At 42.3% G+C, this 112005-nt stretch overlaps 1 protein-coding gene across 1 annotated transcript; it reads right to left on the reverse strand.

Moving 5' to 3' along the window:
- Positions 1-51163: 51163 nt before the first annotated feature.
- On the reverse strand, positions 51164-108397 carry snx19b (sorting nexin 19b). Its single transcript, XM_049575479.1, is given in 15 exon segments — positions 51164-58853; positions 59940-60027; positions 61726-61910; positions 91218-91347; positions 99829-99988; positions 100080-100173; positions 100717-100841; positions 101077-101196; positions 101309-101409; positions 103277-103475; positions 104161-105399; positions 105551-105745; positions 105911-106193; positions 108320-108376; positions 108378-108397. Coding segments are annotated over 15 exon segments (3120 nt in total). The 3' UTR covers positions 51164-58729.
- Between the last annotated feature and the right edge of the window lie 3608 nt (positions 108398-112005).

Consider the following 112005-nt stretch of genomic DNA (forward strand, 5'->3'; position numbering starts at 1 on the left):
AACCCACTGAGAAAAAAAGGAATCCCTGTGAAAACACAGAGGAGCGTAGGCCTACGGCAAAAATGTTGGCTGATAATTAACAAGAAATGCAAAACAGCAACACCAAGGTATGATTTAGATCATTTAAAACTGCATGCTTACATACTAAACTAAGATGTTCTTTTCAACTGTGAAATGTCTTGTCCCAGTGAATACAGGAGTGAATGCAGGGATGACTACAGGGCAAACTGACAGGGATCAAAGGGAAACACACAGGTATATATACACAGAAAACTAATCACAAGAATGAGACACAGCTGGAGTAGGAAGACACAGGCAACAGGAGGGAAATGGAGATTGGCTAACAAGGGTGTGGTGAGAACACTAGGGTGGAGCAGACAAGACTAACACAGAACAGGTGTGAAGGGAAGACTCTGGGAACAGGGAAGGACTAACGAGACAGGTGTGACAGAAAACAGGCGGGAAGACACACAAAGACAGGAAGTAAAAGCAGACATGACACATGAATCTACAAAATAAAACAGGAAACAGATTAAACACAAATAGATAATATAGCATAGGCCTACATGTAACCATGATAACACATATGCACATCAGTGTGGGTATTTCCCGTGATTAAAAAGCTGTTAAAACTGCCATCATTGCATCTGACTCCGTGTACTTCGTCTGTTCAATAGAGTCACATACGCGACCTCCTCCTGTGTACTCTTGAGTCTTTCTAATTAAAAAGCTTATATCTCAACAGTTTTACCACAAAGTATGACTTTCTTGACCTTAAAATTTATGTTTTAAATTCATTAACGACATATTTGGATTTCATGTCACAACTCAAACGGGACCAAAAGATAATATTTCTCTCCTCACTGCCATTCATATTCCGATCTAAGGTCCCATGAGCTTCACCGGAAGGGGCGTGACTTCGGCACTCCATTAAAAAGTATGACAGTGATGCGACAGTATTAAGCCCTGAATCATTCCTGTACAAGACACCTTCTTTTCATCCTTTCCTGCTAATTATTATTCATAATGTGCCACCGATCTGCAGTCTAACAGCCTCCTAATGATGCTTACAATTAGTTTGTAGCCATCTTGCTACCTCTGTGAGTTCCCCAGCACAGACACACAGATTCAGCACTCCGTCTATATGCAATACTACGCAATACTATATGCAATACACAACAAAATCAGTCCCCAACATGTGCCTGTGGCTGCCTGGCTTGGAGCCATTCCCCCACACCTTGCAGCTGACGACTAACCACACCCACCTCCACACAGTTATTTCTCTATGAACTTTGTGAAACCAAAAAACAGAAATATAAACACTTCAGAAGCATTAAGGTGCTGCTGCATAAACTTCTGTCAATCACCAGAATTTGATTTCCCCATGTCGGTCCTGGTGATGCAGGATGACAAACGCCAAAACTGTCCAACCTATGAGTTACCTGTCAGTTGGTAGAACTTTGTTTACTCCTCTTGGTTTGTTTGCAAAAGTCAGTGCGAACAGGAACCGGCCCAAAACTAAAATGCAACAAGGTATAATTATTTCCCTCAGGTGTGACCAAATGAACCGAACAGGTGTGAAAGCACTCTTAAAGGGGATTTGTGTGGCAGACCCTACGCTGTAGCCTACACACGCGGCCGTTGCGTTGTGAGTATTTACACTTGTGCGTTGGTTGTCTGTGTCACTCTGCAGTTACACCTCCAAAACACTGGTCAGTGAAGGAGGTTTCTGTGAAGTGCTGTAAAGTTTAACCGATTCAAAACACACATCAAACACACATTAAACATGGCTTAATAGAGACAGTTTCAAACACAAGTACACAAATCAGCTTCACTATAACTCGCAGCATTCACAGACAAACACTTGTCTTTATCTGGACACATTTTCCCCACAAATACAACATGCTAATGTTATTAGCACAAGCCTATGGCATTTTACATTGTATAAATTAGCCTAGCAGCTAGCGGACTCTTCCTCTTCTCATATAAAACCAGGGACAACAGCAACATTTAACAAAGGTAACGTTACATAATTTGGCTCCATTACAACTCACAAGGTTCACTGACAAAACAACTGTCTTATACTAAACACCTTATTAGCACAAGCCTATGGAATTTTACATTGTATAAATTAGCCTAGCGACTAGCAGAGATTTCCTCTGCTCATATGAAGCCAGGATAAATCACACACAAGACTTAAAATGGTATTTTAGTGGAGGTTTTATTGTCTTATTGTCTTGTCGGCTATGGCATAGGCTCTACACTGACACCAGAGAGGAGCTGGAGATCAAACTGTCCATCTTCTGATTAGTGGACGACTCACTTTACCTCCTGTGCCACAGCTCCCTGTCCTACTTTATGATCTCAGAGAAGTTATTTTAGTATAAATTTTAATGTCAGAGGATACCAACATTTGTATCTGGGAAATTATTTTTTATTGGAATTTTTCTCCCCTCCTCAGCTCTACATTTATTTTTCTTACAACAGCTCTAACAGGCCGTTAAAGCACTTAAAAAACAATGTAGTGTTGTGTTGTATTTTCTCTGATTTACTACCCCCTCATGGCTGATAGTAATTGACACCAAAGACAAATGAATGGCTGTTGACTGATGGCTGCTGCAGTGTGATGTGATATATCCTGCAGATGCCGCCATTATTTTCTGTCTCAGGCTGAGCCAGGTTGGAGCTGCAGCTGTTCTGCATGTCACTGCGCTGAAACCTCAGGAAATGTCAGCTTTTCTCACCACACTGAGGCTGTTTACAGCACAACCAGAAGTGTATAACAACTTGTTGACATGTTGCAAACACTGAGCAACTTAAGTGGACAAATAGGAAAAGGAAAGAGGAAACAAAGTGTGTGTGTGTGTGTGTGTGTGTGTGTGTGTGTGAGAGTCTGAGAATGTGTCCAGGCATGCATGTGTATGACAATGTTTAACTTAGCACAGATAAGGCTGAACTGTTGACTCTGTTAGTGTATTGTATTTAGTGTATGCCAAAATATCTCATTTTTTACCCTCTGTCAGCTTTGAACTATTTTCCCTCGTGGTCCAAACCTTTTTTGGCACCCACGCCTCATACATCAAGAACAAAGCAATGTCTTTACATTGAAGAGCTCACAGTCAGAGCAGTCATATCTAACTATGCCCCAGGACAGACACTAATTAACGACTTGATATTTTGTTTTGGCTCTTTGAGTTACGTGCCTTTATTCTCTCTCAGTAGGATTCCTGAGGTATGCAACACAGCAAACGGAAGCGCATTTTTTGGAGATGACACAGTTTTTAGGGCTGTGTTTTAGCTCAGTAAGAGAGTCAACAGGCCTGGAGTAAACAAATCAATCCCAGCAACAACACTGTCTCCTTAAAAGTAAATGTACATGTTAATGTGCAACTGTGTGTATAACATAGTATCTGCAAAACATTCACCATCAACATAATGTATTTGGAGAGAGTTAGAGAAAGATTGGTGTCTTAATTGAGAAAATTTACTATGCAGGATTTTCTTTAAAAAAAAAAAAAAAAAGAGTATAGAGTAATCCTTGTGCATCACTAATGACACACTGGAAGTGCATGGTGGTGTAATCCGCAAAGACTCTGCCCTGGATTTTCATATTTTTTTATTTTGCTGTGTTCAGGACATTTCTGGGCACAGTGCGCAGATGCGGTCAGGACTTAATAAAAAGGTAGTAACCAGGTGCCAGACAACGAATTCAGGAGAAAGCTACGAAAAATCGAGGACACAGCCATAAAAATGCAAATATAGTGAGGTGAAATGTTGAAGTGTTTTTTGAAATGTTGTGTTTTGTAAAATGTTGTTTTCCAAATGTTGTAGTGTTTTCTGAAATGTTTGTTTTCTGAAAGGTTTTTGTGTTTTCCGAAATGTTGTCTTACAACATGTTCTAGTGTTTTCTGAAATGTTGTTGTGTTTTCTGAAAATGTTGTTTTCTGAAATGTTGTTGTGTTTTATAAGATGTTGTTTTCTGAAATGTTGTTGTGTTTTATAAGATGTTGTTTTCCAAAATGTTGTTGTGTTTTGTGAAATGTTTGTTTTCTGAAAGGTTGTTGTGTTTTGTAAAATGTTGTTTTCCAAAATGTTGTGTTTTGTGAAATGTTTGTTTTGTGAAATGTTGTGTTTCCTGAAATGTTTGTTTTCAGAAATGTTGTTCTGTTTTCTGAAATGTTGTCTTCCGACATGTTCTAGTGATTTCTGAAATGTTATTTTCTGAAATGCTGTGTTTCCTGATATACGGTTATGTTTTACAAAATGTTGTAGTGTTTTGTGAAATGTTGTTGTGTGTTGTAAAACGCTGTAGTGTTTCCCAAAATCATGTCATGTTATTTGAAGTGTTGATGGATTTTCTGAAATGGTGTGTTTCTCAAATATCGTAGTGTTTTGTGAAATGTAGTTATGTTTGACCCTCATGGCCCCAATAATAAAGAGAATGAATTTCCTGCATTACACAGGAAAACACATATGCAAATTTTTACTTACTTACTCTTACTTTGTTAACTACTGCTACTTCCTTAAATCAAAGTTCAGGGCTCAATAATAAGGATTGCCCAATTGCCCGGGGCAAGTAAAACTCAAGGTCGGGCATGTAAACTAACAACTCACTTGCCCGATCGAGCAAGTTGCTAAAAATAGTAAAAGTTAATAACTAATTGATAAAATAAATGTATTTTAAAACGTGCTTCTTCTGCTCTGATGCAGCGGTCTCTCTGCCTGAAGTCACAGGCACACGCTGTGTAACAATGTCCCGCCCACAGCCTCCATTGGTATTATTGTGCGCGACGCTTCATATAATAACATAACAATATACTATTTATGGTGTTATGTCATTGTGTCATTTCTGTCTCTACATGGTCACACGTTAACAATTCTCCTCTCCTCTCTGTATCGCGCACGGCGTAGTTCCACCACACACTCAGGTGAGCATGCTAGAGCGGCTCGGGCCGCATTTTCCTGACCAAACCTGACCCTGAGCCTGGTGCAGTTTGTCAGCTGACAAAGGTATTGTTATGGACAGTGTGTAAATAACCAACAGACTGCTGTTACGCACAGACAAACACGCTGACAGCACGGCACTCATGCTGAGCTTGTGTTGCATTCAGGCATTGTCACGTAAATAACAACTTCCAGCACTTAAATAGGTCATAGCACAAAACAGCAGCATGTCAAGTGACTTTTTAGTTTTATTATATTCAATAAAATAGTATGTTCCTAAATCTTGAGACACCTCATATGTAAGCTAGACAGACATTTCACCTGCTCATTACTGTGCACACATGTACTGTATGTACTTAGTCCTACAGAGCCCTTCTGGTGCCAGTAGATACATAGAAACATCCCAGCAGGCTGTGCTTTGCAAGCATACAAAAAAGTTTCACGCATATGAAAATTATTTTTCATGCGTGTGCTTCACCTCCGCTGCTACAACTCCATCCTAGGGGAAACACTGCTGTGTGCGTTTTGTGCAACAGGTGGATGTGGTAGTCTACTGGTAGAGTAGAGAGAGGGCTAAGTAGCATTGAAGTACAGTAGAGCAGGGCAGAGAGATGGAAGCAAAATATATTAAACCCAGTGTTAATGCAGCAGAACTGGAGAGAGGGGTGAAAAATAAATAGAGGTGTGCATGGCTCCTGTAAGGCGCAAAATTATAGACGGAGAACGATTGACAAATTTTTCACTTTAAGCCCTGACACTGTCATTTTTGTGTAGGAATTAAGCTACAATACATGACGTATGTTGTTTTAAGTAATAAATACAGTGTGAATAAAGATTACATAACATAAAAATAACTGCAGTCTTTGTTATTTGATAGCCGCTTAAATTAAACAATTTTTATAGGGCAAGTAAAAACTGACTTCGGGCAAGTAGATCTCTGACCAACTCGCCCGACCGGGCGAGTGAAAAAAAAACCTTAGCGTTGAACCCTGAAGTTGAACACTGGAAGAAGAATACCTGCACTGTACGTCTATTCCCTGGTGCAACATTTCACCCCCTGTACATTTTCATCAGTTACGTCATGGTAGTAAAAATGTAAAGGGGGTATTGTCTGACAAAGAACTACCTGGGGTTAAAACGTAAACCAAATAAAGCTCAGTGAAAGCAAGATGTGATGTTTAGTTTTCTTTTTCCTCTCTTCAGTATTGACTTAGTTAATTCCCTGCGCCCGAGATGAAGTTCTATGTGGAATGTGCAAACATTGGACGGCACAGACTCTGTAGGAACGACTACGCTGTTTCTCTCCAGTGTATCTCAGCACCATGGTAACCCACCATGGGGTGGATGACTGCAGCCCTGGCAGAGAACAGGGCTCAGTCCGCTGACAGATACTGTCTGGCTGAGGAGATGGGGGCTGCGGGGAAGTGAATTCGTGCAGGACATAACTGTTCACACGTATGCATGCGCTCACCTGCCCACTTACTCACAGCTTCCGATGGATAACAATCTGGTGCCTGGTGATGTCACGACAAAGGAAAATATTTTTCTGTGGTTTCAAGGTTTTTGCTCATCTTCCTCTCTTTGCCCACCACCTCCACCAGAACCACCAGACTGTTGTGCAATACATAGAGCAGACTGTGAAGTTCATTTCAGTTCATCGTGCTGGAGACTTTGAATATTTGTAACCACTTTCATGGTCTATTAATCTTCTTTAGTAGTTTTTGTGTTGCTGAGCAGCTGTTGAGCAACAACAAAATGGTTAAAGATCACTGTGAGAAACATTACACCTTTTCTGAGTCAACTCTACTCGTGTTTGGTCAGACACAAAAGGTTTATGTTGTGTTCACACCGGGCTCGTATAAACCTATTTGTGCAAGTGAATTACATGTAATGTAAATGTAAAGACGCAATTAAAAGCGAATTCCTGCCAGGCGGCCCAATGGACATGACCCGAATGGTGTGAATGAAGCCAATTAAGTGGTGCAAATGAAGCGAGTAATGCGATTTTGCGTCATATACTTATTCATGAGAGTTGAAAAATCTGTACTTCAGCAGCCGATTCGTGCCATGATAGCCAATCAACATTAAGATCCTTCTCCTCTGTTATGGTTAGGGAAACTTTTAGGTTTGGTTTAAAACTACTCCTTCAATAATAATGCTAGGGGCCCATTGTCATCATGGCTCCAATAACTATTTGGTTAAGGTTGGGAAATGATTTCTGTCTTGGTTCACATAAACCACCACTGACTGCTGGTAGTAAACAGGAAATGAATGGCAGCCTCCAGTGTCAACATTTTGTTAACCATCCACCCTGACGTTCTCCCTCTGCAGAATTTGTGGTTCTAACAACGTCACATTATTTCCTGCTTTGGTCCCGATATGCAGGACTCATGAGTCTTGTGGCTTTTCCACTTGAGCAGTGACATGTGTCATTATTGGGCGTATGCTAAAAAGACTGATCGTCAGGAGCACAGTGTGTTGTCGAGATGTGTTTAAGTTAAGTGTGAGAAAATCCACACATTGCTTCTGCTGGAGACCGTCCTTCTCCACAAAAGGAAAGAAGCCAACCAAGGGATATAAAGCTCTGGACAGTCTCTAAACTTAAATTAAATTACCCATGCGAGTGAGAAATAGGAAGGTAATATAAAAAATGATGGTAATATCTCAAAGAACAGTAACAAAAATGTCTGATGCAATAGCAAAGAAAGATATTGTTTTTATGGAATGTTAAAACTTACAACACACAAGTTAACACCACCCTTCCTGCTGTATTCAAAGATTTCTCAGCTTTATGTTCACGTCTCTGCAGAGCTTGGGTTTGGCTGTGTAGGTGAAAAAAACATCAAGATGGAGTCACATCTGGGTTCACGTGTTTTTAGCATGTAGCAAAAGCCTTTGTTTTCAACATCGCTGCATGGACGCAGATCTTTGTACATGAAGTAGATGACGGACTGTTATTTCCTTTGCTCTTTCACAGTTGGATGGTAGTTTTGTTGAGTTAATTGTGTCCAGTGTTGGTTCATTTTTCAGCGGAGTGGGTTTAGCGTTAGTTTGTCCGTCAACGACTAACGCTATCTCTGGATGTTGGTGTGTGAGGTGAGCCCTCGTGTTCGTAGTATTACCAGAGTATTTTATCTAAGTCCTTCTTTCCTTCTGTGTTAAAAAATCCAAAATAAGTCCAGACGTTTAATGTAAAAGCTAACAGTGCTTTTTCTTATTTCTTTCTCCAGTGCCTCCATCTTTGTTTTGATGAACTTCCTACCAAATGCCACTGACTGAGACCTCTGCTGACCTCATCAGGGAAAAAAAACATCAGCACCATCTAGTGGACCGAAAAAGCAACTGATTTTATTAATCTAGGACCAAAAGTTGGCATCCGTGTTTTGATACAATTTTACCACGCAAGATATTGCACTACCATGCTGTATCAATTTTTTTTCCCCAGATATGAACCATAAAAGCTGGAACATTCATTATTTTAGCAGCAGAAAGCTAAACCTTCTGTCTTCCATGTCATCACATCATGATCCTATATTACCTTACCTTACATGCCGTGTAAAAGTGGTATTTCGTTGGGATTACTCCTGAATATCCACGCAATGGCCACAGGAGACCATTGTTTGCATAATCCTGTATCTATAATAATAATAGTTATAATAGCCAGGACCTTCATTCTTTTCGCAACAGATTGCTAAGGATTCTCTCGTCCGACTTGTATGCTTATAATGATGTCATTATGCTAAGCTAACTGTGATGCAGAGCCATGCGAAAACATGCAGTGGCGCAAAGGAATGAATGATGAATCTATCACAATGTATTTGTACTCTGCTCATGTTTCTACATTTAAAAATCTTTTGGGTCGATATGTTGTGTTTTTATGTTTTAAAATCTGATGAAAAAACAGTTTTTTGTATTTTTTATGACAGAATTTCAATACTTTTATCAGTTATAATGGGTTACTGACTTGCATAACCTCTTAGATTAGGTTGTACAAGAAGAAGAAGAAGCAGAAGACTTTATTGTCATTGTGCATTGCACAATGAAATTACGTGTAGTACCCTCGGCAAGATAACAACACAATAAAAGGACAGATAGTTTATAAATATAATTATAAAAAGACGTCAGTAAACAATAAAGTGCGTGAGAGATATAGCAGCAGTATAAAAACTTAGATAAAAGAGGCAGCAGGCAGTGTAAAAACAGCAGCAAGGTGAGGTAAAGTGCAACGGTGCAGTTCAAAGTGCAAAGGTCAGTTCCTCAGTTTGGGGCTGGTGTGTATGTGAGTGCAGGGGGGTTGATGGAGGCCACAGCCCTTGGGAAAAAGCTGTTCCTCAGTCTATTTGTCCTTGCTTTGAGGGCCCTGTACCTCCGTCCTGAGGGCAGGGGAGAGAACAGTCTGTGACCCGGGTGGGTGGGACCTGTGGCAATGCTGCTGGCCTTCCTCTGGAGGCAGCCAGCGTACACCGAGTCCAGGTCTGGGAGAGGACTTCCCACAATCCTCTGGGCTGTTCTTACAACCCGGGCCAAGTCCTTTCTGTCTTGTGCCGTGCAGCTGCTGTACCAAACGGTCATGCCAAGACAGAGGATGCTCTCGATGGTGCTTCTGTAAAAGTTTGTCATTAGCCTGGAGGGGAGTCCGGCCTTCCTGAGCTTCCTCAGAAAGAAGAGTCTTTGCTGAGCCTTCTTTACTGAGTGTGTGGTGTGCAGGTGAGGTCAGCTGTGATGTGGATTCTCAGAAACTTGATGTTGTCCACACGCTCCACTACCTCCCCCTGTATGAGTAGTGGAGCGTGTGCTGTTCTTCTGGTCGTCCTGTAGTCTACAATGACCTCTTTTGTCTTGGCGGTGTTCAGGACCAGGTTGTTGTCTGAGCACCACCGGGCCAGGTGGTGGATCTCCTCTCTGTAGTGAGTCTCAGTATTGTCTGATATGAGGCCCACTACAGTGGTGTCGTCGGCAAATTTGTTGGCAAAGGTGTTGGAGGCATGGATGGGGGTGCAGTCGTGTGTGAAGATGGTGAAAAGGGCCGGGCTGAGCACACAGCTGTGGATCGGTTCCCCCTGTAGGCAAACTGGTGGCTGTCCAGGTCAGGGGGGAGACTGTCCTTGATGTGTTTCAGGATGAGCCTCTCAAAGCATTTCATCACAATGGGGGTCAACGCGACTGGGCGGTAATCATTGAGGCAGGTGACAGCTGACTTCTTAGGCACAGGTACAATGGTGGATGATTTGAGGCAGAAATTTTAGGGATATGAAACATTTGAAGATACTTTAAGAAATGACAGTAGGCAAAAATACCCATGTACAGTAGGTGCAAGCGGACCATCTCTGTCGCAGAGTTCAAAGGGTTAACCATTGCATCTTGTCATCAGCACGCTTATCAGTGCTGCTAATGAGCTTCACATAAATTATTCTTGCCAATCAAGGTCATGATACAAAGTATCTGAGAGTGAACAATCATGGCTGTGTCAGTGGCAGACTCCACGCAGGGTTACCTGAGTGCACATGAGGCAAACTGAATACATTAAACTGCTACAATAAGACCCAGCTGTGCCCCCTGGAGTTTACCTACAGGGTGAACCACTCTGGACGATAAGCTAACGGGGGCCTCAACATGTTTAGTCTGCTGCCTGCTCTGCACCAAGAGGTCCTGTTAGGTTTCATCCTTTACACACTGTGTCATTCCTGTGTTGTGTAACTGTCATGTAATGTGTCAGGGCCAGTTAACCAGGTCATACACACACTTACTAACTAAGCCTGAGGTATTTGATGTGTTTAAAAACTGGTCAGATGAACATACTCACATCACTGTAGGACAGAATATCATCTTGATTACTGGCTGATAGAAAAATCCACGAGTAGTATAAATCCTGAAAAACTGTTTTTAAAATTTTTTAATGTTACATAAGCTACAAGGATAGTTCGGCAGCCTGTCCAAGGCGTACCCCACCTCTTCCTAAATGTCAGCTATGATTGGCTCCAGCCCCCCCACCACCCTTAAGAGGACACACAATTGTAGAAAATGGATGGATGGACAACATACAAGGTTCTGTGGCTCCATTAACACTGTCTGAACACACTGTAAGACTTAAAGGTCCAGTCTGTAGGATTTAGGGGGATGCATCAGTAAAAATGGAATAAAATATTCACGTGTACTTGTATTGTAAGTCTTGAATGATCCGTGTACTTGTATTGTAAGTCTTGAATGATCCGTGTACTTGTATTGTGTATGTTCTGTTTCTTTTCTTTTTTCTTTTTTTCTATTTTACCTGATGTAATATCAACCTGCCAAGGGACTACAGATGGAAACTAGCCTACGGCTATAATCTGGCATATTTACATGTATATGTTCATCAATATGCACTGTCCCTTTTTAAATAAATAAATTGAAAATTGAAATTGAAATTGAAAACTAAGTTTTAAAATCATTGTGTATTTGTTACCTTAAAATGAGCCATTTGTACCTACATACAGAGCAGGTCCTTTTCCACGGAGTCCACCATGTTGTTTCTACAGTAGCCCTGAACAGACAAACCAAACAGTCGGTTGCAATCTGCAACTTCATCACTAGAAGCCAAAAATAAAAACATTACCATCTTTTAATGTCCTCACAGAGTATAGCACTGTAGTCCTATAATCAAAAATTAAAAAAAAAATTCAAGCCAACAAAATGAGCACTGTGATATACGGCACTACAGAAAAGCATATTTATCTTAAAATGACATCACTTTTTAAGCTGAAATCAAGATAAAAACCAAACTAGTCAGTGAAAATCACACATATCATGCAGCTTAGATCACCGTAAAAGAAAACTTTGCCATTTTTCAACTATAACTTTTATCTAGACAAAGTTAGGGCATAGCGTGACTTAAAATAACATTTTTTTGTCCGTTCCATTTCTTCCGTTGTTTTTCTGGTGTTGTTGAAAACACTAGTGTTATTAAACTTATATTGGTTTTTTTTCTGGTGTTGAAGTCAAACAGTGCGACCCATTCTCATTTCGAAGTCACTGAATATCAGTGCTTGGGCAGTAACTTACGGCGTCAGACACCGACGATAAAAGCCGTCCTTTCATGTCGGCATGATGCGCGGCAGGTTGCCATTACTGAGTAACAGCTGGACAACAACGTAAATTAAGAGGGCGAAGAATCCGAGAAGGGTGGGTAGGAGGGGTGACGGATGGCTCCAGCAATCACTGACTTTCACCTGGGAGGCTGGTGTTCGCTTCTCGTATGAATCTAAAGCCAAACCCTGTTCTTTCTTTCTAAACTTAACCACAATGTAGTTGTGAAATTCAAAAACGTGACAAACAACAAACGCTTTGTGTTTACTAGACCTTACTAAACGTTATTTAAAGTGTGCCTTACTGTATGTGCAGTAGCTTTTCTTTATTTTGGTGTCATTGCCTCAAAATTTTAATCGGGAAGGTAAAATTTAATGTTTATCATCAGCGTGGATATCTGAACAAATTAGGTTGCTTGTTTTTAACTGTGTGGAATTAGGAGGAAATGTGGAGTAAGTTAATCTTATTCTATTCTGGGGTTCATGATTTAACATCTGTCATGACTAAAACACAGAAAGAGATTTCTATTTTGGACTCCTCATCGCACTGCGGAGTCACAGAGGTGACAAAATGGAAGAACAGAGTTTGGCTGCACACTCCTCATGCCCTCAGATAGTCTGTTTATATTTGTAATGGGCCTAATGATGAAAATATATTACCGCATGTGGATGGTAAGTTTGAAATGAGCTCATGTTCTCGCTTTGAAATCTGAAAAACAAAGCACCACAAGCTTTTTTTTTTCTCTTTCTTTCTCGAGCTGACTTCACCCATCTGGCATGTTGTTGTTTTTAATAAGATGCACAACGTTCGAGCCCACCTTGACTCAACATATGACTAAAATCTTCTCGTCACCTGATACCCTATGAAACACTGTGTAAATGTTTTGCAGAGATCTTAACTGGAGGGCTAACATGTCCCTGGAGGAGACGATGTAACGCTGAAATTGTTACGTCACCAGGGACACATGAGCTCCATGTATTAGATTGACAGAAGGACAAGAATGTGTTAGAACACAATGTGCAGCTCTGTGTGTGTGTGTAATGTAAAACTGGCTATTACACATCAAACCACCAGACCATTAAAATTTAATTTCACCCCAGAAATCTTCAAGTCTAGGAGCTTTGCAACATCCGTTATCAGTTACATCATTCAGCTTATCTGCTGTCACATGTTACTCTGACGATCCACTGATGTTTTTCTGTTGCACATTATGGAACAAACATTTCTAAGACAATGATGGTCAAAAAAGAAAAATCTCACTGGCCCAAGAGGTAACAGGAACTGTAGCTCAACACCTTGTCCAGCCATGGACACATAATAACTGTCTGAAATGTTTCTTTAGGTGCACCATTATATTGCTTTTAGGCTCATGATGTCATAGTGTAAAGAATCCACATTGAACCAGAGTTGTAACACATTAGCCTCTCTTACAATTAACCATTGTGGAGCTAATTTTGGGGCCCAGCATGAGGATTGCAGAGTTTTTTCTCCACTTTTTATGCCTCTATGCCAGAGTTGAATCCCTGACGTGTATGTCATGTCATGCACGGGTTGACAAAGCACTGTTCCAAGTCAGTCGTTATGCTTTCTTACAAGGTGCACTTCATTAGAGGCTCATAATTGCAATTCAGTCAGACAGCTCATGTTTTAAATGTTTATTTCAGCAGCAGAACATTAGAGTCAGGCATCTAGACCCCGGCCTCATCGCTTCCCGCAGATATGTTTGCGTGAGATATTGGGCAGTGATGACTGCCAAGAGGAGAACACAGAGAGGAGTCCTCTGCACAAGGCCTCAGGACAACCCTCACACAATCCAGCTCAACCTAATTATAGCCAAAGAAAAAGATAACTACATCAACTATTGGATGTCTACCACAAAAACCCAAAACTAACTTCAGTGCTATTTGATTCTAAACAGACAGTACACGATGGCAAACTATCTGACCACTGTGATGGATCAGAAACTGAGAAAGACACTGACTTTGTACAGCCTGGACATGGAGACTGGCTGAAGACAGGTTGTGTCAGCTTTGTCCTCAGACAGATGGAGACAGAGCAACATTTCCTGCCACAGTGTATGAAGACATCTGAACGAAGCTCTTTACAAAACTTAAATGTAATCTCCAAGATTTTGATTCACTCTCTGACCAGACTAACATGTAAGATCTTGGAGAAAATACTGTCAGCACCATAGATGCAGCAAGATGTGTCAGTGAACATCACAGCCCAAGAGACAACACATAAGACGTGTCATGCCAGTACAGCTTATTGAATTTAATTGACTGAGTACTCCCCCCTTAGCCGGAGCCTACAGGTGGATGCTGGAGTGGAGGTGGGGTTGAAAGAGCGAGCAGCAGTACTGATGCAGGGCAGGAGCGGCATTGACAAGGCAAAGGGAAAGCTGGGAAGATTTTGCAGCTTAAATAGACTAAAATAGACCCAAACTGGGAGGTTGTGTTTTGTTAATGACATATGGAGAGTGACATATGACGTGTGTGTATGAATCAGTGCAGCTCGAGCTGACTGCCTGAACTAGCTTGCAGTGAGCAGGATCTTGTCAGTGTTTGCAGATGCTGAACCATTTAGAGTACAAATAGATGGACTTTTTATAATGGTGACGAGGTCATGTTGACAGGTCGAAGGTTAAAGTCACTTAATGTCTCTGTTGGGTCACCTGCTCACTTCTGCATGTCCAGTCACCCAGCTCAGTAGTTTTCCATTCATCCTAGTTTTCCTGCGCCTCAGTTTCAGTCACGCCGCCCTCATCAAGGCAACTCAGTTCACCTGTCTTTGCCATTCGTGCAGGACTCTCTCGCACTGTTTTCCGAACTGATTGACTCTGCCTGCTTCATCTGATTCCTGGTTAACGCACCAGCCCTCTGTCCGTGAGATCTGCGCCTGTGTCCTATTTGCCTGTGGCTGTTTGGCGTTACGATCGGATGACGACGCTACAGCGTGAGTGTTCCTGTCTGCTTACCTGTGGTTTCTTGCAGTCCAGAGACTTTCACCGTGTTGCCACACCTGCCATTTTGTGTGTATCCTGTGAGTGCTCACTTGCTAGCATCTCAATCATCTGCCTGTCCCCAACGTACCTTCTGCCTGTCCCCTTCAGGGTCGTTTGCTTCGACAGTGTGCTTACCTGGTTCTAGATCTTTACTGAACTGAAGTGTGTGTGTTTGGGCACACGTCACTGCTCACTCACTTGCATCTGGCCCAGTTCTACCTGCCAGACCAGCTGGGCTGCCAAAGACTTTGTGGAGAGACCTTGTTCGAGTGTTGAACTGTGCTGATTACCTGCCCTGCCCTGTACCTGCTCAGTCGTGGCATTAAGCATCATTACTAACTGTTCCTGGTTTCCTGTGTAATGCATCTGGGTCCCAACATGACCCGTTACATGTTGTGAACGTGTCAAGTTCAGTTGAAAAGAGCTTGCACGACAATGTTCAGATCACTTTGTAATCAATCACATGATGTCATGCAGAAGGAGAGGGAGAGAGAGCTGTCTAAATTAAGGCAGCTGTCTAAATACAAGTTAATGGCGTGGTCCATATCTCATCCACATGTTACTGAATAAGAAACATGAACCTTTTACACCACTCTCTATTAAAAACACATCACAAATCACACGTGCACACCCACTGTTCTCAGTATGTGTGTGCTATTAGGCACAAAATGACACCGAATTAACCAAATATTCACTTTGGGAAGGAGCCACAGTGTGAAGTATTTACATTACAATCAGCTCAGCTACATTTCATTCACACACCCTGATCAAATAAACAACCAATATTTCAATACCAATCACAGAAGAGAACACGGTGTTTGGACATGCAGTCTTTGTCCAAGGAAACACTGTGCAGTGAAAAACCTCCACCCACAACTAGAAACCTCTGAAATGTAGAACTGATGTTGACCTGTGAAAAAATACCAAAAAAAAGTAGCAATTCATTTAAAATCATCCGTCCCTGATATGCTGCGTGTGCAGCAGCTCTATTGATCACATTCACCCCTGCAAAAAACACTTTATTGCCATTAACTGGAAAGATATCCCAAAAACATTCAGCCTTGAAGGCTTCAAAAGGCTGTACGGGTCCGACCTTAACACACAACAAAGGTTTGGTTGTTTCAGTGGAACACGCCGGAGCTAACAGCAACAGTTGTTTCCTTTCACTCCAGCTCTTGTAAAAATGTCTTTTCACGCAGCCACAAGTCTCGGGGGATCGTGGGGACTAGAGCAGGTTGTTACTGGACACTGTCCATGCCTCTATCCCCGTACAGCTGTGAAAACCTGCAGCAGCCTCACATCTGGCAGCATCAGCCAGCCGCCGCTGCTGCGACGTCACCCGGTCTGAGGTCACTGCTGCTGTCACCAAGAGTCACCCACCACCCAGCTGTCAATCACAGTCCAGGTGCAGAGGGGAAGAAAAATGGGGGGAAATGTGTGTGAGTGTGTGCAATGTTAATTTTGACAGCTATTTTTAGATTTAGTCTGAGTTTTGAGATGAACATGTTTATCAGTTTTAGTCATTTTTAACCTAAATAGTTTTAGTCTATTTTTTTTATTATTATCTTTAAACAAATCCAGTCAGGCTAATTCATGTATCAGAAATTATAATCAAGGTGACAGGTTGAAATCAAATTTGACATTTTTTTCTACACCTACAAATAATTTCTGCACACTTATAAACTGTAATTTCTCCAGCAGTGTTTGACAGGTTTAAGGGCTGATTTACGAGTTTACATCATCATCATTTGAAAAGCACAACATCTCTCTATTAATGGTCTAAAAAACTTTGACACCACAAATAACTAATCTGAGACAACTAGAATGTGTACCCAGGTTCACTGTTAAATCTGATTTATCCACCTGACTGTTAAGGGGCAGAAAAATAACTTGATCAAACCCTGACTTCTGTCTTCACCTGCAACATGTTAGTCTGGAGGTTTAAACTCGTGTCCTCTCACAGAGTTGGTGATTTAAACTAAACTTTCATCTCTGTCAAAGAAAACTGATCTGAGTTCAGACTGTTTACTTACAGCACAGCTAAGTTACACACACAGATAACTGAACCTCCTGAGACTGAGTGGAGTCCTGCGGGGATCAGCTGTGAAGACCAGCGGCCGGTGGCTGCTTGCTCCGCTGCCATTCAGTGGCCAACAAGCGGAGCTAGCTGCTAACAGCCACCGCTGCAACTAACAACTCCACCATCCACAGTCAGACACACACGGCTGATTATTTCAGAGTTTAAAAAAACTCCCTACGCTGCAGAACCAATAGTAAATCCGCAGGGCGGTCCTTCGGTGGCTCGCTGAACTCTTGTGCTCGTAAACATAGTCCGACTGCGTTAAAAGTTTTAAATAAAGTCGCTGTAAGTCCTTCATTTCCACAATCTTGTGGACTGAGCACATGTTTGATAAAACGGAGTTTAATCTCTCGGCATCCATTTTCAAGCTCTCTGTGTGTTTGTGTCCTTGCAGACGAGAAAAGGAGGAGCGCACATTTCCGGGAGGGCGTGTCCTTTTCAAAAATGCAAGAGGTGTTGCTTTGTTGCCGGCCGTTTTCTCCGGTGTGTTAAACACACTTTAGAAAGGAGTATCCCCAGACTATCAGAAGGTGGAGATCTCTGATTGTCTGGTGGCAAGACTACCCATGCAGCATCTAAAGATATTTAGAAGCACAGCCGTTCTCAGATTTCAACGTCCGCTAGTCCACCATTATTATTTTTGTCACATTATGTCTCGTCTCAGTGAAAACGAAATTTCTTCTCAGTTTTTGTTATCAAAATCTATTTTTGCTCGCCATTGTCTCATTTTCATCCTGCAGAAAAGGTTGTTGATAACATTTTTTGGTCATAGTAGGTGGGTATATACGCGCACATAGTGATACTATAAAAATGACTTTTGTTAAGTTCCAGCCTGTGCTCATCAAAAAGCAAATACTCACCTGGATTAGCAGAAATGAATCCAGTTGTACTGACTGAAATGTTGCACTTGTATTTAGACTGCTTTCATAACAAATGATTGGTTCTCCACAGCCCTTACATCATTAACTGGACGACTAATGTGGGACAAGTGAAGGGAAAAAAACAGTGATGTATTCACAGTATGACAGATATTGAATATACATTTTTTGGGACTCTAAATATTACAATGACTGTGGCCAATTTATATTAAAAGATGAACTGGATTCAACTTCTAGTTCTACACCCCCGATTTTAAGTGTGTTTGAGTGAGTGTGTGCCATGTGTATACCATGTGTATGACTGAGCTGTGTGTGTGTGTGTGTGTGTGTGTGTGTGTGTGTGTGTGTGTGTGTGTGTGTGTGTGTGTCAGAGTGAGCGAGAAATGAGAGACGAGGAGAGAGAGAAAGAAATTTCCCCCCTAGGCCAGACCCACCACATTAGTTAGTAACCACACAGCATGTTGGCCAACACTAACAGCTGCAACGCCTCGATGAGTTTAATGCTCAGTTAGACACCATCATCCAACCACCACACCCAAAGCCAGAGCAGCCCAAAATCCCCCGTTTCTACCTCTCTCCCTACATCTCTCTCCATCTTGCTCTCATTCTCAATCCGCACGTTCCAGGTAACGCAACAAGGCACACATGGAGTGAGAGTGCTCGTCTTTTGCCGCATTGTCGCTTAGCGCCAACAGCGTCGCTCACTTTTACCCTGACAGGTCTGAGCTCTCAGGCTCTCCAAATATAGATGCAAACCTCACACTGCATTTGCACGCTTTTCTTTGCTTGAGTCAATTATGTCATAATGTTGTTTCCAATATGTTGGGAGCTGAGCGCAGGTCCTGTGCAAGAGCAGATGTTCTGCATTAGCAGCTCAGCTAGCTAGCACTCCCACTGGGTGGAAACACAGTGTTGTCGAAGTCTGCATAGTTGTGTGCTCTCTAAGAAGAGCAGTAAATTTGTTGTTCTTACATTACATTTGAAATATTTCCTGTATATGCCCCTGCTTTAATGCATGCTATTATGTAACTAAAGAGATGATACACTCAATCATATGGTAACCACAGTGTGATCACTGTAGCGTAAAGTGAACACAGTATAGCTTCAGGCTCATTATTATTGTCTATACTGATTCATAAGAACTACTTTACTTTACAGATGCTGTTACATAATGCTTCCATGTCATGAGAATTCTGCTGGAAATAGCTGGCCTGATGGGCCAAACACTGACAACATAACCTCCTCTCCCAGCCTTGGACATTTCATTGTCATCGTGAGAAATTTCTCAGCACTCTGGCCGATGTATTGACCAGAATCGATGGTGACAATCAAGTCAAACAGAAGAGGAATGTTAATCTCATGACAGAAATACTACAATGACCAATCAGATAATCGGATTAATAGGGGGCAGGAAAGTGCTGCCCCGCATTAGCCCCTCAGTCTGAGCATGAACAAACGCACAACTGTTTGGAGACGTTATCATCAAAATCATATGCCTCCTCTATTCCTCCTCTGGCTTGTTGTCATGTGGCCTGAGCCCAAGCAAAGCATTAAACAAAGCTCCAATAGGCCAAAGTGGAAACCTTTCAGGCGACCTTGAAAACTATCTCTATGAATAATTCTCAGACACACAGGCAGGCGATTTGAATACACACTCAAGCTATGTCATGCATGTGTTGAAACCGGGCTGCAGCACGATTGAAGTGCTAACGTCTTCCAAATGTGCTGTGACACACTGAAAGATGACATCATGAATGCATAAACCATTTTGTGTTGGAGCCCTCTAAGGTGGAAAGTCCCTCTGTTTCTGGTGAGATGTGAAAGCAGCGATCACAACACTGCGTAACACTCGCCTCTGACCTCAGCTACCTCTGGAGAGGCTGACCAATCACACAGGCATGTTCCCACCGATCTGGATCTGGATCTGGGTCTGTGTGTTTTTGGCTTTCTGCTCTCGTGCGTGCTTGTGTTTTTTACATGCATATGGGTGTGTGGACATGCATGCATGTGCGAATACCTACGTGAGTGTTTGTATGCTCCCACCAAGCACCCAGAGTCTGCAACAGGTGCAGCTGATTAACTAATCCCCCTCTCTCTTAAAGGAATTTTGCAAGAGGAAAAACTTCACTCCGCTCCTCTCCCAGTGGGAACATTTGCTTTTCGTCCATTTGGCTTCGCTCCAGACAGAATAGAGAGATCTCAGCTGCTCTCTGGATAGACGCTCCTCATCCATCAACCTCCACAACTCCAGGCACAAAGCTGGAGTTTGTAATTGGTTTAAGTGCAGTCGTCACTCGGAGGATATTAAAGCTTTTCAATGAACCTGAGTATTACAACATATTCCAACAGGCAGTGTTTTATGGTGCTTTACTAGCAGTGCAAATCCTTGCCAAGCTTTGTGCAATAAGGTGAACCAGAAACTACGCTGTGTCTTGAACTGCTGATATAGATTTTTTTTTTTTTTTTTGATTGGAACCACTTTAAAAGGGCCAGTGTGTAATATTTGGCATGGTTTATTGTCAATCTGAATCTGAATATTCTACCCATTAATATGTTTATATAAGTGTATAATCGCTATAAAATAAAATTTGTTTGGTTTTCGTAGCCTTATAATTATGCTTTTATATATATATATATATATATATATATATATATATATATATATATATATATATATATATATATATATATATATATATAGCAAGGGCCTTGCTTAAGAGAGGTCGCCATCTTGCGCCGCCATGTATGTACGGCAGACCGAGCAGACAATCCAGCCAGCCAGAGAATGCGTTTCGCATGTATAAATAAACCAACAAAGACAGCGGAAGGAAGGAAGAAGTCGTCGATAGAGAGTAGTGAAAAGTTTTTTTAGTTATAAAGTTTGCGAATGGACCACACTTACCACGCAACAGGAGAGAATGAACCCGAACCGTCGTCTGCGAGGAAAAGAAGACGCAACTTCACTCCTTGTGATGCACTCTCTGCGGCGCTTTTCTCCTGGTGATATATCTCCCCAACGATGGCAGCAGTAGCACCGAATCCCATTCTGCGCATTCAGCCTCTCTTCTCGCCCGCTCAACATCAAACACATGGAGTTCCTCATCTGTGTGCTCCGGCTCAAACAGGTATGGCTCTGGGTCTGTGTCCGCTACAAGAAACTCTTCAAAATCGCGTTCAAAGTCGTCCATTGCAGCTACTATAGTCCGGAGATATTGCTAGGCTAAATAAACAGCTGAGCTCTGTTTACAGGCTACGCTGTCAGTCAGTGTGCCGGCTGGAGATTGGTGGAGCAGAGAGGGGAGGAGGGTCCCCACTCGGTATGGTAAACGAGTATGTGTGTATGAAGTGTGTCTGTTACGCTAGAAGAGTCAGAGTATGGGACGGAGTCTTTTACCCCCTGGAGTGTTACCAGAGTTTCTGGAGTGCTCAAATAAACTGGCCTTTTTCCCGAACGCTCCTCTGGTCTCCTGCTCGTGAGGGATTCATTACAATATCGTAACATGGCTTATATTTCTAAATAAACATTCACCTCGTCGCTAGATAGACCTACTCCTGAAAAACTCGTGCGCAGGGCTTTTTGTCCCTACGAGGCCACCGTCATTTACCTGACGGGAGGGGTGAGCAAGTGAGCCCTGCAATCTAGAATCTGACCACTGATGTCACTGTTTTCAACCCATTTTACACACTGGCCCTTTAAATGAGTATCTTCCTATTTCTGACCAAAAGAAATCCAAATCCAGTATTTGGACACTCACACTCTGCACTGAAACGCAACATACAGTCAGATTAATTCTATAGCTAATGCAGCTACTCCTGCTCAGCCTGTCCTCATAGACAGTTTGTATGATGTCTTAGGAAAATGCGGACACAACAATTCTCATGATATCCTACAAATTAGTGCCCTACGAATTACATTACATCCTTAATGTACAGTTCCATTACTAACGTAAAGTTACAGAGGTCAGGTTTAGCAAAAGAAACATGGTAAGGACGTATCTTAAAATGACTCAACGTTCACACAATCTCAAACATGCATCTCCACAGGAAAGTTTGCAGTCTGCGTTTTTGTGACACATCCACCACCCCATCCTGTATTCTTCCAATACCATTTGGAGCTGCTTCTTTGTTTACTGCCCTCAGCACACTGGTCTCATAATCGCAGCCTTTCAATAAACATGGGATATGTGCGAATTTGGGTGCATTACTTTTTGTAGGAAAACGTACTAAAATTTTATGAGAACATCTTGTCCTGCTTGAAAATACCACGAACAATAATAATGGTATAATCTTGGAACCTATCAGCTTTGAGTCTGATGATGATAAAGCTTCTGGGAGCATCAGCCAATGTTTGGGGAGATCCAGTGTAGCCAGTCAGGGGGACTGCCAATTGTTCCAGTGGCCCAGAATTCCTTAGTCCTTTTAGTCCAAAGAAAATGTCCTACTGGACCGGGAGCCCATTCCTCAGACAGTCCATCATCCCAAAAACAAACACCCATTGTTCCAAAGTCCCAAAGTTTTTTGTGCATTATTTTGTAGCTGATCCATTGAAACTTTCTCAACAACAATGTGGTTAATGTGTGGTTAGGTTTAGTTTCAAAAACTACTTGGTTATGGTTTGGAAAAGATCATGTTTTGGTTTGAAACACCCAATTTTAGTCACAAAAAAGCTACTAGAAAAAAAGAAACGCATTGCTGGGAAACTGAAACTTACTGCAGGGAGTGTGTGTTTGCAGAGAAGCAGGAGTTTGTAGCATTTGTTTTTGGATAATGGGCTGTGAAATAGACCTGTGGTCCAATGGGTCATTGGAAAAACAGCACCCAGACCTGCCATCAGGGAGGTCAAAGGTTACGGATGACCCTGGGACAAGGCTCATGGTGGGCTAATGCTAAGGTCTTTGCACCACTGGTGGTTCTACAGCGGGTGTGGATGAGGGGCCCAATTGGAAAATTTTGTCCCCCTGTCTGTAATGCCTAACGGTGGTGATGGCACCACCAGTGGATTTTAGGAACCAAGACTTCATCTTCTGTGTGCAAATCATTTAGGTTAATCTCTATAAGCAGATAAAACAAGCTAATATAAGGTAAATCCATTAATTTTCCCTCCCTTTACATACGAAAATGTATACGTCCATTTCAAACGATGTTACTGTCACTGCCCACATACTTCCAAGTGTCCTTTACGTTGGTATGGATGTTAACCAATATATCCACCAGGGAGCAGCCCAGCTTCAAAAGTTTAGGACAACGACAAATTCGAAAACAAACATGGCGACTGTGGAGGAGATATTGGCTGCATCCCAAGTCTCTTAATTGTATACTGCTCACTCCTAACTCCTGACTTGAACTGGAAGTCGTTCGAGGTCCGCCATCTTTAATGCCGTCTCATGTCTCTTATTCCTGCCAGTAAGGAGTTAGCGTTAGGAGTTAGGAGGGATCTGTTAGGTGCAAGGTAACACGAGAGGTTCCTAACAGGAAGTCTTTTTCAGCTTGAGGCCCTGACGTATAAATACCCGCCCCCTACGTCTGGCTCATTTGAATGAGATGGCAGAGAAACAGCACAAGTGTACCCGTTACATGCATTCTTTGCAATGAAACGCTGTAATTCACATGCCTACATGACTACAAAGAGTAACGTTATGATATTTCCTGCAAGACTGTCATGTTGTAATTAAGTTTATTTCATTCACAACCCGTTGTGTTGTTCAGCGGACTGTCCATGATGTGTGGCTGTTAAATGTGCAGCTGCTTACGGCTTTGATCAGCGAATATAATGTGACTTGGGATGTTCGCCAAACGCTGGCTCCGTTATGCAGCAGATCCAGCTGTGCCGTCCATAGGTGCCGCCGTCATCAGAAAAGGACGTCACTTTCTGTGACGCTTCAGAGTGAGGCCGTCTCATGTCTCAACTCAGCAATCCTCGCTCGTCACTCCTAACTCCTGACTCCTTAAATGTTTTCCTAAGTGGGAGGGACTAAACAGTTCGGTAAAGTGGCTAGATAAGGTGGTTAGCAGTAATTTTAAGAGACTTGGGATGCAGCCATTGATAATGTACCTCTTGCATAAAAGACAAAAACAGAGGCAGCGTTGTAGGATGCGGTGATCAGTGAGGCCCTTAAATACACCGTGACTGGAGGACGGAAAATTCTTTTTTTTAGTACTGCTGATGAGAGAAATTGATGACAAGCGTCATTTCCAGTACTTTAGGATGTCCGCTGGGGCATTCGATAACTTGCTTCACCAGGTAGTGGTAAAGCAAGTTCCACTCCTCCACACGGACTGTTCACCTGCCATTCAAACATGTTTGGTCAATGCTACTCGGACTACAAACAAACTACAGATGGAAACCAGAACTCTTCCAACAGCAAAGTCTTTTCTAATTGCCTGCAGATTCAGGATACATATGCAGATATTTGGTCATAGAGATTAATAAGAATATAATTCATGCTTTGACTTGACCAAGAAAGAGGTTTATTGACCACATACTTCTTTCGGTCACATCTGTCTGCATCACTTTGTTTGGTTGTCATGGCTGCAGCTCAAACCAACCTGACTCATTTATGTATGTGTATATGTTGTTTTTCTATCATTGGACAAAGCCTATCCTGTCATGTGTAGATACTGTAGACAGAAGAATATCAACATTCAGTCGAGCATACTGGTTGATTTCTTTGTCCTAGAAGGTGAGATGTGGACGAATATTTCCTTTGAAGACAAGTTAGATGAAATTAAAAGCAGCCCTGTAATACATCCCAAGTAACAGTCTGAAGCTGAAAGCCATTCACTCCAGCATAAAAGTTTGGAATGCCTGTCTCACGTAGGCTGTGGTACGATCTGGAAGAGTGCCTAATCTTCTTATTCATCACTGTAATCTCTGGAGTTTGTCAGGGTCTTACCTAGGGTCAGCTGATTAGGAGGAAATGGGAGAAAACTGTTTGTAGATACAGTGGCTTGTAGCAGTCACCCTTTTGTAATTGACACAGGCCATAAATCACAGCACAGCACAAAGTAACGAGGCCTTGATCAACAGTGGAATCATAAATGTGAAAATTTCTGCAAGATATCACACTCTATGGGAGCGCTTGAAGAATAACAAAAGGTAAGACGATACAGTGGGGAATTAATGACTTTGCTGATAATTCTGGGCCTGTGAGTGAGCAGACAAACATACAAATGGCCGCTAAATTAACCTACGGCACTGTCATTCATCAAAGTGAGGGGGAGTGTTTCGGTGGACAGTTTTCCTCCTCCAACTCCTCTTCTGTTTCCGTCTTCTTCTCTTGTCATAATAAGGCCTCTGCTTGTTCCCTCCTCCCACTACCTCCTTCCTCCCTTTACTGGTTATACTGGTGGTGAAAATCTTTACCTGAATCCAGCTGTGGCTCCAGAACGCTCCCTCTTTAGACAGTAATATAAACATGTTCTTGTGATTACAGCACTGGCCACAGACTGATATCATTTCTCCACAGTGATTAGCTTCAGCAGGGTGAACAAGGAAAGATGAAGTGGTCCTGCTGGCGAGATATCCAGCGTTGATATGTTTAATATGACAGAAACTGCAACTTTCCCACAGAAAGCCCTCCACTGAGGTTTCACTGGCCCATTTACCAAACATGACATGTAAGATCCACATCTGTTTGGCCCCATCAGTATCAGCTGTTACTTCTTGTAGGTGTCACATGAAGGACAGCATTATGGTTTGTTTGATGTAACATGTAACATGATGGCAGAGACAAATCTGCATTTATTGATTTTTCACCAGCTGGGGACACACAGTCACCCCTGACATGTGACGTTCAAGTAATGTCGGGAAACTATGACTTACGGGAGGTTTTTTTTCCAGGGGGCCATTTCCAAAAAGCGATTTGTGAGCACATTTAACATAAGGAGTACATTGTCTTCAGTGTGTAGTTACCTGAAAAAAGAAATGTGTTTTTGTTACCTTCGACTGAACCGTTTAGGAAAGTCCTCCCTGAACAGTCCGCCATGTTGCACCGCCACGTTTCTACAGTAGCCTAGAACGGACAAACCACACACTGGCTCTAGATAGGGCCTTTTGTGTTTTTACGTCGACCACCAGTGGTTAGCTGCCAGCACTGCTAGAACATTGATTTTTTTTTTTAACATGAAACTGCTTTGTTCAGTTTATTCAAAGTCTTTACCCTAGATCCATTTGTTTTAGAGAGGAAGAGACCTCTGCAGATAATTCAGCTCCCAATTAAAACCCTCCTAAATGATGAACACTGAGTGAATTCTAATAGAGAAGTTTTAGCTGTTTGCAATCTGCAACCCTCACTGCTAGTTGCAACTAAATCCCTCTAAATCTTACACAGTAGTCCTTTAAGCTTGTGAAGAAAAGGGTGCGTCAGACTCAGTAGCTGTACCCATTATTTCAGTGTGTCAGATACACAATTTACATTTAGGTATATATAGAGTATTGTCAGATACATAGTGTTAAAGGAACTGGTTTGGCTGAATTAGAAATGTACTTTGCACTACAAAAATGAATAATATCGCTCATTTAAGCTTTCTAGTTTGACCACCTTCTTGCTACATATAGAAGAGTATGTTTACTAAAAAATAAATAAAACAAAGAATGCACCAAATAACTGTCAAATGCACTGTGATACTGGGAGAAAAGTAGGCTAATTAAAAGCAAGCATATGCCACATAACTCCCGCCAAAAAGATCACTCTTCCTTCCAGGAAACAGCGACTGAACATCACACAACCAAATCAAGGACCCAACAAAGACTGAACTGAAAACCAGGACTTAAATACAAACCAGTCTGACGAGGGGATGAAGAGCAGGTGGAGTAAAGGGCGGAGATGCTCAGGTGAGGGGAATGAAGTGATGAGGCAGAAGAACAGGCAGGGAGCTGATTGGAGCAGGGAAAGACTAATGAAGCTAACGCAGGGCAGGTGTGTAGCTGGGTAAACGAGGGAAAGGCACTGACTGGGGGAGTAAGAACAGGTGGGTGAAACTAATCAGAGCGGGGCTGAGTAAGACTAAGGTGGGAAAACACACAAGGAAATAAAAGCAGACATGACACATAAGGAGTGAATCTACAATGTACAACAGGAGACAGCTTAAACATGAATGAATATGAAACAAGGACAAACCCAACAAACAAAATCCTAGAGAAAAGACTACAAATAAACATAAACGTTGAATCATGGGTTACTTATTTTGTGAACTTAGGCTCCAATCACACAGAGAGCATTTGAGCAGCTGGAGGCAGCTTTTTGTAACTGTTTTTAATGAGAATGAATCTGTTTTTGTGTTGCTACACACCTCGCATTTCTGCACTCTAGGTGATTGGAGAAAAAAAAAAGGCGCAGCAAGCGTTGTTTTTTTTACGAGTGGCAAATCAATGCTGTACCTACAGTGTAGGCTCGGCATCTACGTAGAGTCTACTCGGTACCCTACGCCGTAACCTGACGTGCACCTCCCCAGCATCACAGCGACGCAGACCTCCTGTCTGTTTCTGTAAGCTGAAACCATTTCCCTCAGTGGAAACAAAGCTTTTATTTACTTTAATTTCACAGATAAGAAACAATAAATTGTGAAGACAATAAAGCCTCCACAAAAATAGCATTTTAAGTTTTGTGTGATTTATCCTGGCTTCATATAGCAGAGGAAATCTCTGCTAGGCTGCTAGGCTAATTTATACAATGTAAAATGCCATAGGTTTGTGCTAATAACGTTAGCATGTTGTATTTGTGGGGACAATGTGTCCAGATAAAGACAAGTGCTTGACTGTGAATGCTGCGAGTTATAGTGAAGCTGATTTGTGTACTTGTGTTTGAAGTTGTCTATATTAAGTCATGTTTAATGTGTGTTTAATGTGTGTTTTGAATCGGTTAAGCTTTACAGCACTTCACAGAAACTAGTGGCGACTACTATTTTGGAGGTGTAACTGCAGAGCGACACAGACACACCGACGCACAAGTGTAAATGCTCACAACAGCGTAGGCCATGTGCGTAGGGTCTGCAGCACAAGTATAAATCCCCCTTTAGTCAGCAGCCCTACATTAGCATCATGTGAAAAGGTGTAGCCCAGTTGGTTAGAGGATGATCAATTGTTAGTCACTGAAACAACATTTTTTCTGAGCCTAGAAGGTATCTCACCCGTCAGTCATACCTGTAAATGACAGGCAGTTGAACTAAATGTGGTAAGGTGATTTTGATCCTGGCATCCAAGTAAAAATCTTTACAGCTGGTCTTCATTCATGGAAAACAACTTATCTTCTATAAGATAAAGATATTTGCATTCGTCCAGCTTTGAAAGATAAGAAAAGCAATCGTTATCTGACTTAATATTTGCAGCATGTGTCCAGCAAGCAGTGCCAAGCGCTCTGTCATTCAAGCACAAAAGCAGATGAATGATAATAAAACTACAAAAAAAGAAAACAACCTTGAAGGACGGCTTTTTGTTGACTGGTTGCTGACAGAGTACAGCTGCTCACAGTGAACAGTACACTGTACACAGTACTGCACTCTGGAAAGCAAAATGATGACCAGGATTCAGGCGATTCAGTCGCACAATGCTGGCTTGTTTAGCACAAAACATGATGAAAAGTAAACTCCAACATAATGGTCAGTGCCACAACTAGAAACCAATAAGCAATAAACAACATCCTCTTTGCAACAGGAGAGACTGAGGCTCTAAGAAAAAATGACTTCCTGTTGAGAAACACTGGCTGTAACAATGCCGCTGGTGTCATGTGATATAACATGAAACAAGAACATGTGGATTTGCTGTTTTAGGCTTGAAGACGAGATGTTCTGTCAGTTCTGCTGAAAGGCCGGAACGCTGGCGAGAACAGACAACCACTCAGAGCTAAAATCTCATGACAAGACTCATCAGTACTCAGAGTACACCTCACTGACAAGATATACCCTTTGGAGGAAGTGATGTGAAAGAGGCGTGTAGCATGGTATTTATTGCACATGTATGTCAGGATGGAAACAGGGAGGACTGTGACATCAGCCATCAGCACATTCACACTGATTTGCACCTTTCAAACTAATCGGCAGAATAAATGTTGGCATTGTAAACCAGGAGTATGCATCATTTGTTGTTATGTTTCAACAATGCTGTGGTTAACGTGTGGTTATGTTCAGGCATAAAAAAAACACTTGGTTAAGAAAAGAATATATTTTGGCTTAAAACAGTCACAGCCACAGTCATGGCTGGCAATGCCGCAATTTCTTGTTAAAATAAGTTTTGTTGTTTGTTGGTCTCTAATGCCTGGTTCACACAACACAACATTTTTGTTCGTTCCAACGGTCACTCTGTCAGATTAGGCGATTGTGGAGTCACAAAGTCGTGCCGTGACTTGGCCGACAGACATGACAGAATACACGATGGTCCACACCAATCATCGTTGTCTTTTACGACGTATGTGATGTCATCGGGTTATTCTTGTCCTATTTTTTTATTATCTCCGCCAAGGAGGTTATGTTTTCGCCGGCGTTGGTTGGTTTGTCTGTTTGTCTGTTTGTTTGTCTGCAAAATAACTCAAAAAGTTATAAACGGATTTTGTTGAAATTTTCAGGAAAGGTGGATAATGGGACAAGGAAGAGATGATAACATTTTGGTGGTGATCGGTTGAAGCAAAGTGGATAAAATAATAAATAAAGTCTATGGTCTGACAGCCTCAGCAGCAATTCCAATTTCTAAAGACAGTGAAAATAGCGCCATCTGGTGGCCGGACAGCACGTCTTGTTCTACTTGCTAAAGCTGAAATTAATGTTCTGTGTTAGAAAAAAAGAAAGTGAAAAATACAAAAAAACACATTATATTCTGTGTTGGTACAAAATAAATACACCACAGTGTCTCCATGGTGAAGGCATATATAACCTAATAATGATAGTGATGCAAATAACCTAATTGTGAAGCAGGCTGCAAAATCTGATGCAGAGGGGGAGGGAATATCACCTACTTGGCAGAAGTCTGCACTCTCTGAGTGCTTTTCTAGTTTTTATTATTATTTCATTCACTGTGTCTGTTCATGTGCCACCAGATATCAGGAGCTACACTGTACTGCAAACTGTCACTGAATCCTCCACAACAAGTTCCTGCAAATGTTTCACAGTAAAAGCCTGTTTAGAAAATTAAGAGACTCTCTCAACCGAAGTTATAAGGGGCTTTTAATTTGAAACAGATACAGGAAGTGTTGAGTTTGAAATGGCACGGTACAGTAACTTTAACAGGGCAAACAGGATAAAAAGTAAAAATATAAAAATACAGAGGGAATAATAAATAATGGCCCGTTTAGTCTGCTTCAAATGAAGCTGGTAGCCTTATTTTCTTACTTTATGTCCGTCTCCATTTTGAAGAAATAACACTGTTTGCTAGCTTGATGCTAATGGCAGTACTCAGCGGGTTGACAAAGTGCCTCTGCTGTTTCACACCATCATTTCCCCCTTTCACTCTGTGTGGTAACATCCCTAGAGGAAATATCTAAAAGGCTGGGGTGTTGTTGTCATACAGTTGTCTACGGCAGCAGATCACTCTGTGTTCCTATTGGTCAAAGTAACGGCTGTTACGGGAGAAATCGTGAACGACAAAAAGAAAATCAAACATGCTAGACTTTCCTTGGGAATGTCGTGAATTTGGTAAAAAAAAAAAAAATCTCTGTTGATATGGATCTTCACAAAAGGAACAGGAACACGAGTCAAAACTGAGACACCTTGCGGACTAAGCGGCCCAGGAACTTGGGTATGTTGAAACAACCACTATAGTCATCAAGCTAATGTCTCAGGGTGTCCATGGCAGTGATTTATTGATACTGAAGGTCGTACGTTTTGCTCCTGTATTCATGACCTCTGAGTGGGTTGCACCATATTTGTCTGCAGGTCCTCCAGGTGATGTTATCTGACTGATCACAGGAATGTAAGATGGCTTTACAATGGCCATTTGAGGATGAGCAAGACCCTAAAACTAATGGTAGTTGTCAGAGAGTAGGAAGTGAGTCACAAGTTAAGCAACCATAAAGAAGCACTTGATTAGAGTGCAGCTGCCATGGACTTTGACAGCTGACACCATGTTTAATTATATCATGTTAGTTTTTTCTTTCATGACAACATCACCTGGAAATGCAGAGTAACATGTCCACACCTTAACAACACAATCTCAATGACATCAATACCCCGATTCAAGAACATACACCTTCAGATCAATACCAGATGAAAACAAAAATTGGTGTGATGAGAAAATCAGTGTGTCATTTCAAGGATATAATAAGAAATACTGCTGACGGACATCAGCCCACGACCCCGCGAGGTGTGCCAAAAGAGATGAGAGAACACTCAGTGATGCATTAAACATCTGATAGAGCTCGTATATTCACCCACAGAGGATATAAAACCCGTAACATCTGACAAATCACCTTGTCACTGATGGCAAGTGTACCGCTGGTCAGTGTTTATTACTGACCTCTGCAGACAGGTTCACTGCTCATGATCTGAACTCGGTTTATCTCCTGTTTATTCCAAACAAACTGCTGTTGCTGCTTGAAGAAACATAAATCACTTCACATTTCCTGAGGAAGACAATATCTCTGGTGATGACTCGCCCGAACAGCACATTTTTTTAATCCGTTAACTGCCAAAGAGTTGGATCATTATTGTGTTAGAGCAACCGCCAACTGCCAAAGTGGAAATTAATTTAAATGAAAAGTCATGTTGCATGCGTCACGTTAAGTTCTGCATGTCTTCCTGTGCTTCCTGTCAAGGAAAACCCTAGAAGATTATGGGTTCAGCAGACGCACTCTGAAAGCCTGTTCCAAATGAAATGCATGTTGGATTGCCCAACATTGTCAGAGGCCTCCTTTCTGAATTTGGTATTTGAGGAGGCATTTTTTGCAACCTGACACTCTTGACAATTATGCCACTTTTTTCACTAGTCCCACAGCTGCCTCCATCACTTTTTGTGTGTAAAATTGAGTGCAACACAATGAACGCCTCAGAATCTGTAGAAAGACTGTCGACTGACGATTACTGCATCTCGCGCCTCTTTATGACTGCAGGCACCGGACTGTTGCTGTTCTGAACAGCTATAAACACTTTTTCCTTCAAAGGACACGTTGTACAAACTAGTTTATTTCAAGCATACTGCAAAATCCATTTGGTCTGACAGTTTTTATAACTTCCAGCCAGCTAGCCCACAGGAAGCTGTTTGAGCTTTCTGCCATAGTTGCCATCAGCTCGTGTCAGTATGGATATATAAGGAGACAAGGATACAGCATTGGTGGTGGGGCCCTTTTCATTCCTATGAGAGTCGCTCAGTGGCGCATGAAGCCAAAATGGTTCAACTGGTACGTATGAAATTACCCAGATGATCAAAGCTGCTTCTGCATTGTGTAGCCAAAGAGCAGGCGCACTGCAGACGTCTACTACCCGAGCCAGCTAACTTCCGGTTTAGCACTTCGTTAACTTGAATGGGGATAAAATATTTCAGTCCCACAGCTTTTCTAGACTTTCTAAAGATTAATTGACCGAATGGATTTGCGGGGATGGTGACGCTCAGAAAACTCTATCTACTGATTTACAGTCGTCTCTTTGGTTATGTAAGTAAGTCTCTTTGGGCCGCAGGGCATCATGTGATGCACTCGGATGTTGTAATTTCACTGTTTGGACACTATGGAAATTGGTGTTAAAGCCCGGCACTCATGCTGGTAGCCTGCTTGTCAGTGGAACTAAAGGCGCTTTCACACCGCTGCATGGTAACTCACAACCTCCAGTCATTTTAACGAGGGGAAGTCAGCAAAGGGAAAGCGGTTTCCAGCACAGTGGTAGAGGTATGAAGCAGTTCCTGCCCATGTGCTCTGCCGCACTGGGTTCACTGTGTTGAACTTCTGGCGGTTGCTGCCTACCCCAGTCAATCGATTAAAATGCATTACTGAAGCACAAAGAAGACAAGATGGAGGAGTTGATATTGTTGGTGTCTGAATTCCTAGAGGCACAGTGCCAGCATCTTTTAAGGACATCAAGAGGAAAAACTGGGCCTGGTGTATCATTTCCACCAAACTTCAGAAGAAAAATTGTCCAAATATATAGGAATATTTGGTCATTTCAGTGACTTCTGTTGTCTAGCTATGGTATGCAGTTACAAGCTGACTTGCACTCAAGCGAGAGGGGAACTCTCTTGCAGGTATGCAGTTGTTAGTGGGGGTTACCGCGTGGCGGTGTTAAAGCAGCTTAGGTCCTGCCCCGCAGTCCCACCCCAAAGTTGTGATTGAATAGCTGATTGTTTTTTGTTTTGGCATGAACAAGGCATCTCCGTTTCAAAGGAGAAAATGTTCCCCTACACCTCATGAAAATGAACAGCTTTTTTTCATTCTACACACTCTCACTTTACGAGTGTACAACTTCAAAACCATGACTGCTTTCGAGGAGAGACTCTGCAAGTTCGATCAAGACGATTTTCTTTATATAGCCCAATATTACAAATTGTGATTTTCCTTTTACAATTTGTGCAGCATATGACGGGCCCTTTAAAGAAGAAAGAAGACACCTCAGGAAGAGCAGCTGAGGATGGATACCTCAAACAGACATAGATGATGTCATATTTGTAATATAAAATTACATAATGGATGACAAAATATCAGATTGTAAACATTTATGAACCTCAAGCAACTTCCAGGTGCTGCCAAACAGATCTGAGCCACACGACCTCCTCTCCACGGTGGAGACCTGGAAAGAGGACAGACTACACTGACTCACAACACCAAAGCTCAAGCATACCATTCACAACAGATAGGAGACAGGAAACAAGCACACAGAGGGAGAGAGCGATCAGGACAACATGCAAACAAGGGACAGAGAGAGAGAGAGACAAAAGGAGGGGCTAAATCTCCTGGAGGACAAAGATCCGGATCCACAACATCTGGAGTGAGGCGCCGACAGTCGGGAGAGAGAGACAAAGAGGTCCCAGGACGTCTGATAGTCCAACACAGAGAAGTGTGAGTGAAAAGAGAGGACTTGGAGGAGAAACTAGGGAGACAGAGATACACAGTTTGGACGCTTATGTGCTGAGGGGTTAGACTGATGCAGTGGTTTTAAGAACTTTAAATATTCTTGTCGGTAGGACAAACATGCTCAATACAATAACCAGCCCGCCAATAGCTCAGTGAAGTAAGCCTGCTGTACAATGCATTATTACCCCTTTCAGGTATGAGACCAAAAACAATTCATTAATGCAGATTCTTCTTTCTGACAAACTCCTTCTTTCTGGCTAAACTAGCTTATATGATCTCTGACTGCATTATTGTGTTTCTTGCTCCAGTTGGATCCAAACGGAGAGCCGCTAGCTGGGAAGCTAGCGGAGGCTAACTGGCTGTGTTAGCAGCTGAGTGAAGTGGAGCATGAGGAGGAAGCACCGGTTAGCCAACACTTTCACCGCAGGCAGATTCACTCGCCTCAGGGGCGAGGAAATAAAACCTAAACAGCCAACTTAGTTTAGCAGTTAGCAATGTCTTTCACTCACTCTCGGTCTCTGCTGTGTTTAGCTATTTCCCTGCTTTCCTGTTAGCATTAGCACTACTCGGCTGCCACGCTAACGCTCCAACTCCAACTGAGCCGGGAGCCGGGCTCACAGTCTCACGGAAGAGTTGGAACGTTAGCATGGCAGCCCATTAGTGCTAATGCCCCCACGCTTCTCCGCCAGGCTCAGGGAGTCGGAGCCGAGAAGCGTGGGGACGTTCGCGTTAGCGCCAGTCGGCTGCCATGCTAACGTTCGCACTAGAGCTACTACGGCTATAGGAGTAGCTTGCAGCTATGGAGCACTTCTACCAGCTCTTCTAGTCACTGAGCCTCGCCTCCATTTCAGCAAATATATTGCATTTATTACAGGTACCATCATCATTAAAGTAGGCAGGGGAATAGCTAAACACAGCCCGCCAGGCTGCCCGCCGGGCTACATTTTACAATGCTAATTGCAAATGTTAGCTGAGCTGCCGGGCTACTCACCTAACACAACCGAAACGCCTAACCCATTTGTGGGACCGAGCCGCTAATAACTCAAGTTCCGGACATTAACCCATGCTACGATTGTAACATTAAATTTAATTGAATCGACATGGCGACATGTGCCTAACGTTACTGTAACACTAATTAAAACAGACATTTGACTTTATGTTGTACCTGTCCAGGAAAAGAAGAGCTAGCTCCGAGTCAGATTGTAGCCCCTTTAGCTCTTGCAGTGCTCTCCACCTTGGAAATGCAAGGCCAATGTTAATCCAGGTTCTGTCTCTTTCTTTATCCGACAACTTCTTCGCCAACGACCGTTGTTTCTTTAGAGGTAATGTCAGATCCTGGTCGTCTTCGGGTGGATGTTCTGCTCTCTGCCATTTCATTTCGAAAATACGCGCTGCCATTGCTCACTGGCTGTAGCCTTTTATAGGGAAGGAGGGCCAAGGGCTCCAAGAGGAGGAGGGGGGGGATTCACATGAACGTACATGACCACGCAGCCAGACCAGCTTGTAAACAATGAGCTGGAGATCAACACAGAGAGAGGGTGTGGGAGGTCATGCTATACTCCAGATGAAATTACACCTCTAGTTCTTCACATAGCAATTTTTTAATTCCTTCAATCTAGAAATGATGAATTTCACTTATTGCTCCTTTAGTCATTGGTACCGACATGGATTACAACGATGCTAAAGCTAGTGGTGGTGTGTGTCTGGGTGCCCTTATTCTCCCTACATGATCGAGAACTCTCAGATAAGCCTCTATAGCCCTGTTGCCACTGAGCAGTAAGGCACGATACAGTTCAGTTCGGTACGCTTTTTTTTCCTTTTCCACTGTGAAAAGTTGTGGATGGTACCAATTAAACCGTTCTGTACCATCCCCATTTTTGGAACCCCTTCCGTTGGGGTATGACTCAATGCATAAAGTGGACACCTGTCATTTGTACAAATCACAATTGCGGTGGATTGTTTCAAAAACTGCAGCCTGTCTTTTGTTATTTCGAAATGTCAGCATGCAACAACCTTTCCTGATCAGTCTCCAAGGTGCAGACGTTCCTCTTTATTATCTATTATGTCAGAAGCTCTGGTCCTTGGTTGACAGTAAATGGTGGCTGGCAATGGTAGTGTTGCAACTATCAGAGTCCCAAAGTAGATAGGTAAAGAGGACTACCAAACAGATTTGGTGAAGATTGAAATGTCTCTCTTGAAGTGACACCTCAAGCGCAAAGGCAGAACAGTTAACACAAACATCATAACACAGTTAGCAAGGGTGAGTTGGCTGTGGGTCTCTAGGGGCTAAGCTAATAGGCGAGGCTCTGAGCTCAGCCAGCAGGGCAGCAGAGACTATCCACTCTAATGTTATGATCTTTTCGGCAACAGAAAGTAGCAAGGCAAAGATGATAACAGACTCAGCATTGATAGAGTATAAGAGTAGAAAATTAGAGAGTGAAGACTGAGGATAACAGGAAGACGCATCATCGCGAACACCACCATACAGTTCCAAAACTGTTAAATCATGATAACTCGCATCGAGACTACAAAGACAAGCAAAGGAAACTGAATTCTGTTGAAGTATGGCAAGTATAACACTTCTGCCCTTAGACATCAGACGACACCTCGTACTACTCAATTTATTTGAAACATGCAGTGGCCTTGAGTCACACCAGAAAAGTTTGCAGGAAAAGTTCAGCACTTAGGTTTAAAGATTATTCTGTTTTCTGCAGGATCATCACATCAGCAATTGCCACTTATTGTCCCAGTGGATGAGATGAGATTTCACTCCATCATCTCTTGTTTAGAAAGGAGCAGATGGGCCACTTACTGGGAGAACAAAACCCTCTCATGTTTTGCATAAATCACATCCACAGAGATTACACTGATGATTGGATAGAGATCTCACAGACTCTCATTCTATTCACCAGTGATTGTAACAGACAGAGAGACGAAAACAACTGCTTCCATTTAAGTCGTGGCCTCAACTGTGGGTGGATGGATGGATGGATGGATGGATGGATGGATGGACTGACAGTTGTCTCCAAAGGCTGTCCTTTATTATCTAATCTGCACATTTCCAATCAGGACCCTAGCATGTTCCTTCCATTCCCCCTTGGTTGATTAGATCGCAGAGACCAGCTGAGGCCTGAAGGATGGCGACTGTAGCCAGGCTGAAACAAAAGTGCTTCTGATAATAGGAAAGAAAGTGAAAAGGAAAGACAACAGGGAGACACAGACATTATCTGTTAAAATGCAAAATAACGGCCAGACATACATGCACCCTAACATGCTACTATCTTCAGTTCCAATCATGGGTTACTGCAAGTTAGTCCTAGCTCTGCTGATCTGATGTTGAACTCTGGGACTGCTTAAGATCTCCATCAATCAAACAACTCTGATTATTAGCTGATTACACCAATAAGTAGGTTTGTAATAATTCAGTTGGTAATAAGCCGTAAAATGACATAAGGAGGCATGCCAGTAAAGGATTAAAGGTAATGCCATTTGCAGCCTCGTAAATCCTAACCAGCTTGATTAGAATCAGTGCCAGATCAGGCCAGTCTCACTTTTCTCTGTATAAAGTAGCTGATATGGACGAACTCCTAAGTTACTTACTAAGTTCTCCAAGTCTTCTAATCCACTTTTATAGAGCAAGTAATTTCCACTTATCACTACAAAGTGTGATTTATACTTTTCTTCCATTTCCACTTTTGGCCGCGCCAAATATATTATATATATATATTATATAGTCTATGGCGCCAAGTCAAACAATGCTGCGCCGATTTCTCTCTGTCTCAAGGAACACTGTGCCATGCTGAGCCGCACCAGAAACGGACCTTCTCCAGAGTAGGGTCAAAGCCGGACTATAAATGCTTTGAGTAATTTGGGTTACATTCAAATGGTGAAATTCAAAGAATTCAAAAGACATTTTGATCCAAGACAACGGCTTTACATTTTCATATTTTTTTATTACTATTACTGTTATTATTTTATTATTTGTATTTTTTATTATTATTATTTTTATTTTTATTCAGCATATATTGAAAAACATCTGTTCCAAAAAAAAGTGGGGTTTTTTGGAGGACATTTGGACATTTTCTCTGCATTTGTTACCAGATTACATGAGAAACTGTCAGGAAATTGTGAATTTGTGAATAAAAATGAATAAATGAATGAATAAAGTCAGTTATTATCAGTTCAAAAATAATATTTATTTGTGCAAACTGATATAAATATCAGGTTGGGTGGGCACCAGCAGAAAGCATCTTACTCCTGTGGTATGAATAACACTAATACTTTATATTTAATTATATATTAATATATATTATTATATTTTAGTATTTAATATTGTTTAAAAAAAATAAAACAATAAATAAATAAATAAATAAATAAAATAAAACTACATTACCTCAAAAAACTTCTATCACCACTTTACTGAAGAGAGAAAAGGGTTTTTTTTTCTGTATTTCCACAATGCCTTTGCCAGATATAGATTCCTGAATGCAGCAAATGGTCATATTTGTTTAGAATAAATATTAATATATCTGAAAAGTATTGATTTATTGGAGCTGTAATGCTATACATAACATTATGACTCATGACGTGAGTTAGTGTTGACCTGAGCTGTCAGCCCCGCAGGGCTGCAATAGCATCGGGTCAGATCACTTCACGGCCCTGAGGTTGCTGACTGTCACTTGACCTGCCATTCACCTCTCCGCTGAACCTTCCTCAACAATTACCAGAGCATGTTTTGCGCAAATTAGTGTATCAGTCCCCGGAGGTGTGTTTGAGTGTGTGTGTGTGAAGGAGAAAGAAATGTGTTCCTGTATCTGTGCACATCCCCATGTGACGAGCAGACTGTGTTCATTTAAAGTTCACACAGCACACACAGAGCCAAAGTGCATATTTCTTTTATAGTTCCAGAGGCGTGTTGATGTGTACATGTTGTGTGTAGTTGTGTATTGTGTGTGTGTGGCTCACAGACACACCAGCAGCACTTTAACTAAGTGTGAAGGCGTGTCCTATCAGTCCCGTGTGTGCGTTTTCGTTGCCAGCATTGTTTAGAGGTCTGTGGAACGGCAGGGACGTGTCACTCTCAGTTTTCTTTTGGCAGGCAGCGATGTTATATTTCCTATTGGCTGCAGGAAATCAACAACTCGTACAACAAAGAGAACTCTATTGACTTTATGCGGAAGCAGAGAGTCATGCTGCTGAGGACAGCTGCACATTAAGCGTTAAATCTGATACAGGCACAATAAGACAAGCCGAGAAGGAGGAAGAGCCTGAAATATAGATAGAAGCATTCAGGGTCATCCCGATGTTCCCAGGGTTCTACGTCTCCTGATATCAACAAATACTCTAAGATACTGGTAAGGACAAGCTTCGCAGTTCAGAATACAAAAGAACAAAGAGATGCTCATGTTTCAAATGCATCCATTTCGCAACTATGGGGATATCACGTTCTCATCCCAAGTCGCCACATATCATCACTTTGTCAGTGGCCTTTCACGTCTACATCCTCCATCTGCTGTTGACGTTCCAGACCACTGCAACCAACGCCAGAGGTCAACATGACAAAAAGGTTACCTTTACAAAACAAAAGCACGTGGTTAGGTGTAATGTGGTTTGGTTCCACATTCATACAGGAAGTGAACAGCAGGCTCCTGGATGAAAGTCCAGGGTTTGTTGGACCCACCCGCCCCATAGGGACTTTCCAGCACCTTAAATTGCGTCATTACCGGCAGCATTTCGACCTGACGATCTCCAGCAGTGTATCATACTGCCTGTTGATGTTTCAGAATGCCGCAACCAATGCCAGACGTCAACGAAACCACAAGGTTAGGTTGAGGCAACAAAAGCACATCGTTAGCTTTAGAACAAAACATCATGATTTTGCTCTACGTTCATACGGGAAGCAAACGTTGGGCTCCTGGGTGAAAGTCCACGGTTTGTTGGACCCGTTTGCCACCCCTTACACCTGCCCTATGGGGACTTTCCAGCTTCTTATATTATGCCTTTACTTGCTGCATTTCGACCTGATGCCGTCCAGCAGCATATCATACTGCCTCAACGCCATGTTATGAACTGACAGTGCCCGTCTGTGTATCATACTGCTGCAACAGGTACCATTTGCCCAACCTGTGGCGTACAATAACACTGTGAAACGTTACGTCCGGCCACATTACGAACTGACACTGCCCATCCGTGTATCATACCGCTGAGACAGGTAGCTTTTAGGATCAGGCATGTGACGTCAAAGTCACTGACAAAGAGGCCATATTTGATGACTTAAGAATGAAAACAGGCTGCAGTGTCTTATGATAAGCTAGGCTAAAGCTAACTGTCTCAGGACTGCAGTTCAGCACCTAATACACAGAAACAAGAGTGGTAGTTGGGTGAGAATTGTTAAACAGCAGGTAGGGATTAATATTTGTATATATTTAAGCTGCCAATTTTTGAAACAGCAATTACATTCATGCTTTTTGCAGCAGAACGCTTCTGTCTTCCATGTCATAACACTATGTTTGTAATGATGTAAGTGTGCTACATTACGTGGGGTGCAAAACCAAGTTAAAACACATGGTGGCGCCAGAGGAATTGATGATGAATTTATCGCGACTTCTTTGCACTCTTCTCAGAAAATACATCATATCTCAAAAACTATATAATGTACATAGTTCAAATAACTTACGGAGTGTCAGAAAATATTTTGTTCATGATTCTACGTTCAGAAATCTTTTGGTTCAATATGTTTTGTGTTTTAAATTATTATGGTTTTTTTTACTTACATAACCTTTTAGCTTTTGTTGTAGAGATTTAAGGGATATGAAGTATTTGAAGACATCACATTAAGCAAAAGTACCAATGTAGGAACCGTTTCGATTGCAGAGTTCAACAGAAAAATGGCCTAAATTTATATTTTGTAGAAATATAACAGATATTGATTCATATTTTTGGCACTTTTAACTCATGATGCAAAGTGTTTTATCATTGTTTCCCCCAACCTTTGTATTCCCCATGACCTCAGCGTCTGTAACAAAGTCTTAATGACAAAATCCAGAACAAGCAGCACTGTTAAATTCACCATTTAAAGAAGTTTGTTGTGGTTTGACAAATGAAAGGCTGATTTCCCCAGCCTCACACAGCTCAGCAGTGACACAATAACAAATACAGCGCGGGCCAATTACACAGGCGGGGGGAATTAATTAGGCAGAGGAGGACTGTAGTTACAAGTACAGCTGTGGAACTTGTTTTGACTGCTCAGCGGTTTAGCTGCATTGCGACAGCGAGACAGGCAGAGAGCTGGTTACCAGCAAACAACTGGCTGGACTGGGAGTTAACCCCCTACCAGCTGTGGCTGCTTGTCACCTCTCAGTTTTACTCCATATCTGATGAGGTCTTGATTTATTTACTATTAATTATTGCTTATTCGTTATTTAAACTTGTGCATTTCTTCAGCTGAACTTTGTGAGGGCAGCAATCCCAGCACCATCAGAAAAATTGCCAGTATTCAACCCCACAAAAACATAAAATCAATTGCACACTTATCTCCTAACAGCCCCTCCTCACTGTTTCTGTGATGTATGTCAGGATGAAGACACATCACAGCCTGAGCAGACAGCACCCTGAGCCTACTCTCTGCTTCATCCTGTCCTCCTCAGCCTCCTCCTCAGAGCAGGAACAGGTGGATCCCTGTTAGGTTACCCTGCATTGCCTCCCTGTGGTCTCTCTAAAAACTGACACTAGATCAGCAGTTTGGTTGTGTTGCCATCTAGAGGTGAAGGACTCACACGTGTCACACGTTCCTCACGATGCCCTGAATCAATAAACCACACACTTTATGATGTTTTAAGAGAAATTTGATCAGCAGTGGTTTGGCTTTAATGGCGGTAATAATCATAAACAAAATATACAGCCTCAAATGACAAATGGATGAAAGTGCAGTAAGAACATTTGAGAGAGAAAACACCAGAGCTTAACAATTTTAATCACATGCAGTATGAGATGTTTTATATATTTATGTCTATAAATATACATATGTGTGATTTAGATCAGATCCTAATGCATTCTTTAGCTCATGTGAAGCACTTTGAATTTCCTCTGAGTTTGAAAGCTGCCATACAAGTAAAGTTGCCTTGCCTATGAGCCGCTAGGGGGCACTGTAGTGCAGCATGGTGATACAGGTTTGGTACCATTGAACCTGTGACAGCAGGTTCCTTACTTTAACCCTCTAATGTCCTCACTAAGAAAAAAAATCAATCGACACTTTTTATTTTCTTGGGGCAATAATAACAAATGTCAATAGGTTTGTTTGTTTGTTTATTTTAACAGAACCCATTTTTTTTTAATGTCCTTGCGAAGAAAAAAGCAATGGAAATATTTTTCTTTGCATTTTTCTTTATTATCTTGGGGCAATAATTACAGAAATTATAATTAATATTTTTTTTTTATCTTTTTCTGTTTATTTTTTTATTCTATTTATTTGTAAAATAAACCAAACATACAAACCACATACTGTTATAATGCTTATAATATTTTATTACACCAACATATTTCAATTTGTGACTATGAAATTATTAGTATTACCAGTACTAGTATAATGTCCATGTATTTATTCTTGATATTTACCACTAAAATACTTCATCTCAGAAATGGTGAAAAATTATATTGCTTTTTTTTTTTTTTAAATCAAATGTATAATGAAATAATATTAAATATATAGTATTAACAACTGTGGAAATTCATCCTTTTTTTAATTTCATGAAAACTGTAAATTTATTACCTTAGCATAACTACCTTTACCATAAAACACCACAGCATGGCTTTAGACAGTCAAAAATAATACTTATAAATAAAAATTATTTCATTACATTACATTCATTTTACAACAATAAATGATCAGAATTTTTTTTTTTATTCGAAGCAAATAGTCAATTTTAATCACATTAGATTAGCTTCACTACCTTTAACATAAAATGACACCGCCACCGACACCGTTTGGCTGAACTTTTTTTTTTTTTTAAGTTTTAATCTTATAATATTTTTAGTTTTTGTATAAAGTCACATAAATCTGTTTAAGTTAGACTTCTGTAGTTATAACATGTCAAATAAACGTGCCTACCTGAACTGAAACGACAGACTATTTAGAGACACACAACATCTAGTAGATTTTTTTTATCATACCTAAACTGTGTTAGGAATGTAAGAGTCAGCTCAGCCGGGTTGGGTCAAGTTCAGCACATTTTTCACTAAGATATAGTGACTCAAAATGTGCTCTAGGAAACAGTTGAGCAGATCATTATAGGGTTAATTGTCCTAATAGGCTCATAAAAGGCTTCGTCTGCATGTCATTAAAGAAGGTTGTCAGCTGTATTATGTAACTCCAGCAGCTTCACTACAGTTGATATTTGGAGGCGTAACATCAGGCATATTTTTTTTTAAAAAGCTTCTAATGTAGATTTCAGCTAAAATGTGCTTGTCACCTTGGCAGAGAGACGCAGCACAACACTCATAACTTCACTGCATTTAGCACAAAAAGTTCTTGTTTCTGTGCTTGTTTTGGTTTTAACAGTAATCTGTCTCCGTGTGTGAGCAGCCATTTTAAAGTATTTGCATAAACCGATTTCATTACCCCGGACAGATTGGTTTTTAGAGGAGAGCACACTCTGTTGAGCTGTTTGTTCTGGCCGGCCACATCATCCCGAGATGATTACCAGCCACGACAGCGGGGCTGGTATTGTTTTTACCTTGTGAGTGTGTGTGTGTGTGTGTATCATGGCTAAATGTGGTCCTGGAGACACTAATTGTAGCAGGAACTACCTCAGAAGAGGTTTTGCCAGGTATTTATATGACTGTGGGCAGATTGCATCGACCTTATAGGGTCACAGCTGTGCAAGATGCAGTCTTAAAAGTTTGTAGGTGTGTAGCATTGATCGCAGAGAGAATGGATGTAGCTACTGTGACGTAGCTGCTTATTGTGGGCTGCTGTTTTGAAGCCTCAATTTTGGCATTGCATCCGTTGCCATCTTGTGCTGGGGTTTTTTGTAGCCAGAGGTGACCATATTTGAATGAGGGGTGGATCTGACTCACAGACTGTGGTGATGCCTCACAGACCACCAGTCACCCAAAGCAGCCCTGCCTTCAAATATACTAGCCTATACTTTGGACCGTCACAAAAAATTCACCCCCATACAGTTGTCATGACTGTTGATTTTAGCTATAAAGACAGAACAGTTTTTTTTGTACCAGGCACTAAACGTTTATTTCTGCTGTAACGTTGGACATGTTAAAATGGTGGTCTATGGGGATTGACTCTGTTTTGGAGCCAGCCTCAAGTGGCCATTCAGCGAACTGCAGTTTTTGGCACTTCCGCATTGGCTTCATTTTTCAGCCTGATAGGTTGTTGCTTAGTGTGTTCCTGATTACACAACGAAGGCTGAGTTTAAAGATAGGTTTGGGCTGAGGCGGCATGATCCCATCCCAAGATGGTCTCTAGTTTTTGTTTCAAATGTTAAAACCAAGCGGCAACCTCCAGGGCTAAAAATGAAGCCAAAAACTGCACTTCTTTGAAAGGTCACTTGAGGCTGGCTCCAAGGATGATTCAATCCCCGTAGACCTAGGGGAAAGGGTCGGATAGACAGATAGGGTCTATGGGGATTGACTCGCTCTTGGAGCCAGCCTCAGGTGAGTTTTTGGCTTCATTTTTAGCACCTGAGGTTGCCACTTGGTTTTGACATTTGAAGCAAAAACTAGAGACTGTCTTGGGATGAGATCACTCTAAATCAGCCCACACCTATCTTTAAACACAACCTTTGTTGTGACCTCAGGTACACAACAAGGGACAACCTCTGAGGCTGAAAAATGAAGCCAATGCGAAAAGTGAAAAAACTGCCTACCTTTAACGGCCACTTGAGGCTGGCTCCAAGAGCGAGTCAATCCCCATAGACCTTCATATTAAAATGCCCAAATTTACAACTGAAATAAACATGTTTGCAGCCTGGTACGAAAAAGTTTTTTGTTTCCATAGCTAATTTCGACATTTATGACAACTGTAAGGGGGTGGATTTTTTAATAACGTACCCGTTTATGTTTATAAACGCATAAAGTAATGCAAATTTAAGGGCGAGGCCACCTTGAGTGACAAGCCGTCTGCTGATAGTGTCCACAGCTTCTTGGTCACATCCACAGCTCCAACCTCTCGTCCGAATATGGTCACTTCTGGCTTTGAAAAAGACCAAGATGGCAGCAGCCAAAATGACAAATTTGAGGTTTCAGATCAGGAGTCCACAAACCAGTGGATGACGTCACGGTAGCTACGACCATTATTTTTATAGTCTATGGTTAAAACCATTGGGAGGCTGTCAGGGGAACGACTCCAAATGTCTCCTAGTGGCATATTTTGAGGTAATAAGGTGTCCAGAAATAGACGAAACTGTTGAATGTCAGTGAAAATACCTTTTGGGGTTGTGTCTCAGGTTTTGTCCTTTGAAGGGCAGTCTACTCGGACATGTATGTCCTCAGAGCTGCAGGCCTGTGTGTGTGTGTGTCTGCATTTTATTATGTAAGAAAGGAAAGAAAACAAGAGTTAGACAGAGAACGGAGGTGGAAAACAACTAGGGACGGATGCATTTGTGTGTGTGTGTGTGTGTGTGTGTGTGAGGGGAGGGTGATGAGAGGAGATTGCATAACCTGTCGAGGACGAAGAACATGTGGTTTTCATGTAAATTAGCCTGCGCTGCAGACTGATGCTGATGTGAAACAAAGCTTTTAATGCATTTACTGCCCACAAAAACTGTGGCTACATGCTGGCAGCCAGGAGGCCGAGTGGCTGCTGCAGCAAACACGGCTGATTAACTCTGTGGTGTGGAACAGGATGGAGGTATCCAAGTGACACCACTGCTTGTTCTCTGTTGATGTGATTCTTTTAAGTCAGTGGTTATTGACGGGATTCGTGTTTGATTGTTTATCATTTGCGGTGCTAAGTATACAGAGCTGCTGGCCTCTCATAATCCCGATACAACAACACATCAACCTGAATCTACCTTACTCCCAGAGGGCTGCACCTGACGGGTCTCATGGCCGATTCCCAACGTACCCTGTGTTTCTGGGAGCTCTTGGTACATTCCTGTATATGTTATGAGAAAGCCGGCCTGTTGCTCATTTTGGAACATGATCTCCACCCAGTTACTGGGTATATTCTCCTTATCTATGCTCACATCTGTAACTGCTTTACTCCTGAACAGAGGTGGGAGCAAGTCACAAGTACGTCTCAAGCCTTTGCACTCAAGTCCCTAGTCAAGACTCAAAAGTCCCACGTCATTAACTTTAAGTTTTGAGTCCTAAACAAGTCCTAATGCGCTCTTTGCCAAATGTAATGCCATTCAACAACACAGTGATAGTATATCAAATAACAGAAATCATGAATGCTTTTAAAATTTGTTGAAACATGGTCTGTCACATGTGCTCAGTGTGAACCTGCTCTCATCTGTGGCCAGTGGCGGACCTGCCAGTTCTGGTTCTCTGGCAAATGCTGATAGAGCTGCAGGGTGCTGGGCTGTGAGCACAGGTCCCACTAGAGGACGTGGGGCCCTCATGCCACCCTCATGGAGTCTGTTTCTGACAGTGTGGTCAGAAATATGCACACCAGTAGCCTGCTGGAGGTCATGTTGTAGGGCTCTGGCAGTGCTCCTCCTGTTCCTCCTCACACAAAGGAGCAGATACCGGTCCTGCTGCTGGGTTGATGCCCTTCTACAGCCCTGTCCAGCTCTCCTCATGTCTCCGAGTATCTCCTACGCTCTTGAGACTGTGCTGGGAGACACAGCAAACCTTCAGGTATGGATGTGCCATCCTGGAGGAGCTGGACTACCTGTGCAGCCTGATTGGGCTGCAGGTACGGCCTCATGCTACCAGTAGTGACACTAGCAGAAGACCAAACTAGAGAAGAATCAGTATTTTTACTGTTGAATGTGATTTTTTATTTGTGCGTCAGTTGAATTTCAGCAAATGAGCATTTCTTCAACTTGCATACAAGTCTTCAATATGTTTCCCACTTAGGTTCTATTCTGAGATGATCTCTTACAGGAAGGTATTAGTAATGAAGATGCTAAACTGGGATGGTTTGTCACCATAGCAACCTGTGACTTTGTCTAGACCATGTCAGCAGCACCGCCCCCTCCTTGTCCTCTGGTTGCAGTTGCTACAACGACACTGTGAGTCTGTCTGGTCATGTGGGTGGGATGGCGGTGGCCCTGGCTTCGACCCAAATACTCCTGAAACACAAAGAGCGCTCAGCCGAGGCCCTGCCGCCACTGTCAGTGCAAAGTCAATGCAGAGCAACATACCAGTGATCCAGAGGTGATGTGCATATGTCTTCTTCCTCATGCTCTGTCCCTGTGAATGTCTTGACTGCACATGAAAGAGGGGACGGTGCTGATGTCACTCAGTCTGTGTCACCCATGATGACACGAGGCGCCTCCTGAACCACAATCACATTAAAACAGTCTGGGAATCTCGTAATGAAATTTCATTTTCATTGGATATTGCAGTTATTCATTTAATTGCCCAATATTGTTTTGGAGAATTACAGCATTTCATCATTTAAAGGCAGTTATGGATCCCAGAGGTCCCAAAGCTACTGAGTAGTGGCTTCCCAAACCACCGAAGCAACATTTAGTGTCGGCTGATGCTTTAGAGGCTTATCCTCCCTAACGATAAAAGTGCAGGGAGAACATGGCCGTCAAGTGTGTAAAACTACTTGCATCTGTCCTAATAGATATCATTGTTGCTCTGGGGGGTCACGTCCCATTCATGCAGCGACACAGCTCTCTGAATAGCTTTCCAGGAATTGAGGCTCATCCACTACACAGAGGCTTTACTGGCACTGCTGCTCTTTTTAGCACTTTGTTCTCTACACTATGAGGACTCACTCAGGGGGCTATCATGCTTATAATGGCAATGCTAACGTGCAAGTATAGTGTTTACCATGTTCACCATCTGAGGTTAGTTCTAACATTTACAGCACAAGCACATCTGAGGCTGATGGGATCGTCTTTTTTTTTAAATTACCATCAAGTGGACGTATGCCTCCACAAACCTGTCAAGTTGCACCTATAGTTTACATCCATGTCAGTGAAAACATGGATGCTTCACACACAGAAGATCTACACAATCAGCACAGTTTCAAGATTAGAGTCACCAATTCAGTATCTGACCAAATATCTCCTCTGTTCCTGAGATATGACACTGAGTAATGGCCAAAAGAGTGTTTCTGCAGAACATTATGATGTCACAGTGAAGTTGACCTTTGACCTTTTGGATATAAAATGTCATCACTTCATCATTTTCTCCCATTAGACATTTGTGTGAAGTTTTGTCAAAATTAGCGTAAGAATTCTTGAGTTATGACATATTTCGTGAGATCCCAGTGACCTTCAACCACCACAATCAATTCATTCTTGAGTCCGAGTGGACGTTTGTGCCAAGTTTGAGGAAAGTCCCTTAAGGCCTTCTTGAGATACTGCGTCATGAGAATGAGACAGACACAAAGGGTGTTTCTCAAAGTCAAGGAAGGATCCTCACAGCTGCATTTCAAGGACGCTACATCACTGATCCCCGCCATAGGACTGTTGCATTGTCATGGATCCCTCCGAATTTCACGAAGGACTGAGTCGTAGGGGCTGTCTCATTTTTCCACACTTGGCTGAGTGCGCTTGATTACGCACACACTTTGGTGACGTTTTGCCACGTAGAACGTACATTTGCCTAGTGTTCAAGCACGTATTAAGTGGCCAAGTACGCAGGGATATTTAAACGAAATTGGGACAGATTTGACAACGGCCCTTACATTGCGCATTGGATGTTATTCTCCACGAACAAAAACATTGTCCAAACATGATCCAGTTTAGAAAAGGGTGTAAAGAAATAATTTTCGTGTAGGGATGAAAAAAGGTGTGGATAAACAGCAGGGATCTGCAGCTGTGATTTACGTTGAGCTGATGTATGTATGTATATGGATATGAATATATTTTCATGTTGTTACATGAACAATTCATGATATTTCTATTACATGCATTTAAGAAAGTCAGTTAATATGCTGGCATATATAACACTACGTTGGATATCTAAAGGAAAGTTAACCGTTATTAATTAGTGAATAAAAGGGGAAGAATTAAATAAGTTAACTACTGTTTTAGAATATTTGTCATGTTCGAAATAAAGACATCAATTAAAAGAAATGACGGAGCAAACTACTCACCTGTATCCATCAGCTGAAGTATTTTTAGCCCCGGTAAACAGGTAATCGTTTTCCGAATTGGAACGTTTGTTCCGTGGTCCCTATTTCAGATAAATTCTATGGTTAGTAAATAATTCCAGGGCAAAGCTTGATGTGAATTTCTGCACCACAGACACATTAACAAAGCTTCCTAACATGCATCATCATGATGCTATGATATGAACAGGACTATGATATAAAGTTAAATTTATAAAACATTTTTCTTACATTGAAATTTCTTCGGCGGCATCTCAATCGAAATCCCGATGATGGCAGACTCACTGAACTCTAGTGGGCAGACTTCACCAGCAATGATGCATTGTGGGCAAATACCACTCAAGTGCAGTCTTATCGTAAGTGTGGGTAAAGTACAAATCAAGCGCACTGCACTTTTGGTCGTTGTAGAAATGGGACACACTTGCACACTTACACTAAGCACATGGACGTGCACGTCAAGTGTCCAAGTGCGTAAGTGTGATCAAGCGCGCATAATGGGACAGGCCCCTTGTTACAGAGAAATTCCAAGGATGCATGTGTGGATCCTCAGCGGGTACAAAATCCCCACAATGCTTTGCACACAATTTGCTGGAAGTGAAAGTGGGGCCTCTACACTGAAACCTGCGTCAGCAGAGTTCAGCAGGATTTAGATAAATATGACATTTATTTAATGTCTCCACGAGTTTTTATCATGCAAGCATGAAAAAATATTGACAGAAACCTCATAATTTACACTTTCTAATGTGTCCACTAACGAATAATGACGTTCTTTTTAAACAACGTGATTTAGATAAAACATAAAAGTTTTTAAATGAAGAGTGCCAAAATGATCACAGTACCCTGAAACCTCCGCAGTCTGCTGAGGGTTAATGACACACACCTGGGGACACTCGTTAACCTGTTCTAATGTGTGTTCACTGAACGATAGGAGGGACTCTTGCCTTGCCTCTGCAGGATCCTTCCTGAACCCACAATGCAGACCAAAGACAGGGGTACAAGTTAACTGGTTTATTATCCAGAGACAGGCAGTAAGGAGGGGTGTGGATGAGAGGAACACAAGGCTAGGCCAGGGGAGTCAGTGGATGTCCAGGTGGAGAGGATCGGAGCCGATTAAGAGTTAGGGCTGAGTCTGGCCGGGCACACATGTGGTTACAATAATGAACTGGCGATGAATGGAGAGAAAGGCCAGGTATATATACACTGCAGGAGAGGTAGGTGCCTATCACCTTGACGCAGAGCAGCTGGGAGGTGAGTAATGAGATGCTCAGAAGCCACACCCAGCCGAGGTCCCAGGCAGTGAGACTTCAGGAGAGACTGTCATGAATCTGACTGTACTAGAGGTCAGAACAGGACAACGATAACCCAATTTACTCCGTGTGCGTATTCTTAAATAACACAAATGCTCTATCAAAAAGTGATCTCAGTTAATCTTTGATCACACTTATTCCTCTGTATGCCTCAGAGCTTGACTAATTCGAAGTGTTGCTTACAGTTTCATGTGTAAATCCGATTTAAGAGGATTTCTCTGCAATGCAGAGCCACCCTCCAACACCCGCTGACTCCCCCTTTGTTGTTAGAGCAGTGGAGCTTAACAGAAACTGTTCCAAGGAAAGGATCTGATTATTATTATGGAGTATTAAAAGGTTTTCATCTGCACACTTTCTGTTGTCGTTGGACGTGAACCACAAGTTTACAGGCTATAGCAAATTGCTGGGGAGCCGATAGAGCACAGCAAATGTGAAATGTCCATACGACGGAGTTTAAAAAAACAACATAATATGGAATGCATAAATGACCCCAAAGAGGCTGAGTACATTTCTGGTGAACCTCCAGACAGTTAAAACATGCCTGGGTTAAATTTAAAGTGAAATCTCATAAAAGATAAGCGAGCAGCTCACCAGCCTCTTGTAAAGCGTATCGCCCACCTCAGGCCAAGAAAATAATGAGTGTGAACAACAGTTGAAGATTTAATAACTCATGTTTGGGAAGTTTATTGTTTTTGCAAATATGCTCAGGAACAACCAGCAAATGCTGAGAAGAAGGTTGTGACACAGTGTGTGCGAGCAGATGGAGACAGATTCATCGTGCTAACATGTGCTAACAGTGACAGTTTAGATAAACAGCAGACACAGATCTGATAGAAAAGAAGAGGAGGAAGGTGAAAACAGAGCAAAGGTGACAGAGAACAGGATTACAGTTGTACAACGTCATACACTTCTCTATCACAAATAGCTTTAACGTCTATATCGTCACTGTCTATAAAACACTGGCTGCTCTAACTAACATTTGGTTCCAAAGACAAACAGCACTGTGCAGTTTTTCTCATGAATAATGTAACGTCTAATATCTACTACTGAATAAAGCAAACAAGTACGGCAGCATGTCTTGCTTTAAGTAGATCCTGTTAATGTCATAACAACATATTTTTCATTATTAATACACAACACTTTTTTTTTTACAAGGAACATTTTGTGCAACAACATCACATCCTTCATCTTGTGTTATATCAGCACCTTTAAATCAATGTCTAACTGAAACAAAGAATCCAATGTTGGAAGGCTGACATCAACCCAATGTTGGGTTGTGAGATTTAAATTTAAGTTAATTTTCAACCAAAATCCAACATCCTTTCAATGCTGGAAGGTTTGATGTCCCATGTTGATGGGCTTTGATGGGTATCACTTTCTAAATTTCGACCCCACTGCCACTTCTATCCAACATTGGAAGCTGATCGTTGGGTTTTGACGTCTAAGCGACTTTTATTTCAAATCAAATTTCGATGTCTTTCCAGTGCTGGAGGGTTGACATCAACCCAACAGTGGGCTGTCTTCTGAATTTCAACCATGATGCAACATCTATCCAATACTGGAGGCTGATGTCAAGCCAACGTTAGGCTTTGACATCAGCCTGATTTTCATTTCCCACCAAAATTTTAACATCTATCTAATGCTGGAGGGTTGATATCAACCCATTGTTGGGTTCTGACATTCAAATTTATATTAATTTTCAACCAAAATTCAATGTCTGTCCAATGTTGGAAGCTTGATGTCAACCCAGCATTGGGCTTTGACGTCAACCAGATTTTAGTTTCAGACTAAATTTCAACATCTTTCCGGTGCTGGAAGGTTGACATCAACCCAACAGTGGGTTGTCTTCTTCTGAGTTTCTACCATGATGCAACATCTATCAAGTGTTTGAGGCTGATGTCAAGCCAACGTTGGGGTTTGATGCCAACCCTATCGCCATTTACAACCAAAATTCAGCATCCATCCAATGCTGGAAGGTTGATGTAAACCCAATGCTGGGCTTTGATGGGTTTCACATTTTAAATTCCAACCACAATGCAACATCTGTCCAACGCTGGAGGCTGATGTCAGCCATCGTTGGGTTTTGACCTCAACCCAACTTTCCTTTCAGACCAAATTTCAACGTCTTTCCAGTATTGGAAGGTTGATGTCAACCCAGCGTGGGCTTTGACTAAAATCTTCTTCTGAAATTTAACCACAATGCAACATCCCACCAGTGTTAAAGGCTGATGTAAACCCATCGTCATTTCCAGCCAAAATTTAACATCTAACCAATGCTGGAATGTTGGCTTCAACCCACCTTTGGGTTTTGACGTCAACCTGGAATGTCTGTCAGTGTTAGAGTCCAACACACTTCTGACATCACACTGACGTCCAGTGCCAGCTGGAACATACTGCTTTTTTTTTTTATTTTTTTTTTTACAAGTAACGTTTTGTGCAATAACATCATACCCTTCAAAACCTTTTCACTATTACACAAAATCAACATTTCACTGAAACAAAAAAGGTTAACATCAAAGGAAGGTTAACATCAACCCAACATTGGATTTGACATTCAAATTTATATAAATTTTCAACCAAAATTCAACATCTGTATATTGCTGGAAGCTTGATGTCAACCCAACGTTGGGTTTTGACATCAACCCGATTTTCATTTTAGACCAAATTTCAACGTTTTTACAGTGTTGGAAAGTTGACGTCAACCCTACCGTGGGTTAGACGGATATCTTCTTTTGAATTTCAACCACAATGCACTGTCTATCCAGCACTGAAAGTCAAGCCAGCACTGGGCTTTGACATCAACCTGATTTTCATTTCCAACCAAACTTTAACATCTATCCAATACTGGATTTTTGACTTCAACCCAACCACAGCATCTACCTAAGGTTGGGGGTTGTTGTTAAGTCAGTGCTGGGTTTTGACACCAACCCGAACGTCTGTCTCATGTTAGAGTCCATACGGTCTGACACGGTTGGCAGGTGTAGCTCAGTAGAAAGAAAATAGTTTCTCCATAAAACTGCTCACAACAGTCTGTGGATTTTTTTGAGTAACCAGGTCATGATTTCTGGAAAGAGACATTGCTGTTGAGTTTTTAAAATGATTTTTTTTGGTGTTTTGAGCACCACAAGCTGAGTGCCATCTCGTTCTATTATACTGGACAGAAGGTAGACATCTCTACGGCCGATATCTCCAACACTCACACTAAAATAATCCTGACTGATTGTAGGCTACACTGTCTGCTCTTTGGTCATTGGCTGGATCTTTTTCTTGTTCTGTTATGTGATAAGAAACATTTCTTGTTTTAATGAGACACACTGATTTTGAGTAGTTTTGTATCATAAGATAAAGTGACAAAGTAATGACAAGAAAAACATGTTTCTAAAACATGATAAAGATCTTGTTAAAGCAAGAAAATAATTTGCGAATATTTTATGTCACGGTGGCAATATATGCAGCAGTAGATAAGACAAGACGTGCTGTGTCATATTTCTGTTTCACATACGCGGATTCCTTCAGCAAAATAAAATCTCTTCACAACAAATAACTGTAACAGCTTCAACGTTCGGCACAATCTGACACAACTGACAAACAGTTTCACTACAGAGGGCTGGAACTGGGTGCTTCATATTTTCTACTAAGGCAGGGTCAGCTGCAAAACTCATAAGGCAAAATCCAGTTAAAAGCACTTCATGAGCGAGGATGCTCCTGTTTGTCAGCACGAACACCTCAGAAAGTCATAAATTAGTAAATCAGGCAAATAAATAGGTTACAAAATACAGTGAATCACAAGTTAACACAATGGAAAGAAAAAAGGAAATTTTAAAGGGATAATTTGGATTTTTTGAAGTGGGGTTGGATGGGGTAGTTTTCAAAAGACAGTATATTACACACAATAGATGTCAGTCATCACACCCTCAATTTGGAGAAGCAGGCTGGAGTCCGACACATAATCTAAGTAATGTACTGCTGTGGGTGGGGGTCAGCAACAAAAGATGTTTTAACCACTTAAAATGTGTTGTCTTCAAAGCCACCAGACTCCATTGACAAAAACAGCAATTTTAGCACACTTAGCACAGAAGCTGCTGGTCTACTGCTGCTTCAATCAGTCTAGGGATGCACCGAAATGAAAATCTGTGGCCGAAGCCGAATAATATTAAACACTTGGCCGAGTACCGAATACCGTTGTTTAGTTTTTCATTAGTTTTTGCAGATGAACCCCCTCCAGATTAGTGTTGTCACGGTACCAAAATTGGGACCCACGATACGATACCAGTGAAAATATCATGGTTCTGAGTAGTATCACGACACCACAGTGAAAATGAGGCAGATGTGCCTTTTGTCATTTATAAAAAGATAAATCACTTTTCTATAATACATCAATGATATTTCAATGGAATAAATTACTTATTGACTTATTCATACTTCAAAAACAGCATCAATAAGTGATTAACATAGGGGGGATTAAAATAAAATAAATACATAAAATAAGAATCAACCAGCCACCCTCCTCCCCTGACAAGTAAAGAACAGTCCCTAAAGTGCGGCGAGGTTTGTGGACCGTTACTGACACAAAGAGAGAAATGTGAACAGTTTGTTTCTCCTCTGACACACCACACCTGTGTGCTGCCACAGCTCGGTTGTTCAGGTACTTTTGGGTCATGACAACAAGTTATTCACCTGGAGCCGGACTTCTCCGTCGCCGGTAAGCTGTTATCATGTGCCGTTGTATTTGACAGGAATACGTATTCCTGTCCGTGTCTGTGACCCCGTTGAACCCACAGCCGGCGGGATTCGCTGTTTCGTTTCTGCTGCTGGTTGAAATCTGTACTCACACAGCGTGCTGAATGATTTATTTTGCTCGCACAAAACTATTTTTAGTCACAAATGCGAGTGCGGTGACGGACGGAGTAAAATATCGCCACACTGCCGACATTTTACTCCGTCCGTCACCACACACTGTTTGATTGCGTTATCAAAACACGCCGCTATTATTCGGCCTTGCTTTTCACTTATTCCACCGAGTACTGAATGTGTGTTTTTTTGCAATACTCGGCCGAATATATTCGGTTACCGAATATTCGGTGAATCCCTAAATCAGTCAATTAATTTGTGGTATTGTGTGACTTTGGTGAATCCGAACTAACTGTTTTAAATGCCAAAGTCACACAAAACCACAAACTAACTAACTGTTCGAGGCAGCAGTAGACCAGCAGCTCCTGTGTTCAGCAATGTTAAATCGCTGTTTTTGACAATGGAGTCTGGCTTTGAAGAGAGTGATACAATGGCTTCATTTTACCAATGGAAATCGATGTCTGACAGAAAGGTAAAGCAGTGATAGCAACTGATAATGATTTTTTTAGGTGGGCAGAACACCTTTTGCTGCTGACCCCTCCACAACAGTACATCGCTTAGCTCCCGTGTCGGACTCCCGTCTGCTTCTCCAAACTTGGGGCATGCCAACTGACATCTACTGTGTGTAATATACTGTCCGCGGGTAAGTACTCCATTCAACCCCACTTAAAAAGACTGAATGATCCCTTTAAGACAAGGATAAGACCACTTAACCAGGACATGAGTGCAAAACACTGGAATGATTGTAACATTAGCATCATTTTTTACTTACACAATGGAATGTAACATTTATCAGACTTGGCATCACAAACACACATGACATAACCGAATGTGCAGATTTAGTCACAGGAGACATATTGGATATATGTCAAATGGGAAAATACTGAGTATTAATAAAGCCCATTTACATTGCATCCTCCTAAAAATAAATTACAAAGGTATGCCGTCTTAACTTCACATTACTAGTTCTCCAAATTTTAGTCAGAACATTTTGGACTCTCAGATGCCAGAAAAGGTTTAGTCTGGATGACATCATCATTCTGGCCAGCTGCAACTGAAGATTAACTAAGCAGAATTTTAAGACAGTTTGTTAAGACATTACGCCGTGGTAAAGATATGAGGGGGATCATCTGTGTTGTGAAATTAACACTACAACAGTTTTCCGTTCTATGTCTGTCCAGCTGGGAGAGAAGCGGTGACTGCTGTGTTGTCACCGTGAAGGCAGTAAGACGCTAAGGCGCTATTTCCAAAATGCAAAAACCTTCAAGAATATGTTTGAAATGACTGCAGACTGTGTTGTGACACCACTTAAACTCTCTTCAGATGGTTGCTAATGTGACTAGCAGATGACTGACCACAGCTATTGAACTCCACGACTTCACTGTCCTCAGGCAGCAAAGGTGGAGGTCCAGGGAAAAAGCATTGACTATATAGACATCAGAATATGTCTGATTTGGCTAATCAGGTGGCAAGGATCAATTAAACATCATAGGGCTGCCCCCCCAAACTAAGAATTTTCCTAGTCGACCAACAGTCGTCATTTAGGGCCATTAGTCGACTAGTTGCCCGCATGTTTACGATATTAATGTAATGATTAAATGATATATTTTGGTGGTTTGAGTTGAAGGTGTGAGAAAGAATAGTATCAGTAACATTGTTAACACTGTGCTACATTACAGAGAAATACAAACCGTACTAATGAACCTTCATTAATATAGGCCTATATTTTATCTCCAAGTGCACGTCACACACTGAGCGAGCCGCCTGTTAATGACGCTGTGGGCTAATGGGCATGTAGCTACTTCCATGTTTCAGATGATACGTCATGTTTGTAGTCGACCAATGAAGATGAGTTTACATATCACCTTGGGTTCGTCCTTCACCTTCTCAAAATGATCCCACACTTTGGATTTCCTGCCCGACATGTTATTAACTAGCCTGTGGAATAACCGCAGGTACCAGCCCTGGAGATTAACCTGACTCCTGTCTGACTGCTGAGCGTGGACACTTCCTGTGTCTGTCCTTTCAAATTAAAGTCCCACATGGTCTAGTCAAGGCACAGCTCTTACTAGAGTTTCATGTTTGCGGATTAATGACCTTTCTAGTTGACTAACGTTTGGTCGACTTCTTGGGGGCAGCCTTAAATCATCTGTATCGGCCCAGAATTTCAAAATTGGTGCATCCCTACTATTGACATGATATCGATATATTGCCTAGTCCTACTTCTGGACTCACTGCTCTTAAATTTTTCGAACCTATTTTTAAAAAGCTGTGATCACCACATATTAAAGTATATAGTATTTGGGTGGAAGCAGACATTTTAGAGAGCTGACAGCATGGACAGATACAACCAAAAGTAAGTGAGACTCCAGCAGTTCACTGTTTACGTTGCCGAATGGACCTTGACTAACGCCTTTCCTCAATCCTTCATATACCTGTTTCTGTGGAGCCAGGTTCTTGTATGATTTAGACATTAACTGCACAGATAATTCTCCGAGGGGCCTGTTAAAGGAACTGTGACGCATCTGCGAAGCCAGTAAAATGTCTTACGTCTAACTCTTCACCACACTACACTACAGTATGTTCCTTTCCTACACCTGGACATTTGCAGGTTAAAAAAAGTCACTGCCAGAGACATGTGATCCCTCAGGAAGTCTCAGATTTAAGGAGTAGAGCTCACATTATGTCAGAATCACATGTGCAGCTCGATACAGAGCCAGTGGGATATTGAAGAATGGGTCAACGGAGAATAGAAACAGTGATGCTGAATCCCAACGGAGCATTTTGAGATTTAAGTTAGGGGGAAAAGCAAATCCTGCTTCTCCAGAGTAGAGCAACAGGTGTGGGTTTTTCTACCCTGAACCTGCGAGAGGGGATGAGGGCAGAGTGTGAAGACCATCTGAAGTGAGTTTAGTCAAAGCCGCAGAGTTTAGCGAGCAGGAAGAGGCCTGATGGGGAGATTGGAGGAGACTTTGCCACATGTTTAGATCTGAACGGCACGTCAGACACATTCTGAGATCAAACACAAACCAGGTGCTCTCATGTAATCAAAGCTGCTTCAAATGTAGTTTGTGTAGAAGTGTGTGTGTGTGTGTGTGTGTGTGTGTGTGTACAGGACACCATGTTCAAGACCCACGCATGTCAACACATCAACACGTAATTAAAGACAGGACTGAGGGACCTCACGAGTAGTGGGGACACAGAATATTCAGTCTCACCAGACACACTCACTTAGACTCTCATTGCAGAAGATTAGTAGAACAGGAGCAGCCTCGCTGTCACACTGCTGTTTAGCAATTCATCAGTGGTGACTGATCAGTTAGGATAATGGAAAATGGAAGCTGGGTTGTTCCTGTGGGTTTTCTCCTCATGCCAGCAGCTTCTCGGGGTTCTTGGACAGCGTGTGCAACAGGCTCCTCTGGAAGTCCTCCTCAGGTATTTCAGGAACCAGGAACTCAAGCAGAAGATCAAATATGCAGTAGACCAGATGTCTAAGGGAACAAAGGAGCAGCCGTCAGCATCTTTTCTTCAGTGACTTAATGTGAGTGAGATTTAGTGAGGAGATGCTTTGATAAAATAGCTGGTGTGAGGCCCACGGTTAGATTTGGAGCTCTGCGACCTGCTTGAGTTATCGCAGTCACATGGAGTCTTTGAAGCCTTGCTATGAAAAACTAAATTAATACCATGTTATTTTTGTCAGTGTCAACGTCCTATCTGTCATGTCGTTTGACACATTAAGTTTAAAGGTCCAGTGTGTGGGATTTAGTGGTGATATTATCAAAAGAATCAAGTTTGAAACCAGTGACCAGTATTTGTATTTCACAAAACACAATATGTAAAAAGTAAAAAGTGTCTTGATGTCTTTCTGAGACTCCATATATCAAATCGAAATACTACAAGAAACAGAGCTGACTGATTTAAACCATGGTTAGTTTGTACATCTGTAAACCATTTTTGACCTCTCCAGCTGTTTACTCAACACTCTGTTGTTTAGTGAACAAATTAGTCCACGCTTACACAGTCTGTGCTTACGTAAGCACCAGAGGATCATCAGGAACCGTTTTAACATCAGCCCTTGGCATGTTAGCATGCTAAAATATACTAATTAGATCCAAACACAAAGTACAGCTGAGGTTGAAGGGGGTGTTAATAATTGCGCAGGTATGGTATAATTTTAAACAGTTTTACCTAAAAAGAGTGTGTTACGTAACCCTTCACTGTAAAGAGACAATGATCACATCATTAATTGATGATTATTAAAATTCACATTTGAATTTGTGTTAGTTGCTTCGAGTGAAGTCCTTGAAAACAGAAAAACTGTGCTTGAAAAAAATATTTTAAAGTCCTTGAATTTCATTTTGTAATGTACGTATGAACACAAGAAACATTTTTTCCAATGACATCTAAACAGATTATTAGACATTTATCAGCGATAGCGAAGATACCGCTATCATTGTGTGTGTCATGAGATGAGAATCTGAGAAGAAGGTTTGCCAAGTGCTTTTCTCCCCCTTTCCCATGCATCCCCAACACATTGGTGCCTTAAGTAAATTGCCTACGTGCACAGTGTATGTTACCTGTTAATGTAGGGGTCTTGAAAAGAGTCCAGTGCAGTCTGCCAGCTGAGTTTGTACTTGTCTGAGCCCAACATGTCAGAGACCAGATCTGGAGACACAAAGACAGAATTATAGCTGCTGCACAGCGATGGGTCGGGTCTGGGCATTTTTAGGCAATTCTGAGCAAGAAGTAGAAGAACTGGAAGACATTTAGGAATTTAGCAACACAATCTGCCTTTTGCATCAGCTGAGGCTTGAACTCACAACCTCTGAGACTAAGAATCAATTTCTATCTCACTGAGCTAATTAGTCAGTGACAATTCATGTGTAGCTTCACAAACTGACTAAGCCAGATGTGCAGGTTTAGCAGCCGTCCATGCATGGAAAAGCAGATTTCAAACCACTGTAAAAAATTCAGTTATCGAAACAAAAATCTGAAAATACACATATTGCATCTAGACAGCATGGAGATGTTGGTAATTTATTTGTAACAATGATTGATTTGCTCCATAAGTGAAAAACTGATGTTTAACTAGTTGAGCTATGTGCAAAGTGAGAAGCCTCAGATGGTTTCACACTGAAGTATTGACACTGGATCTTTGTGCAAAGTTTGGTTTATTTTCAAGCATGAGAAGGCAGATTTTCTAGCAGGAAGATGACTCGTAGATGCTGAACATCAATGAGTCAGGCTCAGGCAATTCTAAGCAATAAACTGGAGCACAGGAAGATGATTAAGATGTTTACATTACAATGTGGATTCTGCACCAGTTGAGGCTTGAATCCACAACCTCTGGAACCTAAGACAGTCATCTACCGCTCTGAGCTAACTGGCAAGTAGCAACTCAACAGTGGCTTCACAAATTGAGTAAGCCATTCACTGTTGTGTAGGAAGCAGCCATCTGTGCATAGAAAGGCAGATTTGCAACCACTGTAAAAAATTCAGTTATTATGACAAAAATCTGAAAATCAACATATTGCATCTAGACAGCATGGAGATGTTGGTAATTTATTTGTAACAATGATTTATTTGCTCCATAAGTGAAAAACTGATGTAAATTGCCATTTTTACACTGACTCCAATTGTTCACATTAGAGCAAAATTCAAAATGCTGTCAAAAATTCAGTTTTTGAGATAAAATTCTGAAATTTGCCACACATCATCTACCATGACTCTAGAATTTTGTCTTTTTTTCATGAACACTGAAGATTTATTTAGCAAGAATTTGCAAGTATATGTTTACAGTCAAACATTTTGATGCACTGTAGGCTCAATTTTTGATAAATCAAAAATCTGAGAAACATAGTTTGTGTAGGACAGTCTGAAGATGCTCTGTAGCAAGTTTGGTGTCAATTGAGCAAAAATTGTGAGAGGAGATAGGTTTAAGAAGTTTTACTGTTTTTGAAAAAAAAAACCAGTGATGAACTTCATAATTTTTAATAGGTTTAAATGTACAAAAGTTTCTTCAGTATTGGGGCTACAGTTTGATGAAAGTTATGAAGCTGTAGCACGTATGGTTGATTTGTTATGAATTTTCAAAGTTTTGAACTTTAGACGCTTGCTGTAGCGCCACCATCAGGACTATTGGCTTGAGTTTACAGCTGAGGATATCTGGCATGAGACTGGACCTTTGTGCAAAGTTTGGTGAGTTTTCACCCATGGGAAGTATGATTTCCTCGGAAGAAGAAGAAGAAGAAGAAGAAGAAGAAGAAGAAGAATACCTAGGATTACAATAGTGTCCTCCCTAATTATAAAACACTGTGTAACCAGCTGTTTGTATTGTTGCTATTTGTCTGCATGTACACGTACCTGGTAGGAGTCTCATCAGACACTGTAAGGCTTGTTGCCTGGTGCTGTCTTTCTGCTGCTGGCTGCGTTCAAGTCGAGGGGCCGTAGGCAGAGCTCCTCCTGGCCACACGGCCTCCTGTATGACCTGCAGGTACACCACCCAGTACCTGGTGCATGTCAGGTTGGCTATGCTCACATCCAGCCATCTGAAATTTACAAACACACAACAGCGTTACGCTCAACTTTGGTGAACTCTGACCCACAAATTTGTGCCGCTGACCTGGAGCAAGCCATCTTGACAGTTCTGACCTTCGAGGGGATAGAGAGTTCAAAACAGTGGAAGCTAACATTATTATTAGCTCGTTAGCATGTGCTGCACTATTCTCTTTTCTTTAATTTACTGGAATAAATAGTATTCCACCCAAAAAAAGGCATGGTTTGCAGACAGTTATGGGACAGGTGTTGATGGTACCAATCAAGCGGGGGCTGAAAAATGAGGCCCACGTGGAAGTCCGGAAAACTGCAGTTTCTCTAATGGCCACTTGAGGCAGGCTCCAACAATGTCAATCCTCATAAACCCCTGTGTTACTGTGTCCAAATTTACAGCAGAAATAAACATGTTATAGCCTGGTACAATATCAATATTCATTACAATTGCACAGGGGTGAATTTTTTATAACTCACATGTTTACATTTTATTAATGCTCAAAGTTGCACATAATTAAGGGCGGGGCCTCTTTGAGTGACAGGCTGTCTGTGAGGCGTCATCACAGACTATGAATCACACGCACCCCTCACTCCGCCACAGCTCCACCCTTTCGTCCAAATATGGTCACTTCTGGCTCCAAGAAACCAGGATGGCGACGACCAAAATGCTGAACTCGAAAGCAGTGTGTGATGTCACAATTTTCCTGGCCTGGTAAGACCATCCTGATGATGTGAGTGCAACATTCTTTTTCACTATCTGTATCAGTCTGGACTCGGTGCTGCCTAAAACACTTTCAGTGGCTGAGAGTACTTGCTTTGACAGACAAACTCCTCCAGCCAATCACAAAACACCAGGAAACATCTTGTTCGTCACGAACAAAGCCAGATGATTAGTCAAGCTTTTGCCAAATCCAGGCAAAAACATCTTTTCCCCCAAAAAATTCCACAAGTGTATGCTCTTGTTCTTGTTTGTTATCGACTCTATTTCTGCAATAACTGTGTTTACTGATGTTAGAGTTAGCGCTTATTCCTTCAGGAGCCGCCATTACTGTTCTGCAAGCTGCGGGCTGCATTTTACGTCATCAACCACCATTCTGAATGGACCGCAAGTGACTTGCAAATGTGTCATATGTGTACAAAACACACTTAATTTTTAAGTACAGTGAATTTCCGGCTCAGAGCTTTGATTTTGAAGTACTGTTTCCTGCTCTAGAGTGAGAGCTAAGTATGATGCTGAATGTATTAAACTATGTGGACCTCCAGCTAATAACTAAGGAGAGATCTGGACCCATGGCTGGACCAGTTGGGAACCACTGCAGTACATCGCCAAGAGTCTGGCGCCACCAGTATCCACATACAGTATGAGCGAATACCACCGCCTTATTACATAAAAGCGTATCTGATGTCAAGCCACAATGACCTTGGCAACAGTTGGTTAACCTCCTGACTTAATGGCCCTACAAAACAGTCAGTCAAAGTGCTGTGACCTTGTCATCGTGCCTCACCTGACCAGTACTGAATAATCTTGGCCTCAGACCAGCCAGACCCTTCAAATGTAACCCATGCCTCACTGCATTCCCACGTGGATTTGAAACTCAAAGTGCTGAGTCCATTGCCCTCAAGTCATCCACATAACTGCTGGATTTAAGGTCTTGTGATGAGTAAATTCAATAGGCTGCGTGTAGCTGGGAGACATTGACCCTTTCATTCTGACCTGACCTTTTTCACGCCAAGATTTACCATCTGAGGGTCGGAAACACAGCCAGTCGCCACCCAGACTGGATGAGGAGGTTATTTAAAGCTCAAAGTAAAAGCTAAAAACAACATCTCAATGTAGCTCAAGCATTCAAGCATTGTACGGGTCAGGAGCATAAAGCTGCAGGAGATACTAGCAAAGTAGTCTGAATGAAAGCAAAGTACATACGACAGTGTGGCGTTCACGACCATTTAAGGCCTTGAATAAGATAATTTCAGATACTGTAAGAGTTTTCGAGGACTTACAGACCCTAAATATATAACACCATGCAGATGCTGTTATGCAACATTGTACAAAACCTCGGGGCTCTGTTAAAAAGAACCAGGGACCCACCTCTGGGCCTAATGTTCTGCTTCTTCTGCTCACTACATGTGGCCCCTAATGAAGTTATTTCATTAGCTTGTTCTGGCCAGTCACCACACCGAGGAGCTGCACTTAGAGAAGCTATGGGTGGTAAAGTTGTGCCAGCCACAACTTTGGGTTTCAGCTATTTTACATGTTTTTATCTGTTGGTATTTCATAACAGTGCAAGATGCCAAAACCTTAATACTGATGGTTAAGTAATTTTGATTCAAGTTGTACAACTGCAGACAAAAAAAAGGGATGGGAGACACTGTGAATTCAGTTTATGTAAGGGGTCGCTGATTGATGCCAAAACTTCTGAGATGTGAAACTGCATATGTATGCGTGTGTGTGTGACATGTAAAAAAAACTACATAATAATCAACAAAAAGAGGACATTTAATTTTACATATTTATGCAGGACACTGGGATACACTTAGTCAAGAGGCTTGACAAATTCATATGAGCATTATTAAAACATTACACTGATATAAAGTAAATTCTACACTCCCTCATGCACAAACACAGATGATACTGCAAATTGTGCGAGCATCCTTAAAACTCAAGTCACCCCAGTAACAACAGTATATTCTGGTCGAGGCTAGTAAAAGCCCAGCCGGTGGACAATGAAGTTTGTCTCTTCACCAGCTCATACCAGTCACAGACAAGCCCACTAAATCCCACTGAGTAATGACCGGCCACTGGAAACGGGAATACACGAACACCGAGACCTCCAGTCACTGACAGCCAGACACAATAAAGAGCTGCAGCACCGAGACATTATTTGGACTAATTTACAGTTTGTCAGGGATTCCACAGTCACTTTAGTGCTATGACTGTAAATCTTTAGAATGATTAAACGGCCTGATGGTTACAGGCTGTAAAACTAGAATTACTGCCTTGTGGTTGTATGCCTCCGAAAACCAGTCGAGTTGGTGTTGCAGTTTACATCCATGTCTGCCCAGACTCATATGGAGCCATGACAGTTGACAGTGCTTTAAATTAGAGATGTTGCTGCATAGAAGCAACAAATTCTAAAATGTGATTGCCTCACACGTTTTCCCCCCGCAGCACAGAAGATCTAAAGAATTCAGCACAGTTTCAAGATGGACACTCAAAATAAGTGGTTACAATGGTTCCAGTGTAATGACAGTCTTACTGCCATGATAAAAGAAAGAGATCTGCAGAGCTGGAGAGAATGAACAGCAGTTGTCGACCACATCAATGCAGCCAGCCTGCCACCAGTCAAGGCAGAAAAGCTGCCACTGAGTTTCAATCTTAAATCACCAGAGGCAAAATCATCAGAGTAAATCACTGGCCTACAACAGTAAGGAAGATCCTAAGTGCTGGGGTACACTATGGCACAGACTGGACCATTTGTAAATTCAAAGCTGTTGGAATGTAATGTTTTGCTATCTAGAGCAACGCACTGTCTGAGTTGCAAAGCATTCTCTGGGCGCTCTGTCGACTCATATAGAAACAAAGCGCTCTGTTTCTTTAAACATCAGCTCTGTCATTTTAGCGTAGAGCATCAGATTAGATTGACGAACGCACCCACAGATTCATCCTCTTTGATCCAAACACATTTAGCATAACCCACCCAATCACACGGTCTTCATCAGCAATTTGAGTTTGCTCATTTGCCACAGAACTGCAGGTCCAAATCAAATGTTCCAGAGCAAGCAAGCAAATGGACCTTGAGTTGAAATTGTTTTGTCAGCTGCAGCTTCGAAGGTCAAGAATGAGTTACACGCTGAAATAAAAACTGTGTTTCTCGTACGATGACTAGCAGGGAACACTGACACAGATTGAGGGTGTTATTGAAGGCATCATGTGGAGTTTTTGACCTCTAGTAGCAGTATAGAGCAGTTTTGTTTGTAGTGCTGCACACTGCAGCCAGTAGATTCTCACTGTTCTACTGAGTGACTATTCCAGACAGGTGGTGACAACATGCAACAATGTGCCAGCAAAGAGAGGGAAGACGGGACTGCCAGCAATTGAACATGGACGCAAACAATGCAGGATTTCAAAATGTGAAAAAAAGAAAAAGAAACAGCTTGGTAAAAGTTTTATGAGGATGGAAATGCACACTCAACAAAACTATAAAGTAAATGTCCAGTTAAGGTTTGTGTGAGCACACGGAATAAAGGTTCTCAAACTGAAATCAGAATTTGAGAGTGCACAGATGCATAAATACAGCGTGCCCTATCATCTCGTTCACGATAATATCCACAAAATTTTTATTATATGAAAAACTCATGTCATGATATTTCCACTTGTTGACATATTGGTGTCATACTGTTACCCACGGCAACAACAAGCATGGCTGAAAGTGAAATTATTCCCAACTCTGCGGTGGTTCCAAAAAGAGGAGCAGCTTCAGTAGTGTGGAAAACTGTGGCGTCCTGAATGTTTTATGAACAGCCCCGGACTTCTCAGACTCTTTAAGTGACTTACCGCTCAGAGGGAACTCATTCAGCGACTCCTCTGGCAGCAGCACAGCGTCTCTCCCTCTCCTCTCTCGCCGTGCGCACACAGGAGTCGATGTCGTCAAGTCATTTTGTCATAAACCTTTGGTAATGTAAACCTACGTGACGCTTGCAGCTCAACACAAAACTCCATATATGTGTGACAGCGTGACAGTAATGTCCAAAACTCAGCTGCTAGAGTTCTCTGTCACACGAGGCTCTGGGAGCACATTACACCGACCCTCCAGCAAAGTTACTGGCCCCCAGTTAAAAACTGCATTTTAAGTATTCCTCCTTGTCTATAAATCTCTCCATAGCTTGGCATCGCCCTACCTTTCCAATCTTCCCCTTCCTACGCACCTCTTGGTCCACTCCGTTTCTCTGATGCCCATTTGATCCCAACTCCCCACTCCAGGCTCTGCATTATGGGTGATGGGGCCTTTAGTGTGGCTGGCCCTCATCTGTGGAATGCTCTCCCTCAGGGTTCAAGGCACGTCGGTTTCTTCTTTTAAGTCACAACTGAAAACTTATCCTTTTAGAATAACCTCTCCTGGTGTTTCATAGTGTGTTTTATGAGTGTGTGACTAAATGTCTCCTCTTCTGTTCCTGAGGTACGATGTTGAGTAATGGCCAGAAAAGTGTTTTCGCAGAGCATTATGACGTCACAGTGAAGTTGACCTTTGACTTTTTGGATATAAAAAGACATCACGTCATCATTATATCCTATAAGACATTTGTGTGAAATGTTGTGATATTTAGTGTATGAATTCTTGAGTGACAGACCTCGAACTTCGACCACCATTTTGCGCCACATTTACAAAAATTCCCTCAAGACATTCATGAGATGGGGACAGCAGACAGACAGAAGGACAATATGAAAACATATTGCCTTCGGCCGTGGCTGTCGCCAGCGCAAAGGCATAATAAACAAAATCCTTCGCACCGTATCCCAGCTGGAAAATGACCTGGCCTAATTGACAATTAGAGTGGAAAAAGTGACAGAGTCCAAGGAGTCAGGTTGGGTGGCTGTGTGAGCGACGAGAAGGGAGGCCAATATTCATTTGGAAGACAGAGCGAGACAATCAATGAAGTGTCTGTAAGCTGGCAGAGGAGGTTGAGGGCTAATGCCTTTCAGACTGCAGCACACCGGCCTTTGATGCAGTTCATTTAAAATACACATTGCCATTTAATGAATGTGTGTTGGCTCAGGCTATGTTAGCGTGTCTCATTTGTCTACAAGAAAGATAACATGGTTGCTGGCTATGAGGCAGCTCAGTGTTTGATGAAGCTGATCATTCCAATGACACTGTTACTATTTCACATGCAAAAACAAAACTTGAAAGTAGATCATGACGTTCATTTTACGGTGCATTATACTGTGACAAAGGGTAGTGGCCTTAACTATTGACACTTATACAGTTTGTAATTGAGGATGACTTATGTAGCGGTGCACACGCATAACGGCAGAAAACTAATTTTGTCCTAAAACCAACTGTTTAAATGTTATTTCTCATATGAGTCAGTCTGGTGAAGACAGTTTTGCCAGCTGCTGCCCAAAGGACAGTGAGCCCATGAAAGAGGTCAGAGCTGGCTGATGAAATCCTGTGTAGCACTTTTGAGCCGCTGACTTGTTGCTTGTATTCTTAATTAAGGTTAAGACCAGTTTGCAAAATGCTGAAGGTATTAGATACGGAGACGGGTGAAGCCTTCTGTCCATACTCTGTGTTCATTTTTTCATATTTGTCTTTAGACGCTTTGCTTAACTAAAGACTGATGACTTTCTCCCTGATTTTGTGTTTAGATGGGCGGATACAATTTCAGAGTTTAAAAAAACTCCCTACATTGCAGAACCAATAGTAAATCTGCAGGACGGTCCTTCGGTGGCTCGCTGAACTCTTGTGCTCGTAAACATAGTCCGACTACGCTAAAAGTTTTAAACAAAGTCGCTGTAAGTCCTTCATTTCCACAATCTTGTGGACTGAGCACACATTTGATAAAACGGAGTTAAATCTCTCGGCATCCATTTTCAGGCTCTCTGTATGTTTGTGTCCTTGCGGACGAGAAAAGGAGGAGCGCACATTTCCAGGAGGGCGGATGCAAGAGGTGTTGCTTTGTTGCCGGCTGTTTTCTCCGGTGTGTTAAACACACTTTAGAAAGGAGTGTCCCCAGACTATCAGAAGGTGGAGATCTCTGATTGTCTGGTGGCGAGACTCATACCACTGGAGATCGTGGAGGCAGTGTAGCATAGTTCAAGCAAGATACAACCGTAGGAGATGATGAAGACATTTAAAAAATAGTGGAACGGAACGAATCAGTGATATAGTGAAAATAATTCTTGGTCCAATCTGGGAGTGAGATCATGGATACAAGCCGCCAAAATTAGTATCCTCAGAAGAGCGTCTGGGCTCAGCCTTAGAGACAGGGTAAGGAGCTCGGACATTTGGAGGGAGCTCAGAGTAGAGCCGCTGATCCTTTGTGTCGAAAGGGGTCAGTTGAGGTGGTTTGGGTATCTCATCAGGATGCCTCCTGTGCCCTTCCGTTGGAGGTGTTCAGGGCAAGTCCCACTGGTAGGAGGCCCCGGGGCAGACCCAGAACATGCTGGAGGGATTACATATCTCGTCTGGCCTGGGAACGCCTTGGGGTCTCACAGGAGGAGCTGGAAAGTGTTGCTGGGGAGAGGATTGTCTAGAATACCAGCTCAGTCAGCTGCCCCTGCAACCCAACTTTGGATAAGCGGTTGAAGATAGATACATGGATGGATGGATGGATGGATGGATGGGCTCTCCATCCACGTTGGAGCCTATTTAATGGCATCACAGAACACCACAGTCAGAAAAACTACCTCAGTTACAATATTACAACCTCCTCCACCATCACCTCGTTTGTTGTTGTGTTAAACTTTTGCCCTCGCCCTCTAGTGCCATCTATTGGTTGTATCTATGCCAACATAAAGGACGCATGAAAATATGAGGGTGGTGACGTTTACAGCATTTGAAATGGACATATCTATTTTGGTATGTAAAGGGAGTATGAATGAGCAGTATGGGGGTCTCAGATCCACAAGTTAACACTTAGGATCATTGGCTTTCACTCGACACATAAAACTCACCAGTTACTTCACTTCCAAGCCTTTGTCATGCCAAGCAAATAAAAATATAGCCCTCATAAATACAAATGATCTACACCACAAAAGCAACGACTGCTTAACAAATGAGGACAGTCATTTTCTGTGTGCTTATAAGTGGAGACCATGAATGTTTTGAGGACCTTTAACAAATGGGAGCAGATAAAAATAGTGAGCGCTTTCCTGTAATGTTTTTTTCCCCCGTGCTGTTTATGGCCAGGCTCATACTCTATGTTCCAAAAAAAAAAAAAAAAACACTGGTTAAAAACAGAGTGTCTCAATCTAACTTCACACTTCAGTTTAAATTACCATGCTGACACCATCTGGTCATGGATCTGATTTAATTAAGGGCACACAGCAGACGGACTATTCAAAATGTTCCAGGCTAAGTTTCCATCTGCTGGGACCAATCAGAATATGATCAAGATAATGAAATAACAAAATATTCAATACTAAGCATGAATACCTGGCAGCAACTTGTCAAGGCCGAGCAAGAAATGATAATAATAATCATGGCTGCACTGTAAGGCTGCGTTAAAAAGATGCAGATGTGACAATTGGGATCATTTCTACAAAGTGGCAACCTCTACTGCTGCATACCTTCTGAAGTGAAAGCCAGAGCTGAATTAGGACTCAGATCAAATCTTCATGTTGTTTTATCTGCAAAGTAGTTGCGCACAGCTCAGTCAGAGATGAATCAATAACAACCCATCTAAGTGCTGTACATGCACGTGACTGTGGGCAAACAGAATTTAAACGAGAGCCTAACTTAAAGGCACCCTGTGGAGTTCTCTTGTAAATAAACTGAAGTTGTGTTTACGTTCAGTGTTATTCACCTTCAGGCCTGATTCCTTCGTCTTCCCTGCCTTTGTTCGTGCAGTGTATCTTGGTGTGTGACCACCATCTGTAGATCAGTGTAATAATGTGAAACCATTGGTGTGTGCATGTGCATCCTTGTGCCCATGCACGAAACATTGCAGCCTGTGACAGACTGATGCAACTTGGATGATAGGAAGGAAGCTGCGTGTTGCCTGTTCATCTCAGAGTATTGAAAAGCATCAGATTTCACTGGACTCCATCTCTGTAGGTCCAGAGAAGCGGACACGTGTACTCAGGACATAGAAATCCAGACAGAATGTGCAGAATGTGGAGTCACAAACAGCAAATAAACACTGTTTTAATAGCTGTGGTCAACATGAGCGCATCACGGCTCACATACACAACGATCTGTCTGTAATCTTAAATTACCTCCATATGTTTTAGCTGCAGGCAGAGTCTCTTGAGTACAGTACACTCCTACAAATAAAATCCTCAGAGCTCAACAAGATGAAAACACACAACCTCTGAGTTTGATCTTCAGTCACCATTGCTACCAAACAAGGACTTGTTAGTGGAATGCTGACATGTTTTACTCTACATGCCAATAGACTGAAGATCTGTCGTAACTGCATCAAACGTCTTGGGTATATTAGGTCCCAGGAGAGATTTACGCCAATTGAATTCATTATACAGTACAGGCCAAAAGTTTGGACACACCTTCTCATTCAATGCGTTTTTTTTTATTTTCATGACTATTTACATTGTAGATTCTCACTGAAGGCATCAAAACTACGAATGAACACATGTGGAGTTATGTACTTAACAAAAAAAGGTGAAATAACTGAAAACATGTTTTATATTCTAGTTTCTTCAAAATAGCCACCCTTTGCTCTGATTACTGCTTTGCACACTCTTGGCATTCTCTCCATGAACTTCAAGAGGTAGTCACCTGAAATGGTTTTCCAACAGTCTTGAAGGAGTTCCCAGAGGTGTTTAGCACTTGTTGGCCCCTTTGCCTTCACTCTGCGGTCCAGCTCACCCCAAACCATCTCCATTGGGTTCAGGTCCGGTGACTGTGGAGGCCAGGTCATCTGCCGCAGCACTCCATCACTCTCCTTCTTGGTCAAACAGCCCTTACACAGCCTGGAGGTGTGTTTGGGGTCATTGTCCTGTTGAAAAATAAATGATCGTCCAACTAAACACAAACCGGATGGGATGGCATGTCGCTGCAGGATGCTGTGGTAGCCATGCTGGTTCAGTGTGCCTTCAATTTTGAATAAATCCCCAACAGTGTCACCAGCAAAACACCCCCACACCATCACACCTCCTCCTCCATGCTTCACAGTGGGAACCAGGCATGTGGAATCCATCCGTTCTCACCTTTTCTCGTCTCACAAAGACACGCAGTTGGAACCAAAGATCTCAAATTTGGACTCATCAGACCAAAGCACAGATTTCCACTGGTCTAATGTCCATTCCTTGTGTTTCTTGGCCCAAACAAATCTCTTCTGCTTGTTGCCTCTCCTTAGCAGTGGTTTCCTAGCAGCTATTTGACCATGAAGGCCTGATTCGCACAGTCTCCTCTTAACAGTTGTTCTATTAAGACTGACTGACCTTCATTTCTTAAAGTAATGATGGCCACTCGTTTTTCTTTAGTTAGCTGATTGGTTCTTGCCATAATATGAATTTTAACAGTTGTCCAATAGGGCTGTCGGCTGTGTATTAACCTGACTTCTGCACAACACAACTGATGGTCCCAACCCCATTGATAAAGCAAGAAATTCCACTAATTAACCCTGATAAGGCACACCTGTGAAGTGGAAACCATTTCAGGTGACTACCTCTTGAAGCTCATGGAGAGAATGCCAAGAGTGTGCAAAGCAGTAATCAGAGCAAAGGGTGGCTATTTTGAAGAAACTAGAATATAAAACATGTTTTCAGTTATTTCACCTTTTTTTGTTAAGTACATAACTCCACATGTGTTCATTCATAGTTTTGATGCCTTCAGTGAGAATCTACAATGTAAATAGTCATGAAAATAAAGAAAAGGCATTGAATGAGAAGGTGTGTCCAAACTTTTGGCCTGTACTGTAGATCTTTGGGTTAAAGCACACACTGTATATAAAGATGGGTCTTCCATCTTTATTTCCTGGATACAGGCACTGCCATCGGTAAGAATGCATTTAAGTCAGGAACACTTAAGTCAAAGAAAACTTTATTTCTATTTGCAGTATTATATGTGGCGGTATGGCTCTTTTCTGAGGCCTCTCTGCCCTTCCTTGGGCCTATGCAGAAAGCCCTATGGTGGAGAGAGCACACCTCTCAGCTGTTCCATGTGCCTATGTGGAAAGCCCTAAGGCAATGAGAGGAAACCTCTCTGCTCTTCCATGCACCTACGCGAAAAGCCTAAGGTGTAGAGAGCAAACGTCTCTGCCCTACCATGCGCCTACTTGGAAAACCTAAGGCAGGGAGAGCAGCAGCAAAGACCCCACGGGAACAGAACAGAGCAGCATCAATAGCCCTTTTTAGATAGGAATTGTGCAAATTTGCAGGAAAACCCAATCAGTCCTCTTTCAGCATTGGCAGTATAAAAACAAAATCGGGGAGTGCAGCAAAATGCCGCCTACCTACTTTTGTTTATACAGAATGTGCCTTTTTCGGGGCAATGGGGGGCGTGAGCAAGTAACAAAACATGTAGCTCAGCTTGTGACGTAAACAGTGACGTGGGAGGGAAGCCGCGGCTGGTCAGTCCTTCTGTGATTCTCTCGAGTCGGCCCGTTCCTCACCGTTCCCGTCATCTAGCGGTTAATGGCCTCTTCATTTGTGAAGGCAAGGAGGTTGCGCAATTCCTTGTCTCCCCAGTTGCTCATCTTTACAGTGCCTGTCAGGTTTGTGTTTCCCTCTTGCTACTAGCTGCTCATTCCTGCTATCAGCTGTTTCCGCCAATATGACCACCCTACGAGCGAGAAAATTGGGCATCTTGGATCAACTCGCCAATCTGGCTCTGTGTGTCTAAATGCTCACAGCTTGCCGGCAAAACGGCGCAACATTTGCAGAAAATCTGGCAGTGTAAAAGGGGCTAATAACAAACACAAATGACATTGATAAGTCAGACACAGCATGAAAGGAGGAGCTGGGGTGGAGGCAGGTTGCAAAGCGGCTTGCAGAGGAAGCAGCAACAGCAGGCAGGCCAGAGCAGTTTAAATAGGGTGCCCTGAATGAGATTCGCCAATTGGTTGCATAGAAAGGAATCATGTGATCGATCAGCTGACTCCCTTCCATCAATCAGTTGCTCCATCAGTTGATTGACTGTTTGAGATCAGCTGATGTAGCTGGGATGTGAGCTGAGCTTGACATCGTGTCCTGCCTGAACTAACGCTATGATCACTTTGATGTGTACTTTGATCTTTTAGTTTAGCATGAGAGTAGACGGGGTTTGTTTTTGCTTCACTTTTGGGGAGCTGCCATGTCGTCCATCTCTATATACAGTCTATGGTAGCAGCTAAAGTAGCATGGCTTTCAGTAATACATGTGAGCAGGGGGAGGCCATCTGGCATACTGGGCAGTTTCACCATGGACCAACAATATGTTTCTAAAATCAAGAATGAACCATCAAGTTCAAGTATACATGTCAACTGCTAAATATTATTTCCATTAAAACATCTTTCCTTGCTGATCCTACATGCTTTCAAGACTGTTTTCAAGACTTCAAGACAAGCAATAAAAGTAGGGTGTTGAAAACTCAAGGACAATTACCTTTGTTACAGGTTATAGTTAACAGCTGTAGTTCATGTGATGCCAAACATTTGGTCATCCCACATGGAATTACAAACACTGCTTGTGATAAAACATCTAAAATCAAGACAAGATATTGTCTGGTGAGATAGACAAAACAAAAGAAAATCACAAATTTCAACACTGCACTAATACAAGGTCACCCACAGGACACCAGTACTAGCCTTTAAAGCCCCATATGCAATCATTGCTGGTATGCACGTAAAATGGGAAACAACAGACTTTGGTTAAATCATGAAATAAATCTTGATTTTCATGAGGAGGGATGAAACTAACAGGTAGCGACTTTGTAGGAAGCCTGCGTACCTGTGACCTCAGTCCTGAGGTAAGCATGCGACGGCTGTGAATTCTTACTGTTTACCCCGGTTCCCATTAAGAGTTTCATTGTCAGTAAATGGTCTTACATCAGAGAGAACAACAGGACAACATGGACATCATAAAAAACAGTTTACATCCCCACAGATGAGATCATTTATCTGTAGCCTGTGAGCAATAATGGGAGAATCACCAGTCATGATGTGGACAGAGCAGTGAGGGCAGACAGGAGTCATGTGGAGATGAGCTTTGTACAAGACCATGGCCAAACAATTCCTGAGTAAGGGCAGAGATATACCTGCTTTTTAAGCCTCCTACAAACAATCTGAAAAGTTTAGTGCAGCTACACTGTGGGACATGGATCTAATTAACTTGGGTACAACATCAAGTTTGATGTACACTGACTGTACGATGACAGCGCCTACTGAATCACAGGCTACGATGTATGGTTATTACTTCTTCAACTGCGAAGCACAACACAGAGGGTCACATTACTAAATAACCAAACGTTCTGGAGGCACTATATACTGCGGTGTGTCTGTGTGTGTTTGCTAACTGCTCGGATGCTGATGGGAAGTCTCAGTATCTTGAGAATGTTGGTATTGTATGTTTCTGCAAGGTATGCTACATTCGCAAGCATCGTATGTATAATGTCAATATGTTTACAGTGACGATTTATGAGCTGGATTTGTCATTGGGAAGTGAAGGGGATGGTGGATGGGGTGGCACCAAGGCGACGTGCATGCCAAGCTGAAGACCACTGTGATTTCTGGGTCCTTTATCACTGGCTTAAATTCCTCCCCAGACAATTTGAGGCCCTCTATAAATTATTTCAGGGAGGATAATCACCTTCCTTCCTGGTATAATGACAATAAAACAGGTTGTGATTTTGTGAGTCTTGCTGTGTTTCCTGTGGCTTTTTAGGAACGCATTAATGAATGAAAAGTGGTGGATTTCTACCAAGGCATCGCCAGTTAAATCAGGTACTTTAAACCAAAACTTTTCCTGACCATAAGAAAGTGTGTTTTAGTGCTTAAACCTAACCACAACATATCCACAGCACTGGTGAAATGTAAAGTTGTACCGTAGCTGCAACATTATAACGTGCAAATGTAACGAATCTGTTTCAGCACAGGACAATGTCATTTACTAAACACTATTAACACCATCACGCTACTATATCCCCAAATAGCGCATGTTGTAAATAAACAGATGTAGTGTTAATCTTAGTCTCTACTTCTGTCTGTAGCCGTGACTGTTCTGAGTAAGGCTTGGCTGTGAATGCTGGACCATTAACACTTCATCATATTGACTGACCTCTAATTTTATCCCTGCTTCTCAATCTGAACAGAGATGGTTTTGGTAAGCATGCGGTGCTGACTTTAGTTTGGCCACAACAGTGTTTCTTATAAAAGAAACAATGGAATGTACTATACATCTATACATAGAGCTGTGTGATTGACATATGAGATATATGTCAAAGCAGTTACAGAAAAAAGGTTGCAATTTCTGAATGAATCATTGTTATAGTGCTAAGTTACTTCAGGATTCACATTGGCCTGACTGTTATGACGTCAGGCAACGCGGCAGGGGGGCCTTCTTCACCGGAAGTTCTCTGAAGTCGGTTTGGTGTGTCTGGAACTTTACATTCAAATCACAGTATCTTGCTATGACCTCACATACATATATGGCTGAAGAAGGTTCCCCTGATGTCGCCTGATGTCGCCATGTCTTGGCCAAAAAACTTGCATGTGAACACACCGCAAGGGCCACAGCTGACGGCCAACCAGCGTGACAGGAAATGACTCTCCACACCAGCAAACAGCAGTCTGTCATCATCATCATTCAAGAAGGGAAACCAGACGACCGTCCTGATGCTAGTTAGCCAGTTAGCACATCAACAACACAATCCAATGTTTGACTAAAGAAAAATAATTTTACCTTATGTAAGTTTGTTTTGGTCTCACTCCCTCTTGATTTTTAGCTTTTTGTTTACTTTCCTCACTTCCATTTCTCTACTCATACGCTGAGCTGAACTGCCATTTAGAGTGATTTCATTTACAGACAGGCTCTGCTTTTGCCAGCGCCAATTCAACACATTGAATCAACCAAAAAAATGCAGACAGGGGCTGACAAGGGACAACAGTGCGGACACACCACATTGATGAGGGCGGCAGATGCTCACCGACAGCCCAACTCTGACCGATGGCCAACTGTCGGCTTGGTGTGTCAGGGCCTTAAGGGAGGAGCTCTGCCAGTTACTCAAACCAGCGCCTCAAACAAAAAAAGGTGGGGACATAGCACAAGTTTATTATGGAGCATTCTGTGGAGCGAAGGATTTACATATATTGATATGGCAAACCAATTGAAAATCTTAAAATGGCCGACCCCTGGCCTACACAGTAGAGGCAGAAAGGCAGAAAGATCTAGACCAGAATTCCAAAGTTACCCAGTATGAAGTTGTGAGCGCCACAGATGTCAGCAGAGAGCAGCGTTTTTCTGACCTAAAGGTGTGATGTGCACCTCAGTTAAGCCCTCTGGCTCAGGACTCATCACATCACCACCTCCATACACGCCGTGGTGCCCTCTTACAGCCTGGCTGTCTAAAGTCAGCTCAGTTTCTCCGTGTGTGTTTGAATGTGTGCACATATGTGGCGGGTCTGGTTTTATTGAGACTGTCGTGGCGCCTTGTTCCCCCTGGCTGGTCAAAACACAGACGTGACGTTATAGCCTTGAGCCAAAGTTTATCACATATGGCCCAGAGAGGTTACATATACACCGTCTTGGTGCTGTGCGTTTCAAACCTATGTGTGAGCTGACACTCTGAGCACGCAGGACAAACAGTGAGAAAGATCAGTGCATGCAAACATCAACACACACACACACACACACACACACACACAGGTCAAGGTTCCTGCCTATGCTACAATAATATCCATCGAACTTCGTCTCTGCTGTCATCACCATTGCAGTCTTGTGGCAATCACCAAAGAGATTACTTTTCCCTTTGGCACATGCAACCACACACAGATTTAGACCCTGCACACACACACACACACAGAGCACTTTCAACCAATTAGAGCTGACAAATGCCAAGTAATTCTATATGAGAGATTGCGGTCTGGTAGTCTTAGACTCTACAGAATTATTGCTACCATGAAAACCACCAGTTGTTTTCCAGCTCCACTCTGTCAGAGAGATATTTTTCAAGAAAGAGGAGAGCGCCCAACCAATGTTCTGCTCCCTGCCCAGGGGCTTACTGGGGCTTAAATTCAACAAAACGTATAGTGTAACTATTTAAGTCGCATTGATACGCCAGTGTGGATCATCTGAGGAGAAGTTTGGTGTTTTGTAACCAGTCAGTTATGTCTTCTTACAGATGTCTTTGCCTTGCTTACTGTCATTTATTTTATCTTCATGCTATGCAGCACTGATCATAAAGAAAAGATTCAAAGAAAGATACTGTACATTACAAAAATGCTGATTTAATATCAACAGTCTAGCAGGGCTGCACAAAAGGAGCAAATGGTTGTTGCTGTAAAATAGGCTGAGAGAGCAGAGGGACCAGAGGCTCACAAAGTAGTATTTGGAGTTAGCGATGTAACTTTAGGGTTAACTCTGGGCTTTCAGTGCTATGAAGCTGGTTCTCTTTTTACCAGGATAAATCACCATGATAACTTATGCTGAACAGCTAAAGTGCTCCGGAGAAGGTTATGTTCAGAGTATCGGATCACAGCCTGTCAACACCTCGAACTCTGACCAATCAGATCACTAAAGAAAGAAGTATCCATAGACGGAAGTCCAGAGTGACAGGTAAAAAAGAGGAGCCTATATATTGTTATAGGTCAGGAGAATCAGTTCATTGCTCCAGGGCTCTATTTCCACTGGTTTTAAACAGAGCTTCTAACAAACACAGAGATTGTTTACACACTAAACACAAGATTTTAGCAGGATTTGAAATGATGCAAAGTTTACTTTCCTCCACAGTGACAGTGTTGCTATTTCACACTCTGATTCATTACTGCAGCTCAAAATATCTGTGTCATGAGAACTAGGAAAAAAGGTAATACTTTAATTGTCTCCTGTCTCCTCTAAATGCCACATTTCTGTCAGACAGTGAAGATCCTCTCATTACGAAAAGTGTGTGTCATATAATAACGTAAGTAATGGTCAAAGTTGTCATATGGAATATTCAAGGTGTGCTGATGGATTCACGTCGTCAGCTCGTGCATTGAGTAACATTACAAGTTAACGTTCCACCTTAAAAGTTGCCAGCAGTCGGCCCAGTGAATGAAGCTATTTCCTAACCTTATTGTCAAGCTGGCCTCAGCCAAAAGGTTACCGCTTTGTTTTGGTCATTGCATTGGTAGGCTGATCTGCTGATCTGTACCGAGTGCACTTTCCTAGTTTTGAATTTAATTCTTCAGCTGTGCACTATGTACTTTAATCTCAATTAAATGTTCATTGAGAGTTTTAAGAGATACGCCTTTAAGCTCAAGGGTCTGAATCAACGGATTAAATAAGCAATGATTGGGCTCAGCACCAACAATCAACCTGACACAATTTACGATAATCCCCTTCATGTTCATCAAGATAAAGCAGAGTTATTGCTGACTGTCGAGATGCTTCGAATACTTGGCAGGAAATCAATAATCAGTGACGCAAGAGAATCCAAATACACGTAAAACATCAGCTGAGCTGGCCGACAACTATGTACTGGACTCCAGAGGGATTTATTTTAGTTACCATTTATGGTAAACACAGACAAGTATAACCAGGTCCCATTTGAGCTAAAAGAAGCCTCCAGACAGTTTTCGACAGACGAGATGTCATTGCACAAGTATGCCTCTGGAGACAGAAGACGAACCATGACTTCGGAGTCACATCTCGGGCCCCAGGCTCAGGTGAGGGGTGACAACAGACACCAGGGATGTGAAGAGGCCAAAGGGTCACTTCATTTTGCAAACATCCCGACAGCGTTTGAGCACGTGGCACTTGTCCTCCATCTAACTTTATCAAGAGTGTGGACAATAATGAGCCATATCATCTTTCATGTCCTGGAGAGGGAGGATTTTGGTGTCTCTACAACTCACTAACACTAAATAAGGACAAATGGACACAGGGGCTGGGAAGCTTTAACTGATGGCACTCAGGGGCTGGGGCTAAGTGTGTTTCATAACCTTCACGAGAAATGACCTAGGTATTTGACCTGTAATGTCCCCTTGAGACAATTACATAGGTCTTTAGGAATTGGAAAGCAACTGCAGACTACTATTAGCCTGTAACAGAAGACAATATTTATATTTCAAAAACGTCTGTTGATGTAAAAAGGGAATAATGCCCCGAGCAAACGTGATGGTGACATGACACAGGGCACACTTCCAACTGAAACACGGGGTGAGATATAAACCACTCAGACAGCCTGATCCCACAGCGAGGAGTGCGTCGGAATTTGTCTCATCTCAGGAACAGCTTGTCCAGAGACGTCACACCTCCTCCACTCTACAGCGGCTGATAGATAGCCTGGACCATTATGTAACAGCAGCTTTTCCAGCCAACACTCCCTCTTCTTCTTCTTCCCACCAATACCAAATCTGTCATGTATAGTCCACCCGGCTGACCACCGGCACACTCAGCCTGAGAGAGAATTCCTGCTGACAGGAGAAGCTTGCAGCTTGCAAGGAGGGGTTTCTGTTTATACCTCACACTTGGCCCCAGGACCCATATGTCAAGGAACAGCACCAGAGGAGAAAAACAGCAGAGGACTCTGATATCACCGCCTCGCTGTGAAAACAACCAGCGGTGTCAAAAATCCTCCTGAGCTGAGGATGGATCTCTGTTTTTAGGCCAGATCTTGAGGAAAAAAAAAGGACTCAAATCTCTGGATTCCCCACATCGCTGTCACTGAGAAGCATTAGGTCATCACAGGAACACAGCATGAGGTCTTCTGTTATGTTAAGACATGATAAAAAATTAGCTCTGACACTTGTTAAGTCAGGCAGACGTGCCAAAGCGAAACACTCTGTCCAGGAGAATGAATTCTAGGAACAAGAGAAAGTCACACCTAAAAGATTAAAAATAATCATGTGTTCAAAGCCAGACACATATGACTATTATCTCATAGTGCTAATACCCCAAACCTAATATCTGCTGATACATATTCGGACATGTAGTAATTTTAGACCAGAATGCCTAGACTGAATAATTTGAACTTTTATTTCTCTCTCTCTGTGGTGGAGATGGCAGCGAGCCTGCAGCAGACTACCAAGCAAATGAGCCGTTTGACTTGGGTAAACATCACGACATATGGATCTGCTCAACACATGACAGCAGCGTGGAGCTAGCTGGAGTCCCAAGTTGTGGCTAAACTGTGCTGCTGGTGCTGCAGCCTTTGCAAGCATGAATAACAGACTAGAAGGGTTTTCTAATGGTAGCAAAGTAAAACAATATTATAAGTGAAGTCTTACAAAACTTGTTACTAGAAGCTCAACATGTATCTAATGCATTTGCTTTCTGCAGCTACGAAGGTTAAACAGAAGCAGCACAAGGTATTTAATTATTTAAGCTATAATTCTTTGATGTTTTGTTTCTTAGGCCTGCATTAACTGATTCTTGGCCAACTTTGGGGCAACGCAACCATCTGTTCACCAAGTGGTCACTCTGAGTGACAGGCTGACTGCTGACTGTCAGAATCACCCCTCACTCCTCCACAGCACCACCCTTTCACCCAAAGTTGGTCAACTCTGGCTCAAAAAAAGAAGATGGCAACGACGGATATGCCAAACTCGAGGCTTCATAACGGGAGTCCACAAACCAGTGGGTGACGTCAGGATAGCTACATCCATTATTTTTATTGTCCATGCTGTTAATACAACACTGACAAAAGTCTGCTATCCATCCCCATCTAAGCTGAAAGCACCCGGTGACACTGATGTCTGAATTTTGCATCGGCAGCTGCAGGGCACCATTCCACCGTGGTCACTGGCTACCCCCAATCCTACCAGCCTGTGCACCGCAAGTTCAAGAAGTAACATTACATATTTGGACATGCATTAAAGGAATACTTCACGCCCCAAATAACCCTCTCCATATCAATTACTCACCCCGTGTTACACTGAATTTGTGACGTAGACATTTTTCTCAACAGCAAACACTGCTAATGAATTGACGTCATTGGGGTCCACACATAAAAACAGCAAAACTATATCAAAATATGCGTTTAAAAACTTTCACACAACTTGTGGAGTATAATCCAAGTTTCATGTGTCTTATCAATTGCGAAGAACTTCCAAAACACTTGGCATTACCTGGCTGTCAGCCTTCCCTGTTGGGACAGAAAGTGAAAGCTAGGTTTTACTTTCAGTGAAAACAATGTACAAATGGTCATTTGGGGGGAAAGTATTTCTTTATAAGGCCCTGAACAGAGTGTAAAGGTTATTTTTTGATACTGGAAATAGGACTTAAACAAAAAACAATTTTAACTCGTCATCAACTTAACAGCTTTTTCTGCATTTTCAAATGCTTTCAGTCTTTGTCCGAGGATGGAGTTCGTTATGATGACGTCCTGAACAAAAGCAGAGCAAACCCTGTCCACTGATGAAGACTGTGAGACGCACGTGAACATGCACCATGAGTTCATATTGTTTATGTCAAAGCCCTGAACATGGTCTTGCTGTGCCTTAAAAACATCTAGTTTGAACGTTATGGTATCTGGCTGTGTTATGGCTTCTCATACAAACTGTATTTGATGACATGGTCCTCACAACTTCATCTACATGAGCCTGTAGCGAAAACATTGTAATAGAAATGACTATAATAACCAGATTAACATTCAGGACTGTTGTTATTGGATACAGCATGCTCCAGCACACTGAAGCAATCAAACTGCTCTGTGCAAACCTTCTGCATTCAAAGGCAAACCGCCAACTCTAAAAATTGAAAAACAAATTATGAAATAGCATGCAAGTCGTCTCATGGTGAATAAAATATACTACTTATAAAAGCCAGTGTTATATATTTTGTTAATGGTGGAGTCCTGACCACATCTTCAGAGTTCTCGCCAAATGCCACAATGTGGTCACAGGCTAAATCATGCAGCAGTGAGACCAAAACCACTTTCCCTGGAGCCAAACAACTTGTTGTTCACCACCGGTGAAACCCAAGCAGGCCACTGTGTGTCAGATGGAGATCCCTGGGTATTAATTAACAGTGTAGCTGAAGCAGAGACAGTGAGACCAAAAGAAAAAGATTGAGAGAGCCAGAGTGTTCTCTATGACAACTGTTGACAAGCTTTAAATCCGCCATACTCTGCTTCATCCTCACCTCCATCATCAAGCTGTCAGCGAGGACTTGTGCTACCATTTGATTTGTTTATGGAAGTATTAATATGTCGTTTTAGGCAGTAAAAATAAAGAATCATGTCATTGTGTGACAGGTGCAGAAAAAGACTGGCAGAACAGGGGTGCCACATGGAGTTTGGTGAGGTAAGGGTGTTGTAAACCAATACGGAAGCCCTTCAGACCAACATGTATCCCGCTGAAAAACCAGAACTAGAATTACTGCCTCGCAGTTATATCCCTCCACAAACCTGTTAAGGTGCTGTTACAGTTAATATCCATGTCTGTCCAGAGCCGTATGTAGCCGTGACAGCTGACAGTGCTTCAAATAGGCTATGGTACTGCTGCAAAGAAGCCACAAATTATAAAACATGGATGCTTCATGCACAGAAGATCCGTACAGTCAGCACAGTTTCAAGATGGGCACCCAAGATTAGAGTCACTAATTTAGTATCTAACTAAATGTTTTCCCTTCTGTTCCTGGGTCACAACGTAATGGCCAGAAAAGTGTTGTAGAGAAAAGAAGAACATTATGATGTCACAGGGAAGCTGACCTTTGACCTTTTGGATATGCCATCACTTCATGATTTTATCTTGATAGACATTTCTGTGAAATTTTGTCAAAATTAGTATTCAAATTCTTGAGTTATGGCCAAAAACATGTTTTGTGAGGTCACAGTGAGCTTGGCCTTTGACCACCAAAATCTAATCAGTTCATCGGTGAGTCCAAGTGGACGTTTGTGCCAAATTTGAAGAAATTCTCTCAAGATGTTCTTGAGATATCTCATTTACAAGAATGAGACAAAAGCAAGGTCACAGTAGCCTTGACCTTTGAAAACCAAAATCTAATTACTTCATCTGTGAGTCCAAGTGGGCATTTGTGCCAAATTTGAACAATTTCCTCAAGGAGTTCTTAAGAAATCATGTTCACAAATATGGGACGGACGAAAGGATGGAACTGTCTATGGCTATCGATGACATGGAGGCATAAAAACTCTGGCAGAAAAGAGGCGCCACATGTAGTTTGGTGACATGTTGTAAATAAATAAGGAAGTCCTTCAGACCAGCAGTTCCCAACTGGTGGGTCGCGGTCCAAAAGTGGATTCAGGTCCATTCTTAATGGACCGCAAGTGATTCTTGAATGTGTCAAGTTTGTACAAGTACAGTGTCAAGTACAGTGAATTTTCAGCACAGAGCTTTTATTTTGAAGTGCCATGTCGTGCTGTAGAGTGAGTGACTAATGGACAGCTACTTAACAGAGACAGCAACCTAGCTCAATGACATTGTCAAACGCAAGTATGACGCTAAATAGATAAAACTGTGTGGACATTGAACCAGTGACTGAGGAAAAATCTGGAACCTATGGCTGGACCAGTTAGGGACCACTGCTTTAGATCAACAAGCAACTACTGAAAAACCAGAAAAAGACTGCATCTGCATGATAGTACAGGTGCCCTGACAAGAAGCACCTGTGCATTCTCCAAACAGGGCAAAAGATTCCATCCATTATCCGATATGACGTGTGCTCTGGACTCACTGGGGGAATATTCCATGCTTACAGAGTCTTACTGACCACAGTCCAACGGCAAAACAGCTTGCCGAGAAAACCTGAACCACTTGATTAATTTGATTAATTACAATCATTATACTGTGTCATCATCGCCACTAACCCACTTTCTCCACCACATGACTGCAGCCAATGTTGTCCAGTGCATGTAAGTGAGTAATGGAGCGGCATATTTCATTCTGTTGTAGGGCAAACTAACCTCAGCACTGTCACACATGCATTTATGGACTTGACCTCACACGTTTTAAAGTCTGACATGAGTCTCAGCACATTTTCATTAAGAGTGTAATTGACAGTTATTTGTATTGATGGATGTTTGCTTCAAAATAATTACCAACTCCAACTCACCTTTTTTTTTTGGTAAATGAAGGCAGTATTATCTTTACAGACACATTTAACCAAACAGAACACGGACTATCCCTACTAAGGCTTGTGATGTTAACATGAAGTGGCTGCACTCTGCTACATCTACAGAACATCTAGACCCTGGATCCAGCTGGATTTTCCATCCAGTCTGCTGTCTAAGAGAAAGAGACTATATTCATCTTAAACTGTCCCACTTTCCAGTCCATAAAAATCAGACATCTCCCAAACCAGAGCCTCGCCTTGGACCCCATTTATAGGAGCAGAGAGCCGGCTTTTCCAGCCAGACCTGTCACACACATACAGACCCAGATTTGGCCTGTTGGGTCCTGGTTTCATCTCCCACACACAAACATGCGCTTTCTCTATCCACTCACAATTCCAAATTAAATTCTGACATCCACTACATCTGTAGACTGGCACGGATAAAGTTTCTACAGCCTGCAGCTTTGCCTCCCACCAAACAACTGTCAGATTGTATTAAAGAAAATAATTTTGTGGATCTGTTTATTAATAAAAATAGCTGACTAAAACTGAAAAAGTTAATTATACTTAATGTGCATTAGTATTTGTTAAGACCACCGCGGTGTGTCTATATTTCTCCACTGTAATGAAAACATCTTGGGAGAAATTTTGGGAGGTACAGATTTCAGTAACCAACAGTGAGCAATATACACAACAAGGTCTCTTGCTTTAAAGGGACTCTGTCAAATCCAGAGCTTATGAGTTATCTGCACACAGTTCTCAACATGGAGGTGGTTGAGCTAGCAGCTAACAATGTTTACTCCATAAACAGAGCTAAACATGAAAACGCTGTGCTAAAGTGCCCTCTTAAGTGGCGAAAAATGAGAGGATGTGCCCTATCAGCTGCCCTCTTGAATGATGAAAATGAGCGGATGTGCCCTTTTGGCTACCCTCTTGATTAACAAAAACGAGAGGATGTGCCCGTTTGGCTGCCCTCTTGAGTGATCAAAACAAGACGATGTGCCCTATTGGATGAAAATGAGCGGATGTGCCCTTTTGGCTGCCCTCTTGATTAACAAAAACGAGAGGATGTGCCCGTTTGGCTACCCTCTTGAGTGGTGAAAACGAGAGGATGGTAGCTTTTGGCTGCCCTCTTGTCCCCATGTCATGCAGTAGGTGCCCTTTTTTCCTTTTCGCCCCTGCCCTTCAAACATCCTGAGTCCGACACTGAACTTGGATTACAACACACACATAGGGACTTCATTCTACTTAATTTAGACCTGTTGTCCTCGTTCGTGGACAATTAGTGCCACGAACGAGCCCATCTAGCCCATCTAGTGGTAGTAAGAGCACAATACACTAATCCATGTAAAAACAAGATGGCAGCCATCTCTGCCAAGTCAGACTGCAGCCGATCGCGACACACAAGTAGACAAGGTCCAAAACCTTTATGACTAATAACATTTGTAGTTTGATATGGCAACAAATTTGACCAATTTTAGCAAAAGTAACAAGCTAAGATTGATTAGGAAGTACTTGTTTGAGGACATTGGGACTTTGTTATCGGCTTGTTTAAAGACACTGGGAATTATAGTTGACAATGTTTTTGTTTTTTTTTTTATATATACTCATCAGGTCCTACTGATTCCTAATAGCTAGGAGAATTTAAAAAAGCATACCAAACAAAAGTTCGGGTTTCAGAAGGATATTAATCATCTGAATTAACCTTTATTACAGGGGTGTCTAAACTTTTTTGAATGGGGGCCAGATAAAACAACGTGAAAATACCTAAGGGCCAACTGATTCTCGCATCAAATGGGTTTAAAAAAAAGTGAGACAAATGCAACTTTTTTTCTTTTAATGAACTATTACTATGTGATGCCTGTCTACAAACTTTATGATAGTCATTGTAAGGCTGGGGTAAAAATGCCAAGTGATCTTGCTCTATTAACTATTATTGTGTAAAGGGCCACGTATGGTATATTTTGAAAGTCAAGCCGAGGGCCGATTAAAATTGGTCTGCAGGCCACAATTGGCCCCCGGGCCAGACATTGGACATGCCTGCTTTATTACAATGAGGCAAAAGTGGAAGCAAATGCATTTCCCCCCACCGAGTTCTGCATAAAACATCTTGGAGTGTCTTACCAAGCCTAAAGCATGACCACTTACCAAAAGAAAAAACGAGGCGGCTGAGGTTTGCTCATGGTTGGGTTAGTAATGCTGCAATGTTTCTATGACTAGACCTTCATCAGGCAAACAGTTTTGTAACAAAGAGAAGCCATCTTTTGGTACCAGGTTTTTTTCTTGATTTCGTTTTTCACTGTGATACCTCAAGAACACCCTCGAGATGCTCTTGAGATATCGTGTTTACGAGAATGAGACAGACTGATGAACAGCAGACAAAGCAAAACACATAATGCCTCTGGCCATGGCTATTGCTAGCGTGGAGTCATAAAAACACTGTGGTGGCTACTGACGGCAGCTTGGCTATTTACTGTAAGAATGACTGACGACTGTGCTGACGATCCTCTCCAACCAATCAGTGGTCTCCAATTATCAGCTCAACTTGCTTGTAACCTCGACCAAGGTGGCACCAAAAAGTTCAAGGTACTATCCACAACTTTTGCCAATGGAAATCCAAAAAAGAACAGATCCAAGCTAGTGCAGTCAAGCCTTACCATGCAGTGAAATGTGGCATGTGCTCACCATTTTAGTGCGGGGGATGGTAAGTATAAGACTATACGAAAAGTCAGGGGATCCCCTAAGCCATTAGGATTCATCCAGTGTTTTCCATGGCTATCCATCAATATTTCAGTCTGAATCAAAGTGGTGGATCAGTCATCTAACCAAGCTAAAAGTATTTTTTTGGCAGAGCATTAAGGCTGGCCTAGGAATGGACACTAAAACTGCCATCTCTTTGTCTCTTTTATCTCTTAATCAGATGTAGTGCATCCTGTAACACTCAGGCATGGTTCTGGTAACCATCAGTAAATCCTGGCTAAAGACCAAAAGTTGTGCGCCGAGACACTTTAACACACTCTGACATACGCTAACAATTTGAACTGTCATTCACATCAGTTTTTCCCTTTAGTAGAGTGGCTTTTATATAACTTATACTTTTATGTAAGCTTTACTTTTGCTTTTCATTTTTATTCTCCACTTATCATGTACCACTTTGCGTTTGTTTCTAACTCACATGAATAGAGCTATCTTAATAACACAATTTCACCAGTGTTTCTGTCAACAGCGGTTCAGAGCATCTTGTCTCCTCTGCTCAGAGAAACCAGTTGATGAGAGCAGATACTCGCCACGCTGAGAGCTGTCACTGCACTGCTGACAGACTGCTGCCTGATATAGACGAGGCCAAACAAAAGCACAAGGCCTTTCATACTTGGCTGGTGGAACTTCTTAAAATAGAGGGCCCAGTATCAATATGAAGAAACGATATTCCCGTACTGACACCCCAGGGAACGTGAGGTCACAGCACTAACACCACAAACACTAGAACCTGAGAACATTGTCTGCATGTTCAGTTTACTGGCAGCAGGAGCTATACCTATCTGCGACAAATGTTTGGGGAGTTGATGTCAGGCATTCTACTGAGGGCCGAACAGTGGAGCATATGCATATGTGCTTATAGACTCTATTATACAACAAAAGTGAGGAGGTCTCTGATCAGCACATTTCTTTACAGCCTCTGTAAAGTGATTAATAGGTATGCTGCATGGCAAGTGATGCCCCTGATTTTTTTATATCACACATCGCTGCAGAGGCTCATAGTCAACTCTTGTCTGAAATATCAACCCTCTTGACTAACGACTGTACATTCGCCAGAGTCCCCTCTCCAGCTCATAAACAGCCCTCTCTGTGGAATCTCCACCAGGAACCATGTGTTCTCATGTCCTGAACTGGCGGAGTCCACAGACTCAGCCGCCCCCTACTATGTAGAACTTTCCATCATTTCTTTGCTGTAGAAATGCTTGTAAAAGCACTTTAAGAAGATCGAGTCATTCAGGGGCAACTGTTGTTACAAGGAGAGAAAAATAATTTGCATTGTCGTGGCAGTATCAGCAAGGTTTCTCTACAAAGATCTTCATTGGGTTGCTTCAAAATGTTACCAACATCTGCTTATACCAGTCGCTTAGGATGAAGGAAAGTATCTACAGTATCTAGGTGAGGTTTTGTCTCTGGAACATGACATGGAAAAACATGACTGGAATTAAGAATAGCAATAAATTCAAATGAAAATGGTGGATTGCCTTAAGACTCTAGGAAGAGTACCAGGCTTTGAAGCCGGTTTTACTCACTCGTCAAACGTGATGATGCCATGGGGCCCTTACACTACTTTCCCACAATTGTAATTTCAGCGATCTGGCATACACTTAAAGGCGCTGTATGTAAGAATGTGGCCAAAACGGTTACTGCACTCAAATTCAAAATACCACGAGTCGTGTCCGCCCCCCCTCCCCTATAGATTCGAGGTTGCTGGACAGTGGCACGCTGGAGACTGATTGTTTGCCTGTGGGCGGCTGCCGTGGCAGGGCCGCGGCGCCACGTCCTTGATCTTCGGTTTTCCAGCCGACCGTTCAAGCAAGTCCAGCTTCTCTGCTGCTAACGCTGCTGCCGGGATACAGCTGAGGAGGAGCTGACTGCTAATGCTATGTACCGGGACGCTGCTAATGCTGCTTGCCGTGCTGCTAACGTTTATTTCTCAATAAAATCGGTCGGGTCGATGACCCACCTGCACATGGGCTACAATGTATGATCGAAAATGAATAACAGTTGAAAGTATTCGAAATGTCCATCCCCGTCTAGCTATGATGCTAGTTAGCCAACTTTGGCTACAGCTTACCTGTTGAGGAGAAGAGTAGCCACTTCGAAATCCAATTTCAAATTCTTCTCCACTTTCAACCGTCCCCACCGTTCGAAAACATCTCCTGTATAGACCCTCGCTTTGCCTCCAGTTTTGTCATGGCGTTTTTGGGAATCATAACGAGGTCATTTGGGTTTAGTCGCACCGTCAGCCATTGTAGCTCAGTCGTAACTGTAACTGATGCTGAGACTCTACTGACTGCGTGACGGGTAGACGGCGGTGGGTGGCGCAACAGGCCAAAACACAAATTCAAAACATAAACATGATTTGCAGACCGTAAAAATTTTTTTAAATGCAAATATTCTGGCTGTACTATTGTTGCCAGTGAGATCAGTATGTTATCTGAACATTATTCCTTAGTCTCTGTGACATATTAGGATGATTTTACGACTATTTGCTTTAGATTTCTTACATATAGCTCCTTTAAGGTGAGATCAAACGCAGCAAAAAAATGAAGAGGCGTACATGATGGAAAACAAACGTCACACACCGATGCAAATTGGAGCTACGTTACGTTGACAGCTTCACAAAATAAATTTGACCTTATATTATATTTTGAGGAATGTTATCCACGGAAGATAACTGTATAAATTTCATTACATGAAACAAAATTCCATGACTTTTCCAAGACTTTTAATGACTTTTTACTATTGCCATGACCTTTCCAGGCCTGGTAAATGTCAAAATGACAAAATTCCATGACTTCTCCAGGTTTTCCATGATCTTGTGTACCTTGTTTAAAAGCTGCCAGGCCACCAGAAACACCTAACCTCTCCTTTACAGTCCTCTTACAGTTTACATACCATGTGTTTGCCACCAACCAACCACTTACTAGACATACCTTGCTGAGTTGTGGGAACAGTATCACTTTACGCCAAAGGAAACTTAGCCAACTGATATGTATAGTGATCGTGGGTTAACAATCTATCTATAACACATTGCTGTACTGCTCGTTTTTACTGTATAGAGCTTGAACACATCATAATGTAACTCAATGCAACCTCTGTAAGCCGTTAGTTGTGTGCAAACGTTAACGAGCTCTTCTTTCAACACAGATTCATCGTTCACAGTGTGGCATTATCAGGGACATGACTACAGTGAGTTTACTGCATTTTCATAATTACTTATTCAGTCTTTCTTTTAAACTCGGTGCAGACTTGTTTGGATCAATGTTTGAACTTTTCTTGGGCGGAGACGGACGGTATTTCGTTGTGTCCTCTCATTCCATCTCACAGGTAACAAGGCTAAAACTAGCACGTTCACCTAGGTGTTGTGTTTCCATGACCGATTGGAGCCAGAGTCCACAAATCAGTGGATGATGTCACAGTAGCTACATCCATTACGGGATGGCTAAACCTCTAGACTTACTTGCAGATTCACTGTCTATTAACTTAATTTTGCCAACTTGTTTTTTTCCATCTTTCCATTTAATCCGTTTTATTTTGAGGATTTTTTGGCTGCAGTGCCAAGTCGCGGGGGAAAAAAACTTTGTAAAGTCTGCTGTAAGACATGTGTTACTGAAATCACATTTTCCTGAAAGTACTCTTTGGCATCCCATGACTGTAAATGAATGCAGCATGTCACCTGTTAATAAGGGTCCCAAACAGCAGCCTGATGGTCTTCTGAATGTTTTCAGTGCATAGCCAGCTCCACTGCTCCTTCATCAGCAGACACAGGATGTTCAGAGCCACCTCAGCCAGCGCCGTCTCAGAGGCTGCGCCCACAGCATGCAAGACAGACATAAAATAAATAAAAACACAACTCAGGACGGCATACGCCGAGATAATCACTATGTCACAGGCAAAGATCAGACACAATATTCAACGTATACTGCACTACATGTTGGTTTAGCATGCAAAAGTAGCAGCTGACAGACAGATGCATCTGTAGAGAGACATTAATGTATATCTGAAACCAAACATCTGTTTTAGAGAAAGACACTTCAGGTCCAGTAATCCCATCAGCACCCCACTTCATATATTTTGTAACACTGCCCTCATGTGGTCAGACTGATGTACTGCGGCTTCTGCTGAATGTGATTTTTATTCTAGCACCCTCTAATCAACTATGTTCTACTATATTTATAAGTCAAGTTGTCTTTTGGTTTTACTTTCGATGCTATCTGCAGGATATATTTCAGTTAGTGTGTATTAAATCTGTAAAGCCAAATCAGAAAACACCTTGATGGCATCACACACCTCTCCATAGCCCCAATCAGTGTCTGTCAAAGGTTTTATCCTCTACATACATGTGATTCTTATTTCCACAGTGAAAACCGCAACTGGAATCTATAAAAACAGACATGAATTCAAAATGATTACTAGCCTTGGGCGGTATCACAGTTTTACAGTATACAAGGGTATTTAGAAATCCCCCGGTAAGATTTTCAAGCAACAGCGGAGAGAATGGTGGAAAAACAGCATAAATATACCGTGCACCCCGGTGAAATTTCAGGAAGGTGGGAACTAGGAAGGTATAAAAAAATTAGACACCGCCTGAGCCTGATGACCATAGCTGCACCATGACTTACAAAACTATACACACAAGCTACACCTTACCCAGTGAAAGGGTTTAAGCGAAACTTGGTCTGCAGGGAGAGAGAACTTACGTATTTGGAGAACTGGATCGTAGGAAACAGGAAAATAAATAAAATACCATTACGTGTAACAGTGAGTTGACATTAGTCACAGATGTTGCAATAATAAACACTTCCACATACGGGTATCCCACCCTGAGACAGTCCGAGCACGCACACGCCTATGAGCCGTGCATGAGACTGTTTGTACTGACATGCTTTAAATAAAAAAGGCATGTTTTGGGGAAGTACTGAGCCTATGACAGGATACATGAGACTTGGATTATACTGCAGGAGCTCTTTATAAATGGATGTTTTGATATAGTTTTCATTCATTATCTGTAACTGATTATCCAACTGGGGGTCACAGGGGTGCTGGAGCCTATCCCAGCTGACACTTAGCAAAGGCGGGGTACATCCTGGACAGGTCACCAGACTATCACAGGGCTGACACATAGAGACAGACAACCATTCACACTCACATTCACACCTACGGACAATTTAGAGTCACCAGTTAACCTGCATGTCTTTGGACTGTGGGAGGAAGCTGGAGCACCTGGAGGAAACCCACACTGACATGAGGAGAACATGCAGGGTCCACACAGAAGGGCCGAATTCAAACCTATATCCCTCTTGCTGCAAGGTGACAGAGTTAACCACTGCAACACTGTGACACCCTTTGTATAATTTTACAATTAATGAAGAATGTTCACCTTTTTTGGATTGTCTGTTCACCCATGGAGGGATACAAGAAATACAATCTTTTTGAATTCAAATCAACATGCAGTTACTTAATATACAAATGGTCATTTTGCAGGTGAAGTTTTCTTTTAATCTGCTATGCACTGCCCTCATTGGTTTGATGTCGGGTGGACTGAGCAAGCTTGTCAGCAAGAGCTCAAGAAAAACACACCAAGTGCAGCTTTGGGTGGAAAAATGTCCACTTAGTGCATTTTGGCTCCATGCAATATAAACCTCCTGGCCACTATATTAGGCACATCTATATAAGATCAACGTATTTTACTGTAACAAAAATGTTTAAACGGAATGTTTAGTTTGAACTTTCCAAGAGGTGTTAATTTAGCTATATGCTAACCATAAAGGTCGTAGTTGGTGGGGGTGTTGTACTGTACAGCATTATATTGACAAAAAATTACACTTCTGACAGTGTCAAACAAAACTGAACTTTATTATCTCTGTACAGGTCAAGTTTGTGACTGCGCTATTACATTGGAAAGCACTTGATTTAACAGGTGTACCTAACAATGTGGACACTATGTGTACATCGGTGCAGGATTACTGCAAGGGCGGATGGAGGTGGCATTTCAAATGTAATGACAACATTTGTGGGAATCATCTATCTTGATTCATGAGGTTTGAATTCCCCTCTTTAAATTAAAATGTCAATGTCAAGAGCAGGTTTTGTTTTGTTTGGGATTTTTTTTTTTTTTTTTTGGACAAATGCAAAGATTTCTGGTGTTTCCCAGCCACTTTTCTGTACTTCTCTTTCTTGGATCACATGACTGATTACACTCGCGCTGACTGACTCATTCTTGATTGCTTATCCTTGATAGCCTCACATTCAAAATTCGATTTGAAATCCCCTCCTACAAAGATGAAATTCAAACTACATGACATTAAAAAAGACAATTTTAAGAGAAAAATATTTAAGTGCTTTAAATTCAGTGCTTATAATTTAGTGCGGGGTGAATTTCAAAATTAGAAATTGGTTTCTAATGATTCAATGTGCTGTAAACGCGCTGACTAAAACACTGAGGTATTCAGACATCTATATCTCGGCTGTGAAAGCAGCACATTAGTTCTCAGCGGACTGTCAGTCTGGTATGTTTTACAGTGTAACATTACAGTCTGGTCAGAACCGGTCACTTTCATTCACCCCGACTGTCTGGAAAAAAAAAAACTGTCCTTCACAGAGACAATGACCAGATGCCTAACGAGGAAGAAATGCAATTTGGATTCAATTAAACAGGGAATGTCTCATTCCAGTGTCGAGCAAATGCAGAGATAGTTTCCATATGATGTTCATGATATCATCCCTTTTTCCGAAGGTGATTCCCTGTGATGGGAAAGATGGAGCAGTGATGATAAATGATGCAACACGGTGGATGGTGAGAGACGTTCCAATTAAGAGTTACGCACAGTTAAGGGTTAGAGTGATATCTGTAGGTAACGGGACAAGACTTTGGCAGAAGAAGCATTCTGGTTTCCCTTGCTGATTAGACTATAAACTATGACCTGCGCGCAAGTTTTGACCTGAATATCATTCATGCATTATCCACATTTCCACTGGCTATACCTGAGTCTCCAAAATATTGGCTGTTGTCCCCAGAGGCTGGCGAGGGGTCTGAGATTGGTGTCATGGCTAATATTACGCATGGGTCTCTTCATCAGGCGAAGAAGAATGTGAAGAATAAAAAAGATGATATCTCTGGTTCCTGTGCACTCATTTTGATCCTTTTTTAAGTGTCCAACAATGTTATAGGAGTGCAAAATACACAGAGTAGCCTTTTAATGCTCCGTTAGTATGCAAGAATCACGCAGGAATTATCTGAGGAACATTCAGGTGACGTGGTGTGAATGTCCTGGAAAACACAGTCGCCCACTAGAACTATTTGCCTTCCTTCTGGGGCATGCTGGTGTAGCTGAGCTAATATTTGGTTCATATTATTTTTATTTTGGTGAACATTGTCAAAACCTTGTTGTTATTTTTTTTTGTGTAGTACACTTTATTCAGTGTTCACATAGTTCCATTTCACCTGTTGTAGCAAGGGGGTCCTAATTACCGACACACAAAACATGCACGAGTGACGTAGGCACAGCTTCCCGGCAAAACTTTAGAAGCTGTTGTGATGGTAAGACGTGTTTTGGTGCTCTTCCTGAGTTAGCATGCATAATATTAATCTGTTGTGGCTTAAACTGTATGAAATGTAGTAATATACATTTGTTGACATATTTCTGAATCTTTGTTGATGTTTTTGGTCCGTGAGACAGCCGTTTTTTTTGTGTTAAATCCGCCTAATTTGCATGCCCTCTGACTCGCTGCAGGAGACTGTCAGAGCCTGTAGCTGTGCATGTGTGTGCTGACTGCCCTTGTGCTACTTTCCATAGGTGCGTTATATTATTGTTAGTGCAATAATTTCTTTATTATGTGTAATAACTTTATTGTTGTGCACAAAAGTTCTGTGTCACTTGGACTGCATTCATATTGAAGTAGTAGTTTAGTAAAAGGGAATAAGGTTTCTGAATATGCATTTTTATTTTTTGCTCTTACTCTGAAGAAATGCATACATGTACAGTTAATGTGCATACATTTTATTTGTGACAATATTTTATTTATTGTATTTCATTTTATTTTACTGGAACACACAAAAAAAAAAACAACTTTGGAAGCTGTTGTGATGGAGACTGTCGGAGCCTGTAGCTGTGCATGTGTGTGCTGACTGCCCCTGTGCTACTTTCCATAGAGAATAAACTGCAGATCCTGACGAACTGGTGTCCTTCAGCCTGTGTCAACCGACTTACAGCTGCTACACTGGGACGCAGAATACCCGCCAACTCATCAACCCGGCGAGCTGCATGAAACACTGAAGTCTGTACGGTCAGCAACAGCAAGACATTACAGGTGGCTCATTAAATTGCTGCCATGACATGAGCAACACCAGGGATACTCAACTTGCTTTGCTCTGGGGGCCACTTTTGCAAAGTGACAGGAGGCCAGGGGCCACAGAATAAACAACCATTAATTATATTCAGCAGATAAATTGAACAAACAAGGCAAATCCAGTTGCAGCAGCCCAGCACAAGTCAGGTGTACGAAGGGGTGTTTTAGGATTTGAGCAGATTTGGGGCTTAGCCTGGACCTCGGATCCTCCCCTGGTACTAGGGCTGACCTGAACGCTTCGAAGCTCTGAAGCTTGAATCATTGCCATGGTAATCAAAGTCCAAATCAGTATCTGAATACACAGATTTTCTACACCATTATCCCAAAAATCCTGAATAGCCCATAAATGAACAAACAGTAATCCAGTTATTATGCATCAGCAATAATTATTATTAGTTATTCTCAGACAAGGACATTTAAACTTAGTCATAGGCCTAGTTTTGTGACTCGGACTCACCCTCATCTAACATCAGTCACTAGCAGTCCAGTACTACTGAACCTGGGACAGTTTGATCACCTGTGACAGGCTTACAGATTCACTAGCAAGATGTCGAAAAAGCAACTGGAATAGTTCCAAAATCTGCGAAGATGACCCCAAAAAGTCGAGTGCCAGATATGCCAAAGGAAACTGGCACATCACAAATCTACACTGCAAGTAACAGGTCAACTGTCTCGCCAAGTTTTCTTTCTTTCTAGCTCATGTTTCAAAAAATGTACTCTGGGATCTCACTACCCAACATTATCGCAGAAATGTTTCACTGAAGCTTCAATGCCCCAAAAGTGGTATTTGCAACAGCCCTACCTGAATGCATGAGCTCTATTTTAATGCTTTTCGTGCACTCATTATATTTGAAGTATAAAAATATCTCCCAGTGTGAATGAATTTATTTTCATTACGAATTAGAAAATGATCGGTGGTCCGCTCTACAACCACAGACCATAAGTTCAGTGGGATCAAAGACCAAAGGTTGTTTTGAACAGAGTTTCTGTTTCTTCTGTTTCCTGAGTGTAATTCTTCTTTCATAGAGGGGGGACGTGCATATAATGCTCATATACTGAAAGTACATTTAATTCTTATTAGACCTATTTATATAGGACTACTGTCACAGATACATCTTGAGGTCAGCACTCTGACTCAAGTCTACAACTGAAGCTGTGTCTGTTCCACTTTCAATTCTGGCTTTGCTCACTCACACTCGCCCACTCTCTCATATGATCTCGCTGTCTGTGTCTCTCAAAGGAGACAAGTTATCTAACATTTCAGCATAAACATCATTAAATTAAGTTTCCATCCGTGACACAGACAGCTGTTCACTCCAGCCAGGCATCGTCCGAGCTGCTTTCAGCTGCTTGTTGACCTGTTCTCATTACCACCAACACAAATTAACCCATGCCAGTGACTGGGGTGTAAATGGAAGCTTTCAGGAAGCTTTTGGAAAGGAAAAAAAAAGGACTGTCACACCAAGTCACATCTGTTGCAGCAGCATGTCAACAGTTGCCAAAACATGAATCCAGTCTGATGAATCCGATGAGTGACTGGAATATGGAACAAGCTGGTTTCCATCAGATAGTCCCACTGTAATCGTGGCGAGATACTGAATGGAAAGTGGTGGAGTTAGGCACACAGGAAAGCACGGAGAAACGACAGTCAGTGAGTCACTGAGTTGGTCAGACACAAAGGAAAACGAAAGCAGACAAACCAGGGTGAGTCAGACAGGCAGACGTGACGATTGCGGAGATAATGATGAGAGGCTGGGAGGTTAGGATTCAAGTTCTCAATTGGATTTTAGGTCAAATATCTGATTCAATTCATTTAAGATGATGCCTCTAACTGTAGCACCAGCTTTGTTTGTGATATAATTTAACCGCCGGTGCAAACAGTGGTACGATGATTCCCGTAGTCTCGACAGAAGCCATCAGATGAAATTCTTGTGAAGCCTTCAAGAGTTCACAGATATCGAACTGGTCCTCATTCACTGGGTCCAGCAGACTGCAAACAGTTACTCTGCTGCAGGTGATGCGGTGTTGGTAGGTGGGTGTGACAGATGAATTAGCTCCAGTTCTTGAACCGATTACCTTCAGTACTCTATAATTCTTGGTGCCATCTAGCAAAGCAGCCCACTTTTCCGTCAGTTTCGAGTGGAAACATTGTCATAAAGGATGTGTCATTAGCGGAGGGCGGTGCACAATGCACACCGAAATTGAACAGTAGCAGGAAAATGACGTATCGCATTGATTACCTGTTAGTTTTTGTCCTGTAATTGCAGATATTTGTTTTTATGCAAAAACAAGTGTGGACCATGTATAAATGAGACCACTGCACTATCTGTTTTTTATAATGATTTCTTGGTTATCGTTCTATTGTTGCCTTCTCCATCCTCTCTTTACAACCTGTAGATGACAAGAACACTGATGTCATCACGGTGCACACCTTAGATCAAGGAAAACCTGCTCTTTTGGTTCCAGTTTGGTTCCAGCTCCCAAAGATTCAAAATTAGGGCGCATTCACACTGGCACTATTTGGTCTGCTTTAAACGTACCCTGGTCCACTTCCATGGATACTTCTGTTCGTTTGGAGCGGTGTGAACGCTCATTCGAACTCTGGTGCGGAGCAAACGAGCAAACCCTGGTGCACTTGAAAACTGGGGGTCTCGGTTCACTTGCAAGTGAGCCCTGATGGGCTTACAGTGGGAAATGTAAATGGACTATCGAGTGGACCAAAGAGAGGAAGTGAACCAAAGAGAGGAAGTGAACCAAAGAGAGGAAGTGACGCAGATTCAAGTGCATTTTGGGTAGGAAAAAAACAAAGCAACTGCACAGACTGCTCGCTGTCTCACCTGCTGCTTATACTGTGAAAAAAACAATTAGGTTTGAACACCAAAGTAAAAACAGAAACACCAAAGACTGCATAAATTTGGTGTTGCTCCATTGTTTGTGTGGTGACCAAGCCAGCTGGAGGGGATGGATTTCTGTTTTCGGTCCTGGCCAATCGATGAGCTGGGTTTTCTTCTTCCTTGTGCTTTTTTTCCTCCTCGTCAGTGGTCATTTCGAGCAATACCGCCCCCAAACGAGCAGCTGTTGTAACTGCGTGACGTTGTCCAGGCGGTTTGGTCCACTTTAAAAAGTGCAGTGTGAAAGTGAATCGAACCAAATGAAGGTGCGAAATTTTTCGGCATTCCCCACCAAATCTAACCGAGTCCCCCGGACTTTCCTGGTGTGAATGCGCCCTTAGGTGCGGGAACCACAACGGAACCTTGTGCTTCGGTCCTCCTCACTGCACCTTGTCGACATCACTGAGCTCACTGTGCCCTGGGAGGATGCTTTGGAGGAGGGATACGATTGCAAGAGCATTAAGTACGCCAGCCTGACAGCAAACACTGAGCAACTTGAGGGCAAGTAAACGAGCAGGCTGCTTAAGAAAATGGGAATGAGAGACACCACTTGGGCCCCGAAATGACACCAACAACAGCAGGGATAGAGGGAGTAATAGCAGAGGGGATACAAGATGTTGCCGATTAGCCCACCACTGAATGTGGGTGTCAACCTGATAACCCTAATGAAGCTTTCAACCCCCACTAACTGCCCAAACATGCCTCCCACTCAGAAACCCTCGCTTTCACTCATTATCTCAAGTATGTCCAACAACAAGGGATTGGCCTGTTAAAAGTCAAGTAAGTTTTCTCCTTTTAGTTTCACCTCTCTTCTCCTCTCACATCCCTCATGAAAGTAAGGAAGTAGTCTGGCCCAGTTCAGCAGGGGAGAGTTCAGTCCACACAGGAGTCTCTCCTCAGCTCTGCTGATCCGTGTCCTTTGAGGTCAGTCCTCTGGTCTCTTTAAACTTAACTGCAGCAGCTCAGAGACAAGTACCAAGCACACAACCTGGGATCAAGCAGAGTGAATACTTTATCTCACAGTTTATCCCCTCGCCCCGTTCTTACCAGTTTCCTGACCGTGCTTTCCTCGAAAGCTCTCATCCAGATAGACTCCGAATTGTTTTATTACTGGACTGTCCTCCTTCTCTGACTCGGCTCTGATGGAGAGTTTTTCTTGGTCGCTGACAAAGACTTGCAAATCTTCCAAAGACATCCCGTTCAACACCTGTCAGGGCAGAGAGGAAGTAGTAACACCAGGTAAAACTTGATTCAACCCTAAAGAGTCAACTGATTACAGAAGCAGTAATGTGACTTACGGCACTAGTTTTCTCCCAGCTGAACAAAACTGGCGGTCTAATGTCTGAGCCGTTCATGAAGGGGACGTTTTTACTGGAGAACTTCAGACGAGACCTGGGATCATAGAAACGTAATTAATACACACACACAAACACACATAAAATCAACTATATCATTCATCATTGTGCAATAATTAAAGAGATAGTTCGGATCTTTTGAAGTGGGGTTGTATGCTTATCCATAGACAGTAGATGTCCAAACGTAGCAGCTCTGCAGCTCTACTGATGTCATCTACTTTTACTCATCTAATGTCCGACTGTCATTTTTCTTCATCATGTGAAGGAGTCGCAAATTTAATTTCTTTGTACTTGTGCAATGACAATAATGACATCTATCAGTCTTTCAATCGATCAATCTATCTGTGATCTACAAGACCTTCCTCAGGACGGAGGATCTGAAGATCTTATGGATCAAAACTTTGCCTTAAAAAGAGAAATAAACCTTTTCTTTGCAGCCTCCAGTTTGCACACCTCCTTTGCACCCCCACATGTGTGACACCTTCCACCCCCTACCGAAAGTATCTGTTGATTCTCCGTGTAGGTTTGTGTTTCCGGTATATATGTAGATAAAGGTTGGTCTGGATTTCTGGAATCATACTTGCTCTTCTTGTCAGAACTTATTTTCGCTGCATCCATCTCTGTCTCATTATCCTCTGTTGGGCTCTGAGGTTCTGAACGAGGAAACGCTGTCTTCAGGGTATCCACAATGGCATTCACTACAATCTAAACACGGAAACACACACATGACCCATGGACTTACAACCTCACCATAAACCCAATAGAGGCTTATACTCATCCTGAAGATAAACAGAACTGTACAACCATCAATAAATGTTTTCAACATGTCATTTTTTATGTGTTTATGACCTTGCATCACAGTCTGATTGTAGTAATTATCCTGCATATAAAACGTCATTGTCATAAAGTCAAGTATTGGTCGTGCCATAATGAATCAAACCTTGTCTATGCGTGACACGATGAAAGGTTTCTTGACAAAGGCAATCCTGGCGTCTGTATTGAGAGCCAGGAACTCCTGCATCTCTTCACTGTTGGCTATTTCAGAGATGGCACAGAGGTTCTGAAAAAGAGGACAGAATGCTGGCGACAACTTTACAGATCAAAAACAATAATAAATGTTCCACTGGGGATACAAATACTAAATCAATGTAATACAGTAAAACTCTACTAACCTTCAGGAAGGTCTCCAGAAGTCCTTTCCGGGCCTCTATCTTGTCACTGTCCATGTTTCCAAACGGCATGTCTGGGAATATTTTCTTTGGACCTTTCACACCTGAAACAGTCAGATCAGTCAGATTACAATAAAATCCTGGATGTTGGATCAAGTACCAAACATCAGTCAAACTGGATCCTTCCTTCCTGGATCGGCGGTTTGGTGCGGCTTCTGCAGTGATGCAGGCACTGTGCCATTCCGTCATGGTAAAGAGGGAGCTGAGCTGGTAGGCGAGGCTTTCGCTTTACTGATCCATCTACGTCCCAACCCTCATCTATGGTCATGAGCTCTGGGTAGTGACTGAAAGAATGAGATCAGGATACAAGCAGTGGAAATAAGTTTCCTCCCAAGGGTGTCTGGGTTCAGCCTTGGAGATAGGGTGAGGAGCTCGGCGACTGGAGGAAGCTCATAGTAGAGCTGCTGCTCCTTCGCGTCAAGAGGGGCAGTTGAGGTGGTTCGGGCATCTGATCAGGATCCTCCTGGGCGCCTCCCGCTGGAGGTCTTTAGGGCACGTCCCACTGGTAGGAGGCCCGGGGCAGACCCAGAACACACTGGAGGGATTACATATCTCATCTGGCCTGGGAACACCTTGGGGTCTGCTTCCCCTTTATGACCCGGCCCCGGGTAAGTGGATGAAAATGGATGGATGGATCCTTAAGCCAAAGGTGTCAAACATACAGCCCAGGGCCAGAACAGGCCCGCCAAAGGGTCTTTTCTGGCCCACTAGATGACTTTGCACACCTAATATTGATGCACTTGTGAAGGCTAAGAGGTGACAGGTTTCAGGAGCAATTTAAGCAGCGAGTGGACACTTGATGTAAATTGCTGCCTCAGAGGATTTTCCATCCCGACCAGAATACAGCTCTCTGAAATAACAATGAATACTTACTGTGGTCAGATTTAAACTGATTGAAAACTGTGCAAAATATTGTTGAACAGCAGCTTCAGTACAAAATAATCTGTATCAGACTTCCATCATAAAACAATATGGGTGAAACCCCGCACGGTGCCTCATTTTGTGTTCACACTGGGTGCAAATAAAACAATTCACGCGAGTGAATTACATGTAAAGTCAATATAAAGATGTGATAAGACGTGAATTCCCACCAGTCAGCACGATGGACACGAATTAAGTGACGCAAATGAAGCGAATAGCATGATTTCGCATCATAAGCTTATTCACAGGAGATGAAAAATCTGAACTTTAGTGACTGAATCGTGCAGCAATAGCCAATCAACATTGAGATCCTTTGGTGACGTATGACCCTGAGGACCGACCGGCAGAAGTTCATACATTGATTCAGTGATTTCATATGCTCATGAAGCAAGTCAGCACAAAACAGTCTAGTGTTCAAACTTGTGTGAGTCATAATGCAAATTTAGGTGTATACACATTACACTGACAAATCTATAGACTGTAAATGGTTTATAAGGCAGGAGATGACTCAACCTGCTTCTTCAACAGCTCCCACTTCAGTGGAAAGTTATGAAAAAGAAGTTACATGTAAGGACAGTGAGTAGTGGACTGACTGAATGTGTAAAAACTGAGGCAAATAATTTTCTTCAGATATTTCAGGCTGTTCGTCATTTGTTTTGTGATTTGATGGACGTTTTCAGAATCTTTACTCTAAAAAAGGGAAAAATTTGAAGGTGTTGTTATTTGTAGGTTATTATGTAATGGTTTTACTGGTCCAGCCGACTTGAGATCAAAGTGAGCTGCATGTGGCCCATGAACTCAAATGAGTTTGACACCCCTGGTTTAAGCAATGGCCAAGACCTGAATGGCAAATCCAGGTCTGTTCGTAGGCCATGCATAGATTCTACAAGCCAGACTAGAGCTTACTCCAAACAGCAACACAGGGTTTTAAATATAAATCTAAAATACACAAAATGTTCAGTAACATGATCCAGCGTCCATCCTTCCTACCTTTGATGAGTTTCCGTAGCTCTGATTTTTCTTCCAGCCGTGTCTGCAGGTTGAGGAACTCGCTGTATCGTCTGTTGACCATGTGATAGGCTACTGGCTGAATGGGTGACGGATTCTCACAACCTGACGGCAAAACATCAGCATCCTCAAAGCCTGGCTGGATGCCTCCTGGGTTCTCACAGCCCATCGCTGTCTCATACTGAAAACAAACACAACGAAGAAGAGGGTTTGTCATATATTGTGTGTATCATATGTTTTGTGACATTTGTAAAATGCCCTGAGGTCTGATGTTGATATTTGGGAGACCCAAACTCTCCATTAAAAACTGGGTCTACTCTTAAAATAAAAAAAGATACGACGCAGAAGAGAGAAACTGTTCCCTTTCTTGGTATCGATCCAATTGACGCTAGAATCGATCTTCAAAATGAAAACGTAGTATTGAGAGTATCGGATATTTTAGGATCATGCCCGATCCTAGTTTGTGGAGTTTTGAGTTGGGGTGGATAACTGATCAGTCGATGTGATCTCAAGTTGATGGGCAAGAGCAGCAGCAGTTTGTGAGTGAAAGCAAACTTTAGACCAAGCACACTTAAGGTAAAGTGTCATTTTCACTGTGCCCTCTGTCTGTGCAGCAGACGATAACCGAACAGTATATATATTCCAACCTCAGGAACGGTCCAGCTCCAAAATTAGAAAATCTAAACGTGACCGCAGATGATTTAATCGTAGCGGCCCACCGCAAATACATGAATGTGTGGGGAAAACTGGATTACAAGGATAAAAATGGCGAATGTTGCACCTGGAAAATAACAGTAGCACACATGTAAAACATGAGTAATTCACAGAGGAAAGAGAAGCAGATACAGATGATGTCATCTACTTACTTTGATGGTGTAGAGAGTGTAGGGGTGTGAGCCAGTGCCGCGGTGCTCCTTAGCTGTGATGGTGCCAGTGATGCGGAGGTTCTGGATGATGACTGGTCCATCGGGGCTGCTGAGGGGCTCGAAACTGAACGACGGTATCGGGGAAGAGCCCTGCAGCGGACTGACTACAGTCAGCTCGTTGGTGTTCCCCAGCCCAGTCTGCTCTACTCCCAGAAGGAGCTCTCGGGCTGGGTTTACTGAAGGAGAACTACCTTCCCTCTCCAGGTCCTGGAGGCTGCTGTTACCAGGAGTCCCCTCTGCTGTCCGAGCTGATGAGGGGTCACAGCCATTAGGATGGCTTACTGGTTCTGAACTCACCAGGACCTTAGTACAGGAGCCGTCCATTGGACTGGGGCAAACATCCTCCAGGTCCACACCAATGTTGTCAACAGATGTGGCACATTCTTTCTGCCTGTCATACAGACCCTCGTCTTGGTCGATCATCACCAGGGAGTCAATGGAGCTTCGTTTGAAGTCAGCCAGAGGAGAATCCAGGTCAGAGTCATTCTCCTGGTAAAATGGGTTTGACTTGCTTCCTCTCATGTAATGTCTTAAAAAGGGTAGAGTAGGGTCTTCTTCTTCAGCGTTGTTGTGTGAACAGTCCACCTCCTCTGAGTCAATCACGTCATAGGCGGCAAGCTCAGGCGTGGCCACTTCTGCGTCACTGACCACTTCGGTCGCCGCTCTTAGCGGGGGAACTTCATTATTCTTTTGAGGTACATGTGCTGTCTCTTGTAGTGGAGCTGGCTCACATTCAGCAGGTGGCGGCGGTAGCGGTGGCGATGAAGCCAGAGGCTCTGTTGCAACTGGCTCCTTTGGTTGGCTGGATTTGTTGAATATTTCGATCACGAGAATGTTCAGCCAATCGGGGTCAGACAGTTTCGCGATAAGAGGGAGCAGAACGTTGCAGGTGATGAGCTCTCCGACAACAAAGCGTCCAGTGCGGGTCTCTAAGTGAGGCGATGGCACCAAAACATGCAGCAATAAATCTACAACTGCTCTGGTGTAGTTGACTTCCTCTGCGTCACTGGTCATGGCAAGATGAGGCGTGGTAACGCTGGAATACGCTTTCCACAGCTGCTCGCTTTCATTGCTCCAGTTGTCCGTCAAAGACATTTTCTGCTCGGTCAACAACTCCTTGGCTCTGATGTAGTCCTGCAGGTGGCAGCCGAACAGATCCAGGATCCTCTGGGTCAGCTCCTGCAGTGAATTGAAAGTTACACATGTCCCATGAAAGACCATTAGAGATTTCAGGTCTCATTTACATGACATTTAAGAAATCATATAACCCAGCTAGACAAGTGCAGGCAGGCACACGGCACCACTCTGCAATCACTGACGTCTTTAATACCTTCCTGTCAAGCTGTCTGGCGCGTATTTTCAGCTCCATGGCCATGGAGATCATGGCCTCCTGGACCTCTGTTTCAAAAGCACTCTCAGAGGACACAGTGGAGTACCAGGAAGTGACAAAGTCCCTTATGATTTTCCGCACAGTGTTGTGGATCTCCATGTCCAAGTGATGCTCATCCTCCACAGATGGTGGAACCTGAAATTTTTCAATGACAAAATAAATGCAAGTATACTGGCACTTGATACGGGTTTTATTGGGTTCACCGGGCAAGGATAAGATTATCTTAGCCCAGTAAACCACATAAAACTTTTATGATCTACAAATGAAAAGAGAAACTACCACTGTTAAATGTTCTCTTACCTGCTCCATGGTGATAAACCTCTCCAGGTGGAGCACACTGTTGGACTCCAGGACGGCCTGCGAGCCGAGCCAGCCGCCAAGCACCACCAGCAGGCTGGTGAACACGCACAGCAGCCAGATGTTGACCAGCAGGTGGAACAGCACCAGCCATGCCAACACCACACCAAAGCCTAACAAACTCCTTTGTCCCAACACCTCAGCCATGGCACCGGGGGGGTTACTGTCTGGCTTGACGCCCTCGGGATGAGATGTGGAGGTCATGCATGCCAGAGCAACATCACACCTTGAAAGACAAAAACCAACGGAGAGTACAGATTAGGTAAAACCTCATAGACAGGTGGAGAAGCTGCACAGATGTCAGAATATTATAAGTAAAGAGAATTAATGTGTGGTCTGATTAATCTGCAACAGGGCAGGGGCAAAATCTGTTCAACTGCTCGTTAACACAAATAGCTAATCAGCCAATCACGTGGCCGCAACTCAATGCGTTTAGCCATGTAGACATGGTGAAGACGACCTGCTGAAGTTCAAACTGAGCATCAGAATGATGAAGAAAGGTGATTTAAGTGACTTTGAACATGGCATGGTTGTTGGTATTTACTGGGATGTTCAGCACAACCATCTCTAGGGTTTACAGAGGATGGTCCCAAAAAGAGAAAATATCCAGTGAGCCAAAATGCCTTGTTGATGCCAGAGGTCAGAGGAGAATGGCCAGACTGGCTCAAGATGATAGAAAGGCAACAGGAAGTCAAATAAGCACTGGTTCCAACCAAGGTGTGCAGAAGAGCATCTCTGAAGCAACAACACCTTGTCCAACCTTGAAGCAGATGGGCTACAGCAGCAGAAGACCACACCAGGTGCCACTCCTGTCAGCTAACAACAGGAAACTGAGGCTACAATTCACACGGGTTCTCACCAAAACTGGACAATAGAAGATTGGAAAAACATTGCCTGGTCTGATGAGTCTGGATTTCTGTGTCCATCCCTTTATGACCACAGTGTACCCATCTTCTGATGGCTACTTCCAGCAGGATAACGCACCATGTCACAAAGCTCACATCACCTCACACTGGATTCTTGAACATGACAATGAGTTCACTTTACTCCAATGGCCTCCACAGTCACCAGATCTCAGTCCAATAGAGCACCTTTGGGATGTGCTGGAACGGGAGATTCTCATCATGGATGTGCAGCCGACAAATCTGCAGCAACTGTGTGATGTCATCATGTCAATATGGACCAACATCTCTGAGCAATGTTTCCAGCACCTTGTTGAATCTGTGACACCAAGAATTAACAAGGGTGTCCAACCTGGTACCAGCAAGGTGTACCTAATAAAGTGGCTGGTGAGTGCAATCACCCATTGAGGACAGTGCAGACAGCAACCTACATCAGTTTAATTACACAGCATTCTGCTTTAAGACCCCATAAACCAACCAGTACTCATGCTTGCTGTGTGTCTGTGTAGTGTAATCTATTACAGATGTACTTAGGAATATACACCATCAACTAAGCTAATAAACTACTTAAACCTGATTTATTACACATAGAGTTATGAAACGCTGCTAAATTTTACCGTAACTGACCTCATTAATGAGGAAGAACAAATTAAACTGGACACCATCTGCCAACTCTATGCTAGCTGCTAACATATGTCTCGGTGACGACTGTTTCCCTTACTTATCCATCTTACGTCATCCAGAAAATGTTCAGTCACACTATTATTTTGTTTACATGTATTTATCACTTCTAACAAGCTTCCACTAACTAGATAATGTCTCTAACAAACATTAGCCCTGATTTGTACCGCTATCTGTTCTGGTGCGAAAACGCGACACCAAATCCCGTTCAGAAAGTTAACAATTTACTGTTTATTTGAAGCATGGCGCATAAATGCCGGATGAAGATGTTTTTAAAAGCTTATATACTCCATTACACACAACAAGAGAGCATTCGGCATACATGTTATTCGACCTGCAGCGATATTTTCCAACATAACATCTGCTTTATGCTTCCTCTGTCTCCACCCTCCATGGTTAATTAACGTTTGTAGTGGACTCAAATGAAAGGCGGGGTCATAAGTTACAAGTCGAAATATTAAACACAAAATTGCTTTATGATATACTACATTCATGCCGAACTGCAGATAAGATCCTAGTTATTTGTTTGAGGTGTTAAAAAGTAACCTGTGAGAGGTCAGTTTTTGCCAATAAGCATATCTTCCTTAAATTAGTAAGTTTTTGAACGGAGGCTTGTAGCATAAGGCTAGCACCCGGGGATGGAAGTGTCGCAGCTAGCTACAACTTCACACAACACGCTGCGGGCACAACGCAACATGCAAAGTGGCGTCCTGTGGTGGATACACATTTCCCTCGATCCCTATTTAGATAAAAGAGAAAAATGTTTCACCTGCACGAGCTGTCATGGCACGGGATGGGAGGTCTCATGAGCGTCACCGTCGCCTGCTTTGTTTACTTCCTGTATCATGACGTATGTTCGAACACCTCTCCGTGGCTCCTGGTGCTCTGTAGAATAAGGTTGTCAGAAAAAGTAAAACAGGACAAATGTGATCTAAAACACTGAATTCATGTCACTTTAAAAAGATAGATGAATAAAACACGGATTGTTTTGTTGTCATTCAGCAACTACAGCTCCCATGGGACTTTGCCAGCAGCTAAGACTCATGGGATATGTTGTTTTATGACGATATGGTATGCTTTTTGCTTTCTGTACATGCAGTACATATTGTTCTGTTGATAAAGGGGAGAGAAAAAGAAAAGCTGTAAAGCAGATGAACAGACTTCGGGGACTCTGACTTGTCACACACAGATGTCACATTATTATTTGGCAGCTTCACCTTGCAGTCATCGCTGGAACTAAGTCATCATTAGGGACTGTTCGTTACTTATCAGAAGAAAGGGATTTTTCATTTTCTTTTTTTTTTTGTTAGTTTTTTTTTCTTTCAGACACTCTCCAAAGCTACAAATATTTTTCCCTGTGCCCCTTCTAATGCTGTGACTTTTCCAGGTTTTCCATAACCTTAGGAACCCTGAAAAGTTGAAGACAAAATCCTAACTAAGCAATAACCCAAATTAAACTTTGGCGTTTACTTAGGTCCTGTTTATACGACAACGATTTCAACGCGTTGAAAACAGGTTCCAGAGTGCAATTTTTTGGAAACAGCACCGTCTCTGTTGTCATGTAAACTTGCAATATGCAGTTCCTCTGAAAACGGAGGCATGTGCGAGAAAGTCGACCATCACAACAACAATGGCGGACTCTCGAGTTCTGTTTGTGCTTCTCACCCAGTTGAATTTCTCCAGCAAAGTGTAGATTTACTGTACTTACCAGGTGCGTATTGTTTCATTACAAAGTCACACCACCAACTACTGGCCTGGCGTGTATACGACAGTATTTTTGCAGATCCTTGTGCACGGTGATTGTTATGAAATTGTTGTCGTCCAAACGTGGAACTTTTTTCAAAACAAAAATGCGAAACGATTCCATTTTCAGTGGATTGTTTTTTCGTGTAAACATGGCCTTAAGTGTTATTGTATGACTTGGGGAATCCAAACTAATCCTTTTAACTAAGTGATCAAAGCAGCAGTACGCCAACAGTTCCAGAGTTCAGTGTGCCAAAATGTTTTTGTCAATGGAGTCTGGTGGCTTTGACGAGACCATAGATGGGGAACTGAAGTTGTTAACAGCTTTATCATCAGAACAGGCTGTCTGATGGAAAAGTAAAACAGTGAAAATACTCTCAATACATCGCACACTTGAACTGCTATTAATTTTTTTAGGTGATTAAAACACATCTACCGCATGTAATACACTGTTTATGGATAAGTACCCCAAACAACACCACTTGAAAAGATCCAAACTCACCATTTAAAGCCCAGTGGTTATGTCAGAAAAGACGCTAGCACATAAGGGATCTGGTCCTAAGAAACCGAGATGACTGGGCTAAGAGCAACTCGGCTGCACCAACATTCACTGGGATTACCTCATCATTCTAAAAACAAAAACTTGTGCCAACAGAAGAATAAAAAAATGCACACAATAATCCTAAATCACAGCAAAATCCTGCACACACTGTAGTGACTTTAAAATGCAGAAATACTGTAAAAGTCAGGTGAAAGCTGTTCGAAACTAAAAGTGTAGTAAATTAGCACTGAGGGTTGTGACTGCTCTTTGCAAGTAATGCCAATGTTATATTCTGTTAGTTATTAGTTACTAGATTAAGTCAGGTTTGTGACAAGATGTCATGTCACTGTTATTTTGGTTACATATTTCTCTGCCTATGCCCGCCCTCCAGTACGCGAGCAGTCTCTCATATACTGTTACAAGATTCATGGGCTCATGGAGTGAACTTCAGATCACCATAATCTCACTGGTTGAGGAAAATTGGAGCTTAAGAATAAGACCCATTCAAAAGGATGGGATCTTTTAAGTCAAATGATTTTCCATATAACCATCCACCAGTGGTACGGTAAATTGCCTCTTTTCAGCAGTCCAAATATGTTTCCTGTTGTTCCATCATAGGTTGAGACTATTTGTTGCTCAGTTCTTCATGCATTTTAATTTCTCACACTGATGGCATATCAGACCCTGACCTATAAAGCCACAAAGGAAACTAAAGTGCCACCACCAAGTGTGGTAACGTCTTCTCACTGAACCTGCAAAGCATGTTAATTACCTTCTGCAGTATTCATGTTACAAAAGTGTGTGCTCTGATGAAGGTCAAGTAGACTGAGTGAAACACTGCATAGATGTAAGTGTGCAGACTTCAGGGGCCGTATTCACAAACTTTCTGAGAACACTGAGAGCTCCTAACTTAGCCTAAACTTTTTTAGTAAGGAGTCCTAGCTTAGGAGTGATTTAGGACAGTTCTCAGAGCAACTTCGTGCAAGGAAGAGACAGAAACTTTTACCTCAGTGAGGAGGTGTGGTTGACTTTGTTGCTAGGTTTGATGCTTTCTTTTAACAGATGTGATTGGTTGTCACAGACATGCCCCTTTGTGAGCCTGTAGTGATGGGCAAAGCAGTTCTTAAGATGTTACTGAATCACTAGAATCAGTTCATTAAAAAGATTTGTTCAAAAGATTCGTTCACCGAATCGTTCAGTGCTTGGCGGGAGGAGCCCTGACTGTGTACTGCGTAGTCCGACTCACTGAACTGATACACGGCTGAGCTGCTGCCGCGTCTGCCCTGCACTGGTGAGTCTCATTACTGGCCAGCCTAACGTTTTAAGTTTGTTTATCTGGAAACTAAGTCTGTTAAAACAATGGGGAGGTGTGTGATTGTGTTCATGTGGCTTGACTCCTGACTACATTAGCCATTGAAGAAAACGGTCCCTATGAAAGTGTATCACTGAGAAGAAATGATTTGAATAACTCAGGGATCGGGGTTATGTCATTCACTAGGGCCCAATATTTCAAATCTTGTAATCTGGATCAAAATAATCCAGATAATGAAATCCTCCTTTTCTCAGTCAGAGATCAAGGTGATCCTGCTGACTTTATCTGGGTATTTCAAAACACTGGCAGGGTGGATCACTTTGATCCCAATCTGACTGGATACGGATTTCCAAATCTCACGACTCCGCCTCCGGATCTGAAACGTTTCCCCTTTAGGGGCGTGGCTTACGATTATGACGCGTTGCGCTCTGTCTCTATGGTGGACTATTTCATGAAAGGAGCAGTTGGTAGCACAGATTTCACAACAAAATGTAAATTTACCGTTACCTAATGTGTAGCGTTTTTAAGACCATACGAAGGCCACCCACCATCTGATGTGAGCCAACTATTTGAATTGTCACCTACTTAAAACGTGGGCGTACCGATCTTTAATTGAGCCGAGGTCATGCTAACAGTAGCTAACGCGGCTCCATTGACTGGCTTTGTTGGTGTATTTTGCGGTCTATGGCTTAATTTAAAAGGGAATTAATCTGAAGTACGTCATACATAAACTCTTTAAACACCAACCTGTTCAGAGTTTGACGTTATGTTATTGCCAATGTTGTTTATTATATAGCGATGATGTGAAGGTGCTGAAGAAGACTCCAGTGACACCGTCCTGCTTGCATAATGAAAAGGT

Source organism: Epinephelus fuscoguttatus, linkage group LG5, assembly GCF_011397635.1.
Source record: "Epinephelus fuscoguttatus linkage group LG5, E.fuscoguttatus.final_Chr_v1".
Taxonomy (NCBI): Eukaryota; Metazoa; Chordata; class Actinopteri; order Perciformes; family Serranidae; genus Epinephelus; species Epinephelus fuscoguttatus.